The sequence below is a fragment of the Macaca mulatta genome, chromosome 12, assembly GCF_049350105.2.
Source record: "Macaca mulatta isolate MMU2019108-1 chromosome 12, T2T-MMU8v2.0, whole genome shotgun sequence".
In the NCBI taxonomy this organism is placed as follows: Eukaryota; Metazoa; Chordata; class Mammalia; order Primates; family Cercopithecidae; genus Macaca; species Macaca mulatta.
Genome location: NC_133417.1, coordinates 108,869,138 through 108,993,601, shown reverse-complemented (window position 1 = coordinate 108,993,601; position 124,464 = coordinate 108,869,138). Strand labels below are relative to the sequence as shown.

Below are 124,464 nucleotides of genomic sequence, written 5' to 3'. Positions count from 1 at the left end.
ATATTTGATAAATCCTTTAAATCTTCTGCTATGGAATAGTAAATACAGAAAAGTACACAAGTCATACATATACAGCTCAGAAAATTTGCAGAGTGAATAGTAATCAGCACCCAGTTCAAGAAACTGAATATTGTATCTGTCTTAATTTTATTGCTCATACAATCATCTCAACCCATTAACAGAAGACCCGGACGTGTGTGATAATAACTAAATTCAATTGTCATTGATATTTTGCCAACTTTCAGTTTTACTTTACGTGTAGTTTTCTATTTGTCATCAAAAAGACATATTTTTCAAAATAGGGGAATAGAACATATGTAATCACACTTAGCTCTCTTGATTGATGATGTCTAGATATTTAGTGGGTCTCCGTTGATTGGACTTTATCCTAAGCTCCACAAAGATTATGGCTGGTCCTGACCATGACCTCCACTTCAAAATGTCCTCTGCACATGGCTTCTTTAACTCTTCTGCACCTGGCAGATCTAGGTATAAAGAAGCTTTGCCTGCCCATCTATTTCCCTCCCAGGCCCCAGTCTAAATTCGGTGCATGCTGTTATTCTATCACATAAGCCTATATTCTTTTTTGTAGCACCTACCACAGTCCATAATTGCATATGTATTTGTGAGTTTCTGTGTTAATGTCTGTCTCCTCTGCCAGCTTAAAAGCTCCATGAGGTGAGGAAATTTATTTCTTCTCTCATCATTTTATACCCAGCATATAGCTCATAGATGGTATTCAATAAATATTTATTAAATGAATGAGAAAATGAATAAACTATACATTGAGGACTGGCTCATAGATCTATCTCTCTAGCCTCTGCTCACTCCTGAGTGCCACAACTCTATTAGTTGTACAGCTGCATCATAAGGCATCTCCACCTGGATTCTCACAAACATGTCAAATTCAACGTGTCCAAAGTGAAATTCACCATCATGCCCCCTACTAAAATTAATTTCTCCTCCTGCATCTCTAGCTTAGAGAGTGTAAGTACCACCTGCACCAGTCTAAAACCAGGGAGTGGCTGGCTACAGTGGCTCACGCATGTTATCCCAGCACTTTGGGAGGCTGAGGCGGGTGGATCACCTGAGGTCAGGAGTTCAAGACCAGCCCGGCCAACATGGTGAAACCCATCTTTACTAAAAATACAAAAATTAGCTGGACATGGTGGCATCCACCTGTAATCCCAGTTACTTAGGAGGCTGAGGCAGGAGAATTGCTTTAACCCAGGAGGTGGAGGTTGCAGTGAGCTGAGATTGTGCCACTGCACTCCAGCCTGGGTGACAGAGCAAGACTCCATCTCCAAAAAATAAATAAATAAATAAAACCAAGGAGTGACCTTCTCCTTCCCCCTATCTTCTAGTCTGCCAGTGGTCCTCACCTTTCTGTCCTCTAAGTACCTTCCACTAATGCATCCCTTCAACTCATGTTCTTCTTTGATTTACTGCAACAGCTGTTGAACCACTCCTCACATTGCTAGCAAAATAATCTTTCCAAAATGCAAATTTAATCAGGTCCCTCTTGTGCTTAAAACCTTCCAAAAAATTGGAAGGGTAGAAGTTAGTAAAAGTGAGCTGAATTCTTCATCTTCATAGTGGAGAGTCTGTAAATACTGTTCGGTTTGACAAATCAAGAAACAGGGATATAAACATATTGAGAGTTATGGAGGTAAATGGAAACTGTTAAAAGTGGTAACCTCTGAAAAATAGAAATGTGGGACAGGGGACAAGGAGGAGGAAGACATTTAGTTTTCATTTTGTAGCTTTCTGCAATGTAAGATTATTGGTTATATATTACAAATAATAATTTTAAAGCAAATTTTTAAAATTATATATTGTATTAGCTTCCCCTTGCCCTTGGGATAAGCCCCAACTTCCTCGGAATAAAGAGTTTGTCTTAATACAGGTGGTCTCATCTCTTATATTCTCTTGTACTTAACCTACTCTCCAGCCATCCGGAATTCACACATTGAACTCCTCAAAGGCATTGTGCTTGTGCTTTTGCACAAGTTAGTCTCTCTACCTGAAATGTAATTCCCTTCTTCATCACTTGCCTAAGCCTCCCTTGTTCTTTAAGATTCAGCTGCTCTCATCTACAAATACTTTCCTGAGCCTCCCCAACTCCTTGCACAGTTAGATGATGCCCCACCTTTGAGCCACAATAATTCACTATGTAGAGCTCTATCATAGACCTGAAAACCATGTGAAAAGCTTTGTCTCCCATAGCCTGGGAGCTTAGCTTCTTGAGGACAGGATCTATATCTAGCTCCTGTGACAAGTGCAGTGCCTGGCATGGAATGGATACTTAATAAATGCTGATGAATAAACAAAGAAACAATAAGCTTACATCTTACATCTATTCATCTCTAAAATGAAGGAGTTACAAGCAAAGGAATAGTTTCTTTGAAGTGATTCTACATTAAAAAGCTGACAATACAACTGGAAAAAAATAGACAGAGGATATGAGTAGACAGTTCACAGAAAAAAATAAAAATGACTCTTATGAGAAATGAAAATATGATGAATTTGTTTCATAAAAATGAAATGCAAATCAACTCAATGATAAAATATCATTTCAAACTATCAAATTGGCAAAGATCAAACACGTTGATTACACTGTGTTAATGAGAATAAATAGGGTAAAAGGCTGTCTCATACGTGACTGGTGGGAGTGTGTATCATTGTAACCTCTGTGCAAAGCAAATTGGCAGTATTTCTAAAAATTAAAAATGCAAGTACTTGTTCTCAAAGCTATTCTATTTCCCACAAGTTTGAAAAGCTGTGTATTGCTTTTCAGGGCCAGATTGGAATTCCAGTCCACAATAGTCTTTCACCTCTGAACTGGAATTGTTCATCACTTAATTAGATCTTCGTATATACTACCTTTACGATCAGTTATTTCCCCAACCACGTAGTAAATTGCTAAGGTCAAAACTATGTCAAATCTCCTTCTGTCCTTCTCAGTGCCCATCACTAGACTGAACACATGTGTGGCCCGTTTGTGTCCTTTTTATAGGACACACGCAGGAAATCCCCAAGCCATTCTAGAAGCTAATGTGTTATCCCAGGACCCCCAGAGAAGATCAATTGTTGCCTGAGGTGCCACTGCCAAAATCAAGGAGAGACTGAAAGGATGAAGATCCAGGTCCAGTACATCTACTTTGGTCTTATGATAACATTTCATTAGAAGAAAATTTTAAATATAAGTATACTTTGAATTTTTTTTTTCTTTTTTTTTTTTTTGAGACGGAGTCTCGCTCTGTCGCCCAGGCTGGAGTGGCTGAGGTTCTTTAGTCTGGCCCCCTCATGTACTGATAACTAGGAAATAAGAGTAGACTACATTAACTGAAGGGTTCTAGGTACATCCCCAAAACTAACCCCAAGCCCAGTGTCTTAGTCCATTTGCATTGCTATAAAGGAATACCTGAGACTGGGTAATTTATAACAAAAAGAGGTTTATTTGGAACATAGTTCTGCAGGCTGTACAAGAAGTATAGCACTCTATTCTGCTTCTGTCACGGACTTCAGGAAGCTTCCAGTCATGGCAGAAGGGGGAGGGGGAGCTGGTGTGTAAAGATCACATGGCAGGAAGTGAGACAGAGAAAGAGAGAGTGAGAAAGGGAGAGAAATAGTCAGGGGAGAAGGGAGGCACTGAATAAGATGCCAGACTCTTTTTGACAACCAGATCTCCCGGAAACTAACAGCAAGAACTCACTGAATCCCAAAAGAATGGCACCAAGTCATTCATGAGGGATCCGCCCCCATGACCCAAACACCTCCCGCTAGACCCCATCTCCAACACTGGGGATCAAATTTCAAAATGAGATTTGGAGAGGACAAATATCCAAGCTATATCACCTAGTATTCTTCAGGTCACAAAAACATTTTTTGTTTTTCTTCTAAGAGCCTAACTAGGACATGAACTAGGAAGTTTCTTCTCCTCATTACTCCCCAAAGACAAACCCACCCAATGTAAGTCAAGAAAAACCAACCAACTAAATTAAAGCATGCAGAGCTAAGATGAAGGAAAGACTAAAGAAGGGACCGAGGAGATAAATTTTTGTGATATTTAGAACCATTCCATTTTGTGGGGAAAGGGGTAGTTTTATTTTGTTTTAACTATTACTCATCCTAGAAAATTCCTGCTTTGAGAATGGGGATATAGCTTCTACAAAGCTCAGTAACCAAATGGCAGAAAGGCTAGCATTCTATCAGGGCCTCAATAGCCTATACATGAGGGCATTAGAGAAGGCGCCCTCTCTTCATTAAGCAGGTGCAGAGCTTGATAAGGGGAGCTTGACTAGATTTCAGCCCCCTCCATTCCCTTCACTAGGGGCCTTTGTGCAAGGCACACAATGCATAAATGTACGTAGTAGTACTATTTTCTGGAGTAGAAAAATCTTGGGATTTCCCGAAGCTGTTCACCCCAACTCGGAACTGGAACACCACGTGTAAAGTCAGGAGAATTCATTCTGCCAGAAGTTTTTTTCATTACTGACATCCTAGACTGTTGGCACAATAATCTTAATCATCCAACCTTTTAGAGGCAATTTCCTGATCTCGGCTGGACAGACCAGGCTAAATGCTCCCTTTGGCCCTATTTTTAAATTGCCCAGATGGTGTGAATAGGTGTATGACTTAGAGTGCCCCCATATGCTGGGCTGCTTCCAGGAACGATTTGTACCTTGGGTATAACAAGACCAGAGTGAGGAATGGGGGCAAGGGATGGTAAGGGTTAGGTCGGTGCCTTTCTGATCTGAGTAATACTGATTTCATCAGCTGCTTGTGAAATGCTGAGCCTTAATGTAGATTCATGAGGGGTTACTTTTGGCCACCCACAAATGGTGGCCAAGTACAGATTGAGAAAATGAGATAGGTAGAAAGTGGGAGGCCAATTCAGAGAGAGCTGCTTCTGATCTCTTCTCTACCCACCCCGAGTTGGATTTGGGTATACTATGTAGGGAAGAATTAGCAGGGAAGTCAAGCCGGTTCATGACATCCGACACAGACCATTTCCTGCCCCTTCCCTTCTGTGCATAGAAATTTGTTTCCTGGCCGGGCACAGTGGCTCACGCCTGTAATCCCAGCACTTTGGGAGGCCGAGGCAGGTGGATCACGAGGTCAGGAGATTGAGACCATCCTGGCTAACACGGTGAAACCCCGTCTCTATTAAAAATACAGAAAATTCGCCAGGCGTGGTGGTGGGCGCCTGTAGTCCCAGCTACTTGGGAGGCTGAGGCAGGAGAATGGCGTGAACCTGAGAGGCAGAGCTTGCAGTGAGCCGAGATCACACCACTGCACTTCAGCCTGGGCGACAGAGCAAGACTCTTGTCTAAAAAAAAAAAAAAAAAGAAGAAAAGAAAAAGAAAAAGAAAAAAAAATTGTTTCCTTGGAGATTATAAGGATGTGATGCCTAGAAAAGAAGGAAAAGAGTAGAAAGGACTTGAGAAAAGAGTAACAACAGTTCCCAAGGCGTTTAGGCTTTCATCAATAATATAGGCTGGGCACAGTGGCTCACGCCTGTAATCCCAGCACTTTGGGGGGCCGAGGTGGGCGGATCACTTGAGGCCAGGAGTTTGAGACCAACCTGGCCAACATGGTGAAACCTCATCTCTACTAAAAAATAAAAATAAAAATAAAAAATAAAAGAATTAGCCGGGAGTGGTGGCATGTGCCTGTCGTCCCAGCTACTCGGGAGACTGAGGCATGAGAATCGCTTGAACCCGAGAGGCAGAGGATGCAGTGAGCCAAGACGCTGTCAAAATTAATAATAATAATAATAATATAGAGAAGACTCTGTCATCCTGAAACAGCTTCTCATTCCCTTTGCTTATAACTTCCCATTTCTTCTACCTCAAATAGCTTTCCTTAGATGAAAGCTCTTCCTTCTTCTTTATTGATCCATGTCCTTCTTTCAAAAGAGATACTTGACTCTCATCACTCCCAAGAAGCCTTTACACACATTCAAACTGATTCCTTCTGGCCCTAAAAATGTAGAACTCAAAAATAAGCTTATAGCTAAGGTTGTGGCTTAGATCTAAGTCAAGGATCAGCAAACCGTAGCCCGTAAGCTATGTCCAGCCCACCACCTGCCTTTGTACAGCCCATGAGCTAAAAATTGATTTTCCAAGTATAAATGGTTAGGGGAAAAAAACAAAAGAAAAGTAATATTGCATGACATGAAAAGCACACGAACTTCACATATCAATATCCATAAATAAAGGTTTATTGGAATGCAGCCATGCTGATTTGTTTATATATTGTTTATGGCTGCTTTCACACTATAATGGCAAAACTGATTATTTATAGGAGACAGTATAGTCACAAAGCCTAAAATATTTACTATCTGGCCCTTAACAGAAAAAAATTTGCCAATTCCTGGTCTATGACGTTGAAAGAGTTAGAGATGTTAAATAGGAACATGTCAAAGAAATCAATTTCAGGCAAACCAACAAAGGCTATCAAGTAGCCACATTAAGACCTAAGTCCCAAAATCAAGACTAAGTGGTTACCCCTAGAGGCAGGATATATGGGACAGGAAAAGAAGAAAAAAACCTGAAGTAATATACAAAGCAGACATTCTACACTTCGGAAGTGTGGAGGTAGTATCTGTGCTGCTCAATGCCACATCCCTGTACCTAGCCCACATCTTAGTGCTGGGCAGGTGCCCATTAACTAGTTCTAGAATGAATGAAGTAGAAGAGAGGAAGGAGAAACATAAAGCAAATGAAAGAAGCATTGCATAGGGTTGGGGATAAAAGAGGGTCCCCAACAAAAACCTAAAGTTTGTCTGCCCTATGTAATATGTCACAGGTTCTCAAAAGTTAGCAGGAACCCCCACTTGGGAAGCTAAGTATGTGCCCAAGAGACTGAAGAAATGACTAAATAATTATGGTAACTACCCTGATGCCCATTCAAGGTCACCTTTTCCACCCCTTCCTCAGTCACCAGATGCAAATATATTTAGTACAGAGACTAAATTCAGACATGGAGATTAGCAAGGAAGGAAATCAAATATAAAGCTCATGAAATAAACAGCACCACTTGTCACTGTTGATCTTTGATTAACTGGCTCTTCTTTCCGAAACAGGGCCTCCTTTTCTTCTTTTTCTCTCTCTCTCTCTTTGTTTTCAGGTGACACCCACACATATCCTTCAGTGTTGGCAGAGATGCTCACTCAGATAACAACTGGAGTTCATGCTGCACATTTTCATCTTCGTGTGTCATCATCACCATGTAAAACCACAACTATAGGAAAACAAAGCTGTTTGCTGCTCTTCTTCTCAACTGACATTTCCACCCAGCTCATGATTTGTTCTTTGGAGCCAGAGGAGAGTTTCAATCTATCATTGAGATAGCTCTGCCTGATGAAGTGAGAGTAAAATCCAGTCCACTCCCACCCTGAAATCCATTCACCTTTCTTCAACTTTTTGTCCCTTCAAATTCCTAGCATTCAAGGGTCTTTCATAGAGTTTCAACAGGCAAACCAGCTAGGAAAATGAGCTTCGGGAAGCACACATTCTGGCCCTGAGAGTTGCACCAAGAATGAGGTCAGCTTGGAAGAGCTGATATATTCTTTGATCACCTCAAGCAATTGATCATCTCAAGCAATTTTCAAGTGTTGGGCCCAGTGTCAACACCCTGAAATGAACAAAAGTCACTCTGAGAAAGTGTGTGACTTTCTGCTCTGGACAGTGGCCTTGGTTTCTAAGTGCTAGGATCCTGTGAATCTTCAAAGAGAAAGCACATATTTCTTCTGGGATGCCAAATCAGGGAAAGCCGAGAGGCCCCACCATTCACATGTGTTCTTGAAGGGGTGTGATCCCAGTTCACTGCAGCCTCAGCCTCCTAAGTAGCTGGGACTACAGGCCTGCACCATCATGTCTGGCTAATTTTTTTTCTTTTTTTTTTTTAATAGAGACAGGATCTCCCTATGTTGCTCAAGCTGGTCTTGAACTCCTAGACTCAAGTGATCCTCCTGCATTAGCCTCCCAAATTGCTGACATTACAGGCATGAGTGACCATGCCCAGGCCCAAACTTTCTTATGAGCACTACTGTCAAAAAGGCAAGAGTTAAGCTTCAGTTTAGGAAACACAAACAGACATTAGAAGCAAAGTTACCAGACAAGGTTCTGGTCTGCTTTCCAGACCATCCCATTTGCTGCTGCACAGTGTGATGGTTAGGTCCCCATTACAATGGATCCAGAAGTTTCTTTAATTTTTTCTCACCTATCCATTATCTCTGATCCCGACAAGATGGGAGAGAAGAAAGGGTATTGCTTTAAAAAAGGAATCAATCTGTTTTATCATACTGGAGGGAAAAAGTGAATTCAGGGTTGTGGACAATTACAATATTCACCCAGTTGAGTAGCTAGAATGTGGTGGGAGGTGTTAGATGAAGCAAAGTTTGCATTTTATTTTGTTTTGAACTTGAGTTTCAAGGTACTAGAACCTTTTTACAGAAGTGGGTTACACTATTTTTACTAGCACAGTAAAGGAGTGCTTATTGAGCAGATTCATTTAATAGCTGACTTTTTTTTTTTTTTTTTTTTTTACCCACCTTGATCCTTTCCAATTGATTTGATTTGTCTTATTGAACTATCCATGAGTAACCAGCTGAGTTCAGTCTTTCTTGGAGTAGTAAGAGACATATAAGCTCATCTTTTTCAAGTTTAATTACCTTTATTAAGTTTAATAAGCTTCATTTCACCAAAGAAAAGAATCAGTTTAGAGATGAACTCATTGCACACCGATTTAATTGACTCTGAGTCACTTTCAGAGCAAAATTTCAACGAAGGAAACAGAAGGTGCTGCATGAATTATTAGACCAGCTCTTGTGTCTGTTGTTCAACCACCTTTCCCTTCCCCTACCCACAAGATGATAGGGGTGTGTGTGTGTGTGTGTGTGTGTGTGTGTGTGTGTGTGTGCACGCTATTAGAGTGTTCAGCTATGATATGAGTATGACAGGTGAAGAAGTTGAAATTTTCTGTCCCCAGCATTTCCATTTGTGAGCACTTTTTGAATCAGAGTCAGAGAAAGTATTTATAGAATTTGTTGGGGGTAAAATCACCCCAGAAAAAAGAGCAGCAGGTCACTAGTGGGATGGGATTTTAACTACAAAGACAACATTTTCAGAAGTCTTAAGCTAAAGATATGTTTAAGACATAACCAATACTCCATTAAGAGGGAATTTGGGGGCTTCAATGGAAAATCAATTTACTCCTGACAGTGGCTTAGTTGGCATGAATTTTCTAACAGTATTGGTTTTCCTCACTGCACAAAAATTTCTAAAACATAAATGAACTTATACGCATCAGATTTTCTTTCACCAGATTTGGCTGTGTATATATTTTACCTCCTGTTTTTTTTAATAAAATGAATTTTTGGACTTCTTAACAGGAAAGTAGAAAATAGAACTGGCTTTCTCCCTCTCAAAGTATGATTATAACATTTAGACTGACCGTTACATAAGGCCGTGTAAAACTTATTCACTCAGTCAATAAATATTTATTATATACCAGGCACTGCTCTGGGCACTGGAGATACAGCAAGAAACAAAGCAAAGTTATTTGCCTCATGAAGCTTATAAACCATAAATAAATAAGAAAAATGTCTAATGTAAGATATGGTAAAATGCTATGGAGAAAAATAAGCAAGGAAAGCAGACAGCGTATGGGGGAGTTTAACTAGGGGAGAAGATGACACTTGAGCAACGACCTGAAGAGTGACGAGGCAAACCAAGTCATCTACAGAAGGACATTCCAGACAGAGTAAATAGGACATGTAAAGGCCCTGAGGTAGGAACATGCCTGTGCTGGTTGAGTATTCCTGACACATTCGTATATGTCAGAAAGTATGCATCTATCTATAGGAAAGAGAGACTTCCTGAGCCTCAAATGGCCTTGCAGATAACACAAACTCCCTCACCCCGAGTCTGAGAGAATCTATGTCACTGTCTTTGACCTGGATTAGTAATAAGTCTATGCAATCAAGATCCTGGTTCTGGGTCCATTATTGGCACCATCTCTAATCTCCAGGATGTAGTTTACTTTAGCACTTTGGGATCAGTATCCAGGTCGGGTATAGTTCCCATCTGGCAGTGCAAATGGCTGGGATAAGGGATGAGACATCCATTTAACCACCAATATCCTCATTAAAATAGCCCTGAGGACTGGTGGCTCAGTTTGTTAACCTGAGGGACCGATGGGGTCAAGGCTGAAGTTGGATCTCTCTCAAATTTCTGAGCACTCATATGACACAGAACACATAGGTAAGCCTAACCTGACAGCTCAAAGAGGTCAGCCATTGGTCTAATAAGAAATTGTGACTGAAGTCAAGCAAACAAACCAGAAATGTAACCCGCTTGAAGTGAAATTAGTATTTGAAACTCTAGCTTTTTCAAAAAAGGCTAAACTGGAGATTGACACAAGGATTTACCCCACACCTCTTTTAAATAGCAAGTTCTCTCCAGATTCATTGCCAAAGCGAAGCATATCTCTTCTGAAAGCATATTTTTCTTAATACTAAAAGACAATATTAAAGTACAAATTTAAAGCAGACATATAGTAGTTTAGTAATTTTATCACTGAATATATAGAACATAATGTACACTTGGTCTCTTTAAATTGGCATGCTTAACCCAAATAGGTGAGCTCACAATCAAAAATTACAGGAGTACCATTAATTATAAGACTCTTACAATAATAGCAGCAAATGACATTGTTTTCTTCATAACTACCATATCTGAAACTATAAAAGCATTGCTCCAACCACTGTTTTTGAACCATTTCTTGGTTCATACTAATAGTGAAAACGGACTTCCCTATATAACATTTCTTCTTTGTTTCTGTGCAGAGTGAGTAAGAAACATCTCAAGTGTGATTCATCTTTAGTAGGCCTACTTTTCCAGTCAGAAAACAAAATCATTTATTACCATAGATCAAGTCTTTCCATTTAAAAAAAAGTATTTATTTATTTGCCACTGCCATTTCAAAAAACTCTCCAGCTCTGTCATTTTCAAATACAATCTGATAAGTGGGATAACTGTGTGCCCAAGAAGCTGGCAAGTGGCATAGGTGCAGGGCAAATCCAACAGTTCTTCAGCACCCAAATACTGCTGAGTTTGATCTTCTTGGGACTGATTAAATTCATGGAATGGAAGCCCATTTTAAAATCAACCAAAGTACAGTATTTTCTATCTGGAATCTCAAGATTCCTACTCCTCCCCTCCTCACATTAAAAAAAAAATTAAAATACCTCTTTCTATACATAAAAGTGGGAGGTGCCCTATATTCCATTACAAGATAAACTATTTCAAGAAACAGTAAAATGATGGAAGTTAAAAGGTCCTCATATTATAGCACCTCATCCCTGCGTAGTGGGTTTAAATTTGTGTTACAATATTCCCCCCTTCTTAGGCTATTGCCCAGTTTAATTTTTATACATAATTTATCTAAATGGCAATAATACCAATAGCTAAATATGTCAGGCATACTACTAAATGTCAGGGGTAGGCAGAGACAAAGACAGACTTGGGACATGCCCTCATGGAGATTGTACTATAGGAATATAGTGACCATTATCTCCATTTTATAGTTGAAGAACCATCATCTTAGGTGGACAGTGGCTTGCCTGAGGCTATTCAACTACTAACAAGACTTGAACCAAGTCTATGTGCCTCTAAAACCTAAGCTCCTTCAACACCTGAATTAACTGAAGCATGAACAAATGGTGAGGGCTGCTGAAGGGCCATTCTTCAAGGTCCCCAGGCATATTTTAGTTGACTCAAACTGTAGGCAGAAAAATATCCATAGTCACTTCAGAGTCAGGCCTTACCCAGTCCCTTAAGAACTTTGATGTTCTCTTAAAAGACACATTCCAAAATACTTTCCCATGTTACAGGAGCAGCTGAGCCCAGAGTTTTGGAATTCTGAGCCCTAAACCACATAAAGTCCCTGTAAAGGAGCTCTCACCACGGCTCCTTCTGCCTGACACCCTCTGGAAGATTGTCACCTAATGCTGGCCACCTCCTCAGCACATGGCAAGAATTTCATCATTCCTCTTCCTTCCGAAGAAGCTTCTTGGGACTCATCCTCATACTTTAATGAATGCTAACATCCCTTTTTCACAGTATTCTCACTTCTCCTATGGACACTCTTTCCACATCCTACTTTGGATCTCCACAACGACAATAAAGAGACCAACTGTGCAACCCTGAAACATATGAAACAGGAAAGCTCCTACCTGGTCTGATTGGGATGAACTGTTAAACAAATAATCCTTCATAGTACTCAAAAAAAAATTTGGTTTTGTTGTTGTTGTTGTTTGAGACAGAGTCTCACTCTGTCACCCAGGCTGGAGAGCTGTGGCACAATCTTGGCTCACTGCAACCTTCACCTCCCAAGTTCAAGTGATTCTCATGCCTCAGCCTCCTGGGTAGCTGGGATTATAGGTGCCTGCCACCAGGCCCAGCTGAATTTTGTACTTTTAGTACAGATGGGGTTTCACCATCTTGACCACGCTGGTCCTGACCTCAAGTGATCTGCCCACCTCGGCCTCCCAAAATGCTGGGATTACAAACATGAGCCACTGCGCCAGGTCCCATAGCACTCAAATAATTTCGACATAAAGTGACCTTATTTCCTGACATATTCTTTCTTGGTGTAGGAGAACTATTTTATTCTTTTGAAAGTATATTGTGAACATTAACACTGAAGTCTCATGGCAGGGAATGAGGAAAGTAAGTTGGTTTACCTGATACTGCTTTGAGGGAATCTCTCATTTGACCAAATCCCTCATTTGGTCAAAATGACTAAATATGATCAGAATTCATAAAAGACAATGTCTATATATCTCTAAACTAAGAGGAAAACAGCATTAAATAGGAACTAAGTGGCTCATTTCATGAGTGGGAGACAGTGTTTTAATGGTTTTTAAATATGTCTTCCTATCCCTCCCCCTACTCTAACTTACCCCATTTAATTCACTAACCAAAAGATTAAACACCCATTTAACCAAAAGGAATGATTTCCTAGCCTTTCTTCTGCAACTAAAATGTCTGTGGATACCACACTTTGCTTGACTGAGATGTTCTGATGAGTGAGAAAGGAAAGAGGCTCCCAGAATCCACTCCCTTTTTGTTTTCTACCCTAACTTCTCAGTCAAGTCAATAAATACGTGGTAAGTTGGAATGTGGGTCATGGCACTGTAAGACTTGGCCTGCCACAAGAAATGTCTTTTACTTCATTTCAGAGTCTCAAAATGATCTTGATATTTGGTCTAGTCGCTCGAGAAAAATTGGCATTGGTGGCCCAACGGGGGCCTGAGGTGGCCGGCTGGAGATGAGGCGGTCATTTCCTATCCAGAGCAGTGATATTGAGCAGATGGGGGCTGCCAGCCGGCTGGCTTCTGGATAGGCGTCCGTGTCAGGAGCGATAGGCTGCGAAGTCGCGTGGTGGGGCATAGGGCTGGTAATGCTTGCGGGTGGGCCCGGGGCGGCGAGGAGTCATGTTCATGTAGTCGCTGTGCAGGAGCCTGCTCCTCTTACTCCTCATCTGCAGAAAAGAGAAGTGTCAGTATGGAGGGACAATATCATGGAAGGAGTTCTAAGACTTTGGACACAACTGTTGATATTATTAACTGTCAAATGACAGAAACACTAAAACACTAACCTTTTTTGAGCACCCTGGACTTCAGTAATGACTAATCACACCCAACTACTGACTCTTCACATTGAACTCGAAAAAATCTCAAAGAAAGTATTTTAGAGAAATGCGTCCCTGTTACTCTCAATGCTGTCATTTGACCTGAATTCAAAATGCATACTAATCAACATATCCACTATTGATATGTAAATACACTTGAAGGCCCTTTCTCCTTTGACTAGGTTAAGCCTGCCCACATTGGATCTTCTTACATTAGCATTTGCTTAACAAGCTGTTTTTCCATAATTAACCAAAGAGGACCTTCAGCTCCTGCAGAGTCTGGAATAATCACAAATTTGTAAAGATGGAGTCCAAACTAATGGCAATTTACAGTTCTAGACAACTAGCACATTCCTATTTCTTTATGGGTATGTATTTCTATAAAGACAATACTGTCACTCATCTCTCTTTCATAGGCTTGGCTCCCTCAGGATGAATTTCCACCAGAAGTGAGGGAAATAAGGGCAATCACTTTGCCCACCATGAATCTTAGCAAAATTTTTGACTAAGGGTTAGGAGCATCATTTCTGGATCAACGTGATAGTAAAATTTTACATTTCTTACAAATGACCCAGAAAACATCTAAAAACAGAAAGCCATCAGATTTCTGGATTCAGAATTCTCTATTATGACAAAGGTGCCTAGTTGCTGGCATACAGGCCGATACCTAAGTAGATATGCTGTACATAAATGACATGATACCTAAATGAATAAATAAGTGAATGATTTCAGCCCTGGTTTTGTTTCCATACACTCCTGCCTGAGCACTTCACACCTTCCTCGTCAAAGGGGCATGAGTAAGTGCTAAAGAAAGGTTTGAAAAAACACTGACCTCCAGGTTACTAAACATAGCTAACATGTTTTAAGTCCTCACCTTCTTCAACTCTCAGCAGCATTCTATACTATTGATAACTCTCTTCTTTTTGTGATACTATTTCTCTTTGCATCTATGACATCCCAGTTTTTATCCTACCTGTCTTGTCACTCCTTCCCTGCCTCCTTTGCAAGCTCATCCTTCTCTAACCAGCTGTTAGAATTTTTCACTGCTTGGTCCTAGGCCTTCTTCTCTACTGTATCCTCTTTCCCTAGGCAATCTCATCCACATTCACAGCTTCAATTACCACCTACTCACCCAAATTTATATCTCTGGACTAAACCTCAAAGCCACTGTAAACTCAACATGTCTAAAATAAATTCAAGATTTCCCCAAAATGCTGGGTTTTTTTACTAGTGTTTCTCATCTGAGTGAATGACACTACCATATATACAGTTGCCCAAGACAGCCCTCCTAACCTCATCCTTGACACCTCAAGCTCCCTTAATCCCTGTCCCAGGGGACATTTAGTGAAGTCTAAAAACATTTTGGATCATCACAACGGGGAGGGATGCTACTGGCATCTACTAGGTAGAGGTCAGAGATGCTGCTAAACATCCTACAATGCACAGGGTAGCCCTCTGCAACGAAGAATTGTTTTGGTTCTACATCTTTTCTGTAAATGAAAGACTAGAGCTGTCTTGAGCACAGGATCACAACAAGGCAGGGGTAAGACCAAGGAAATGTCTGTCCCCAGATGAATGTAGAAAACAGCTGATAACCTGGGAAGCATTTTTAGTACTTACTCCAACCCTGCGGACTCCCTTTGCCAAACCTCCAAGTGTCAGCCTCTGCCTCTGGACATCCAAACCAAATCACAGCTGGTAGAGAGGCCATAATAATAAAGATGTCTAGATTCTCAGGTTCTTCACATTGCACGTAAAGATAATGAAAGGTCTGTTGCAGTCAACTCCCATGCTTATCCTCAAGCGATTGTCGATGGTGGACTGACTTACTATCACCCTAACTCTAAACACAGCAGTGGGATGAAAATGACAAATGCATGGCTGGGAACAAATACCATGAAGAACCTACGGTACCCATGTGTATCAAGTATGTGTGATATGTGTGCAGGAAGTACCTACCCTATGTGTCTATGTCATCTCTACCCCTTCAACAGTGAATGTCAGCTAATGGTATGTGATTTCTGGACCATTCCTCCTTTGCCCTTCTCCCCATGCCAGCCTTACCCCCTTGTTTCCTGGGAACAGCAGCAACACACAGGGCATACGCAAGGTAATCTACTTAAGTACATGGTCTTTAAGAATCTACTGGATTATTATACAAAGCAGACACTACCTGTACACACACTATCTACATTCCTCACATTGTGATCTGCAGTGGGGAACATAATGTTTTCTTAAAAGATTTCTTTAGACTAGGAAAACGGGCAGCTTTACCAGCACAGCTGTGTGAATGGAGAATTGAAAGACAGTGACAGGTGCTGGCCTGTGACAGCTTGACCGAAGGGAGCTCTTTATTTACTCAAATGTCAACATCAGGTCAAGAACTGAGATAGAATCTGCAGCTGCTCCCAGAAACCCACTCAGCCTAGAAACCCACTCAACCCAGAACTGCCTACAGTAGCATATCATAGGCCCTCAGGAAGTTCCGGAAAACAGCAACTTACATCAAGGCACACTGCAGACCGGCCAAAAATAGGATCTCAGAAAATTACCCAGGAAATAGCTAAACTCCAGGGATCCATAATGGCCTAGATGCCCAGCTCAGCAAGGTACTTGTTGCTTAAACAGCAACAGCAGGAAAAGATAAGCCCAGAGTAAAAATACTATGTTATTCTATGAAATATAGACAAACTTGTATTTATACTCTTTTGGTAAGAGAGTACAAAGACACAGGTTTGAGATGCAGATAAGTGGTAGTTTTTATTGGGTAACCGAATTGACTATAAGAGGCCACAAATGACAGGCCTGCCCAATTCACAGGGAGTCTGTAAGACAAAGTAAAACAAAAATAAATTTTTTTAAAACAAAGCAAGATGAATCTCACTAGGAATTAGTAGTGCTGCCAAGGAAAAACCCAGCGTGTCTGTGATGTGTCTGAGTCGAAAGCGAACAGTTTAAATTCATTGAAAGTGAGAAGCTGTTTTTGTCCCTTTGGGTGACTCAAGTCACTCAGCAAATTGATGTCTCATTATAGTAACTGACATTCTAATGCATATTTATAATAAGTTTTCAATAATGAGCAGTGTCCTCTGCCACTGAAGGTTAAAATAGTTCTCAAAACTACTTTCCGCAGAGCTAGTAAATTACTTTGACCTAGGTCAGCATATCACAGGGGAATGCCTTTCCTGGAGGGGTACCCAAAGGGCCACTGCACCTGGCCTTTAAGTTAGAAAGTTGAGATTCCCAATGAGAGGATTGAAAAGCCATATGGTAGGCATAAAAGCCAATGTCCAGAGATTAAGAAGAAACAAGAACTAAGAATTCTAAAAACTCTAAAATTAGCAGCAAACACCACGGAGGATCAAAGCTAAAAGTTAAGTTGGATGAAGACACTAAGATCTGGAAAGATGAAAGTAGTCAACTAACATCAGAGGCAGAATTCAGGCAATATTTTACAATACCAAAGTCCCACCTTCAGGGTTGGGCAACTTGCAGAAGTCAAGCCAGGCAAATTCTTAAGATGATACCTAGTATAAAGAATTTCCAGGAACAAGCGACCACTTTCTTTCCTACCCTGCAGCAGTACAGAGTAAGCAACAGGCAGCCTGACAAATGTCCATCTGAGCCCTAGGGTCTTCTGAATTGCAAGGAGCATGTGGGAAACAATTGAAAGGTAAGCTTCGGCAATAGGCCAAGAAGAGTCTAAAAGAATCTAAGACTGGATAATAGGAAGGCATGACTATGGATCCAGGTCTGTACCTGCAGTCATCAAGCTGATAGTAAACAGAATGACTTCACATGATAAGGCTTTCAGAAATCACTGACCCATCTACGAATTAGGTAAATATATGGATTATGCCTTAAAGATGAGTATCATACTTCAGGCAGACTCATTTAAATCCTTAATTTGACCTCTCTGGAGGTTATCAATTCATCAATTCAATAAGCGTTCATTAAGCACCAAATGTACTTAATATCAAATGGAGAATATCAAGATAAATAGTCTTTTGGAGACTATCAAGAGAAATAGTCTTTTATCGGCCGGGCGCGGTGGCTCAAGCCTGTAATCCCAGCACTTTGGGAGGCCGAGAAGGGCGGATCACGAGGTCAGGAGATCGAGACCATCCTGGCTAACACGGTGAAACCCCATCTCTACTAAAAAATACAGGAAACTAGCCAGGCGTGGTGGCGGGCGCCTGTAGTCCCAGCTACTCGGGAGGCTGAGACAGGAGAATGGCGTAAACCCGGGAGGCGGAGCTTGCAGTGAGCTGAGATCCAGCCACTGCACTCCAGCCTGGCCGACAGAGCGAGACTCCGTCTCAAAAAAAAAAAAAAAAAAAAAGAAAGAAAAGAAATAGTCTTTTATCCTTGAAGAGAATACATTTCTCATTGAAGAAATGACTCATCCATGCATGTAACTTCTAGAAAAAAATTCAAAGACAACATGGAGTCAATACATTCTGTACCATAACTGTGTACCTAAGAAGTTTCTGAGTATGAATAAGTGTCACTCAGGGGTACGTTCTTAACTGTAAATGCGTTCATCAAAATATGTTCAAACCCAGGCCAAAAATTCAATGTTGAGGAAGGTAAAGAAAAATACACCACATTTATTATGTAAACATTTGCAAAAGTTGGTACTTCAATTCAGTGGTGAGAGCTCAGAAAACTCTAACTCCCATTATAGTTTCATAATGACAGCACCATACTTGGCCTCACACAATTCAACTGCTTCAGAGGAGAAAAAAATATGACTCAGATAAACAGATCTAGTTTCTTTGCTAGGTTTGAATACACAATTTCAGTAGCCAAGTTTCTCATGATTTTTGATCAAGCCAGCATTGTCCATTGGCTTCAGTTGCCTAGCTTCCCAAGTTGCCTAGGTGTTTATACATATATATGCATTAAAACTGTTTTATGTGTCATAATTATATTGCAAAATGGAGAGAAAAAAGGCAACTGCTCCTAATCCCTCTACCCTAATTTGCCCATTTAGCTTCTTATTTTGTCTCACCACCTACTCAATGCCTTCTGGGAAATCTAACTCATATCAGATTTTTATCTCAGATAGAGTTGAACGGGCTAAAAGAGAACCTACTCAAGCATGGGGAAAAGAAAATCATCATCATATATTAAACAGAAAATAAACCACATAGACAAAATTCTTGAATGTGTTCAGATTGCATGTGCAGTGGAAAAGTTACATAAAAGCAGTGCTGCTTCTCTTACCCAGAAAATACAAAAGGCCACTGTTACTAGCAAGCTATAGCAAGCCAGGACTCCACCAACCACCACCAGTGCCCAAAAGGGCTTAGAAGGTCCAGGAAATAGGGGGCTTGGACAAAGGTGTTTCCCTGAAAAACAAAATAGAGTGGGTTAAATGATACAGGAATAGCAATTGAGTACATTTCCTTCTTTGTGAACATCAGAGAAAAATGTGAAAGAAATAAAAATATTAAACATATTACCAGCTTAGAGTGAATAGATTTCCTGTTTGAGACTTACCCAACCCCACCACTGACCATGACCTGGTCAGTTTTCATGACTACAGTTGAAAGCCATTACGTTAGGATGGTACACTGGTAGACTTGTATTCACTTGACTTTGTGGATTCTACTGTGTGATTCAAAATGGTGACTTCCAATGGCCTTAACCTACTTTACCCCTCTCTCCCATCAGAAGGTAGTTAATCTAGACCCTAAACTGCATCCTTGGAATAAGTTAAATAATATACATGTTTTCAAGCCTTAAGAAAATCATCAGCCTAATATGGCAGTCAGAACACTGGACTGCTAATCAGAGAATAAATTTCTAGCTCCAACCCTGCCTAATCGATTATATGATGATGAACAAGTCGCTTTATATCTTTAGGAATCAAAAGGGGATGAGAAGGAACCTATAGAATTCTATTCAAAATTAGAGAAAATTAGAACTAGAAAGCATACCAAAAATCCTCTAGTCCATTGATTTTCAATCCTAGCTGCATATTATCTGAGGAAATTTGAAAATATAATGATGTTCAACACCCCTTCCTCAACCCATATCAATTACATCAGAATCTCAGGGCTGGAACTAGGCATTGGTATTTCTTTTAAAACCTACTCAGATTTATAATATATAGACAGGACTGAAAATTACTAAGTACAGGAGCATTGGTGTCCTCAGTTCTACTATAAATGATATGTGTATACGTGTGTATACATATATATAAAATACTATCCTAAAGTAGTATATCATTCATATAGGAAAAAATATTTCACTCTTAACTACAAGCAAGATAGCATAATTTTTAAACCTTTGACTTGATACAAGTGAAATATTCTGTTTGGACATTATAGATACTAGAAATCTAAATGGGACTCAGCAAACAAAATATTCACACATTAATTGTCTCTATTTTGCCAGAACACAAAATCTAACCTGCCACATTAGGTTAACGGTTCTTTCCTTATTTAGTATCCTATTTTTAATCAGCATGGTTCTGTTCCAGCATAGAAGAAAAACTATTTAATGGCATCATGCTAGGATTCAATACAAAACCGAACATATACATTTCTTATTATCATTCCACAAAAAGGAAAACCTATGATATATCCACAAAGTATACCAAAAAATCAAATTTTACTTGTTGCTACTAATAAACTGTATTCTTCTGAGTTGAGGAATCATGATTTTTTTTCCCCTAACATTTAGGCAGAACATAACACCAACAAAAACTCAGCAGACTTATTTTCACTAATTCACAAATACCGCTTAATAGTTGTACTGAGTTTTTGACTATGAAAAAGTTAGGTGACTTATCCAAGATCGCAGAGTTGATTAATAGCAAATTTTATGTCCCCTAGTTTCTAGTTCAGCATTCTTTGTATATTTTAGAAAACGGAAAGGTTCAGGCTGGGCGCGGTGGCTCACGCCTCTTATCCCAGCACTTTGGGAGGCCGAGGCAGGCGGCTCACGAGGTCAGGAGATGGAGACCATCCTTGCTAACACGGTGAAACCCCATCTCTACCAAAAATACAAAAAATTAGCCGGGCATGGTGGCGGGCTCCCGTAGTCCCAGCTACCTGGGAGGCTGAGGCAGGAGAATGGCTTAAACCCGGGAGGCGGAGCTTACAGTGAACCAAGATCGCGCCACTGCACTCCAGCCTGGGTGACAGAGTGAGAGTCCATCTCAAAAAAAAAAAAAAAAAAAAAAAAAAGGAAAGAAAGAAAGAAAAAGAAAATGGAAAGGTACTTTTACAAAGGAAGATTACGGAGCACAAAAAAAAGAATTAATTAGAAATAGAACTGAGTCTTCCTGAGTCTTAACCCATTAGACCCAGTTGTTACTTGAGGGCACCTGGGCTTACATTTTAATGGTAACCTCTTTTCTGTCATGATCCACTCGAATGGAGAAAAATGATCTATTCCCACATGCGGTAACTTCATCACTTACTCTCTCACTCAATGTCAGCAAAGGAAAATAAAGATATTCAAAATATAACCTTGAATCTCCTCTACAGTAAAAGGAAAAAATTTTCTGAAAACGTTGTTTGTCTTTGTTAGTATCAAATCACTTAGGCCTTACTCAACCCCACCACTGACCATGACTTAGTTTTCAGGACTGCATTTGAAAACCATTATTTTAGGGTGGTACACTGGTAAAGTTGTATGTTACCTTTCACATGGATAATGGTTCCATTGCTCTTCTCATTGTCTAGGTAAGGAGGAGGATACATGACTTCAATTTTGCAGAAGTAAATATCTGTTTGGTTAACATACAAATTCTGGAGATAGAATGTCACTGATTCATTGCCCAATTTCCCATCACAGTTGAATCCCGTCTTTGAGTAAACCTGAAGCTGCTGGGAGTAATTCCCATACACAACACAGACTTCCACAGCACTATCCAGTCCTTTATGAAGGGATGCCCGGAACTCCCTTGAGAAGAGATTGTAGGAATACTTGCAGCTAAGGTTGACTGCATTGTCGTACGCTACAAGCATGGGCGACTGCTTCACCAAAATCTTGTTTCCTGGGGGGAAAAAAAATCATTTGCTTAAAACAAGAATATAAGGATAATTTTTCTTCCTGAAAGAAAAATGTATTAATTAACTAAATGAACATATCTCCAGCAAAGGTTTTCTCTTGGCAGAAGATGTAGGACCTCTTCGAGGGATAATTATACTGAGAGTTCAAAAGTTAACATTTTGATATTATTTGCATCCTCTTTTGAATGGAGCAATGGAGCATGTTTACACCTAGAAGGCAGTACATGGCTTTCTGTTGGCATTGAGCACCACAGCTATACACTCAAAATTTTTAAATCTATATTCCTAAGACATTAATATTAATCATACGTTGGGCCAATTTCCTGATTGAGTGATATATTTGGAGGTGGCTTTACTGCCTGACAGACACACAAATAGATTTGTTTCTTTGTTTGTTTGTTTTTGAGACAGAGGCTCGCTCTGTCGCCCAGGCTGAAGTGCAGTGGTGCAATCTCAGCTCACTGCAACCTTCACCCACTGAGTTCAAACAATTCTCCTGCCTCAGCCTCCTAAGTAGCTGGGATTACAGGCATGCACCACCACGCCCAGCTAATTTTTGGTTTTTTTTTTTTTAGTATAGATGGGGTTTCACCATGTTGGCTAGGCTGGTCTCGAACTCCTGGCCTCAAGTGATCTGCCTGCCTTGGCCTCCCAAAGTGCGAGGATTACAAGCATAAGCCACCAAGCCCAACCTACAAATAGATTTGTTTTTAAGTTGTGATACAGGCTTTTGTAAAGGAATTAAAATATTTTGAAACATTTTTACTTTGTTTATTGACCATTCCAGGAGTGGGATGAAGAAACAAGAAAAAATATACCCAAGAGTTTGCTTTAATTTGTTTTCCACACCAAATTCAGAGAATAGCCTCCTCAAGAAATTCATAGATTTATTCCCTTAAATCATAAAGGGTGAAAGGCTCCAGAGGGGAGTTACCTCTCTGGTCCGTCATCTACCTTTACTGCTATCCCAATAAAAGATCAAAGAATCTGGAGACCATTTAGTTCAATCTTTAAAAGCAAAGAAACTGAAATTAGGTTATCAACTCCATAAGAGAAGATAATACATAGATCTCATTTCCCATGGTATCCTCGGCGTTGGCACATGACAATATTACTTTTTTCTTCTTTTCTAATGACTGTATAAGGCCTAGAAACATTAGCTGGTTTGTCTGAAGTCACCAAACAAATGGTAAACAAAGCCAGAACTAAAACCCAAGTTATCTACAACCACCTGAGAAATAGACCACTGAAGCACTGAGAAACTGAGAATCAACTTTGCAACCAAGAGACCTTCCAAAATTTTTCTTTTTTTTTTTTTCTGGAGAAGGAGTTTTGCTCTTGTTGCCCAGGCTGGAGTGCAATGGCACGATCTCAACTGACTGCAACCTCCACCTCCTGGGTTCAGGTGATTCTCCTGCCTCAGCCTCCCGAATAGCTGGAATTACAGTCATGCACCACCATGCCCAGCTAATTTTCTATTTTTAGTAGAGATGGGGTTTCTCCATTTTGGTCAGGTTGGTCTCGAACTCCCAACCTCAGGTGATCCACCCGCCTCAGCCTCCCAAAGTGCTGGGATTACAGGTGTGAGCCGCTGCGCCCAGCCCTCAAGAATTTTTCTAAAACAACAAACCACTTTGTGTCTTTGATTCAAATTTCAATGCAAACAAAAGCATTTTTTTTGTTCTTGTTTTGGGGTGTGTTAATAATTATTTACCTACTTGCATTTCTTTTAGGTTTATTTGAAGCAACATCCGTATACTCACACTGAAAAACCAAACAAAATCAGATTCATTTTTAAATGAAATTTACAATGTAACTGAATTTGAATTCATACACACAGGTGTTTTGTTTTGGTTTTGGTAACAAGGGAATGGCATAGAACTAAATTAATAGTAACTTTTTGTCTCCTATATAATCAACAATGCTGGCCAGGCATGGTGGCTCTCACTTTTGTGATCCTAGCAATTTGGAAGGCCAAAGCAGGAAGACTGCTTGAACCCAGGAGTTCAGACTAGCCTGGGCAACATAGAAAGAACCCATCTCTACAAAATTCTTTTTAAAAAATCGTTGCTGGCTTTATATCAAGAACTTTAAAATGAAAAAATATCTGTGCCCAGGTCCTCCCGCTTCCAGAAATTCTGATTTAATTGGTCTAGGATGGGGGAAAGGATTGATACTAAGTTTTTTTCTTTATTTTAGATAATAACTTTATTGAGATATAATTCAGGTACTATAACATTTGCTGTTTTAAAGTGTAAAATTCGGAGACTTTTTAGTATATTCACAAAGTTATGAATGAATCACCACTATCTGACTCCAGAATATTTTCATTACTCCATAAAGAAAGACCATACCCATTTACCATCACCCCGCTTCCTCCCTCCCTTAAATCCCTGGAAACCATGAATCTACTTTGGCCCTATGAATTTGTCTGTTCGGGACTGTTTTTATAAGTAGAATCATACAATATGTGGCTTTTTGTGTCTGACTTCTTTCACTTAGCATAATGTTTTCAAGGTTCATCCATGTTGTAATGTGCATCAGAACTTCATCACTCTTTATGACCAAATAATATTCCATTGTATTATTTTGTTTTTGTTTTTGTTTTTTCTATTCATCACCCTTTGGTTATATGAATAATGCTGCTATGAGCATTTGCATCCAGATTTTTATGTGGACATATGTTTTCAACTCTCTTAGGTATTTGCCAGCAGTAAAATTGCTGAATCATATGGTAACTCTGTGTTTAACTTTTTGAGGAATTGTCAAACTGTTTCCAAAGCAACTGCACCATTGTACATTCTCACCAGCAGTGAATGAGGGCTCCAATTTATCCTCATCCTTGCTGACAGGTGGTATTGTCCATCTTTTCTATTGTAGCCATCCTAGTGAGCATGAAGTGATATCTCATTATGGTTTGATTTGCTATTTCTCTAATAAGTAATGATGTTAAGCATGTTTTCATGTGCTTATTAGTCATTGGTCTATTCTTTTTAGAGAACTCTCTATTCAGATCATTTGCCCATTTATTAACTGGTTAGGTTATTTCTCTTTTTATTATTGAATTATTAGAGTTCTTTATACATTTTTTACACTTTTTTTTTTTTCTTCTTGACAGTCTCAATCTGTCACCCAGGCTGGAGTGCAGTGGCACAATCTTGGCTCACTGCAACCTCTGCCGCCTGGGATCAAGCAATTCTCCTGCCTCAGCCTCCCGAGTAGCTGGCATTGGAGGTGACCACCACCACTCCCAGCTAATTTTTATATTTTCAGTAGAGATGGGGTTTTTCCATGTGGGCCAGGCTGGTCTAAAACTCCTGACCTCAGGTGATCTGCCTGCCTCAGCCTTGATACAAGTTTCCTATCAGATATGTGATTTGCAAATGTTTTCTCTCATTCTGTGGACTGTCTTTCATATTGGCTTAAAAGTTCCCCCACCTAATTCTAATATTCAATCGGGTTGAAAGCCACTATGGCCTAGTGGAATTCACCTGACAACATATTTAGAATCACCTGGAGAAATCTAAAAGCCTTTGGTTTTCCAAGGCCAATTAAATCAGAATCTCTAGGTATAGGACCCAGACATCCATTCATATTTTTTAAGTTTCTCTAGTAATTCTAGATGGCAGTCAAGTTTGAGAACCAGTGGCCTAACAGAGGAAACCTAATTTCTTATCCTCAGATAGGCCTCCACAGGCTTTTCCAACCTCATTTCCTTAAATCGAAACCCTCCTAATTAGACAGACCATTTAAGCCAACATCCCAGGAACACACTGTGAGCATTCCTACCTCCGTGCTTTGTCTACTAACTCCTTGGAACGGAGCACCACTCCCTTCTCAGGTATCAAAATGATTACTATCTGTATCACTCACTTGACATTTGGTCGAGTTCTACCTTTTGAACAACTCTTGTTTCACATGCTTCAATTTGCTTAGCTTTGGATTCACGTACAATTCCCCCAGGCCCCTGGTTTCCAAGTCTCTTGACAGAAAGGACCACATATTATGCTTCTTTACATAACACAGTATGACTAATAGACTCTCATTAAATAATTGTTGAGTGAAAGATGGTGATCCTGCTGTACTGTTGTTATCAGCAGCTAGGTTTGACTACCATCTCATTAAATCCTTGTTCAAAACCTGTGTCAACAACTTTAACTTCACTTATTATTTGTTCCACAAATATTTTGCAAAAGCACTGAAAAGTAAACATGCAAAGAATTAAAAGGTTCAACCTGTCTTAATACAAACATCCAATTTTTTTTTTTTTTGATTTATTTTGTTTGTTTCCTTTTTTCACTTTGAAGGAGACATTAGGTCAGTTCTGATTGGAAGAGCAACCAGCTCCAGCAAGCAATGCCTGCATCTCCCCTCCTTTTCAGAGAATGCAGCTTAGGCATTTGTATTCTGCTTGCTCACCCCCCTGGGAATTTTGTTTCTATTGCTAATTATTTGGATTTTGTTTTAATGCACATTCAAATTCTTGCTGATCTGCCTTGTTAGCTGATTTAAAGAAAAAGATGAGAATGACAATAGGACTTCTTCATGGGGATAAAAAAGGGAGTGCGGGTGGGCTGGAAAGAAACCTCAGATGGCTCCCCAGTTTGACTCTCTCCCAGCACCCACAGTGAAGTGGAGAGAGGGAAGGGAGAGGGAGGAAAGAACAAAAGCTATGGCATCTAGAGTCCAGTGGTTTGCTGAATATGTCCTGTCTAACTCAGGGTGTGACGTGTTCCTAAGATGCACATGGGAGAGAAGAATTGATTTCCCAAAAATGAATGGCTTTCAATTCCTGTCCTTGGGCAGCTCATGATCTGATGGGGAAGAAAGATGTAAATAGACCCTACTTTAAACATAGTGACACAGTGATCTGCACAAAACTTCTGAGTTGGCATCTAGAGTCCAGTGGTTTGCTGAATATGTCCTGTCTAACTCAGGGTGTGACGTGTTCCTAAGATGCACATGGGAGAGAAGAATTGATTTCCCAAAAATGAATGGCTTTCAATTCCTGTCCTTGGTCAGCCCATGATCTGATGGGGAAGAAAGATGTAAATAGACCCTACTTTAAACATAGTGACACAGTGATCTGCACAAAACTTCTGAGGGGAACTGGGGAACCAGCTAAGGATCTACGGAGATGACTGCTGACCTGAGTCCTGAAGGATTATGCATACATGGATTTGACCAACTTTTACTAAGTAAAAGTTAACCTGGCTAAGATGTGTCTTTGTGTTGGGGACTGGGGTGAGGTGGGAGAGTGTGTTTGGCCTGGGGGTGAGTTAGGGGACTGTGGGGAGGATAAGACAAAGAGAGAAAAAGAGCAGTCTGGGCAAGGGAGATGAGGAGGGTAAGAAAGAGTGTGGCAGACTTGGGGAATTACAGCTACCTTCTTTTTGCTGGGCCATGAGTTATGAAAGGGAAGATTGTCAAAGTGAGCATAGTTCACTCCATTAGAGAGCCTGGGCTCTCTTCTGAAGGTGATGAAGATCTATTGAAGGCTTTTATGCAGAAAAGTGCTAAGATTTTGCTGGAAAAGAGCTTGAAAACTATTTGTTTTGAATAAGGCCATTTGATGAAAAGCCATCCAATTTATTGTTCATGTTTACTTTCCTCCCTCTTCTTTGTCAACATAGATCATTTTTAAATTAGTTAGCTCTCAAGCACAGATACTATATTTGAAATAGTTTGCTTACTATGTGTTAATATGTGACGAACAACCTCCTAGTTTAGAGTTCAAGCTGAGTTCAAGGTTGGCTGATAAAATCTCTTGTTTCTCAATATTTATATCCTCATAACATTTGGTCCCACTTTGGTTCATGTCAATAATTCAGGGAAGCCTAAATGGGAAACTATCTCATAAGACCTCAGAATCTCTATCTGCTTTGCAAGACACTAAAATGAAAGAAATTTACTTTTGGTGCTAGAAAAAGATAACCAGTGACTCTCAGTGATATTGAATATGTGTGATCATTGTGACTTTGAGTAAACACAGTAATTCTGATTTCTCTTATTTTCTTTTAAAATGGGGCATGTGTAAAAATGCACACCCCTTGCTCTATGACAGTGAAGTAAAAACATGGAGAAATCAAAGTAGCTGATAATCAGAATATCAGGTGACATTTGGCTTTGACATGTATTTTGGTCCTCTGAGTTTCTGAAAATCCACAGTACTTCAAATAATGTAAGAACATACTACAAATGTAAGGACATATCTAGACTCAGAAGTAACCCAAATATTTAGCTCCCTTGTCCTAACTTCTGTTTGATTTCTTTTTGCTTTCCAGTTCATGCTAGGAGTAGAAGACATTCTTCTTAGGCTACTTGGGTATTAGCAGACCCAGCCCTTTCCCTATGAATATTTGATTTTCCTTCTTGTGGGTGTTCAGGTAAGGTCTACCTAGGTCAAACCTACTAGGTTAAAAGGAACATTGTCAACCCATCCATTTTCTTTGCTTACGTTATCAAAAGATTGGCCTGACTGACATTTCTCTAACTGAATTGACAAGTTGTTTTGATGATGAATTTAGTGCTTTGCTTTTCAAAGCCTTTCCTAGCAGCTAAACCAGCTAAAGGTGTGGAGACAGGAAGCACTAACCTCAAACCTCTTTCCCTCACAGCTCCTGCTTAACAACAGGCAACATGAAGAGTGAGACTGGAGGTGAGAAGGTACTTATCTGCTGCTTGTGAGCAAGGTACTGAGAGCTAAAAGATTCCCCACAGATAATCTGTGAATCTTGTGATATAGTCGACTTCAGGAAAATTGAAGTTGCTTGAACTTCCATGAGAATGGCAGTGGGTGGTGGGGAAGCTTGGTTACAAAAAAAAAAAAAAAAAAAAAACTTGCCGTTTACACCTATTATAAACAGGTCAATTACCATATTTAGTAACGAGGTCAACCCTTTGCACAGGTGGGGTGGTAACCACCTCTAAGGTGTGGCTCCCAGCATCAAAGAACTCTGAGCTTAAAAGGACCCTCCCACCAGCTCAGTTAATGTTTAGATTTCCAAAGAAAATGAAGCCTAAAATGCAATATGGGAAACACATTGGCTTAATTTAGTATCTATGGCTTACATTCATAGGGCTATAAAATGCTCTTTCTTATTTTATCTCATCTGAACTCTATATTATCTCATCTGAACTCAGATATATATATCTGAACTGTGAAGTAAATAGGCAGGACAGTCATCTTTATGCCCATCTTACAGACAGGGAAACTGAGGTCAAAGAGGTAGATGAGTTGTCCAAGGTTACAGGAAACATAAGTGATCCTTGAAATTTAAGCTCATACCTCATGACTTCTAATCTACTGTTCATTTCCCTCTGCCATGTTGCATCACAATTTCAACACAATTTCAGTGATTGGTTCTAGATCCTCTCAAAGTTGGACTTGATAGGGAGGATGGTACTAGATGTCTGGAGTGAGGGTTAGGGAGGAGATTACCATTAAGTAGGGAAGTGAATGGAATGGGAAGAGGATCAGAACAAAATAAATTTCATTTTCCCCATCATTTTATTAGAGTCTTATCCTGCAAAAAAAAAAAAAACCACTCAACTGGAAGGAAACTTGGAGATGATCTACGTCAATCCCTTATTTTAAAAAAGAGGCCATTGGGGCAAAAAAAGAAGAAGAAGTAAATGACTTTTCAAACAAGGTCACACAAATAAGGGGAGAGCTAAGATATAATTTATTTATTTAGACATCTAGAAGTAATGTTTTAAATCATGAATGGACAGAAAAACAACTTTGTTCATTCAGCAAGACTGAATTTATTTCATGCTCCTATCTAGAAAAAATTTGTTTCCATATTTTTTGCCTCTAATGCACATATACAAAACATTTTGCTTACAATTTTGAAGCCTTCCTAAAGGTCACAGATGGATCCCAAATAAGGCCTACAGACAGTATGATCACATCAAATGATCTCATAAATTATTTCTGATGCACAAGTAATAATTATACCATTGAGATCTTCCATTCTAGCTTACCCAAGTGTACAAAAGGGATTGAACATAGACATGAGTCAACACATAAAGTCACATTTCAGTCTGAACTTCACTAGGAAAATCCTTAACTTCGGGGCTTTTGTGAATTACATTTGTTTGTCATTTTTTTCTTTTTCTTTCTCATAGCACCATAGAGAAATAAAATGACACATAGACACTGGTGAACCAGACAGTAAAGTCAGCAGCACTCAAGAGTGGAACATGTACTGGGAAGCTAAAGAAGCAGTTAGAGAGCTGGAATACATGATTAATTAGCAATGTGATTTTCCTCCAGAATCTAAGAACTTTATCAGGTTCCATTTATACACATCATAGTCTGACTTTCTTTTGCAGTTGAGAAATCAGGTTGTAAGATTCTAATTATCTGGTTTCCTTTTAAAAATTCGGACTGAACAGAATTTCATGTGTTAGGTAGAAACCAAAAACAATGAAAGCTTCTACTTTCAGCCGTCTTGCCCTGTGATATTTGTGAGCATACTGTGAAGGTGACGCTGATTTCCCTGGCATAGAAGAGCACCTCCCTCCTGACCACAGAGCTGGTTAAGTTACTGTAACTTTCCTCTGAGTACATTTCCTGTTCAGGCCCAGGATGCCCTTCGACACGTGACCATCTGTCCACTGGCTCCTTTTCAGGCTCTGTAAGGGGTAGGTTCCCCCACAAGACAACCTGGTGGTTGCTCAGGAACCTGTGAGACAAACTGTGCTCCCTGAGAAGAAAGGGGGACTCAACAGTCTACGGCTCTGATAACCTTAGCTGGTGGCCTGGCTTCCTTCTGATAAGAGAAAGAGAAGTACAAAACATTCACCAGACTGTAGCACCTTTCCCCATCCTCTCTGAGCTTCAATTAAGATAAAAACAAAGCTATTCATGACCCACCATGCTTTGAATGGACCCACTTTTTCTCCCAGAAATTCATGTTAAAATGAAAAAATGGTAATAATAATGCAGGTTATGGTTTAAAATAATTCTGTGGTCATTTCATCTAGTTTTCTGTTGACTGTTATCTTGGAACTCTTCCCATTTTCACAAGAAATGAACGTTTAAGGAAAATCTCTTCACAAAAAAAAGGTGGGGGGGGGGACTTTGAATAAGCTTGATAACCATGCATATATAGTTGTCCTCTGGATCCATGGGGGATTGGCTCCAGGACTCCTGCAGATACCAAAATCCATGGAAGCTCAAGTTGTGCAATTGTTGGTCTTCTGTATCCATAGCTTCTGCATCCCACAAATACTGTTTTTGATCCATGGTTGATTGAATCCACAGATGCATAACCCATGGATATGGAGGGCCAACTATATGTTGTCTCATTCCAGATCCCAAATGAAAACAGATGGCACACACAAAAGTGGGCAAGAGTAGAAGGATTATTTATGAAAGGACTGTTGGCAAAGGTGTGGCGACAGCAGAACCACAAGGGGTAGTGCCAGAGCCTGTGACTTGCAGCAACAGAATTATGACCACCCTTAGGTCTAAAGAGACCAGGGGACAGCGAAGTTACCAGAACCAGAAGGAAAGAGAGTAGTGAAGAGGAGGCCACCATGACAGAAGCAATGACTTCCATCAAGAAAAGCAGACCAAGCAACCAGCCTTGGCCAAGATTGTGTATGTCACAACTATCAGTTACACCAAGCACATTAACTGTTCTTGACAGAAAGTACGGTTTTAAAACAAAATCTAAAGAGGTTTTAGTTCGAACAAGGACAAATGATTATAGGTAACAATAGAAATAGAAATAGAATCCTGATTAATAAATTTACTAATTTATCACACCTGTAATCCTAGCATTTTGGGAGGCTGATGCAGGTGGATCACTTGAACCCAGGAGATGGAAACCAGCCAAGGCAACATGGTGAGATCCCATTTCTACAAAAATTACAAAAATTAGCTGGGTGTGGTGGTACCTGGCTGTGGTGGCATGTGCCTGTAGTCCCAGCTCCTTGGGAGGCTGAAGTGGGAGGATCACTTGAGCCTAGGAGGTCAAGGCTGCAGTGAGTGGTGATCGCACCACTGCACTCCAGCCTGAGCAACAAAGTGAGACCCATCTCAAATAAATAAATAATTTACTAAAGAAGTTGCTTTTGGTCAGCACTAATCCAAGCCCCACCTTTAACCTTTATTTGTGTTCCTACACAGGCAGACACTATAATATAGAGGACACTTGTTCTTGTCCTCTTAAAAAAGTTATTGTGCTACATATAACTGTCAGAAAGTAACTCAAAGGTCAGATAGTTCAGTAGCAAAAAGTCCCATCTGAGCACCAAGACCTAAGACATTCATTTTTGAGAGGGAAAAGTTATCAAAAACAATCAATGAGTACTTTCTGAGAAGAAATTTTGATGTGTCAGAGAATTGTCCTTTGGTATTCTGACTTCTGCTGTGACAGCGTCATTCATTCATTTATTCATCAAGTACCTAATGTACTTGATTCTTAGGAGATGGAAAGATGTAAAAGACACAGCTGTTTCATCCTAGGAGAAATCCTAAGGCAAGTACACAATCAGCTACTCTCTGAAGCCATCTGTGGTACATGGACCCTATAAAGCGTCATTGATAGTCACGTGAAAGAGGCCTTGTTTCCAGACAGGATGATTCTGGAGGCTTTTGCAGAGGCTTCACATTTAGCTGAGCCATAAGGTCTGGGGCAAATTTAGACAGGCTAAGATCATGGAAATGACCTTAGTGTGAAGGTTTATTGGGAACTGGCAGAGCATTCCATTTATGTAGGATGGAAACAGATGAAGATGGCCGGTACCAGTCATGGGGAGCCTTAAATGCCAAGAAAAGGCACATGGATCTTACCAGAAAGACCACGGGAGATGCTGAAGATGTCTGAGTTGAGAATGTTGTGGTACATGCTGCTTTGGGAAGGTTAGCATAACCTTGAGGAGTGCAGCAAGCAATCTTGGCTGCCCTTGGCTTGGAGCAAGGGAAGAGCTGAGGCAGAGACCAATCAGGAGGCTGATGCAAGAGCACTGATGTGAGTTCATCAGGCCTGAGCTGCAGAGGTGGCAGCTGGTATGAAAGGGTCGAACAAGGCATTGGTGCTCAGTTTTACAAACTGATAGTGAACAGGAATGGAAACTGACCCAGAGTTCATGCACTCGGTAAGGGTGTGAGTGGAGGTACCATTGACAAAATCAGGTAAGTTAAGAGGAAATTTGTTCATCCTGGGGGAAAGATCCAGAAGTTGTTAGAAGCACAGGACTAGAGTTCAAGGAAGCCAGTTGAGGACAGAAATGTACATTAGGAAGTTCATATGTATTAGGATGACAGTTAATATTAAAACCGCTAAAAACCATCACCTGTGCTGTAATCCATCCCTATCACTCAGAGATGCCACCCAGCAATGCAGGATGTGAGTGCTCTGGGACCAAAACTTCCTAAACCCAAAGCAACATAAACTCAGGTGCAGTGTGACCCAGTCCCTACCGTTCATAGGTCAAATCTGCTATTTTCCTCTGATCTCTTAATGTTAGAAAGACAATCTAAGGGGACAACGTAGCAAGAGTACCTTAACTTACATGAAAGTGGAACCCGTACCAAAAGCCACCAAACAACTCCCCAAAATCAAATCTTACTATCCTAAAAGGTTGCCTGTAGTCCAAATAGAAGGTAACCAGGGAATTATAGCTTTCTGTACACATATATTATTATAGTAATTCAGTTAACAGATCAAAAGAAAACCCATAGGTATAAAGAGAACTCCTCTATTAATTTATTATTTTCTAAATATATGTTTTAATCTAGTAACCAAATTTGAGAGCCATATTTTCCTCCTGAGCCACTATTATCCTGATCCCTCATTCAAAACAACTCTGTAATGAAGACAACAGTACATTTTTCCTGTCTGTTCCATTCTGCCTAAATCACATACCTCTGAAGAATCTGCTCAGGGTCATCTTGTCATATACAGAACCCCCAGGTAAATATCATGGCCCAGAAGTTTACATAATTACTGTGTTGGACCTCAACATTGCATAGGAAAATAGGAGACAGCAAAGGCAGCATTGCCCCCTTAAATCCAGCAGTCATTTCTAAGCACATTAGCAGCATCTAGGATCCCAGTTAGCAATCCCTGCAAGAGATTTCAGAGATGGCTGGTTTGTAATTTCTTCTATTTGCTCTATCAGGTCATAAGAGCATCCACAAGGGGTGGGGTAGTTGAGCTGCCTTGTTAGACCTGACAAAAGCTAGCTTTTTAAAAAATTCCACCTCAGAAGCACTTTTAAGCCAGAAAGTAGACCTGAGATATCCTCCAGCCCAAACTCTTCATGTATCAGATGAAGAAACCAAGGCCTAGAAAAGTTCTGTCACAGCATGACAGACTAATACTCCTAATCACATCCCCCACCTTGAGAAATCCTTGGGATTAGCTTTTGAGTTTGAAAAAAGAGAGGGCAAAAGAATAGCGGACTGGCCTCCCTAAGCCAAGGTCAAGCAACCATATCCTTGTTCCAAAACACACAGGGAAATGCTAAGATTAACATCCCTGACTGGAAACTGGAGCCCCGCCCATAATGTTGGGCAGGGTTGGTTTGAACCCTGTGACCCTGTGATCTCAGCCATGAGCTGAGGTCAAGCCTAGCCATAGTGTGCATTGTTGAGGGCTCAAGCAAGAATTTAAAGTATAAATGGGCTAAGTCTTCAGAGAGAAGGCGTGTATTACCCAGTAGCCCTTGTTGATGTAGGTTTAACACTATGACCTACTCTGAGAGATTTGTTTGTTTTTAACCTCAGGTTCACCAGTATAGAATCACTCATCTACCATAGCATCATCTAACTTATCTCTACCCCCGTAAGTCTCTTCTCTTGCTCCCCATCTTCTTAGAGGTTTGTCCTCCTCTCTCTAATACACCCATCTCCTATGCAACCCTCCCCATCTCCTTGAGAAAACTGCCCCCACCCTCTTTTTTTCCTCTCTCTCCTCCTCCTTTCTTTCCTAATAATAGCCTTCTCTACCTTCCAGCCCTGCAATGCTACACATACACACACTCTCTCTGCCCCCCTCCCCTCAGGTCCAGCACTTGGCTCCTTCCACATGTCAAATATACTTAAGTCACTAAGCCATTTGCAAACATTTATTGTTACATGCACAAAATACCATGGTAGATATTTTAGATGATATACGTTCCTAACTGTCTTTACCTTATCTATTTCCTCTCCTTTTCACTGTCTCTGTTTTGTCCCCCTCCACTTTTTCTTAATCCTGTGAAGTCTTATCCTCCTTCTCCATGTCTCTGCCTAAACTCAAAAGTCCCAGCTGGTGTTTCAGCCAAATCCCAAACCATTATTCACACCTTTCCCTCCTATGTTTAACGCCATTAACCACTATCTTTTTGAAACTCTTTCCCTCGTTGGCTTTAGTGGCATTCCACTAGCCTCACTGTCCCCTTGCCTCTCTCACCACTTTCTCTGTCTCCTTCACTAGCTAACCATCCTTTTCAGCTGACTCCCATCAGAGCCAGTTTCCAAATTCAGCTCCACTTTCTGCTTTTCTACAGTTATGCCCTCTCCTTTTGACTAGCCATCCATTCCCATAACTTCAGCTTCATTCCAAAGATGAGGATTCTGAAATATTTTCTTCTTACCCAGGCCATTACTTCAAAATGACTTGAAAATAAAGTTTGAATTTCTGTTATCAGTATTCAATCCTTTGCCTAACTGGATTCTCCCCTGCTTCTCCATGACCTCACACATTCAGATTTGCCATCTGTTCTGAGAACATGAAACAGTACTCCTGGTTTAATTTCTTTATTAATCCACCTTCTCCTTCCTGAGACAACACAGCATGGGTAAGAACATGAACCCCAGAGCAAGCAATCCGGATTTACACACTTAGTAGCTTTGTGACCATAAGCAAGATGCTCTACCCACTCTGTGCTTCAGTTTCCCCATCTATGAAATAGTATAATCATAGCAATCATAGTAACTACCTCATAGGACTTGGGGGAAGGTTAAACGACTTAATACGGGGAAAGCCAGGCAGAATGCTACCTGGCACATTATAAGTAAAAATAAATGTTAACTAGCAATTATTGTTAATAACATTCATTCAAATCTTGTCTACTGTCCAGTCTAATTCCCAACTCTCCATAAAGGCTTACCTTTCTACATAAATCTTACCAGAGTATTTGTTTTATGCTTCCTCATTTTGTTACTAATTCATTCATTTCCTTCCTCAACAAATATTTATGGAGTAACTACATGCTTACAGCATTGTGCCTAATACAGATGTCAGAAGGATGAATAAGACATGATTCTGCCTTCAAGGAGTTCATAGTCTAGTGGAAAAGAAAATAGATGTGTCAATACACAATAATAATTTGGAGACACTTGAGAAGGAAAGAAGTCCCTCTCTTTGCCGTTTGGGGTCTCAGAGAAGGCTTCTTCAGGTGAGAGGTATAGAGGACATGTCAGATTATAAAAATAATGTATGCAGACCAAAGTCCTTAAGTCATCAAATAGCATGGTGAGGTAGTGACTGCCAAGTGGTATTTATCTGTTTCCAGATGTTATATCCTCCTGTTATATATAATCTACTCAACTAAAACATAGAGGCTGTAAAAGCAGAGAGAACTCAGTTAACTACCTAATTACTTGTACTACACAATACTTGTGTACTGATTTTACATATATATATATACACTTTTTTTTTTTTTTTTTTTTTTTTTTTTTGAGACAAGTCTTTCTCTGTCACCCAGGCTGGAGTGCATTGACACAATCTCTGCTCACTGCAACCTCTGCCTCCTAGGTTCAAGCAATTCTCCTACTTCAGCCTCCCCAGTAGCTGGGACTACAGGTGTGCACCACCACGCCTGGCTAATTTTTGTATTTTTAGTAGAGATGGGGTTTCACCATGTTGGCCAGGCTGGTCTCAAACTCCTGACCTCAGGTGATCTGCCTGCCTTGGCCTCCCAAAGTGCTGGGATTACAGGTGTGAGGCACCACACCCAGCCTATATTTCTTTTTATATTCTCTGAGACTCCAATGGAGATTAAAATATGAGAAGTTTAATAAATATTTGTTAAGTTGAGCTACACTTCCATCAGAACTCCTCTTCCAAGACCACAACAAAGGCTGAAGTCCCCAGAAGCTTCTTCAAGGAGGTGGATCTTTCACCAGAAGTCTAACATGAAAGACAAATAGATTACATGGTGGACTGTGAGCCAATAAGGTGATTCAGATGTTGCAGAAAAGGGCTCACAATTAGATCAGAGGCCAAAATGAACTATGAATGAGTAGTTCTGAATGACAGCATCAGGAACCATTAACCTGGTTACACTGTCAGCCAGAGTACCCAAGATAATGAAGATGATGACAAAGAAAAAGATGACGACAATGGTGATGCAGAGATAAGGGAGCAGCTCAAAGTTAAGTAAATTCTCCACCACCTTGCAGGTTCTCTTCCAGCAATGAAAACAGAAGCACGTGTAACCTGCATGGTGACACCAGACTAAATAAACATGCCTTTGAAATTAACATTGAAATAGTGAGAAGTCTAAACTCTTTTTTCCAAGCCTTTACCAAATGACTGAGTAGTTCTTGATCCTATCCAGGGCACTTCTCTTCTAGTGTTTGGAGTCATCAAAATGAGATTAACAAGGAAAAAATTAGATACTTGCATGCAGCCACCTCTCTGTGGGGCCTGAGTTACCTTCCCCCCAGCTTCAGGCACCAATTCTCATGCTATAGTTATCAGGCTCAAAGCTCTGAGTGAATTGTCTTGGTTTTTTGGTTTGGGGTTTTTGGTGCTAACACCCTGTCATTGGCCAAAACCGGCCAAAGAAATCACCGTAAAAGAGACACAGATATCTTAACACAGCTTAACCAGAGACCTGTTCAGTCAGTCACAAAACCACCCAGATGTAATTTTTCCAGATGCTCAGCTCAACTATCTACTGAGGAGAAAAGTTCCAGCCTCTGTGAAGTTCCATAAATAATACATTTCTTGAAGAAAAAGGCAAACAAAAATTTAACCAACATGAAAAAGAGAAGATTCTATCCTTGCCATGACCTGCTGGGAAACAATTGTGCTTTGAAGGAGTGTCTGTCCTCTGATTTTTAGACAACAAAGTCTGAAATGAATTGTGTATCCTTATCAATGCTACACTAGTTAATAAAGGGCTTTTGTGTTAGAGATGATAAATCACAACAAAATTTTCTTCTGGGATGTTGGTGGCATAAAAATTTTCATCTTGTAAATGTCAGCACACTGCATGCAGGAAATACTTGGAGAAAGATATCCACACAAGATAAAAGCCAAATGGTAATCATATGGCATTTCTCCACCCTTGAAAAAAAGAATAAAGACGTTAAAAAGGAGGAGGGTCTATGTCTTAAAGAAGGGAAGGCAGCGAGATCCTCTCCCCTTCCATAGTAAAAGTTTGAATGTGAGAGCTTTGAAGTTACAATCACAGATTCATTTCTATTTCTAATCTATCTGTGGCAATGACTCATTCCATTTCCTGGTATTGATATATTGATATTAATTTTACAGTCCTTGCTGTAAACGTCCTTGCTGGATGGTCGCCTTAAAAAACACAATGTGGGCCGGTGGTGCAAGCCTGTAATCCCAGCACTTTGGGAGGCCGAGACAGGCGGATCACGAGGTCAGGAGATTGAGACCATCCTGGCTAACACGGTGAAACCCCGTCTCTACTAAAAACACAAAAAAAACTAGCCGGGCGAGGTGGCGGGCGCCTGTAGTCCCAGCTACTCGGGAGGCTGAGGCAGGAGAATGGCGTAAACCCGGGAGGCGGAGCTTGCAGTGAGCCGAAATCGCGCCACTGCACTCCAGCCTGGGCGACAGAGCGAGACTCCGTCTCAAAAAAAAAAAAAAAACAAACACAATGTGTTAACTAGGACATGGTAGTAGAATAAAACAAATCCTTAAGCAATGCCTATACTTTTGAAATATCCATCAAATTTACTTGAAATGACAAAATATCCAGTCAATTTCTTTTAACAGAAAAACTGGCCACCACGTTTTGGAAGTCATGTAAATGTGGCAACCTGTTGATTTTTCGACATCCATCTTTTCACCTTACTTTCCAAAGCCCAGTCTCAGAACAACCCTTAACTGTGAGAAACGAATTACTTCTTTCCATATACAACTAGCTCAGGGGGGTGGGAGAAAAAAAAAAGAAAGAAAGAAAAAAAAAAAACAACTAGCTCAGGAGAGTCGTTGGCTGAAGATTAGAGTAAAAATAAAATTTTTAATTACTTTGCTTTGCTGATGACTTTTTATTAAATGTCAGTTATTTTCCTGCCTTCCGTGCCTCTCTCAGAAAAATAAGTGCTGAGGGGAAGGCACTGGAGAAATTAGCTCTGTCCAAACTGGCCATTTTGACAGGTTTTTGCCCAAGTTTTGGAGAAGTGAAAAGGAATGGCCTCATGGAAAAATAAGCGGTATTATGGTGATTTTTCTCTTCATACTGCATGATTAGGCTTCCTAAGAAAAATAGCCAATATGGCCTGAAACATGTGACCAATGTCATGTATTTTGTGCATACCATCCTTCTATCATCAATCCCAGAGCATTTCCCTTTTAAGGCTCTGTAGTTCTGGGCTGGACTCCTATCCCAAAGTCCAGCAAAATCCTCTCTGTGGATCTCAGTTGTGCAATTATCCAAGTCTGGTAGAAAAGATGCAAAGGGTTTATCTAAGTTATGGTTTCCTCACTCTTCCTAAATCACACTTCTTTAACTTAGCCATAAATATCTCTCTACACTGTCATCCAACTCATAGGGAATCAGGTTGGACTTAACCTTTATAGAATAAATATTTTAAGCTATGCTATGAACAAATAAGTTACATTTACATTATTAAATTAATAGAAAAAAGAACTATTCTTCATATACATACATACCCATACATTATTAACGGAAAGAACGACTATTCTTCATACACATACATACACACACATGCGTGCACACAGATACACATCTCAACACAGGCATAACAGTGGTTTCTCAGACCTAGCTAGGACAATTACACTTTGACCAGAGAATTTCCTTATCTGTAATTTCTTAATGGAAGGTGTATACGGAGAAAGGGAAAGCACACAAGAAGCTTTGCACTATTTGATTAGAATGCATCATAATTTTTTTGTGTGTGTGTGAGACTGTTGCCCAGGCTGGAGTGCAGGGGTGCGATCTCAGCTCACAGCAACCTCCGCGTCCCAGGTTTAAGCAATTCTCCTGCCTCAGCCTCACAAGTAGCTGGGATTACAGGCGCCCGCCACCACACCCTGCTAATTTTTTTGTATTTTTAGTAGAGATGGGATTTCACCATGTTAGCCTGGCTGGTCTCCAACCCCTGACCTCAAGTGACCCACCCGCTTCAGCCTCCCAGAGTGCTGGGATTGCAGGTGTGAGCCACCGCACCCGGCCGAATCATACATTTTTTTATGTTGTCATTCTTTTCTTGCTCCTAAGTTTTCTTATAGGAACAGACTGGAAAAGTGTCCCCTTCACTCCCATCCCTTTCCTTCTTCATTAGATAGTCACTCAGTATCAAATGCTAAACATTATTAGAAAAGTGAATTGGCATTTGAAAAGTAAATATATCTCAAAGCAGAAAACAAAGGCCCTACGTGTGTGGGGCCTTTTAATAAGGCCAGCTAGCCCCCTTTTAATAAACGTTCTAAAGAAAACATGCAAAGTTTTGAGTCTTACCAAAAACTCTTCAAAAGAGAGTGAATAAGTTGATGACAGATAGGTGTCCACAAAGCACATCAGAAAAGTATTTAGTGTACAATTAACAATTTTAAATAGTTTTCAGTCAGGGTAGGCTTCCTTTGACTAACAAATTAAGAAATTTTAAATATTCTTTTAAATAAGTTTTAGACCTTTTTAAAATAAAATTTAAGGATTCTTATAGAATATATTTGGTAGCTGTAAATGCTTGGTACCAGATCTCATTGCCAACTCATGTCTTTCATTATATCAACACGTTTTATAAATATACACAATTTGTGCTCACTGGTACATCAGCCCATAATATAAATGGGTATATATGCAACTACTGTACCTCTGAAGATTGGAAAATTATACTCTTTGGGCTACATACACTTAATGTTTAAGAATAACAACAAATAATGCAGTCTCTGTACTGCCAAAATAAGAAAGAAAATTGAAGACACTGGCTTTTCAATGTATCTTTCAGGGGAAATAACTGTCCTTATTTAAGCATGACTGTTGACCCCTATCAGTCCAGTTTTTGAACCAAGCGGGGGCCTTTTTCTAACTCTGAGAACAAGTTGAATGAGCATCTTACTCCAGTCCTCCCGAGCAACAAGTTCTTTCTGTTAGGAATTGTGCTTGTGATTTTCCGAAGTTAATTTAACCCTGGATTTACCTGGGTCCATGAAATTACAAATCACACCATGTTAGATGGAACAGCATAATAATCAACAACACTGGCTCTGAAGTCAGACTAAGGTGGTTCAGACCCTGCCTCCAATAGCTGCCACCTGTACATCCCTGGGCAAATCCCTTAATGTGCCTACCCCTCAGTCTCTTCATCTGAAATGAAGTTAACTCTAATACCTACCTTCTAGTTACGAGAACTGTGCGCTGCTCAAAGTGCTAGATGTATTATCCTCCTCATCATCGTCACTGGGAACTTAAAGAATTTTAAATCTAAGAAAATGCATTTTGGCCGATTATAAAAGGAAACTAATTTATTAATATTGGTATTGCAGCAGTTTCTGTGGTGACTCCAGGATTCATGTTGGAACTCATTCAATTCAGGTAGATAGAGTAATTACAATTCACATTTATCTTGCAAGCCAAGCACGGACTGAGCTAAGCCCTTCACATGGATTATTTCATTTTACCTCACAATGACCTTGAGGTGAGGTTTCTTATTATTCCCACTTTACAGATAAGGAAACTGAGATTTAGAGAGTTTAAATTGTAGCCTAAGCTTAGCTAGTGAGAATTGGCCCTGTGATAGGAACACAGGCGGCCTAAATTCAGAGCTTCCAGAACCAATCTACTTACAGCAGCTTTCTTAAATTTAAAAAAAAAAAAAAAGAAAGAAACTATATATAAGTTAAAAATTCTTGCCGGGCATGGTGGCTCATGCCTGTAATCCTAGCACTTTGGGAGGCAGAGGCAGGTGGATTGCTTGAGCTCAGGAGTTCAAGACCAGCCTGGGCAACATAGTGAAACCCCGTCTCAATTAAAAAATAATAATAATAATAGTAATAATAATAATAATAAATTCTTGAGACACTATCAACTAATAGCTAGAGAAACATCACTTGTTTCCAAGGGACTTTTGTTAAGATACTATATTGTAGTCTGAGAATCATTGATTTTCAAAATAACACATTGCCCTATTATAGCAAAACTACACTTCAAATGTTCAAATTTCACACATTGTTAGAAATTTAAAATAAACTAAGCCAGTCGAAAGACCTCAAAAAATATTTAGAGAAAGTAAGAAATTAAAATTGTTTACCTGTTACTTGAATTGAGGGGAGTAAGTTGAGAGCCAAGAGCAGCCTGAGCATCTTTGTCCTGACGATGGGCTAGGGTTCCAGCCCCTCCTCCCCGAGGAACCCGAAGTGTGAGGGGAACTGAAAGACGCACCTGCCAAGGCCTGAGAGTCTCCGTCATCCACGGCCACCACCACCGCCACCATCCCCTTAAGGCACATGATCAAGGCACTTAAACCACAAGGCATCCTGACTGCAGCATTTCACACAGGATATAACATTGTTTTGATGACTTTAGACTTTTACTTCTATTTTTAAAGACTTTTTTGTCACTGAAAAATAGTCGGTCACTACATGATGGGCTTATGGGAATTATTCTTCACTGATAGATATCAAGAGTTGTGGAAAAGGGGTGCTTGAAATCCAGCAGAGATTAAAGGGGAGACAAAGTGTTCTTAAGAAAGAACAGGCCGGGTGCAGTGGCTCACACCTGTAATCCCAGCAATTTGGGAGGCCAAAGCAGGTGGATCACTTGAGGCCAGGAGGTCAAGACAAGCCTGGCCAACATGGTGAAACCCCGTCTCCACTGAAAATACGAAAAATTAGCCAGGCATGGTGGCGGGCACCTGTAATCCCAGCTACCAGGGAGGCTAAGGCAGGAGAATCGCTCGAACCCAGGAGGTGGAGGCTGCTATGAGCCAAGATCATGCCACTGCACTATAGCCAGGGCAACAGAATAAGAAAAGAAAGACAGAAAGAGAGAAAAAAAAGAAAAGAAAAGAGGTAGGAAGAAAGGAAGGAAGAGAGGGAGGGATGGAGGGAGGGAGGGAGGGAGGAAGGAAGGAAGGAAGATGGAAAGAACGAGAGAGAGAGGGAGGGAGGGAAAGAAGGAAGAAGGAAGGAAGGAAGGAAGGAAGGAAGGAAGGAAGGAAGGAAGGAAGGAAGGAAGGAAGGAAGGAAAGAAGGAAAGGGAGAGAGAGAAAGAGAGAGAGAAAGAATAAAGTCTCTCGCAGAGGAGAGATTTTCATAGGATGGGGACAGGTTGTGTCAAAAAGACAATGGTAAAAATTCTATTGAGGAATTGGGAAACATCCACATAAATGTTTAAAGGAGTTACAAATATTAGAAATACAACATTTGTGTGGAACATAAGGTAGCCCTCTGGAGCATTTAGCACACAGTGCTTGATTTATGTCAAGCCTCCTCCAACTCACTTCTAAGAACTTTGCAAAACCCATTCTACTTGCAAGCAGCCAGCCAGCTGAATATCTGGGGGAGGTTCCCTAAGCAAAGGGAAAGTCAAAACAACATTCTTTGTTCTTAGCGGGATGCTAAGACAACCAAAAGCCCCTGCGTCTCATGCTCTCTATGTCCCTCAAGGTTAAGTAATAGGGCACAAAAGGAGGCTCTGTAGCAGGATTTCTGAGACTCATAACCACCCCTCTGCACCCCTCTTCCCAGGCCCTTTGCAGAGAGGGTTATTCCACCAGCACAGCCAAATGCTCTCTTCTTCCGGCACCTACGTCAGTATCTTGTACTCAATGACTTCTTCAAAACTTTTCCAGTAATTTTTTTCTTCTTTTTGATAATTTAAGCTTTGTCTAATTATTCTAGTTGGGGATTTTGTGTTTGTGGGTTATTTTAAAAGATAACTTGTATCGCTTTTTATTCTAACTATAAAAGCAAGACATATTTCATAGAGAATGTTTAGAAAAATTATAAGCATTAAAACAAGATTCATCCATAATCTTACCACCCTAATATAAACACTGCTAATATTCTGGTCCACTGCCTTGCATCTGTTTGTCTATTAAGATTTTTACATCTTTAATATCATGTTTTACTTACAGTTTTCATCAGATATGTACTATTATTTGTTATATCTTGAACATTTTCCCACGTCATTTAAGTATCTTTATAAACATTATTTGTAACTGATGCATAATATTCCATTCTATAATTATATCATAAATTGTTTAACAAACCCCTAGTGTTGTTACCTTTTTTTTCTTTGCTATTTTAAAATGCTAGAGTCAACCTCTTTGATGACCTAGCTGTAAGAGGAGGCAGGCTTCATGTCCCTCCCTCCTGATCTGATAAATGACAGATCAAAAGTGTTTCCTCTCCTGGTAGACCTTCTTTGTTCACACTTCAATTTTGCCACAAACACAGTCTTTGTGAACCCCCCTTACTAGCACATCTTTTGATCCTTTGGAGAAATTTGTCCTTGGAAATGATTCATTCACACTTCTGAACTGTAGGTAAGTGACAAAGCCATGCCCTGAGTCCTGGAGAAGATTCACTTCTGGAATTTGACTCAGCCTTCCTGGCTCTGATCCTCTATCCAGTTAGGGGAACCCATGCCTTACCCAGGGCCTGAAGTCTATCTGGGGAAAATTTACAGATGGTAAGGTGACCTTTCCTAAAAGGTCATCCCTATTCTAGAGCCACCAAACTACCCAGATCTTAGAACAAGAGGCTCTGAGACTCGTTATACATACCAAGAATATATACAGTAGAAACATAGGTGCCCAGTAGTTTTCCATAATCAACAACAAAAGGCTAAGGAGTGAGTTAATAACTGTCTTCAAGCATGTTAAAGATGACTACATAGCATCTAGTTAATACTACGTAAATAGTAGTAATCAGGTCAAACTTCGCTGAAAAAGAAACAGTTCACTCATCTGGTCTAACTCCTTTATCTTGCAGAGAAGGAAGCTGCAGCCCACAGAGGTCAGCTGACTTATACGAATTCACAAAGCAATAATTAAATATTATTGGCCTTATTATTTGACCAGCCATATTTGATTTTCATTTCATAGAATAAAAAGAAACACAAACTTTGACATTTGCCTTCCTTTGTTTTAACATGTATGACACTAAAGAAGCAAACCATTTCATTAGAATCCTTTCACATTTGCTTTTGAAATCCAATGGCATTCACATATACCAAGAGGTAGAAATTACAGAAATAACATAAGGACCTTAAATCCAGCAATACACAGGACACTGAGACCCTACAACATTTTCGGTAAAAATAATAGCATTTCCATACCAAGAACTTTACATTCCAGATCTCATTTAATACACAACCTGTGAGGAAGATTATTATTATCCCCATTTTACAGATGAGCAAACTGATCTGAGGGGGGTTAAGAATTATCAGAACAAAAGAATGTCATTTTTCACAGAATTTGCAAAAGCAATCCTAAAACTCGTGTGGAATCCAAAAAGAGCTGAATAGCCAAAGCAATCCTAAGCAAAAAGAACAAAGCTTTGAGGTGTCACATTACCTAACTTCAAATTATATGATAAGATTATAGTAACCAAAACAGCGTGGTACTAGTATAAAAACAAATACATAGAACAATGGAACAGAATAGAGAACCCAGAGATAAAGCCACTTTACCTACAACCAACTGATCTTCAACAAAGTTAACAAAAACATATGCTAGGGAGAGGACTCCCTATTCAATAAATGGTGCTGGGAAAATTGGCTAACTATATACAGAAGAATGAAATGGGGCCCATACCTCTCACCATATACAAAAATTGACTCAATATGCATTAAAGCCCTCAATGTAAGACCTGAAACTATAAAAACTCCAGAAGAAAACCAAGAAAAAACTCTTCTTGGCAGATGTAAATCTGCCAAGGCAAAGAATTTATGAACAAGTCCTCAGAAGCAAAGGCAACAAAATAGACACATGAGACTTAAATAAACTAAAAAGCTTCTGCACAGCACAAGAAACAATCAACAGAGTAAGCAGACAACCTGTAGAATGGGAAAAATATTTGCAAACTATATTTTCTGACAAAAGGCTGATAACCAGAATCTACAAGGAACTGAAACAATTCAACAAGAAAAAAACAACCCCATTAAAAAGTAGGAAGAGGACATGAACAGACATTTTCCTTTCTTTTTGTTTTTTTAAATTTACTTCAATTTCTGGGATACATGTGCAGAACATGCAAGTTTGTTACATAGGTATATATGTGCCATGGTGGTTTGCTGCACCTATCAACCCATCATCTAGGTTTTAAGCCCCATACGTATTAAGTATTTGTGCTAATGCTCTCCCTCCCCTTGCCCCCCACCCCCTGACAGGTCCCAGTGTGTGATGTTCCCCTCCCTGTGTCCATGTGTTCTCATTGTTCAACTCCCACTTATGAGTGAGAACATGCGGTGTTTGGTTTTCTGCTCCTGTGTTAGTTTGCTGAGAATGATGGCTTCCAGCTTCATCCATGTCCCTGCAAAGGACATGAACTCATTCTTTTTAATGGCTGCATAGTATTCCATAGTATATATTTGCCATATTTTCTTTATCTAGTCTATCATTGATGGACATTTGGGTTGGTTCCAAGTCTTTGCTATTGTAAATAGTGCTGCAATAAATATACGTGTGCATGTCTTTATAGTAGAATGATTTATAATCCTTTGGGTATATACCCAGTAATGAGTTTGCTGGGTCAAATGGTATTTCTGGTTCTCGATCCTTGAGGAATCAACACACTGTCTTCCACAATGGTTGAACTAATTGACATTCCCACCAACAGTGTAGAAGAGTTCCTATTTCTCCACAGCCTCGCCAGCATCTGTTGTTTCCTGACATTTTAATAATCTCCATTCTAACCGGCATGAGATGGTATCTCATTGTGGTTTTGATTTGCATTTCTCTAATGATCAGTGATGATGAGCTTTTTTTCAGGTTTGTTGGCTGCACAAATGTCTTCTTTTGAGAAGTGTCTGTTCATATCCTTTGCCCACTTTTTATGGGGTTGTTTGTTCTTTTCTTGTAAATTTGTTTAATTTCCTTGTAGATTCTGGATATTAGACCTTTGTCAGATGGATAGATGGCAAAAATTTCTCCCATTTTGTAGTTTGTTTGTTCACTCATGGTAGTTTCTTTTGCTGTGCAGAAGCTCTTCAGTTTAATTAGATTCCATTTGTCAATTTTGACTTTTGTTGCCATTGTTTTTGGTGTTTTAGTCATGAAGTCTTTGCCCATGCTTATGTCCTGAATGGTACTGCCTTGGTTTTCTTCTAGGATTTTTATGGTTTTAGATTTTACATTTAAATCTTTAATCCACCTTAAGCTAATATTTGTATAAGCTGTAAGGAAGGGGACCAGTTTCAGTTTTCTGCATATGGCTAGCCAGTTTTCCCAGCACCATTTATTAAATAGGGAATCCTTTCCCCATTGCTTGTTTTTGTCAGGTTTGTCAAAGATCAGATAGTTGTAGATGTGTGGTGTTGTTTCTGAGGTTTCTGTTTTGTTCCATTGTTCTATATATATGTTTTGGTACCAGTACCATGCTGTTTTGGTTACTATAGCCTTATGGAATAGTTTGAAGTCAGGTAGCAGGATGCCTCCAGCTTTGTTGTTTTTGCTTAGGATCCTCTTGGCTATATAGGCTCTTTTTTGGTTCCATATGAAATTTAAAGTAGTTTTTTCTAATTCTGCAAAGAAAGTCAATGGTAGCTTGATGGTGATAGCATTGAATCTATAAATTACTTTGGACCATATGGCCATTTTCATGGTACTGATTCTTCCTATTCATGAGCATGGAATGTTTTTCCATTTGTTTGTGTCCTCTCTTATTTCCTTGATCAGCAGTTTGTAGTTCTCCTTGAAGAGGCCCTTCACGTCCCTTGTATGCTGTATTCCTAAGTATCTTATTCTCTTTGTAGCAATTGTGAATGGGAGTTCACTCATGATTTGGCTACTTGTCTATTAGTGGTGTATAGAAATGCTTGTGATTTTTGCCTATTGATTTTGTATCCTGAGACTTGGTTGAAGTTGCTTATCAGAAGGAGTTTTTGGGCTGAAACAATGGACATGAACTCATTCTTTTTTATGGCTGCATAGTATTCTATAGTATATATGTGCGATCTCAGCTCACTGCAACTTCCACCTCCTGGGTTCAAGCAATTCTCCTGCCTCAGCCTCCCAGGCAGCTGGGATTACAGGCAAGCACCACCACACCCAGCTAATTTTTGTATTTTTAGTAGAGATGGGCTTTCTCCATGTTGGTCTGGCTTGTCTCGAACTCCCAACCTCAGGTGATCTGCCTGCCTCAGCCTCCCAAAGTGCTGGGATTACAGGCATGAGCCACCACACCCAGCCCATACACGTGCCATAGTTTCTTTATCCAGTCTATCATTGATGAGCATTTGGGTTGGTTCCAAGTCTTTGCTGTTGTAAACAGTGCTGTAATAAACATACATGTGCATGTCTTTATAGTAGAATGATTTATAATCCTTTGGGTATATACCCGGTAATGGGTTTGCTGGATCAAATGGTATTTCTGGTTCTAGATCCTTGAGGAATTGGCACACAGTCTTCTACAATGGTTGAACTAATTTACATTCCCACCAACAGTGTAAAAGACTTCCTATTTCTCCACAGCCTCGCCAGCATTTGTTGTTTCCTGACTTTTTAATAATCACCATTCTAACTGGCATGAGATGGTTTTCTAAATATACAGTCTAAATATACAGTTTTCTAAGTATACAGATAGGTTTTCTAAATATACGGTCATGTCATCTGCAAACAGAGACAATTTGACTTCCTCTCTTGCTATTTGAATACCCTTTGTTTCTTTCTCTTGCCTGATTGCCCTGGCCAGAAGTTCCAGTACTATGTTGAATAGGAGTGGTGAAAGAGGGCATCCTTGTCTTGTTCTGATTTTCAAAGGGAATGCTTCCAGCTTTTGCCCATTCAGTATGATATTGGCTATAGTTTTGTCATAAATAGCTCTTATTATTTTGAGATATGTTCCATCAAGACCTAGTTTATTGAGAGTTTTTAGCATGAAGGGGTGTTGAATTTTATCAAAGGCTTTTTCTGCATCTATTGAGATAATCATGTGGTTTCTGTCATTGGTTCTGTTTATGTGATGGATTACATTTACTGATTTACGTATGTTGAACCAGCCTTGCATCCCAAGGATGAAGTCGACTTGATCATGGTGGATAAGCTTTTTGATGTGCTGCTGGATTCGGTTTGCCAGTATTTTATTGAGGATTTTGGCATCAATGTTCATCAAGGATATTTGCTTGAAATTTTCTTTTTTTGTTGTGTCTCTGCCAGGTTTTGGTATCAGGATGATGCTGGCCTCATAAAATGAGTTAGGGAGGAATCCCTCCTTTTCTATTGTTTGGAATAGTTTCAGAAGAAATGGTACCGGCTCCTCTTTTTACCTCTGGTAGAATTCAGCTGTGACTCTGTCTGGTCCTGGGCTTTTTTTGGTTGGTAGGCTATTAATTACTGCCTCTATTTCAGAACTTGTTATTTGTCTATTCAGGGATTCGACTTCTTCCTGGTTTAGTCTTGGGAGGGTGTATGTGTCCAGGAATTTATCCATTTCTTCTAGACTTTCTAGTTTATTTGCATAGAGGTGTTTGTTGTTGTTGTTGTTTTGTTTTTTTGTGTTTTTTTTTAAGACAGAGTCTCACTTTGTTGCCCAGGCTGGAGTGCAGTGGCACGATCTCGGCTCACTGCAAACTCTGCCTCCTGGGTTCACACCATTCTCCTGCCACCATGCCCGGCTAATTTTTTGTGTTTTTAGTAGAGACAGGGTTTCACCATGTTACCCAGTACCCTATTTTTTTGACTGTTAAGTCCTCCAGAAATCTGGGTACTTTCAGTTTCTCCCAGGAGCAGCCCTATATTAAAATTCTGAAAAATTAAAAATCTTAAGAAATACTTCTTGTTATTAAGCCACTGTTAGAGTTTTGGAGAGGGCCCAATAAACAGAACATCCTGGGGAATGATCCAAATGACTGGCAGATGAAAGCCAAAATACCATGTTTGTGATTGGTCAGGTTAGGTTGGAGGAATGGCTTAGTGTGAGGAAGGACCTGTAAATCTACTAGCTGAGCCCAGAATTCATCAGTCTTTCCTACCCAGCCTCAGATGGCATGAAACCATGTCAGGGAGAGTCTATTCCCGGAGGAAAGTAGAGAGTGTTTACTTTTTTTTTTTTCCTTGAGATGGAGTCTTGCTCTGTTGCCGAGGCTAGAGTGCAGTGGTGCAATCTTGGCTCACTGAAACCTGCAGCTCCCGAGTTCAAGCGATTCTCCTGCCTCAGCCTCCCAAGTAGCTGGGCTTACAGGCATCTGCCACAGCGCCCATCTAATTTTTGTATTTTTAGTAGAGATGGGGTTTTGCCATGTTGGCCAGGCTGGTCTCAAACTCCTGGCCTCAAGTGATCTGCCTGCCTCGGCCTCCCAAAGTGCTGGGATTACAGGCGTGAACCACCGTGCCGGCCTAGAGTGTTTGCTTTTTGTGGGCAATTACTCTCCAGGGCAAAGCTAGAAGGATAGAGTCTGGCAAGGGCCCCATGAAGGCAGCTTATGTTCAAGAGGAAGCCAGGTGGGGCTGGGCCACTCATACCTAGTTATTTCTTCAAAACTTAACAGGCTTTTCTGCTGCTTTGGAGCAGAGTGAATTAAGGGCGTTGGAGGGGAATGCCTTTTCTCCACATTTTCTCATTCTTTAATTCATTCAACTTACAGACTTTCAGGAGTTAGCCACACTATTAAACAGATAATTACTAACTTTTACAGATGGAGCACTGAAGCTTGGAAAAGTTAAGGGACCTGCTTAAAGTTACAGAAATTAGTTAATGGCAGAGCTAGGATTCAAATCCAGGCAATGTGGCTCCAGGGCTAGTATTCTTAACTCTTTCCCATGTCACAGGCCAGTGCTGGAGACAGGCCTGTGAGCAAATAATTACAGTGTAAAGAATGAGGTAAGTGCTAATGGAGGGACATACACTGCGCTAAGGGAATGAAGGAAGGAGTGACTAAGGTTTTGTGTAGGACATTTGTGCAATTTCCCTTGCCCACTGCCAGAAATTAACAAAGCAGAGTCTTTTGGGGGTATGCTTTGTTTTACTATACGTGGATGCAGATATAGAGCTCGATTCATGTTGCCTTGCTGCCCCTCCCAAACATAACAACACTTAAAATAATTTGTTCCTGACATCCTGGACCCCCTCCAAGAGTTTGTCCCAGCTTTTGGACAAGGCAGAAACAGGAAAAGGATGTCCTAATGTTCCCTGACCAGAGACCTAAATTGGAATTTGGAATAGTTTTGTAATTTAAATCATTGTTAAGATTTTATTGTCCTGTACTCTGTAGTGTGTGTGTGTGTGTGTGTGTGTGTGTGTGTGTGTGTGAACATTATATATCAGCCACCACACATGTACTATATACAGTCACTAAAATCAACTGTGAGATTCCTTAAATTTTCTATAGTTTGTAGATCTATGTTTAAAAGATACTTTGTTTTTTCATAAAGGAGAATTAATATTTCTCAACTCAAATACTTTTTTTGCTATGACTTAATCATAATTTGGTAGTAATATGTCACAATTTCTGCTAATAACACAAAAACAAACTCACTTCTATGTTTCATTCTCTCTCACTAGAAATTGTTTCCATTTGGCCCCCTATACTGATTCATTTCTCAGCTTATCTTTGAGATATTGAACATCCATACCTTTGGTATTTTTATATTACTTGATATTAGAGCGTCATTGAGTTCATTTGAATAGACTAGACACCATAAACAGGTGCTGTCTGCCATCACCAAGTGATGGCCTATTCATGCCAGGATATTAAGCATATCCTGCAGTTTGGTAAACAGCAGGTGGGATTCTAATCCATTCAGCATGGAGCCCCTCGTTCTTTCCTCTGTAGTGAAGGAAAATCTCTGGGAAGTCCCTGCTCAGGAATTCTCTATAGCTTTAGCAGCCAGTGAGTCTCATTCCAAAACGACCCAAGAAGAGGACTGGATCAATTACCCCCAAGCTTCCTCTCCACATCACCTATTTCTTGAAGTGACCTCAGAAATCCCACAAAAGTTCCAAGTTGCCATGTAGCCCCTTTCTTTTACTTTACTCCTTTGGGGTTTCAGGGTTGGAGAAATCCTCTCTCCTTTCCAAAGCTGAAACTGCCTGGGAGCTTTGAGTCTCTGACTCACTACTAGATTGCTCTCCTATTAGGGCCATAGAGAAGACAGAGTGAGACAAGGCCATTCTCACACCATGGAATAACCTCTGGGGCTTATGGTCATCAAAGCAGATTCTTTGGTCTACAGGAAAAAGGTAACACTCTTAGACCCAGCAGAGGCATCATCAAGGGAGTTTTGCAGGAGGAGGGACAGCCCTGCTCAGGGGTTAGGGGTTAACCAACTGGTCAGGGGTTACCACACAAGTAGCTCTACCCTCACAGCCTTTCCTTGCTTAGGCATACCAGTGTGTCATAATGGTGCAGCTAGTCTGATAAATGGAGCAGTTTTGGAGGGAGGCACACTGCAATAGCTTTGCAACAAAAGAGGCTATGTCTTGTCCATCATTCAAAGGAGTTATCTGAAAATCAACGACTGTAGCAAACCACCAGCTGTCCTCCAGCATCAATTTTTTTTTTTCCTATAGTAACAGAATTCGCAACATGTAGCTGGGAACAGCCATGGCCATATAGGTCTGAGGTCAGCAGAGTTACATGATAGAAGGCACCTGGGTTCCAGACCCTTGGCCTGCCATACTGGTCCTGGACTGCTTAGTTCCAGATTGTTAGATGAGACAAAGGAAACCATCTAGTGTGCTTAAACTGCTATTATTTTAGGTCTCTGTCAAGGAAGTCAAGGTTTATCCTAATTCAGTGACTTTGGATTTCAGCAGAATACAGTCAATGTTAGTTGAGAACATGGCCTCATTACCCCAAGTTACCTGTTTTCAACAGGTAGCCTTACTTCTCTCAGAGATAGGTTCCTGGGACACTCTGTAGTTTCCATTGAGGATGCAGCCTTTTGGGGACTACTATAGAGATGATTTCTCCTGTCTCATCTAAAAATCTGGACCTAAGCAGCACAGGACTGGTATGGCAGCTCAAGGATCTGGAACCCAGGTGTTTTCTATCATGTAAATCTGCCAACCCATATGGCCTGCCTCTTCCCTTTAAGGGTACAACCCAGAAATGGCATCACTTATGCTTACAAAGAGAAAGAAAGGGCTATGATATTAGGCCTCAGAAAAGGGAGTAGAGATCTAGACTTTTCACTTCAACTCAAAAATCCTGCCCAAGACTGACACTTACTCCTTTAAACATTGCCATATTTCTCTGGCACACCCAATGATTGATGTCTGAAAGAGCAGCAGCACTTTCTCAGACATGACTACAGTGTTTAAATGTGTTGCTAGGGCATCTATGGAATTTTCATATTCTATCTCGGGAAAGAAGTCTGATATTTCTTTGATGCTACATTCTTCTTTAGCCAGAAATACAAGGAAACCACTGTTTGCTGTGGCATTTTGGCAGAACTCTGAAGTGTGGTCTGGATCTGGGAACCCACAATCCAAGAATAAGGCACCATTTACGTACAAAATTGTTGAATTTGGATGGAAACTAGGTTCAGCCATACTTGTGAAGCCACTGTCTTGCAGGGTCAAAAAGAGCTTATTTTTCAAGTAAGTGTGTTTCACTGTTTACTGGTGACTACCAAAATAATTATTTCCTGTGTGGGTCAGTAGGAGTGAAGTAATCTCAAGGAAAATGTTCCATTGTGCTTACTGGGCTGGGCAGTGCAGCAGCTCCAGACATTCTCTTAAAGCAACAGTAATTGCGTTGAATGGTAAAGTCTGGTTCATATGCCCCTGGGAGGGAGATTCATTTTTCTCTGATACTTTGAGGATCTTGTCAGAGACAACAGATGTGAATATATACATACATATACACATGAACATATCTGTGGATGTGCTTAGCAGGTTGGTTCATTTAAATAGTTTTATAGATGTTTTAGAAAGATAGTTCTGGCTGGGCGCGGTGGCTCACGCCTGTAATCCTAGCACTTTGGGAGGCCGAGGCAGGTGGATCACGAGGTCAAGAGATCGAGACCATCCTGGCCAACATGGTGAAACCCTGTCTCTACTAAAAATACAAAAATTAGCTGGGTGTGGTGGCACGTGCCTGTAATCCCAGCTACACGGGAGGCTGAGGCAGGAGACTCGTTGAACCCAGGAGGCAGAGGTTGCAGTAAGCCGAGATCTCACCACTGCACTCCAGCCTGGCAACAGAGCGAGAATCCGTCTCAAAAAAAAAAAAAAAAAGAAAAAAAAAGAAAGGTAGTTCTTTATGAGCTACGATAATGTGCTCTGCTTCTCTCAATGTGAAAGTAGAACCTCACCTTGTGCAAGTTGTCATTGGTTTACTTGTCTGTTACAAACCACTTGAGGGCATGCTTTATTTGTCTTTGTCTTCCCAGGCCATACTAATGGGTCTATCACTGAGTAAAATTCTGATTAATCATTTGTTGGATGAATGAATGGCTTGCAGAGGAAGTGAATTGCAGGAAGGTGACTACCACCCAAAAGTTGACTTGTACCATGACACTGACATGAGAGAGTTTGCCAGAAGAAGTGCTTAGCCAGCCAGGATTGGAACATCCTTGAGGTGCCACACTCCATGGTTCCAGAGATTAAACAGCTCTGTGCTTCATATCACCATCTTTCCTGGAATCAGAATTATCCACCCCAGTTGTTAGATTCTGGCACAACAAGTAGGGTGAATTGTGGCAGCTGGATCAACATGTGACAGACAAACTAGGCCAAATGGGATATCACTTCTGGTCCATGAAATGGAGGGATGCTTTTGAATATTCGATACTTCACCCCACTCACTACCTTCCATGACCACTCTCATATAGGAGCAAAGAGCGTACATTGTATATTATAGAAAATATTCCCCTATTATAAGAGGGAATACTCACTATTGATTAATCCACTTACCAAATTTTTGTTGTGTGCCTGCTATGTGCCAAGCGTTGTACTGCTGCTAGAGTACACAGGTGGACAAACAAGATGTGGTTCTTGCCCTTAAGAAGTTCACCCTTTGGCCGGGTGCGATGGCTCATTCCTGTTATCCCAGCACTTTGGGAGGCCAAGGCAGGTGGACCACATAAGGCCGGGAGCTTGAGACCAGCCTGGTCAACATACTGAAACCACATCTCTACTAAAAAACACAAAAATTAACCGGGCATGGTGGCACACGCCTGTAATCCCAGATACTCAGGAGGCTGAGGCATGAGAATCACTTGAACCAAGGAGGCAGAGGTTGCAATGAGCTGAGATTACACCACTGCACTCCAGCCTGGGCAACAGAGTAAGACTCTGTCTCAAAAAAAAAAAAAAAAGAAAAAAAAAAAGTTCAGCCTTTAGTGGAAGAGTCAGACAAACAAAATACATAAAACAATTATGTTTTATGTGGCCAGTTATGAAAAATAAACTAGATATTGAGGTAGGGATGAAATGGAAGTACATAGAGGGGTGAGAAGTAACTGTCAGGAGGAAGGGAAAGGCCTGAGATGAGTAAAGGGGAAGAACACTTTAGAGGAAAAAAACACATGTTAAAGACCCCAGGCCTAAAGTAAATTGGCGTTTCGGAGGATAAAAAACAATGCCCATGAGTCTATAGCAGAGTGAGTGAGGGGGTGAGTGTGTCCTCACTGGCAGAAGTCTTCTAAGGATTTTTGGATCTATTGTCAAGGACATGATACCAAATGGTGGATGCTGACTGTTTGCAGAGCGCTCAGGAAGCTTTACATCATTACCCACAGCAAGAGGTCTGAGCTTGAGTCTGGTCCTCCCACTGCACGTGTAATCTCACATACTACATATTCCACCCTGCTGAGTAATAGTGTGTAGAACGGAATGTTGGATTTTATCTAAAATGTGGGAGTAAAAAAGTACATGTGAAACTGTAGAGTTTATCATTCTGGTCCAGGTATCATGAGGAAAGGAGAAAACCATGGTTGGGAGCGGCCATCCACACCCAACTAGTATTTGGAACTGAAGGCTATAGAGAATTCTGCTACTGAGGTCTACAGTATTATTTGCACTTTCTGCTCCTTGATCTTTCACTGCATATACCATCTGGGAAGTGTCCTTTATGGTTGTCATTAAAATGCTGCCAGATTCCAGTATTGAGACCATAGGGAATGCAGTGGTGTGCATTTGTGTGTTTGTGAGTGTATATGTGTGTGTGTCATCCACGTGTGGGTAGATGAGATGCTAACTGGAACAGGATATACTGACATATTCAGGGGTTCTTAACTAGGTGTCCAATGTAAACTCAGTTGAGAAAAAAATTACACATTCATTTTCATTATCATCTCTAACTGAAATTTAACATTTCAATGATATATTTAAGTAACAAACTACAGTATTTTTTGCAGTACTTGTCACTTTGTCATCAATAGAATCACAGATATTTTCATGTCACATTATAGTTGTTGCAGGTATCTCAAAATATAACTTATGCTTACCACACTTCAAAACTATGGTAGTTATCGACTGGATGCAGAGGCTCATGCCTGTAATCCCAGCACTTTGGGAGGCCGAGGCGGGTGGATCACGAGGTCAGGAGATTGAGACCATCCTGGCTATGGTGAAACCCCATCTCTACTAAAAATAAAAAAAATTAGCCGGGCGTGGTGGCAGGCGCCTGTAGTCCCAGCTACTCGGGAGGCTGAGGCAGGAGAATGGCATGAACCTGGGAGGTGGAGCTTGCAGTGAGCCAAGATCGTGCTACTGCACTCCAGCCTGGGAGACAGAGCGAGACTCTAAAAAAAAACAAAAACAAAATTATGGTAGTTATCATACCATAGTTAGATTTAATATGTTAATGAAGCATATTTATTACTATATCATGAACATTTGTTTTTAAAAAATTTTTGAAAACTACATTTCAAAACTTTCCGTTTTCTTTGCAATCCTATGTATTTTATTTTATGCATTTCAAAACATAATTGTGAGAAGGGGTCTTCAGGTTTCCAGACCACCAAAGTGGTCCCTGACACAAAAAAATGGTTAAGAGCTGTCAGACTTATTGGGCATAGTCTTGCCAGCTGGATATAAGAGGAATGTTGGGGACAAAATGCCCACACATCCTCTTTCATATGAGACCTTTTTTTTGCATTCTGACTGAGTGGAAAAAGGGAAGAGGCAATAAGTACTTAATCTCATGCTTGCACAGAAACACATACATAACTTTGTCCAGCTTGCAGACTAATTCAGAGACTGAATTTCTGAGAAATAAAAAGAGAGTAATGGATATAGAGAGCTTAGAGAGAGATCTGAGAGAACAAACCCACAATCTTGGGTACATATTGTGCATTTCCATAAACCTTCCCTAAGTAGAGATCTGGGAAAAGAAGGGACATAATTTTCTTGAAACTCTGACCCCTAGGACCTGGAGAAAGTCCATTCAGCCAGCCAGAGCCCTCCCTATTCCCTTGGGTGGTAGCCTCAGAGTCCTCAGGGACAACATCTGCAAGCGGAATGCAAATCACTAGCCTGTCTGCCACCCGTCATTGCTCAGCACCTTATCGATGCTATTTATAGGAAGTCTGAATTTCTCAATAGAGACACAGCATCAACAGCAAGCCCTGAGAAGTTAGCCTGGTTTCCCACATGTCTGAGGGTGGACCCAGAGTAAACACTTCACCTTCACTTCCCTCTGCTGAAATTAAAATGCTTCTATTTCTGCAGCTTGAAGGGAAGAAAGAGAGAGGGAAGAAGAAATGTTTGTTCATTTCTTCAGAGATTTTAGAAATTGAACTTGCAAGGAGGGTCTGTCTCCAGTTAATCAAATAAAAATTCTTCGTAGTAGCACAAGACAATTTAAAACTAGAAAAACTCAGAAACTGCATCTGACAAAGGTCTAATGCCCAAAATCTACAAGGAACTTAAATAATTCAACAAGCAAAAAACAAACAACCCCATTACAAATTGGGCAAAGGACAGACTTCTCCAAAGAAGACATACATACAACAAACAAGCATATAAAAAATCCTCAACATCCTTAATCATTAGAGAAACACAAATCAAACCGCTATGAGATGCCATCTCACATCAGTCAGAATGGCTATTATTAACAAGTCAAAAAATAACAGATAATGGCAAAGTGGCAGAGAAAAGGGAACACATACACTGCTGGAAAATGAGGCCATTCACTCACCCCCATCCTCTGCTTCCCACCCTCCACCACACAAACCGAACGGTGGTTTCTGATAATGCCCCTTTCACTCATTCACACAGTCTAGTGGAAGCTCATTCTGAAGTGATGGTTTAATGGTAAAGAGCAAGAAGCCAGAGTCAAAGAATCCAGCAGCTTTCCCAAGATTACAATCTTAGACAGGAAGGATTGTGTTTGAATCCTTTTCTGCTACTTACTAGATCTTTCCATCTATAAAATGGAATAATCCTGACTCCTATACAGTATTTCTATGAGATAACATGTGTGAATTGAAAAATGCCTGATCAGCGCTAGTTCATCTGTAACTGCTATAACTTGTTTTCCTAGACAAATGTGACAGTCTCAAAGGAAGCTTGCTCCTGTTTAATGAATGCTAAAGTATTAGCTGGCATCCTAGGGCCATTTCTCATTGCCTCGTTTTTTTCTCCTGCAGATTATCCTCTACTGCTTATATCTTCAGTCTTTCTCCCTCTGCCTCCTGCTGCCACCTGCTCCCGCCTTGGGGACCTGCCTCCCTGCAGAAAGCAAGCATCCTGCTCTGGACCATGTGGTAGCTTAGTGGTAAAGACTCTCTCCCTTGGGGTGGTACCTGTGGTTTCTGGGCAGGAACTGTGATGGGTGGGTAGGTCTGCCTAATAATTCTGGGGTGCTTGTTGTGACTGCATAGCTCAGCCACATTCTCGGGTAGTCCTCTATCAGTGACATTTTCCTCTGTGTCTGCCTGATTCCTTTGTCTTTCTTGGTCTGTCTTATAGGATTTAGAACTGAATTAGCAAGTAGGAGGAGTAATTTATTAGCCACCTCAAACTCCAACAATGGAAAAATGCCAAGATTTAAGGGACAGGTGGGGAACAGCAGCCTGCAATCTGATCTGGGTTCATGGCTTTATTCTCACCCTGACCTGGGAGTCTCAGGAGTACTATTTCCTATGCACCTCCTCCCCTTCCTATGCTCCCATTGAACTGATATGAAGTTTCAGAAATCCTGTACAACACAGTGAGTCAGACAGCTGATTTCAATCCGTTGGCGCTGCTGCAAGAGATTCAACTTATTTGAAATCCTGGCTTTCATATGCTGCTACCTCCTAAATCTGTCCCGGCAACCCAGACCTGTGGGCCGACCCATATCATGTCTTGGGCTGTAGCCTCTTTACTTTTGCTCTTTACCTTACTATTGGGTATCTTGCAACATCTCAGATTCAGGTGTTTCTTTCTCCCCGAGTTCCTTTATTTTTCCTCCAATATTTCTAGGTGAAAGCACACAGTCTTCAGTTTTATTGCCTGTGCCTATGAGGGTTCCTCATTGCTCTCAGTACGAAGAGCAAACTGCTTAGCAAGGCATAAAAGGCCCTTTGTCACTGACCTCAACTACCTGTCACCTCCTGGGCCCTTCCTCAGTGTCCTTTCTGTTCTAGCCACACTGAGCTCCTTGTGGTTCCCTTAGTAAGCCATACACTTTAAAACTTTTCCAAGTAGTGTATACTTTGCTTGGACGGGAAGACCCTCTCTTCGCCGTGCTGATCTGGCCAGTTTTGGTCATCCTCCAACTCATAGCACCTCTGGCCAGAGAAACCTTTTCAGGCAAGTTAGGGCCTTCTTCCTCAGTATTTCTTCCAGACTTGAGCTCCCTGGAGGCAAGAGGACTGCCTTAGTCTTTCCTGGCCCCACAGTGTAGGGCAACACCTTCTGTGTTGTAGTCACAGAACACAGGGTTTGGGGTAAGCAAGTGCAGTTTCAAGGTCATTATAAGCCTTCCTACCCTCCTTTTTTCTGCTTAGAGGCCAGTTACATAATTCCGATTTTCTAGAAGTCCTATAACAATTTGGCATAGCAAAGCTGGGTGCATTTCATACAATGAACAACCTAGCATGAGAGGTCAACCTAGATCAGATTCCTGAAAGGGATGAGATTTCCTCGTGTTTCCACTATTGACTCTGGCTCCTCAATGAAGAGAATGATGAGCCAAGTACCAGTCATTCCAAATCTGAGCCATCTGTAACATAATGGAAGCTAAATTCTGTAAGAACAAGTTTAGCCTGGAATTTTCCTCAAGACAATGTATACATGACATCATATGCACTGTGATGTTAATGGGTGTTTCTGGATGGATTCTCAGACAAATACTAGATTTGTTTGGACCTTGTCTTGGGCTGTAGCCTCTTTACTTTTGCTCTTTACCTTACTATTGGGTATCTTGCAACATCTCAGATTCAGGTATTTTTTTCTCCCTGAGTTCCTTTATTTTTCCTCCAGTATTTCTAGGAGAAAGCACACAGTCTTCAGTTTTATTACCTGTACCTATGAGAGGTTAATAAAGGCTTCGTGTGTGTGTATATATTAAGATGTGGAAGTATAGTCACTTAGGGAGAAAGAAAATTACTGCCTTTTCTAAAACTTAAAGGAAAAATTAAGGCTTAAAAACTTTTTGGGATGCTTTTAGCTTTGTGCTATATCTAGCAGCTAGCAAATGCTTGATACATTTTGGCCATAATTGTTATTATAATTATTAATATTATTAATAGCAATGATAGGATTTGGTACATGAAAACAGGTTGTATTTTTATTCCAATGCCAAAAAGCAAGTGTGGGGAGTATACTCTGCTGGCCCTAAGTTCCCCATAGGAAGTAGAGATTGCATATATTAGCTGGAACTCGCCCAAGCTACTTTTGGGACAAACAGGATAATGTGTTCAGAACAGAGGTCAACAGCTGTTACTCCTCTGTGACATTCTGGAGATGTGGACAGATGTATTCAGATTGACCTTCCTTATTCAGTGAGTGTGGGAACTGGTGGGAAGGGGTAGGGGGAAGGGAGATGCAGTGAGGGGGAAGATGAGAAGGTTCCCATGGGGGCCTGGTAACATGAGAGACCACTGAGAGCAACGTTGAAGTTAACAGTTCTATTTCCTGGAGGGGCTGTACTAAACAACATGTTAGGGGAGGAAGGCCCTTAACATTGTTCCAAAAGGAGGAAAACCAAGCATGACAGTTTTCCCAAGGCTAGGACAAGACTGCAGTTCCTGAAGGGGCCAGAGGTTGCTTCCTTACCATTCCACTGATTGCACAGTAGGGAATCAGAGTGGGTCAAATTAGGTTCAATACAAGATGTGGAGTGAAATGCATTCCTTACCTTGCCCTCTCAACTCCAGTCAAATTTAATTAACATTCCTGTTTCCAGAAAATATACAAATGTCCTAGTGGTTTCAAAAAAAATTTAAAAAAATCAGCCAAACACAGAGCTCTTGATACCTTTGTGGAATGTCAGCAACAAGGCAGGTGGCTGGGCCTCAGTGAGCCCAAAAAGAGCACAGCTCAGTGAGACCATTAGATCTTCAGAATAACAGGATTTTTGAGAAGTGTAGATTTCTCTAATAACAATCTCTTTGGGTCCTAAGACTTATAAGTTTATACTGTCATAATAATTTAGATGGAATATGATTGGTGATAGTTTCCCCCGCCTTTAGTGATGGCAATTGACTTTTTTTTTTTTTTTTTTTTTTTGAGACAGAGTCTCACTCTGTCACCCAGGCTGGAGTGCAATGGCGTGATCTCTGCTCACTGCAAGCTCCGCCTCCCAGGCTCACACCATTCTCCTGCCTCAGCCTCCCAAGTAGCTGGGACTACAGGCACCCGTCACCATGCCCAACTAATTGTTTGTATTTTTTAGCAGAGACAGGGTTTCACCATGTTAGCCACAATGGTCTCTATCTCCTGACCTCGTGATCCGCCTGCCTCGGCCTCCCAAAATGCTGGGATTACAGGCGTGAGTCACTGCGCCGGCCTCAATTGACTTTTTTCTGTCACTCCCCCTCTGCTTTTTTTCAGATGATCAAGTGAATGGACCTTTTGTCATGGAGCTGTCCTGAAGCTCAGATCAGCATTGCCTGGGTTCATGATGTATCTCTCTTGCTGACAGTACACAAATTCATGATCTGGTCAGGATTAATTTCTCCAGGATGATGTCACAACTACACAAGTTTTGCATCTTCTATTGTCTGGATCTACATGAATATAAAGTCAGCAGGGAAGTAATAAGAACCGCATCATATCGTAGAGTAAAGGAAGACTTTGCAAGTCACACATAGACTTCTGCTGAATCTTTATAAAGTTGGTGGCTGAAGGTCAGATTTGCCTATACAGAAGGTACATTTCTCTGTAAAAACCTTGCTCTTAACCTCTGCATTATCAATCAATCATATGATTAAGCTGCTAGTTTGTCAGGACTGTGTCTATCTTTCACATGATGCTCAAATCTAGAGTTTCATTTTTTGAGTCAAAGTTGAGTTCAAATCTCTTCTTTTCTACTTGTTGTATCATTGTGGACAAATTACTTAAGTTTTGTAAGATTAGATTTGCTTATCTATAAAATGGAGATAATGGTAGTACCAACTCCCTAAGTTGTTATCAGGATTAAATGAGATAATGCATGCATAATGCTTAGCACAGTACCCAGGGGCAGGATGCCTCTAATAAATGATAGCTGTTGCTTTCATAACTTGAAGTAATAGGCCTGTCTCTCTAAGTGATCAAAAGGTTTTTAGGTAATTGTTTTAAGCGATTTTTAACCACGTTTTTCATGTAACACATTATTTTTCGTGTAATCCTTGATAAAGCCTCATGAATTGTTCCTGCAAATATGTCTTTTTGTAATATTTGTTTATTCAGTGGGATTAGTCAATCAATATGGCCATTATTTCTGATTTTTCTTTCTCTTAGGTTTAGCATAGTGTTTGTTTGTTTGTTTGTTTTCAGGCTTTGGTCCTGCTGGTTTGTGATAATATGCATGATTTTCTTAACTTCATCTTTGTCTATTTTTTTTGACAAAGTTTTTCATAGCAACAGCTAGAATAATACCACACAGCTCAAACACAAAGTCCCAGGCTTCATTATTTCCCCCACAGTCACCATGTGATAATTCGAATCTCTGTAAGGCAGAGCTTTGAGGAAGATTAGAAACTGAAATGAAAGCAAGTTTCTATCTGGAATTTAGATCAAAGAAGATACTATCCTGGTAGGCTTGCTGTGTATGAGAGAGCCATGGGGCTTCTCATTGACCAGCTTGACCACAATAATTCTTAAAGACTCTTCAATGATACTTTGCTGTTTATACTGGTATATATTATTAAAGGATTGTACATCAAGGAGGAATACTACGCTAATTTAAAAATAGGTTTCTGGTGGCATTCATGCTGTAGAGTAAAATCAATCCACATAAATATATCGAACATATATTCAAGGATACATTCTGGTTGCTCCAACAAAGATTTATTCAGCCCCTACAGTAAGTGTGAAATGGAGATTCATCAAACCTTCTTTGTGTCTTAAAGGCAGGGGAGATTTACACTTTGTGTAAGATATGGACAACATATCAAGTGAGGTATTCTCATCCCTATTTGACACATGAGGAATTGCGGCTGTGACTTTCTGAGATTATTATATAACTAGAAAGTGGTCCAACTACATTTGATCCCTAAATCTGTGGGTCTTCAAGTCTGTGTGTTAGCTGCTGGAATTCCCAAGTCAGTTACCTTTCCTGTTCTGCATTCTAAATGGTAAACTGAGTCTGGGTTTGCATTCTGTGCAGGAAGCTCCTCATCTCTCAAGGTCCAGAAGGGAACCACAGGAGGCCCAGGAGAAAGAGGAGGGAGATGCTGAGTGGCTAGGCATGACTCTGGCCTTGGCTGTAAGAGAAATGAGTTGTGAAGATATTAGGTCTTTGAGTCTTCTGCATCATTGAGCACAGCTCAGACAGGAATATAGGGTAGAGAACAGACAGCAATATATATGTCCTAGCTAGTGGCAAGATGCTATTTTCAGCAAGAATATATCTATTATCATATCCCTGGGAAACCAGGGATGGGAAGATTACCATGACCAGAGTACCAGAGAGAAAAAGATTCACAATTGCAAGCATATTGATTGGGGGTCACAAAGCAATGGTGGAGTGTTTCATTCCTTCAGTAAATGCCTTATTGAGCCCTTACTATGAGCTAGACAGAGGGGATACAGCTGGAAATGAGAGAGACATGGATTCATCCTCATCATGTTTATAGTCTACTGGAGGACACAGACATTAAACACTTAATGGCACGAACACAACTGTAGTTACTTTTTCTTCTTGGCATTCCCACTATGCCGTATAGAGTGCAGTGGAGATTATAGCAGGGAGACCTGGTTTAGATGGGTCAGAAGTGGGGAGTGTGTGTGTGTAGTCTATGGTGGCTGGAGACAGTATCTTTGAAGAGGTTCTGTTTACTCTGAACCTGCAAGAATGAGGGCAATTTACTCAGATTAGAGAGAAAAATCCTGACCAGAGAGCAGTAAGTGGTGAAGGCCCTGAGATTCATTCCTCACTCAACTCCCTCACAGGATCTTATTTTCAACCTTAGTTCCTGTTATGTTTCAAACAACCTATAGAATTTGGTCACCTGTATTATATTTTTCTCTAACAAGCAATGTGGTTGGGACTTCAATCTGTTCACTGATGGACTAATGTTGTTTGTTTCATCAGGATGCATATGTCCTTGAATATCAAGGGCTTGTGTGGATTTAACAAATCTGGAATTTCTCCAGAAAAATACAGGTACACTTTTATGAAGCACAGTTAATTATGACTTCCCAGAGCCATTTGGGCCACTCCACCATTTCCTAAGTGACTCCACTCAAGCTCTAAAGAGATATTAGAGCTTATTACCATATTAGATGTCTTGCAACTGAAAGGTAATGAATACCCTTATGTTTTTGTCCTGATAACTCTTAAAATTAAAAAAATATATACTTAGGAGGAACAAATACAGGTTTCTTACATGCATATATTGCATAGTGGTGAAGTCTGGGCTTTCAGTGTACCCACCACCCAAATACTGAGAATTGTACCCCATAGGTAACTTTTCAACCCTCACCCACTTCCCACCCTCCCACCTTTTGGTGTCTCTAATGTCTGTTATTTCACTCTGTATGTCCATGTGTACATTGTTTAGCTTCCTCTTTTAAGTGAGAACATGTGTGTTTGACTTTCTGTTTATTAGTTATTTCACTGAGAATAATAACCTCTAGTTCCATCCGTGTGGCTGCAAATGATTTCATTCTTTTTTATGGCTCTGTATTATTCCATGGTATCTGTGGATGTGTATGTGTATATCTGTGTGTGTGTGTGTGTGTGTGTATATATACGTACACACATACACACTACCTTTTGTACATATGTGTGTGTGTGTATATATATATCTTCCATGTGTAGCTATATCCTATATTCTTTATTCAATCCTCTGTTGATGGACTCTTGTGTTGATTCCATATCTTTGCCACTATGATTAGTGCTGCACTAAACATGGGAGGGCAGGTATCTTTTTGACATAATGATTTCTTTCCCTTTGGGTATATACCCAGTGGTGGGAGTGCTGGATCAAATGCTAGTTCTATTTTTAGTTCTTTGAGAAATCTCCATACTGTTTTCCATAAAGGCTGTACTAATTTACATTCCCACCAATGGTATATAGGCATTCTCTTTTCTCCTCACCATTATTGGCTGTTTTTAGACTGTTTATTAATAGCCATTCTGACTGGTGTAAGATGGTATCTCACTGTGGTTTTAACTTGCATTTCTCTGATGATCAGCGATGTTGAACATTTTTTCATATGTTTATTAGCCATTTGTATGTCTTGTTTTGAAAAATGTCTGTTTAACAAGCAAATGCTGAGGGATTTTGTCACCACCAGGCCTGCCTTACAAGAGCTCCTGAAGGAAGCACTAAATATGGAAAGGAAAAACTGGTACCAACTACTGCAAAACAAAACCAAAATATAAAGTCACCATGAAGAAACTGCATCAACTAATATGCAAAATAACCAGCTAGCATCATGACAACAGGACCAAATTCACACATAAAAATATTAACCTGAAACATAAATGGGCTAATGCCCCAATTAAAAGACACAGACTGGAAAATTGGATAAAGAGTCAAGACCCATCAGTGTACTGTATTCAGGAGACCCATCTCACATGCAAAGACACACATAGGCTCAAAATAAAGGGATGGAAGGGTATTTACCAAGCAAATGGAAAGCAAAAAAAGCAGGAGTTGCAATCGTAGTCTCTGATAAATCAGACTTTAAACCAACAAAGATCAAAAAAGACAAAGAAGGGCATTACATAGTGGTAAACAGATCAATGCAACAAGAAGAGTTAACTATCCTAAATATATACGCTCTGAAAACAGGAGCACCCAGATTCATATAACAAGTTCTTACAGACCTACAAAGAGACTTACATTCCCATACAATAATAGTGGGAGACTTTAACACCCCATTCAATATTAGACAGATCAACGAGACAGAAAATTAACAAGGATATTCAGGACTTAAATTCAGCTCTGAACCAAGTGGACCTAATAGACATCTACAGAACTCTCCACCCGAAATCAACAGAATATACATTCTTTTTAGCACCGCATAGCACTTATTCTAAAATTGACCACATAATTAGAAGTAAAACACTCCTTAGCAAACGCAAATGAACGGAAATCATAGCAAACAGTCCCTCAGACCACAGTGCAATCAAATTAGAACTCAGGATTAAGAAACACTCAAAACTGCGCAACTGCATGGAAACTGAACAACCTGCTCCTGAATGACAAAATTAAGGCAGAAATAAAGAAGTTCTTTGAAATCAATGAGAACAAAGTACCAGAATCTCTGGGACATAGTTAAGCAGTGTTAAGAGGGCAATTTATAGCACCAAATACCCATATCGGAAAGCGGGAAAGATCTGAAATGGACACCCTAACATCAAAAGTAAAGTAACTAGAGAAGCAAGAGCAAACAAATTCAAAAGCTAGCAGAAGACAATAAATAACTAAGATCAGAGCAGAACTGAAGGAGATAGAGACATGAAAAACCCTTCAGAAATTCAATGAATCCAGGAGCTGGTGTTTTGAAAAGATTAACAAAATAGATAGATGACTAGCCAGACTAATAAAGAAGAAAAGAGAGAAGAATCAAATAGACACAATAAAAAATGACGAAGGGGATATCACCACTGATCCCACAGAAATACAAACTACCATCAGAGAATACTATAAACACCTCTATTTGGCCGGGCACGGTGGCTCACGCCTATAATCCCAGCACTTTGGGAGGCCGAAGTGGGTGGATCACGATGCAGGAGATCGAGACCTGTAGTCCCAGCTACTTGGGAGGTTGAGGCAGGGTGCTGGTCATTCTCTTTTTGCCTGTCCAGATCTATTTTTAGCACTTCTCTTCTTTGCTGCCTCTCAGGAGTGGACCACCTTGGACCGCATCATCTAGGCTTTCTTCCCTTCTGGCTTCCAGTTGGGCTCCACCAATTGCAGGAGATTCAAGGGTGAAAAGAGAGAGACCAGAGTATTTGCTCTGCCTACTCTTTCCCTAAGTGGTTGCATTCCTCTACTTATGTCCACAGCTTCTCTTAGATGCCCCTCTCCCAGGGCTACTGTTCTTTCTGGGTCTCTAACACCACTCACTCTTCTTGTCCCTGCAGGCCTAGGAGCAGAAGTAACAGCTTCCCAATGTTGCTAGTCCCCTAGGTGCTTCGTCATCTTTGTTAGTCCCCTTAATCCTACCTGCAGCCCTACAAGGAGTCCCTTTGTTGAAGTGTCTTTCTCTTAAAGGAAACCTTTGACTGTGCCATCTCTTTCCCACCTGGACCATGATTGAAATAACTGATGAAGAAGGACAGGAAGACCCATTTGGGGATGGACACATAGGCCATGCAAAGCCCAATATCAATACACATTTGTCTCATTCAGAAAAATTACCCTTATTTTGATTACACCTCATTTAGCAGCCTTCTGATAGTTTGACCTTCCATGTTGTTTTGGCTAAAGACATAGAAGACTTTGGTCAAAACGTCCCTATATACAGAGTCTTGTGAGAGCTTAATATCTCTTCTCAAATCAATAGATACTACATGGGAAGTCAAAAGGAAGTGGTTGTGACTCAGTTTACTTTTAGTTCTCCAGGAAAAAAAAAAAATCATCTGGGCGCAGTGGCTCATGCCTATAATCCCAGCACTTTGGGAGGCCAAGGCTGACAGATGACCCGTGGGAGTTCAAGACCAGCCTGATCAACATGGAGAAACTCCGTCTCTACTAAAAATACAAAATTAGCCAGGCATGGTGGTGCATGCCTGTAATCCCAGGTACTCAGAAGGCTGATGCAGGAGAATCGCTTGAACCTGGGAAGCAGAGGTTGCAGTGAGCCGAGATCGTGCCATTGCACTCCAGCCTCAGCAACAAGAGCAAAATTCCATCTCAAAAAAAAAAAAAAATCAGAAATTTGAAGGGGTGGCATTCTAAGATTGAAGAGCTCTAAGATCTGGGTTCAAAGATAAAGAATCTGAAGTTTAACAGGCACAAGCTTCTGAGAATACAGCCACTAAGTGAGCTTGGATTCAGACTCAATTTTTGTAGTCTAACTTTCTGATCTATTTCCATCTGCCCCTTTATAGTTTAACATGCATGACTATTGACCTATGTTTACAAATGAAGGCAATTTCTCACAACCTAAAATTTTAATACAAGAATAAATTCTCACTCAAAAGATAATATCAGTAAAGATTAGTTCATTGAGGCTGGGTATGATGGTTCATGCCTGTAATTCCAGCACTTCAGGAGGCTGAGGCAGGAAGATCACTTGAGGCCAGGAGTTCAAGAATAGCTTGGGCAACAAAGCAAGGCCCTGGCTCGACAAAAATAATTTTTCTTTAACTAGCCAAGCATGGTGGTGCACACCTGTAGTCCTAGCTACTTGGGAGGTTGAGGTGAGAAGATCACTTGAGCCCAGGTTACAGTAAGCTATGATGGAGCCACTGCACTCAGCCTGGGTGACAGTGCAAGACCCTGTCTCTCTAAGACACAAACACAAAAGATTACTCCATTGAGAGAATTCTAAAAGGCAGCAGCCAAACAATAATTACTCTTCTATAGAAAAAGCGGGGAAAAAAAAAAAAAACCAACCACCTTGGTCTAGCATTCCAAACCTTTTACAATCCAAAGCCATCACACCTCCTAAACTCACTGACATCAAAAACATACCATGCTCCTTCCTGCCATTTGGCCTTTGCTCACTCTATGACTCATAACCCGAAACACCTTCCCCTGTCCTCTCCATCTATCCCACCTGATTCTTTGGCCTTCAACCCTCAGATGCAATCCCCATTCCTCCACAATGCTTTTCCAACCATGGCAACACATAATGTTTTCTTTCCTCTGAGTATCTCTGGCACTTACCAACATCACTTACTGAATTACATGACACTGTATTCTTTGATCATTTCACTATCTCCCTCCAATTACATTCCTGGGGTAATTCTTAGTGATTTCAGTATCCTTCCAATAACCTGGCCTCTGCTGTCTTTTTATTTACCCCTATTTAGTTGTCCTTTACAGCACTTCACCACCTAATCCCTTCTTGTCATTACCATTACTACCATTAACTGAACCCCCTTCATAATCTTAATTTCAAGCATTTCATCCTCTAATCACAACCTGCAACATTTCAGATGACTCTGACTATAACCCAATGCCCTCCAGTTGACAAAGCCTACCATCTTATCATCACCTCTCAAGACTTTCGTGTTCTTGTTTTTCTCCTTAACTAGCTTAAAGTCCAATATTTATCACAATATTCATTAACCTATTAGGTACACCTTTAATTCCCTATACCTTCTCTACCTCCTTCATGCTCTGCCTATTCTGTACCTGTATTTGAACATGGCTTGGAAGAAGCATAGAATCACTTTGACTGTTCTTAATTTAAATTGTGACTTTCCTTACTGACTCTTTCTTAAAGCATTCAATTTGGGTTTTGTAGAAACAATAATCCTCTTTCCTTTTGCATTCATAGACTTACCTCTTATTTCATTAAATAATAACTAAGTATAGTAACAAATGCAACCAGTATAAACGGGTTTGGGAATAAACCAAGTTTACTCTAAGTAAGCATAAAACTGAAGATAACAGAAGCGTAGGGTATAATAGTGAGTAGCCTACTAACATAGAGTGTGCAGAGTGCCATGGACCTCAGCTGGATGTATTACAGAGGATATGGAGAACCTCTATTAATCTGGCAAGTTAATTAAGTGAGAGTCAGTTGTGAAAATGTCTACTGTACATGTATCCCTGAAATTATAGACTCTGTAAATTAAAATCTGCAGGCCAGGCACAGTGGCTAATGGCCTGTAATCCCAGCACTTTGGGAGGCCGAGGTGGGCAGATCATGAAGTCAGGAGGTCGAGACTAGCCTGGCCAACATGGTGAAACTCCGTCTCTACCAAAAATACAAAAAAAGTAGCTGGGCGTGGTGGTGTGCGCCTGTAACGGGAGGCTGAAGCAGGAGAATTGCTTAAACCTGGGAGGCAGTGGTTGCAGTGAGCCAAAATTGTGCCACTGCACTCCATCCTGGGCAACAGAGCAAGACTCCGTCTCGGGGGAAAAAAATAATCTGCAAATAAGCAAAAACTGATTTACCTCTTATCACTTCTTTATTTCCAGTACAAATAGTCGGTTTGGGGCTATATTTGTTGGGTTTATAGTAAGGCTATTGAGAAGCCTATCCATTTGCCTCAAGCTTCTCCACCATTTGGTAGTCATGGTACCATTTTGGCTTCATTCAATAATGGTCATTTCCTAGTTGGTGTTGCAGTATAAATATCAAGCTCTTTAAGATAAAGTAGCTTCACCCAGAAGTAAATTACCTCCTCTACAAAGCATGAAGATACAATTAAGGCCAGTGTCTCTCAATCATTTGTTTTCATTATTGTTGTCCCCCTAAAAAACATTTTCAGACATTTTTTCTTAATTGCCCCCATGAAATTTTAATATTATATAAACTATGTATCTATGTGTTTATATATATATATATATATATATGGCTTTATACATTAAAAAGTAAGATTACATATACTCATGACCAATTTTCACTTCCTTGGGGGTGACATAGCCCCTGTTGAGGATGCATGACTAATGGCATATGAAGTGCACCCTGTATAAGGTTCTTATTTGGTTGTCCTCCATGGTTGACAAGGTAAACACAAATGGGAGGCTCATTGGGTAGGTGGAGAAAGTCTACTATAATAGTGAAGCAGTGAGTAGTGTCCCATATTTCTATTTTTTTTCTTTTCTTTTTTTCTTTTCTTTTTTTTTGAGATGGAGTCTCACTCTGTCACCCAGGCTGGAGGGCAGTGGTGCCATCTTGGTTCACTGCAACCTCTGCCTCCTTGGTTCAAGCAATTCTCCTGCCTCAGTCTCTCACATAGGTGGGATTAGAGGCATGCACCACCACGCCCAGCTAATTTTTATATTTTTAGTAAACCCAGGGTTTCTCCATGTTGGCCAGGCTGGTCTCGAACTCCTGACCTCAGGTGATCCACCCACCTCAGCCTCCCAGAGTGCTGGGATTACAAGTGTGAGCCACTGCGCCCAGTTCACTTATTTTATTCTATCTTTCTTTCTATCTCTCTTGCTGTCTTTATTCTTACCAACTCAGCTCTCATATTTTTATTAAAATGGTAAGCAATTCAATACCAGACTAGGAATAAAGAAGACAGTATTTTCGTCAAACATTTTATAATATTAAGCAACAGTAACAAATATGCCTTTCCTTTTTAAATGATTAGCAGTTTCTTTTACCTGAGAAGTAAAATATCTGTGAATACTATTATCCAGTGTCATCACACCATTTCATGTGCCCTCTCACCTTCATACTTGCTTATTGTCAGTAGCATATATATCATGTGTGTTAGCAGCACAGTTCAGAGATCCACATGATAGCATTCAGAAAAAAAGAAAAGAAAAAAAATCAAAAATGAGAAAAATGTGGAAAGAAAGGGAAAGAACACTGGGTGGGGGAAGAGGAATCCTGATTTACATCCAAAAATTTCAAAGAGAACTATGAAATATCAACTTAATAGTAGTTTATTGTCCTACTATATTAAGGTCAGTTTGTTCCTTCACTGTTCATCTTCTAATACAGAAGAGTTATTTTCTTAGATCTGGAGCCAAAAAAACATGTGTATCCTGTTCTGTGTATAATTATCTCATAAGCTTCTAAGAGTAGTCTTTCTTAAAAAAAAAAAAAAAAAAGAGTAGTCTTTCTGACATTTGGAGAGCAGTGCAAATTATTATTACTCCTATTTTCTATCTCTATATCCATCTGTCATCTCATTTGCTTTTTTGGTTTGTTTGTTTTCTTCTTCCATTTCCCTTTCCTGGTATATCCTCTCATACTCTTAATGTGCAGGAATAACATCCCTGATTATAGATGATGGTAATTTTTTAGAGCTTTAAAACTTCCGTGCAAAATTGGATTCTGACTTGCTTAATAGTTATCAGGATGACGAGAAAACAACTTTGGGGAAAATCAAAGTACCACTAATGATTAGCTGGTGTTTGCCCAAAAAATGGATTTTTGATTTTACAAACTCAATTATTGCAAGAGGCTAGAAGGGAAAAGAGGAAGCAAATATAAGACACATTTCTTACAGGCATCCAAAAACTTGGCAAAACTTTGAATTTTCCTGCCATTTTCAACTCAAATCTTTTATTTCAATATTTTTACCTACATTGTTTCTTTTGATAGAATTAGGAATTAAGTATTTGAGTGACTATTTATATAAAGTTTGTCTTCCTCCATCAGACTGTACACTCCACAAGAGCCAATGCCTTGTCTATTTTGCTCACCATTACATCCCCATGACAAACACGTGGCCTGTACATGGTAGATGCTCAATGCATTAGTGTTATTGAATAGACTGGATGGGAGATTCGGTTAGTTGTGCAATTAAATAGATTGGATGGGAAGAATAGTTTGACCTGACACTTTTCTCGATGCAGAATGATGCCGTGAGAACAACTGTTATTTTTATTCAATCATCTTAATTTCTTTATTTATTCATCCTAGGGCTATGTGGTGCCTGAACAAAGACTATTAAGACAGTCCCTGGCCTTTAGTGACTCCTAATCTATAGAGAGAGACAGATGTAAACCAATAAATCATAATACAGTGAGAGATGAGAAATAATAAATATCAAGTCAAAGGAGAGAGAAAAATAGCAATCCAATTGTCTCTTGTTGAAATCAGAGTTGTATCTCAGGCAGGCAATAATCTAAAGTAGAAAAAAACAAAGGATTTAGAACTGAGTTTTTGTTTTGTTTTGCTTTGTAATGGGATCATTGAAAATGAAGCCAAACTAAACTGGGGGCTTTGTCCATCTAACCCTATTCAGGTCTTGGTTTAAATATCACTCCTTCAGAGAAATCTCCTCTGATCCCTCGCTGCACACATTCACTGGGTTAGGGCCCCTCCATGTCCTTTCACTTGACTGAGAAGTCCATAAGGCCAAAGAACACGTTCGTCTAGTCCACTAACTATTATATCTCCAGAGACTAGAACTATCTCTGGCACTTAGTAGATGCTCAACAAATGTTTAATGAATAAAGTCTCCCTTGCAATGTATTTACTTTTCTCTTTTCAAACCAATTTATCTCACTTTTCCACTCTACAAACAGAAAAAAAGTCTACTCCTCTTCAAATAATCTTCTTTGCCTTTTCCTTCAAGATGACTGTTTTTCTAATGTTTCAAGACATTATCATTCAATAACTGGAAGTAAATTACATTTTGTATATCTATATCCAGTAGGGAATTGGCCCTGAAGAGATACCTGAGGCTTCTTCCTCCACCCCTGCTGAGCATCCTCAAAGACTAGGCCTGTTTGTAGACTCCCAGTTTTCCCATGGGATTTCTCCACACCTCATGTGCACAGTTTCCACAAGATTTGGGCTGAAGAAGGGAGACTTTCTCTTGGAGAGTAAAGTGTTCTCGAGGGAACAATGAAAAGTCAGCATTTACTATCTGTGCCCGAAATTAATTCTCACCCTCTGCTTTCAGTAAAGCGAGGAGAAGCAGCTCAAAATCTCAGTTTAAGGCTTGATGTGCTTCAGATATTTAGAAACAGAAATTTAAGAAGGACCTTGAAAGAGGCTCCATTCCTAAAGCACCAAGTTCTGAGGTCAGTGGATCCTGTGTTTGGTGCTTCCCCAGGCCATCTGGCAGTCAGACAGAGATATTTTAAGTCATGGCAAGGCATGTGGCAACCTCAAAAACCACACCCTTTGAATGTCAGCCTCCTCCACCAACATGGGTAAGTCTGACATGTGGCAAGAAATAAAGGCCAGGCCATGAGGATACCAGCCCCACTGAAGTGCTGTTGACTTTTTTTAAAAAAATATGATTAGTACAAATTTCTTATTCTTTTATTTACTAAATGTTCTGCTGAAAACTGGAAAAGTCAGTCAAATTTGGATGTTTCCAGATGTCCAGATGTGTCCTAGATACAGCCTAGATGTCAAGAAGAAACTTGAATTGATTTAAATATGGGGTATTTTTTTCACCGTAGAAATATCTCTTCTGAATTATACACAGTCTTTCACATGACCTGGGAGGAAACAATAAAATATAATTACTGAGGAAGGATATGATTGATGCTCACAAATATTGGCTAAAAGTAGACACAGAATTAGAAAAGTTGAAAAGTTTCTTTTAATAGTGTCCTTTTCTCACACACACATTAAAATGATCACTAAAAGAATATATGGGGACTTTTCAGCTGGGATGTCCTGTTTAGAGGGGGGATTGAGACGTGAAGCCAGCAGGACTTCCTTGGTCAAGTGGGGACTTGGAGAACTCTTCTGTCTTACAAGAGGATTGTAAAACACACCAATCAGCAATCTGTAGCTAGGATTGTAAAATGCACCAATCAGTACTCTGTAGCTAGTAAGAGGATTGTAAAATGCACCAATCAGCACTCTGCAAAACACACCAATCAGCGCTCTGTAAAATGCACCAACAGTGGTCTGTAAAATGCACCAATCAGCAGGATCCTAAAAGTAGCCAATCACGGGGAGGATTGAAAAAAGGGCACTCTGATAGGACAAAAACAGAACATGGGAGGGGCCAATAAGGGAATGAAAGCTGGTCACCCCGGCCAGCAGCTGCAACCCGCTTGGGTCCCCTTCCACGCTGTGGAAGCTTTGTTCTTTTGCTCTTTACAATAAACCTTGCTACCCTCCAAAAACAAAAAGAAAGAAAGAAAAGAAAAGAAAATATGGGGACTTTGTAAAAGTATATTAAATATATACTTGCTGTTTTCATTGTAACAGATGTTATATCACTATATAGCAACTGTAACAACTGATATAACTGAAATCTCCTGGAATTTCCTGTTGGTTCTTATTTCATCTAGAAATAAGGATTTCTCTTTGTGTTTTTTTAGTTAAAATAATTCACCTTTAGGGAAGGAGTACCACCTTCTGAGGCCCTGAGTTGATGGCAGCAGACAGAACATCTCTGGATGACCTGGTTCTGGTACCAGTCCTACTACATATTATTCACCAGAAAAACAGACCAAAGTTCTCATCATAAAAAAAAAAAAAAAAGGATAAGTATGTGAGGTAATTTATATGTCAATTATCCTGCTTTTGCCATTCCACAATGTATACATATATCAAAACATCATGTTATACACCATCAATGTATACAATTTTTGTCAGTTAATTGATTGATTAATTAATTGAACTAGATCAAAGAATATCTCTAAGATTCTTCTTCATGCCAGTGTCCCACAATTCTTCAGTGCCCCCACAATTATTTTGAAGACAAATTAGGGAAGGACTGGGTCAAGGGTCTGCCTAAATACAGCATGCAGCTAACTGTTCACTGGAGTTTTAGAGCTTGCTCTCAAAACTTATGAGCCAAATACTACTTAGCCCAGGGCCTGGTAGTTAGGTTGGTTCTCTCATTTCTAGTCGAGGGCCTCTGCTGCAAACTTGCTCTGCTAGATCCTCAGTTATTCCAAGAAGCAGCCAAGCTTGATGCCCCTCTTTGTATTTATTGGAGCTGGAGGTCCTGGAGCAGCAGTGTTATCTCTTGTGTCTGGCATTGTTCAATCCAGATGTTAGTTGGGACAGAAAGAATAACCCAGGGCCCTGGAACAAACTGGGTCCCAAGAATCAATATAAGTTCTACTCAGTGCATGTGGATTACAGCAAACTGAAGAAAGAAGGTCCAGATTTCTAAGTGAAATGTTTCACTATAAAGCTGCTTTAGAATGAAGGTTTTCCAGAAGCCATCCACACAATTTTCCACTTAACCAGGAAGTATTTCTCCTCTAAATATATAAAATCACGTTGATATAATGTGTTGAAGATTACACTTTAATTAATCAATAACTGAAACTTGAAAAAAAACTTATGAGCCTAGAAAAACTTGCTGCTTTGTATTTTTCGTTTCTACTTTTTGTTTTTGCAGAGATGAGGGCTAAACTAATGAGGAAGAGGAAACACAGAGAAGAGAGTTAATGCTTCAAAAATGACAACAAACTTAGGAGTCATCAGCTCATAAAATATACCTGAAGCCATAAATTGGAATGAAATCACCCTGGGAAGATATATAGAGTGAGAAAAGAAATAAGACTGAGATCTGGGCCGGGCGCGGTGGATCACGCCTGTAATCCCAGGACTTTGGGGGGCCGAGGCGGGCAGATCACGAGGTCAGGAGTTCGAGATCAGCCTGACCAATATGGTGAAACCCTGTCTCTACTAAAAATACAAAAAATTAGCCAGGCATGGTGGTGAGCACCTGTAGTCCCAGCTACTCAGGAGGCTGAGGCAGGAGAATTGCTTGAACCCAGGAGGTGGAGGTTGCAGTGAGCCAAGATCACACCACCGCACTCCTCCCTGGGCAACAGAGCGAGACTCTATCCCAAAAAAATAAAATAAAATAAAATAAAATAAAATAAAATAAAATAAAATAAAATTCAACAAAATGTAAATTCAATTATTCAGTCACACATTTCAAGTATTCAATAACCACATGTGGGTTACTGAGTACCAGTAGCTACCATGTTGGACAGCATACATATAGAACACTTCCATCAGCACAGAAAGTTCTACTGGACAGTACTAATCTAGAAAATCTCTGGCCACCATCACAAAGAAGCAGAAGAAGATGTGCTATCTGCCTCAATCTTTGGATAAAGGTGGAAAACTCACCCAGTGAGAAATTGATGCATTAAGCACGTGTCCCTTCCAGGTGTGAGGTACAAATTTGTACCACCCTTATGTGCTAGAATCCCAAGCCAAAAACTGTACACTTAGAGTCCCAGCAGAAGTAAGTGCAGAACTTAATACACATCCACAAAACACTCCAGAGTATATATTCACAACCCCAGACACACAGGATTCCACAGTAAAAAGTAATCTTATCTAAAAATGATCTAATGATAAACAAGTACAAACCACAGAAAGAATTTGGACAGGCACTTCACAAAACTCTCATACACTATTGGTGAAAATGTAAATTGTGTGTCTAATGACTCAGCAATTCCATTCCTAGATATACACAACAGAAATGGGTACATACGAACATGTACCTAAGAGCATGTGCCCAGAAACAGTACAAAAGACAAGATATTCATAATAGACTATTCCTAACAGACAAACTAAAACCAACTTAACTGTCCATCAATAGCAGAATGAATAAATAAATTATATATATATTCATACAATGGAATAATTTAAGGCAATGGGAATAAACAAACTACTGCTACACCTAAAGACACAGATTAATCTCTCGAAAACAATGTTAATGGAAAGAAGCCAGACAAAAGAGTCCATATAAAGTTCAAAACAGGCAAAACTAATCCATGATCACAGACGTTAGGATCAAGATTACTTTTGAGAGGGGTGGTGACTGAGAACCGCTTTGTGGGGCTTCTGGGGTGCTAGTAATATATTCTCTTTCTCCATCTGAGTGGTTGTTACCTGGGTTATATTTCCTTTTTGAAAATGTTTCAAGTGTGTACTTATGATTTGTGTACTTTTCTATATGTATATATAAAATTAAATTTTTGTTCAAATAGTAGTAATTGGAGGAATTAAAAACAAGATGGAACTAAAATTCTGGAAAGCAACAATATGGAATACAGGATAGGGATGTCAGAGCTCAACTATTCCATAGTGTTTATATTGTTCTGAGGGAGAATAGAAATATTTATTAATGTTAGTTAAATAGGCATGTTAAGTAAGTATGTTAATTTTTTTTTTTTTTTTTTTTTTTTTTGAGATGGAGTTTTGCTCTTGTTGTCCAGGCTGGAGTGCAATGGCGTTATCTCAGCTCGCTGCAACCTCCACTTCCTGAGTTCAAGCGATTCTCCTGTCTCAGCCTTCTTAGTAGCTAGGATTACAGGAGCATGCCATCACACCCAGCTAATTTTTGTATTTTTAATAGAGACAGGGTTTCATCATATTGATTAGGCTGGTCTTGATCTGCTGACCTCAGGTGATCTGCCCACCTTGGCCTCCCAAAGTGCTGGGATTACAGGTGTGAGCCACCGCAACCGGCCAGCATGTTAAAACTTTTAAGGTAACAAACAAAGAATAAGAAAAAAACGTAAATTTTTAAAACAAAGAAAAGAAATATTTCTTTTTTAAAAGTGATGCTAAAATAGTAAAAGAAAAGCACAAAGAAAAAACAAAATTTCTTTCAAATGGTGATATAAATATACCCAAATAAATCAGTAATCACGATAAATATAAACAAGTTAAACTCACCAATTTAAGAAGCTGTTATTCTCAGATTGGAATAAAAACAAAGCAAAATGCAGCTATAAATGTCTTACAAGAAACACACCTAAACAAGGAAACACATGTATAAAGTAAAGGGATAAAGCTGTTGTATTAGTCAGGGTTCTCTAGAGGGACAGAACTAATGGAATGGATACGTATCTACAAAGCAGTTTATTAAGTATTAACTCACACAATCAAAAGGTCCCACAATAGGCCATCTGCAGGCTGAGGAGCAAGGAGAGCCAATCTGAGTTCCAAAACTGAAGAACTTGGAGTCTGATGTTAGAGGGCAGAAAGCATCCAGCAGGGGAGAAAGGTGTAGTCCAAGAGGCTAGGCCAGTCTCTCTTTGCACATTTTTTTGCTTGGTTTACATTCTAGCAGAGCTGGTAGCTGATTAGATTGTGCCCACCCAGATTACAGGTGGGTCTGCCTTTCCCAGCCCACTGACTCATATGTTAATCTTTTTTGGCAGCACCCTCACAGACACACCCAGGATCAATACCTTGTATCCTTCAATCCAATCAAGTTGCCACTCGGTATTAGCCATCACAGCTGTCTAGTCAGAAGTTGGGTTGATCTAGGGTTAAGGACTTGGTGGGTGAGTGTAATGGATGGAAAGTAAAATAAAATGGTGAGAGAGTGCTCCAAGGGATAGGTTACAAGTCTAAGCTGGCTTTTAAGGAAATGATGCCAGAAAACTGCTGACGGTGGGGAAACAGAACAGTTGAGGAAGTGGGACAGTCAAGAAAATGACAATCTAGTGGGTCCCAAAGCAGATGTGATAACACAGAGCAAAGGAGCAAGCTTGGGTTCCGTCAAATTTAAATTTAGATTTAAAAGGCAATTCGGTCTTTTCTGTATCTTATCCAACTTTCTTATTGTAAATAATCTATAGGGCTCTGCAAGTCGTAAAGAAGATAATTCACAGCAATGTTCTCTAAAGTTGAAGTAATCAGTCTTTAAACTATAGACAGCCTTGAATTCCATTTTAGAATTGTGTAGGCAAGGCCAACAGAAAAACCAGGCATCTGGTCAACAACCAAAATCTCACTGGGTCTTGAGGCAATCAGGGCAGAGAAATTTAAAACAATATCTAAGCAAACATTGACCTTTCATGTAACAAAACGTAACACACATTTCCTTTGGTAAAGTTCATTTCTATTTTTCTGCATTACATACCACTTACTTCAGGGGAAATAACCCTTACAATGTACGTGAGGTTCACCAAGTGGAAACTTTAGATTTAGGTTCAATATAGTAAGTACATCGCTATAAACTCCTTAACAGGCCTCCATCTACTGAAATCCTTTTTTTTTTTTTTTTTAAGAGACGAGGTCTCACTCTATTGCCCAAGCTGCAGTACAGTGGTGTGATCATAGCTTACTGCAGCCTCGAATTTCAGGGCTCAAGCAATTCTTCCGCCTCAGCCTCCCAGGTAGCTGGGACTACAGGTGCACACCACTATGCTTGGCTAATTTTTTTTCAACTTTTTTAGAGTTGAAGTAGGGGAGGGAGTCTTGTGATGCTGCCCAGGCTGGTCTTGAATTCCTGGCATCAGGCAATCCTCTCACTTCAGCCTCCTGAGTAACTGAGATTACAGGTGTGTACCACCATGCCCAGCTATGAAATCTTTTTCTTTTTTTTAAATGGAGTCTCGCTCTATCGCCTAGGCTGGAGTGCAGTGGCGTGATCTCGGCTCACTGCAAGCTCCGCCTCCCAGGTTCACACCGTTCTCCTGCCTTAGCCTCCCGAGTAGCTGGGACTACAGGCGCCCGCCACCATGCCTGGCTAAATTTTTGTATTTTTAGTAGAGACACAGTTTCACCATGTTAGCCAGAATGGTCTTGATCTCCTGGCCTTGTGATCCGCCCACCTCGGCCTCCCAAAGTGCTGGGATTACAGGCGTGAGCCAGGGCGCCTGGCCTGAAATTTTCTTAAAGTCTCAGCCCACATGCCACAGCCTCCTTAAGCCATCTCCAACTTCCTCAAGCAGAATGTATTATTGTTTCCTCTGCATTCCTTCTTCATATTGGTAGTATGGTTGATATGTCAATTTTTCTGTTCTGCCTTTAGTATAATTATTTACATAAATCCTCATCTCTCTTAAAATGATAAATATCCTGAGGACAAGAAGCACTTTTGAACCTACTCCAGAATATAGTACACCATCCTATAGTGAAGAAGGGGCCATAAACTGGACATAGAGAGTTGATCCACTTCCCAGACAGGAAAGTATGATTTTGTTTCATGGTGTTTTACTTTTCTCCTTTAAACTGAAGAGGCTGCTCAGCCTAAGAGTACCAGGCTGACATAGAACAACTGATCTTCCAGAAAGTGGTGCCAACATCTCTCCACTCCAAAGAGCTAGAATACCAATATACCTAGGGAGATCCAGTGATCTGGATCCTGACCTCGTGATCTGCCCGCCTCGGCCCCCCAAAGTGCTGGGATTACAGGCGTAAGCCACTGCGCCTGGCCCAGTTCAGTATATTTTGATATTGCATCTTCCTAATGTTTGCTTCAATTAGGGACAACTTTGAACCACACACACACTTTTTTGTAATGATTTTCTTTAAGTAAACCCTTGAGGAGTCATATAAACCATGCCTATCTTTCAAGTGTGTCTGTACCAACCTTCCCGTTAAGTCTGTGAAGAGAATCCATTATATTAGTATATTATTTCTTATGGCAAAAGCTACCAATACATGAGCCACGGGTTCACTATGTAAACAATGCCTGATGATTCTTACTAAAATATTTTCCTCTCTTTTCTACCTTCATCGTAAGGGAGAAGGGAGATGTCTAGTCAAGAAATAAAATCTCATTGGCTCAGTCAGGTGCAGTGGCTCATGCCTGTAATCCCAGCACTTTGGGAGGCCAAGGTGGGCGGATTACCTGAGGTCAGGAGTTCAAGACCAGCCTGGCCAACATGGTGAAACCTCGTCTCTACTAAAAATAGAAAAATTAGCCAGGTGTGGTGGCATGTGCCTGTAATCCCAGCTACTTGGGAGGATGAGGCAAGAGAATTGCTTAAATCCAGGAAATGGAGGTTCCAGTGAGCCAAGATTGTGCCACTGCACTCTAGCCTGGACGACAGAGCAAGACTCTGTCTCAAAAAAATAAATAAATAAAATCTTATTGGCTCTCAGGGTAATCTTTATAGGGGTCCCAGGATAGGGTTAAATTGTTACTACAGTTGTGGCAGACCTCAACAATGCAAAGCCCATAGAAACACATTAGTGCCCATCATTGTTAAAAAATAGTATTAAATGTGCTTAGGCACCAGAACTATAATCTAAGAGGCAAAATTCAAGTCTTAAGTCCCAATTCCTATTTTCTGAAGCATAGCAAAGTAATTTACTCTCCGAGTAAAACAATCTTTCTAGATCAGTGGTTCTCAAAGGATGAGGTTTCTAGATCAGCAGCATTAGCATCACATGAGAGCTTGTTAGAAATGCAAATTCTCAACTGTGCAGCCATAAAAAGGAATGAGATCATGTCCTTTGCAGGGACATGGATGAAGCTGAAAGCCATCATCCTCAGTAAACTAACACAGGAACAGAAAACCATGAGGCTGGGTGTGGTGGCTCACGCCTGTAATCCCAGCACTTTGGGAGGCAGAGGCAGGCAGATCACTTGAGATCAGGAGTCAGCCTGGCCAACATGGCAGAAACCCCACTGCAAAATTTACAGCATACTCTCTTCCTCATATAATTCTCTCAATAACCTTGTAGATTAGGTATTGTCATGACCTCCATCTTACGTATGAGACACAAGAAGAGTGGATAATTTGCTGGATGCCACAAAGCCAGCAAACAGAAGAGCCAGGATTTCAACCTAGGTATTTTGACTGTGAAAGGTAGGCTCTTAGCCAGCACCTATAACAAGTTATTCTGATTGTAACTCCAGTAAGGTCTTTTTTTCTCTCTCTTTCACATCACACTGCCTCTCTAACAGCAATTACATTCATCGCAACCAATGAAGCCTTTCCCCTAAAACTAAAAATAATAGATATCTATTTTAGTTGAACAAATATTTATGGAGGTCTTTTTTTAGCAGAGAAGCCTGACCAGGTGGAGCTTATAGTGCTAGGTTAGTAAATGTAGGTGCTCAATAAATATTTGCGGAACCCATGAATCAGTGAATAATTTTATTATAATATGCTAAGTGATTCAGGAGGAGAGATGAGAGCCCTGTATACATTCTGGGGCCTCAGACATTTCCTGTAAATGATGAATGCTGAGCTGAACCTATAAAAAGAGGAAGTATCAGCCAGGCGCGGTGGCTTACACCTGTAATCCCAGCACTTTGGGAGGCCGAGGCAGGCGAATCACAAGGTCAGGAGATCGAGACCATCCTGTCTAACATGGTGAAACCCCGTCTGTACTAAAAATACAAAAAAATTAGCTGGGGGTGGTGGCAGGCACCTATAGTCCCAGTTACTCGGGAGGCTGAGGCAGGAGAATGGCGTGAACCCGGAAGGCGGAGCTTGCAGTGAGCCGAGATTGTGCCACAGGACTCCAGCCTGGGCGACAGAGCGAGACTCCGTCTCAAAAAAAAAAAAAAAAAAAAAAGAGAGGAAGTGTCAGCCAGACAAAGAATAAGGGAAACAGGATTCTTGGCATGCTAAAGTGCTGGGGTTTTATCTGAGGATGACAAACAATCACTAAGTATTTAAGGGAACCATATGGTCAAATAGATACATGGGAACACACATACATAAACAGTTAAACAAAAAAAAAAAAAAATCAAAATACCAAGAATCTACTCCCCAAAGCCATTAGAACTTCCAGTGTGAAATAAACCACTAGGATTTAGATTACTAGCAACCATACTCTGTCAGAATATATGAATGTGTGGTTTGTAATTAAGATCTTACCTCCCTGTACACGGGAATGCAGAGAAAGGGCTTAGTGGTCTGAGTTGCCTGCAGGATTCAGAGGGCCAAAAAAAGATAAAGGAAACAGAGCCCAGGTCTGGGGATATTCAGAAAATAATGGTAAGCCCCCTGCTCCTGACTTAGTTTCAGTATCAATTCTTATAGAAAATAGGAACAAGAGGGATAAATTTGAGTGACACACCATTTTTCTTTTTGAAACATAAATGACACATCATTAAGATGTCTGCTCTTCAGAATTCCTCAGAAGTGAAATTCTCTTCCTCCTTAGCTTCCTGGGTTTTTTGTTTTGTTTTGTTTGTTTGTTGTTTGTTTGTTTTGAGACGAGTCTCACTCTATCACCCAGGCTGGAGTGTAGTGCCACAATCTTGGCTCATTGCAACCTCCGCCTCCTGGATTCAAGCAATTTTCCTGCCTCAGCCTCCCCAGCAGCTGGTATTACAGGCATGCACCACCATGCCTGGCTAATTTTGTTGTCTTTTTAGTACAGACAGGGTTTCACAATGTTGGCCATGCTGGTCTCTAACTCCTGACCTCAGGCGATCCACCCACCTTGGCCTCCCAAAGTGTTGAGATTACAGGCATGAGCCACCACACCCAGCCATGTATGCTATTTTTTTACATAGATTTCCTAGAATTTTTATTAATAATTATAGACGCCCAAGCAATAATTTCCATATCTTACTGTCTGTAAACCATAAAGCAAATATATGTATTTTTTTCCTTTCTCTCCTACTTTTGCTTACATTTTGCTTTATTTCCAAATAACTCAAAATTATTAAATAGATTAAACAACAATATTTAGGGAGGGAGGGTTACTTGTATCCTCTGTTTTAGGCATCAAGGTAGTTCCTCATCAAAAAAATAAATTTTCTTAAGTTTATTAGAGCTCCAGGATTAAAAGTACTTTTCTTGAGGTGTTTTATAAAAAGGCAAATGGTTCAAAAAAAAAAATCTTTGATTCTTAGTTGCCTAAACCAAAGTTCAGACATGTAAGGCTTCCTCTTCAGTAGGGTGTGTTGGAATCTTGATGGATTGGGCTGTTATGCCCAGACTGTTTGTTCCCCAAAGAAGACCACCAGAGTCCAGAGCCAAAGCCAAGCGGCAAGGATCTTTACTACAAGTTCGAACTTGGTCCCTCCTTTACACAGTATACAAGAGGGCCCCGAACAATGCGAGCGTTTGCTTTTTATAGCCCGAAAGTTGTAGGGGAACAAAGAAATTCTTTTGGCTCCTGCGCTTTCAGTAACCTTGAACGGCTGTCTCCTTATCGGAGACTTTCCAGGTGGTGTTTGTACTGAGCTCAGGGAGTTTGAGAGATATATGGTGGTGGGATGGGAGGATGGGATGTGTTTGTGCTAGGCTCAGGGAGTTTTGAGCCCGGGGCTGAGGAATGTGCCCAGCTCCTTTCATTCCCCCCTTTTTTTCAGGTATCTTTAGAGCCAATCTTGGGTCTTATAGATCTGATTCTGTTTCAGCGTTTACAGGTTGGTATTGGGCTCTGAGGACCATGAGTTGTACGGTGTCAAATCTCTCCTTAACAAATTGTAAAATTCTGTTAACAACACAAGGTCCTACGGTAAGCAGAAATAGTAGACTTAGCAGGGGTCCAAGGAAGGGGGCTAACAGAGAAAACATAGAGGAATTCCACCATTGGTCTGCAGCTGAAGCAAACTGCCGTGTTTTTACTTCAGTGCTTAACTTGCGTAACTGTTGGACCCGGTCCTCTACAAGTCCTGATTCATTTATGTAGAAACAACAGTCTTCTTTTAGAAATATACATGTACCACCTTTTTCTGCAGTGAGTAGGTCTAGGGCCCTCCGGTTTTGCAAGGTTACCTGAGCTAGGGACGTGAGCTGCCGCTGAAGGGAGGCAAGGGACTCAGCCGACTCCTCCATAGCAACGGCAAATTGTTGGTATAACTTGTTACTTTCTATGAGGGTGTGACCTAGGGCTCCCCCCGCCAGTCCGGCCGCAATGAAGGATGCGGTGAGGGAGATTCCTGCAATGAGGGGGAGAAATATGGCTCGTGCAGGTCTTGGTCTAGGGTCTGGGTGAATAACAGCACTAGTCCAGTTACCGGTATACCCTAGGAACTCGCCAGCAGTTAGTAGAGTCAACCGGGGAACTAATGTGACAGGGAGACATAGTAGGTTATTAACAGAAGGATTAGGTAGGTTCTTAGATAAGGTTCCATTACACCAGAAGAATATGCCTGATGGAGCCCTTAAGGTGATATTAGGGGGCGTTGCAGTGATGCTGCAGAGGCTGGAATTGGTTCCTGAGAAACAGTAGGGAAACTTCTCCTGACTGGGGTTTAGGTATAGGGGCACGTTCAGGATAGGAGCATACGAGTGGTTTCGGAGGTTGTTAGCTTGGGCAAAGGTAGAGGGTCCCCATGGCAGAGGGACAGCTGTTAGCGGTGGACGCCCTAGAGTGGCGCACAGGAAGCAGCCAGACAGGCTATGAAGTCCTGTAAGGTTAGCAAGTTCTAGTCCTTCTTGTAATAACTTTAACCAGGAGAAAGGACGTAAGTCTTGTGTTAGTCTGTTTTCCTGTTGTTGGATATTCCCGTGGACCAGGGGCAGTACTTGCACTAGGCCTCGCCACAGATAGAGGTGACTGCTAGGCCATGTGGAGGAGGGGGAGTAGTATACAGCCCCATGTTGAGGTGTGGTCCAGCGGGAGTTCCAGGGGTCTCTAACTATCCATGTATATGGAAAGTCTCTATCCCGTCTATGATAGAAGGGCCATTTAGGGTCTAACTGTTTTCTCTCTCTCTAATAACGGGGTCTGTGGATGTTACAATAGTTATAAGGACAGCCAGCATTTTGGTGCCACCAATAGTGTTTACAATTGTATTTAGTCTGATCAAACTCAAAGCATATTATTGGTGTCATAGGTTTGGCTATTTGAAAACCAGTAAAATTTAGTAGAATTGGGCTGTTGCACCCTGAGGAAGGGCAATCAGCACTGGCCAATAATTTTCCGGGCTTATGAGGTTGCCCAGGGTGGGTTCGGTTTTCATAAAGCCAGAATCTCCAGACAAAGGGATTATGAGCTGGTTTTGTGATTTCTCCAGCGGCCACTAGGGCGACTAACATTAGGGTTAGACTATCTAACTGCATGTTTGCAGTGAGCTATGCTGCCGGCGCAGGGTGAGTTTTAAGGGGTTGTTCCTAGCTCTGTCCACAGTCCACGTGTCCGGTGCTTCAGCCGCCGCCGTGATTGGTCCCAGAAGATCAGAGGTTGGGTCCACTGGCTTGACGTGGGTGTAGTGGATCCACGATGCGATGCCTTCTACCTTCAGGGCGGTGGGTGTGGTTAGGAGTACCTGGAGTGGTCCTTTCTACCTGGGTTCTAGGGTCTCTTGTCGGTGTCGCTTGACCAGGACCTAGTCTCCCGGCTGGTACGGATGGGGTGTCGGCGGGGGACCAGTCTCATATAGTTCCTTCAGCTTGGGCCAGATTTCTTGATGAATTTTCTGCAAGGCTTGTAGGGAAAACAAGAGTTCAGAGACATTTTCTGTTTCAGACTTGAGCAGATCATCTTTTAGGCCGGGAACTAAGGGTGGGGGTCTGCCATACATAATTTCATAAGGAGTAAGGCCCAGTCTGTAAGGGGTATTACGGGCCCGGAACAGAGCGTAGGGGAGAAGGACCACCCAATTAGCGCCAGTCTCCATAGTCAATTTAGTTAAGGTCTCTTTTAAGGTCCGATTCATTCTCTCTACCTGTCCTGAACTCTGGGGCCTGTAAGCGCAATGTAGTTTCCAATTTGCCCCAAGGATGGAAGCCAAATCCTGACTTACCTTAGCGACGAAGGCCGGCCTATTATCTGACCTTATCTGGACAGGGAAGCCATACCTGGGGAGGATATCTTCCAGGATTTTCTTTGCTACAACCTGAGCAGTTTCTTTCTTGGTGGGGAATGCTTCAGTCCACCCTGAAAAAGTATCTACAAAGACAAGTAAGTACCGATACCCGTATTTTCCTGGCTTTATCTCAGTAAAATCTACTTCCCAGTAGATACTGGGCCTGGTTCCCCTAAGCCTTGTTCCCGTTGTAGCCTGGGATTGGGGGTAGGCGTTGTTAAGCTGGCAGACTTTGCAACTTGTCACGATGTTGCTGGCCATCTCGGCTGTATGTCTGAATTTGAGCTTAGAGCGTCTGATCAGGTCTATTATCCGCCGAGCGCCCAGGTGGGTGGTTCGGTGGATGTGTTCTAACATTTGTTGTCCTAATTTTTCTAGTAGGATGGTTTGGTCATTAGTATCAGTCCACCACCCATTCTGGATCTGTTTCAGGGGAAGCTTGTCAATCCACTGGAGATCTTGTTCTGAATAATCAGGGAAATATGGCAAGTCCCGGGGGCCCGGGTCAGGGAGCTGGAGTGCAAGGAGTTGGCTGGGAGCCTTCGCCACCTTTCTTGCAGTTTGGTCCGCTAGAAAGTTGCCTTGAGCAGTTGGAGTAGTTAGTTTCTGATGCCCTGGGCAATGCACAATGGCTAACTTTTCTGGCCTCCATAGGGCTGTTAGCAGGGCTAGGATTTCTTGCTTGTTTTTTATTTCTTTTCCTTCAGCCGTTAGTAACCCCCGCTCCCTGTAAATGGCCCCATGTATATGCGCTGTTGCAAAAGCATATCGGCTGTCTGTATATACCGTCAGCTTTTTCTCCGCCCCTAAGGTAAGAGCTTGGGTGAGCACTATTAGTTCGGCCTTCTGGGCCGATGTCCCCGGGGGCAGGGGTTCCGCCCAGATTACCTCAGTCTCTGAAGTTACTGCCGCTCCAGCGTATCTCTGGCCCTGATGCATGAAGCTGCTCTTATCAGTGAACCAGACGAGGTCGGCGTCAGGAAGTGGGCGATCCTGCAGGTCTTCTCGAACTCCGTGCACCTGAGCTAGTACCTCGGTGCAGTCGTGGAGTGGGGCGTCCAGGTCCAAGTTGGGCAGTAGCGAGGCAGTCTCTTACCCAGTGGCCAGCCTCCTTGCAGTAGGCATATTGGTCTTTTTTCAGATTATTATGCCTGGGGGGGCCGCCTAGGTTGGGTGTACTCTGGCTGTAGATGTTCTTTCTGTACTACTGCTGCCAGGACCTTGGTCATTTTTTTTTTTAGTGGCCTTAAATTGCCTTTTTTTCTGGAGTATCTCTGTTATTATAAACCTGCTGGGCTATCTGAAGGAGGTTTTGAATCCGCTTTCCTTCCAAGTCTTCTAATTTCTGGAGTTTTCTTTTAATATCTGGGGCTGCCTGATTTACGAATGACATTACAATAGCTGCCTGACTTCCTGGAGCCTCTGGATCTATGGGGGTGTACTGTCTAAAAGCTTCCATTAATCTTTCTAAGTAGGTGGCTGGGCTCTCTGTCTTTCCCTGCAGAATAGAATATACTTTAGCCAAATTAGTGGGCTTGCGAGCAGCTGCCCGGAGACCTGCCATTAGAGTCTGGCGATAAAGGTGTAGCCGTCCCTTACCTTCTGCCGTGTTGTAGTCCTATGCCGGCCTGGTCAGAGGAAAGGTCGCGTTTATGAGGTCAGGGTTAGCAGTCGGTTGACCGTCGTCCCCCGGGACCAGCTTTCCAGCTTTTACCTGTATTCCCTCTCGCTCCTCCGTGGTAAACAAGATTCGGAGGAGCTGCTGACAATCATCTTGAATGGGCTGGTGGGTGAACATGACACTATCCAGTAAAGCCAGTAAATCTTTGGGGTTGTCTGAAAACCGAGCACTCTGAGCCTTTTAGTTATACAGATCACTGGTGGAGAATGGCCAGTACTGGAGCTTGGGGATTCCTGTGTCATCTGGGGGTTTTATTTCCCGAAGGGGTAAAGCCACCGTGGAGTCAGGCGGCTGGGGGGGGGGGTCTAGTCCGCGAAGTGCGCCCTCGCGTCCGCCCCCCCAGCCTTTTAAAGTTACTTTCCCTTTCAGCGAGCCCGCCTCCCCTCCGCCTGCTCTGTCCCTCTATCTCTCTCTCTAATCTTTCCGTTTCTGTCTAAATCTTTGATTGACATACTTACAGGGTCTTTTCTTTAAGTTTCTATCTTATTCGCGCGCGCTTTCTCTCTCTGTCTCTCTGTCATCCCGTGTCCTTTCTCCTTTATACTCAGTCTCTTTCTCTGACTCTCCACGTCTGCCGTTTTCTCCCCTTTCTCTTTCCGATTTCCCTTCTCACTTTCTCCTTTTCCCATCTCTATGGTCTCTCTCTCACTTATTTTCTTTTCTTTTCAGTCTCACTTTCTGTGTCTCTTTTTGTAAAGGAATGTGGGTTGGAATCCCTGTAAAGGAAATCCGCGCTGGAAGCCGGGAGCCCGGGGACCGGGGCCGCGAGCGCGGGCCGGAAGCCGGGAGCCCGGGGACCGGGGCCGCGAGCGCGCGCCGGAAGCCGGGAGCCCGGGGACCGGGGCCGCGAGCGCGCGCCGGAAGCCGGGAGCCCGGGGACCGGGGCCGCGAGCGCGCGCCGGAAGCCGGGAGCCCGGGGACCGGGGCCGCGAGCGCGCGCCGGAAGCCGGGAGCCCGGGGACCGGGGCCGCGAGCGCGCGCCGGAAGCCGGGAGCCCGGGGACCGGGGCAATTCAGACGGCGAGCGCGCACCCGGGGACCGGGGCAATTCAGACGGCGAGCGCGCACCCGGGGACCGGGGCAATTCAGACGGCGAGCGCGCACCCGGGGACCGGGGCAATTCAGACGGCGAGCGCGCACCCGGGGACCGGGGCAATTCAGACGGCGAGCGCGCACCCGGGGACCGGGGCAATTCAGACGGCGAGCGCGCACCCGGGGACCGGGGCAATTCAGACGGCGAGCGCGCACCCGGGGACCGGGGCAATTCAGACGGCGAGCGCGCACCCGGGGACCGGGGTCAGATTCAGACTGCGAGCGCGCACCCGAGGACCGGGGTCAGATTCGGCTGTTGCCCGGATTGCGAACCCGCTCCGGCAACTCAGATCGCAATTTAAATCAGAAGAGAGCCAGGGGACGTCTCCCACCGGTCTCCACTGGCTGTCCTATAGCGCGTCCGCCAGGACTGTGCCAGCCTCAGTTTCAGACCTCGCGAGTCAGAGATTCAGATTCAGAACAGACACACAGACACAGACAGACAAACGGAGACGAGCCAGCTCACCTATCAGTAGATCGATCCTAGCAGATCCGTTGACCAGGGGTCTGGTGGGCTTGGGGAATCCCGGACGGGCCCCCAGATGTTATGCCCAGACTGTTTGTTCCCCAAAGAAGACCACCAGAGTCCAGAGCCAAAGCCAAGCGGCAAGGATCTTTACTACAAGTTCGAACTTGGTCCCTCCTTTACACAGTATACAAGAGGGCCCCGAACAATGCGAGCGTTTGCTTTTTATAGCCCGAAAGTTGTAGGGGAACAAAGAAATTCTTTTGGCTCCTGCGCTTTCAGTAACCTTGAACGGCTGTCTCCTTATCGGAGACTTTCCAGGTGGTGTTTGTACTGAGCTCAGGGAGTTTGAGAGATATATGGTGGTGGGATGGGAGGATGGGATGTGTTTGTGCTAGGCTCAGGGAGTTTTGAGCCCGGGGCTGAGGAATGTGCCCAGCTCCTTTCAGGGCCATGCAGCCAAGGCCCCCACAGTTGGGAGTGCAGGGACAGCGTTTCTTCCTTGTCCAAACACCAATATGAACTGGGGATCCTCAAAGAAAGACATGACCCAAGAGATCAGGGTCACTTGTCCGTCTAGCAGAGATCAAAGCAGCCTTCCTTCTGAGAAGCACCCTCAACTCCCCAGCCTGTCCTTAGAGAACATCATCAACAGTCTGCACAGGGGCAGAAGGAAAAGAGGCAAAGGGTGTGTGGGGAATAGCGGTTCACTTCCCACCAAGACATGAAAACAACTCAAGAATACGCAACCACCTGCCACAGCCTTGTTTGCCCTTAGACTTTTTTCATCCACATCTTGGCATTCTCAGTCAAAAATATAATAGGTCACCCAAATATTTTAATAAAACATTTTCTAGGGCAGACTCAAGAGTATTAAAACTACCTTAAACCAAGCAAGCGTAGCAATGAAAAACCTCATTTCAACAGCTCCTTATATAGAGACTTGGTTCAAAGATCAATTCTTGAGATTCTTTTTTTGTCATAAAAGCATGAACTGCATTTAGCAGAATTTTGATGAATAAATTTTTTAATTATTTATAAGTTTCTAACAATTTAATACAAATATTTTCATGGGCATGTATTTGCTGCAGGCTTAATTATATGAGCAAGTAGATATTTATATACACAGTTATGGGCCTATTTTTGAAACTGCTTGTGAAATGTTCTTCTATTTTACAAAGTACTTATTCCAAATAAAAAGTACATATAGAAGCCAGGCCTGGTGGCTCACACCTGTGATCCCAGCACTTTGGGAGGCCAAGGTGGTAGAATCACAGGAAGACAGGAGTTCAAGACCAGCCTGTGCAACATCTCTACAAAAAATTTAAAAATTAACTGGGCATAGTGGCATGCACCTGTAGTCCCAGCTACTCTGGAGGCTGAGGCAGGAGGATTGCTTGAGCCCAGGAAGTAAAGGCTGCAGTGAGCTATGATTACACCACTGAACTCCAGTCTGGGTGACAGAGTGAAACCCCCATCTAAAATAAAATAAAAGGCATATAGAGGTTGTGCCTACATTGCACTGAAATTACTATTCATTTTCACTACCCCCAATGTTTGGAGACATTTAAAAAACTGGTTATTAATAGATAAGCAAGCATTCGATAAATATCATCTGCTTGATTTCCCACTCTTTAGAAAACCATGAACAAACATTTGATCTTTACCACTTAGCAGTTTAACATGTCTTGGTCATACAGACAAGTAGGTTATTGAAGAGACTAACATACTCACATTTCCTCTTTTAAATATGACTTCTAAAATAGGCAGTTTGAAAATTATAATTGCCATACCATGTCAAGTGGCTCATCATCTAGTCTGATGTTTTGTCTCTGAGTACAGCCCAAACATGGCCTGTGTGACGCTATAGTTGTTCCCCATAATGGCAAAAGATAAATATCCCTCCTCTATTTCCCATCCCAGAGAAAAGAAGTGCAGTTCCCCCTACTAAAGGCAAACCCCCTCCTTACATACTCTCAACCCTACCTTCTCCCATATCCTCTGAGAGCTTTGCAGTCTTGGCTTATCCCAACCCCATTCCCACCCCACCCCCACCCCCACCCATTTATCTACACAAATCCCAAATCATATAAATGTCTTATCTCAACTCTTGGCTACTATTTTATCTCTCTCTTTCTTCTCTTTAGGAAATCTCTTGGACTCTATACTCTCTGCCTCTACTTCCTCTTTATCCCAGCTCAATCCTTGAAAGTTGGCTTCAAAACCATAACTATAGACCGAAACATTTTCTCAATGGCCTCTCAATGATCGAATCCACTGGCCCATTCCCCACTCCTCATTCCCATCAGCTTCTGTTCCTGGCTGAAACTGATTCCTCACCCCATTCTTAGGACCTTCTTTGCACTGTCTGCCACTTCCCCTTTTCTAACTCTGGTTTCTTCGTCTATCTCTGTCTCCCTTGCAGACTCTACTTTTTCTTCTTGTCCTGGTTGTAAAGCATTATATATGGATCTACTCTTGGGCTTCTCATCTCTCTGGGCCTCATTCTTTGAAGATCCTTCATAGGTAAAAGATCCCCAAGTGTGCCAGTTCTGATCTGAACTCCAGGTTCATATTGCTCACTGCCTGCTAGAGATCTCCACCTACATATATCTCAAACTCAGTATGTCCAAACTGCACTTAACCTTCCCTTCAATGTCTGTTCGTTCCTCTTTTCCAGACACTAGGAAAAAAATCTGGGCATCATCTTCAATTATCTTCTCTTTCTCATTTCCCACATTTAGTTACAATGCCCTATATGTTCTTCTGGGTTTTTTTTTGTTTGTTTGTTTGTTTGTTTTAAGACAGAGTTTCGCTCCATCACCCAGGCTGGAGTGCAATGGTGCGATATTGGTTCACTGCAACCTCCACCTCCAGGGTTCAGGCAATTCTTCTGCATCAGCCTCCCAAGTAGCTGGGATTACAAGCACTCACCACCATGCCCAGCTAATTTTTGTATTTTTTTAAGTAGAGACGGTGTTTCACCATGTTGGCCAGACTGGTCTCAAACTCCTGACCTCAGGTAATCTGCCCACCTCAGCCTCCCAAAGTTTTTTTGTTTTGTTTTGTTTCGTTTTTATGAAGTCTCACTCTGTCGCCCACGCTGGAGTCAATGGCACGACCTCGGTTCACTGCAACCTCCGCCTCCTGGGTTCAAGCAATTCTCCTCCCTCAGCCTCTTGAGTAGCTAGGACTACAGGCGTGCACCACCATTCCCAGCTAACTTTTGTATTTTTAGTAGAGACAGGGTTTCACCATACTGGCCAGGCTGGTCTTGAACCCCTGACCTCATAATCCGCCCACCTCAGCCTCCCAGAGTGCTGGGATTACAGGCGTGAGCCACCACACCCAGCTTCTATGTTCTTTTTACATGTTCCACTTTCACTATTGCCTTCTGTGTGGATTGTTCCAAGAGTCAAGAGATGGTTCTACATATCCAGTCGTCTTCTTTCCTGACCCCCAATATACCCTATACACTGCTTCCAAAGTAACCCTTGAAAATGTGGTTCTTTATAGTGTCACTGCCCTGCAAAATGAAGCCCCAATACCTTAAGATGCTAGTCAAGCCCCTACAAAACGGCCTGCCTCTGATTGCACCTGCTCATGAATCCTTCACTGCAATAACACTAGATGCTTCAGCTATCAGAGTACCACGCTGCCACTCTCTATGGGTGTTACTTCTACCCAAAATGTTCTTCTCCACCTCTGAAACCCTCTCCATCCATTAAAACTAAGGAACATTTCAAATTCTGCCGCTTCTGTGAAAACTTCCCTCTTCTCTTAGAAACTTCTCCTTTATCTATGAGACATAGAACTCAGTGACATTAAACTAAAGAAATGTCTTTACAAACTTGCAAATGTGTGTGGAGATTCTGTTGTGCCAAATCTTGTATTCAGGATGTACAGAATACACAGTCCCTGTTTTTCGGAAACTTCTGCTTCTTGGGGATAGGGAACGCTTAGCATACTAAATTATAACTATGGTCGGGTGCGGTGGCTCATGCCCGTAATCCCAGCACTTTGGAAGGCCGAGGCGGGTGGATCACCTGAGATCAGGAGTTCGAGAGCAGCCTGGCCAACATGGTGAAACCCTGTCTCCACCAAAAATACAAAAATTAGCCAGGCACGGTGGCAGCTACATGTAATCCCAGCTACTTGGGAAGCTCCAACAGAAGAATCGCTTGAACCTAGGAGGTGGAGGTTGTAGTAAACCGATACATGCCATATGCAAGCCAGCCTGGGTGACAAGAGCAAGACTCCGTCTCAAAAAAGAAAAAAAAAATTGTAACCATGTGTGCATTCTGTGCTACAGATGCTCACAGAGGCACAGGGAAGGGGCACTGAACCCAGCCTGGGGTGTCAGGATGACTTTCCAGAGGAGCAACACCGGAGTTTAAGAAAGTACAGTTGTCCAGACAGATAGGCGTGAAGAACATTTCAGAAGTAAAACCTCACATACGGAAAAGCATGAGAAATCATGTTCCAAGAATTCAAGTAACTCAGTGGCCTTGAGTATAAAGTACATGGGGGCCACGCAGTGCGGCTCACACCTATAATCCCTACACTGGGAGGCCAAGACCAGCGGATCACCTGCGGCCTAGAGTTCCAGTCCAGCTGAACATGGTAAAACCCATCACTACTAAAAATACAAAAAATTGCCAGCCATGACAGGTGTCTATAATCCCAGCTACTCAGGAGGCTGAGGCAGGAGAATCGCTTGAACCCTGGAGGCAGAGCTTAGTGAGCCAAAATCGTGCCACTGCACTCCAGCCTGGGCAACAGAGCAAAACCCTGTCTCGCTAAAATAAAACAAACGGAAGGGGGAACAAGAAGCTGGAAAGACAGGCACAAGGTGTAAACAAGCTTGAGTGCCTGTATCAGTTATTTACTGCAATTACACTGCATAAAAATTATTCTAGAACTGTGACTTCGAACAATAGCCATGCCTGGTGCAATGGTGTGTCCAGAATTGGCGGGTTCTTGGTTTCCCTAACTTCAACAACAAAGCCGCAGGCCCTCACAGTGCTGTAATTCTTAACGAAGATGTGTCTGGAGTTTGTTCCTTCATACGTCAGAATTGTCTGGAGTTTTTCCTTCATGTGGGTTCGCAGCCTCCTGATTTCAGGAGTAAAGCTGCAAACCCTCACAGCGAGTATTACACCTCTTAAGGTGGCGCGCGTGGAATTGTTCATTTCTCCTGGTGGGTTCCAGGTCTTACCACCCTCAGGAATGAAGCTGCAAACCTTTGTGGTAAGTGTTACAGCTCATATAGGTAGCATGAACCCAAAAGTTTGAACAACAGCAAGATTTACTGCAAAGCATAAAAAAACAATCCTCCCACAGTTTAAACAAAAAACAACCCTTGCCACTAGCTCGGGCAGCCTGCTTTTACTCCCTTATCTGACCCCACTCACATCCTGCTGATTGGTCCATTTTACAGAGAACTGATTGGTCTATTTTACAGAGAGCTGATTGGTCCATTTTACAGAGAACTGATTGGTCTACTTTACAGAGAGCTGATTGGTCCATTTTACAGATAGCTGATTGGTCTGTTTTGACAGAGTGCTGACTGGTGCGTTTACAATCCCTGAGCTAGACACAGAGTGCTGACTGGTGCATGTACGATCCCTTAGCTAGACATAAAAGTTCTCCAAGTCCGTACTAGACTCAAGAGCCTAGTCAGCTTCACCTAGTGAATGCCGCACCAGGGCTGTAGGCGGAGCTGCCTGCCAGTCTCCAGCCGCACCTGCACTCCTCAGCCCTGCGCAACGGAGCAGGGGACGGCGCCTGTCAGGCAAGCTCGCGCCGTGCGCGGGAGCCCACCACGGAGGAGGGCTCAGGTATGGCGGGCTACAGGTCCTGAGCCCTGCCCCGAGGGGAGGCAGCTGAGGCCCGGTGAGAATTCCAGCGCAACCGTGGCCGCCGGGCAGTGTTGGGGGACCCGGCACACCCTCTGCAGCTGCTGGCCTGGGTGCTAAGCCCCTCAGTGCCCGGGGCCGGCGGTGCCGGCTGGCCGCACGGAGTGTGGCGCCGCCCTGACCCGTGCCCGCCGGAACTCGCGCTGGCCTGTGAGCGCCGCGCACAGCCCCGGTTCCCGCCTGCGCGCCTCCCTCTACACCTCCCAGCAAGCAGAGGGAGCAGGCCCCGGCTCAACCAGCCCGGAGAGGGGCTCCCACAGTACAGTTTCGGGCTGAATGGCTCCTCAGGTGCCAGAGTGGATGCGGAGGCCGAGGAGGCGCTGTGAGGGCTCCTAGCACATTGTCACCTCTCAGTGGCACGCACCTGTAATCCCAGGTACTCCAGAGGCTGAGACGGAAGGATCACTTGAGACCAGGACGTCAAGGCTATGGTGAGTCCTGATTGCACCACTGCACTCCATCCTGGGTGAGGGAGCAAGACGCTGTCTCAAAAGGCCATTTATTCTTGCTTATAAATCTGTGGGTCATCGGATTGGTTTCATTGGTTTGAACTGGGGTCATGTAGGAATATGCGGTCAGAGTGTGCCCTGAGAAACACTTCTGCTGATCTTGGCAGAGCTGTCTCACACGTTTGGGAGTCAGCAGGCTATGAGGGGTTTCGGATGGCCTTGAATCTTCCCCGCATGTGCCTCACATTGGCAGTAATGTTAGCCTAGGCATGTCATGTCCTCATGACAAGGAAGAAGTGAAAAAGAGAACACACCCAATCATGCAAGAGGAAACGCATGTGCTTTTCAAGCCTCTGCTTGCATTATGTTTGCTAACATTTAAGGGCCAAAGCAAGTCACATCCATGAGCCCAGAGTCAGAATGGGAGGGAACACAAAGTTCAGGGCAAAGGCTGTGGAAACTGGGAGGGGCCGTTAATGCAATCAGTCTACCACAGTGCCCTATAAAGGAGTCTGAATTTTTGTACTTACAGGCATGTTGTCATTCCTATTGATTAGAAACTCTCGAACACCAGGACTGTGTTTTATTCATTACATTGCCGTAGCAGTTAGCGTAATAATGTACCCAAAGTACCCATTCAATAAATTTTGGTAGCATATAACTGAATCCCTGGTTTATACAATAATTTATTATATATACTAGCTGCAAGTTTTCTAAACACCAAGTACATTTATACATTCAGTCTATATCATCCTTGGAGTACAGAGTTCTATCTGTTTATTAACCTGCTGTGTAAAACAGTAATGCCTGTTCACTGCCAAAACACCACCTCCTTTAAGCTTAGCTGGGCTAATTCTAATGTTGAAAGGGAAAGTGAACAAATACGTGGGTTTTTTCCCCAGTCCTTTATAATTTTGCAAATTTCAAACTGGCCTTCTCTCTTCTATAAAAAAGACTTCAAGCTTCTTGGCCCATCTTCCAATTGTTTAAACAAAGATTCTTTTTCTCTCTACTGGAGCAATTAAAATGGCCCCCAGGATGGCAGAGGAAATGCTTTGGTTTGGTTTGAGGTTTCCCAAACATCATTACAGACTCAGGACAGCAAATATGTAGCTGACAGCAAAACAGTTTATAATTATGCACCAAGAAACAACCCACCGAAATCCCCGTTCTGTGCATAGCCTGTCTCCCTGTGCCCTCATTCCTATCTCCACAATCCCACCCACGTTTCTCATCTAGAAAGACGCAGGGAAATGGCCTTTCTCTGGGCACCAAGTGGTATATACATTGGAGTCATCTTTGACTCCACTCTTTTTTTTTTTTTTGAGTCAGAATCTTGCTCTGTCACCCAGGCTGGAGTGCAGTGGTGCGATCTTGGCTCACTACAATTTCCACCTCCCCGATTCAAGCAATTCTCATGCCTCAGCTTCCAGAGAAGCTGGGACTGCAGGCATGCACCACCACACCTGGCTAATTTTTTTTTTAGTAGAGACGGGGTTTCACCATGTTACCCAGGCTGGTCTCGAGCTCCTGACCTCAAGTGATCCCCCTGCCTTGGTCTCCCAAAGTGCTGGGATTACAGGCATGAGCCACTGCCTCAGCCTGACTCCTCTCTCTCTTTCACACTCTACATTCAGTCCAGCAGCAAAGCATGTCAACTCTGTCTTCAAAATACATCCAGAGTCTGACCACTTCTCATCACTGTCACTGCTATTATCCTGGTCCAGACCACCATGAGCTCTCACTTGAATGATCAAAATAGCCTCCTACCCACTTTCCCACCCACCGTGTCTTCCACACGGTAGCCAAAAACATAAGCCTGATCATGTCATTTCTCTGCTCAAAATCTTCCAGTAGATTCCTTTACTCAGAATAAGAGCCAAATTCTCACCTCAGTCTGTAAGGACCCACATGATTCCCCTGCACCGTCATCTTACCACCTTCCAGTGCTTTCTTGGCTCACTTTGATCCAGCCAAGAAGACAATGGTCTTTCTGCTGCTCTTGAATGTGCCCACTGTGCTGCCTCCTCAGGGTCTTTGCCTGTGATGTTCTTCAGCCTGGAGTACAGTTGCCACAGACAGCCACATGGCTCACCAGTTCCCTGTTCAAATGTCGCCTTATCAGAAATTTTTCCCTACCTAGCGGTTATGAATTAGCACTCGTGGCTCCCTCCCCACTTCATCACTCTAGATTCCTTCCTTATTTGTTTGACATGTTATATATACATTTGTATATTGTTTATCACTTGTCCTTCCCACTAAAATTTAAGATCAGCGACAACAGAAACTGACCTGTCTTGTTCACTGTTTTATCCCCAGAAACTAGAATATAGATTAGGTAGATGGTAGACCTTCAACAAATAATGTGAATAAGGTAGCTATACCTTACCCACACTGCACATAAGCATTAGGCACAGGCTTATTCTGAATGAAATTTGTTGAGTTTTGTTCATTCCTTCTCTTTTTTATTCATTTCTCCAAACTACCCAGCGTTTACATTTGCCTATGATGCTAAGAAACTTGAGGAAAATGAATGCTGTAGTATTTAAAAAGGATCAACTTTAGATGTTTGCTTTAAGAAAAACGGAAATAAAGTTTCCAGCCAAATTTTCCTAAATTAATGTGCATGATAATAAAATAAACTTGCCTAATCTTCCTGGAATCACTTGGGTAATTCCGAACACGGAGTGATAATACCACAAGCTTCTCTAAATGCAAGGCAGACCCTTGCAAACCTGAGCTTTTAAATACCAAACAAGTGCTAACTTTTTTTTTTTTTTTTTTGAGATGGAGTCTCGCTCTGTCGCCTGGGCTGGAGTATAGTGGCGCGATCTCGGCTGACTGCACACTCCACCTCCCGGGTTCACACCATTCTCCTGCCTCAGCCTCCTGAGCCGCTGGGACCACAGGCGCCCGCCACCACGCCCAGCTAATTGTTTGCATTTTTAGTAGAGACGGGGTTTCACCGTGCTAGCAAGGATGGTCTCCATCTCCTGACCTCGTGATCCGCCCACCTTGGCCTCCCAAAGTGCTGGGATTATAGGTGTGAGCCATGGTGCCCAGCCCTACAAGTGCTAACTTTTAAGTATATATGTGTAATGTTATTCTCCACATATCCACACCTCTACATCATCAAACTGTAAGAACCCACTGACATTCTAGAACGTTATCCAGGCTTCACCAAGAAACCTCATGTCCATATGTCTCCCAGAGCAATCAACTCTTAAGTGGCACTAACTGGAAAAGCAGCCTCGCATTGTCATCCCACAAGGAGAAGGGCAAAGGTCTGCTTTCAGATGCTAGTGTGGGGCCACTGGGCAAGGACCCTCAGATGCTGTTCCGATTTTTTCATTCAGTTCTTCTTTTTTTTTTTTTTTTTTTTTAAGGCAGTGTGTTGCCCAGGATGGAATGCAGTAGTGGTATGATTTCAGCTCACTGTAGCCTCTGCCTCCCAGGTTCAAGTGATTCTCCTGCCTCAGCCTCCTGAGTAGCTGGGACTACAGACCTATGCCCAGTTAATTTTTGTATTTTTAGTAGAGACGGGGTTTCACCGTGTTAATCAGGCTAGTCTCGAACTCCTGACTTCAAGTGATCCGCCCACCTCAGTCTCCCAAAGCGCTGGGATTACAGGCATGAGGCTTCATGAGGCATGAGGCCGTACCCAGCCTCATTCTGCTCTTCTTTTATTGTGATTTGCTCTTCAGGTATATAAGGCAATGGTTTTCCAACAGTATGCTATGGCACCTCATTTGTTTGCCAAAATTTTGTAAAATCTGTTTTTGTTGCAACTGAGTATACATATGGTTACACTGAGGTCCGTCAAAATTCATTCTGCAAAAAGTAAAGGTTGTGGCATAATGACAGATTGCAACCAAGAACAATTACATGTTTTCCAAAACATGGAAACACTGTTCCCCAAACATATAAGAAGATATCTTGGGAAGCCGAGGCAGGTGGATCACAAGGTCAGGAGATTGAGACCATCCTGGCTAACATGGTGAAGCCCCATCTCTACTAAAAATACAAAAAATTAGCCAGGCATGGTGGCGGGCACCTGTAGTCCCAGCTACTTGGGTGGCTGAGGCAGGAGAATGGCATGAACCCAAGAGGCAGAGCTTGCAGTGAGCCGAGATCGCGCCACTTCACTCTAGCCTGGGCAACAGAGCAAGACTCCGTCTCAAAAAAAAAGACATCAAGGTGTAAGGGCAGTAAACTGAGCAGTCTTCAAACCTAGATGTGGCATGGAAAGGGAAGCATAGGAGCTATGCCTTTGCTGTATGCACTTGTATGGATACCATAAGATACTGTTTTATTATAATATCATACTGAACATGGTGGTATAGTTTCGATTCCTTTAAGCCCTTATTTGTGTTGCCAGTACTTAACAGCATTTGAAAGTGTGCTACAAACACAAGAGACGGAGAGCCTCTATATAGCAGAAAGCTTTATACTTGCATGGATGACCAGGGGAATAGATACAGATTTGTTCTGATCTAGGTTACATAAGGATACTTTCTCATACAGAATATGGAATTAGGAGAAGGCTTAATTTTTTTTTTTTGAAATGGAGTCTTGCTCTATCACCCTAGGCTGGAGTGCAGTGTGCGATCTTGGCTCACTGAAACCTCTGCCTCCCAGGTTCAAGCCACCATACCCGGCTAATTTTTTTGTATTTTTAGTGGAGACAGAATTTCACCATGTTGACCAGGCCGGTTTCAAACTCCTGACCTTAAGTGATACACCTGCCTTGGCCTCCCAAAGTGCTAGGATTACAGGCATGAGCCACCACGCCCAGCCAGGGGAAAGCTTAATTTAAGGATGGACTCTGTGTCCCACAGGCAATTTTCAGAAATGAGTAGTCAAAGAAAATTAGACCAACTGAAATCTGATGTCTCTATCAGAGGATATTCAATAACCTTGGGAATTATCTTCAGTTTGTGCTTTAAGTTGTAACTGTCCCTCAGGATTCCAAAAATAAAAGACAATCGCTATCACAGAGCTTGAAACTCCTAAAAGTGTTCCTCTTCCATCTGCCTCTCTGTCTTTCAACTATGTTTCACTGGCAGCATTTGTTTTCCTATGAAGGTTTGTTTCTGAACCAGAGGAAAATGCGGGGACCTCTTTTGGAGAAGTTTTGGCTTCAGTAAATTTTATAAGAGAAATAAATGTGAGACCTTCCCATCTCTGTCATCATATTCATTCAAAATAATAGCCCTCGCCAGGACCGGGGGTTGTGGGGAGGGAAGAGGAAGGGGAGAAGGTAATGTCATGAATTGTTCCCCTGCAGCTGGTATTTCTCAGTGACAACTGTACGTACAAAACAAAATGTCTCTTCAGAAAGCCAGGGACAGACAGGCCAACAAGAAGAGATCATTATGATCATATTTTAGAGATCAAACAGCTTTGAATTATGTTTGCTTGAGCCCAGTTAGGTTTCCTGGTTGTTTCAAATAGAACATAGCAATTTAGCGTACCCTAACATAAGAATATAATACAATGGCAAACATACATGATATTATCTCCAGGCACCTACCATATAGCAGGTTTGTTATCTTCTTCTTCTTACCCTCCACAGTGCTGGGGATAAAAAATAAAAGATATTCTAACACAGGGAGGCAGTATAGCACAGTGGTTAAGAGCATAAGCTTGGCATCACATCAGGATAGAGTCCCAGCTTTGCCTCTTACTACTATGTTACCTTGGGCAAGTTTCTTAACCTCCCCAAAGGCTCAATTTCCTCAACTGCTAAACAGAAGTTGGGATTTATCTACTTGGTGGTTATGGTAAGAATTGAGAGAGAGAACACATGTAAAACATTGAGCACAGTACCTGGCTTGCAGAGAGGACTTAGTAAATGTTTGCATTTAGAGTCAATAAATGTCTAAATAAACCCTAGATGTCTCATTTTCTATTCTCATTCTACCCCCAATGTAAGCTAAAAGGAGGGAAGTATGTGGAAGTCATTGCAGCATGTTTGTCATGTCATATTGCTAAAAAGGAATGTGATAACTAACTTGCTAGGCTTAGTTTTGCTGTTGGATCAGAAGCCTGCTACACAGCTGTGCTCCTGCAAAGGACTCTTCCCCTCTCTCCTAGTGTGTCCCCTGTACAGCTGCAGGACTCCAGTACACAGCAGCCACCATGACTGTTCACAGGGGGAGGTGAGTATCACGTGTAAGCAATCAGTTGGCTCCCATCCAGGAAGTAAGGCTTACAAAACGTTTATCTAGACAGTAGTCTTCTGGGACAAAAGTCCACAGTGCTATCCCCAGGCAGGTATTGGGAGTCGGACCAGGAGGCTTCCAGGAAAACATTCTTATCTTTTTTTATTAAATAGACAAAAATATGAAATGTGCCTAGCTTTAGAGCTTGGCCAGTTCTCTGTTTCCTTAACTGTCTATAACTTATTCAAAACAACATCAATAATGACCACACACTGGGGCTGGGCGCTGTGGCTCACGCCTGTAATCCCAGCACTTTGGGAGGCCAGGGGGGGCAGATCACAAGATCAGGAGATGGAGACCGTCCTGGCCAACATGGTGAAACTCCGTCTCTACTAAAAATAGAAAAATTAGCTGGGTTTGGTGGCACGCACCTGTAATCCCAACTAGTCGGGAGCCTGAGGCAGGAGAATAGCTTGAAGCCGGGAGGCAGAGATTGCAGTGAGCCAAGATCGTGCCACTGCACTCCACCCTGGCAACAGAGCGAGACTCGGTCTCAAAAAAAAAAAACAAAAAAACAAAAGAATGACCGCACACCACATAACCGGGAAAAAAAACAAAAAGGAAACTCTGTTTCAGTCCACATGAACGATGAAATCAAGGAGGAATTTTACAATTACAGGTTTCCTTTGACAAAGGGGTTTTACGACTGTTTTGGCCTCAGAAGTGGGTGGTGCTTTTACTTCAATGCCTTAAAAACTTAAATGTTCACACCAGAGATAAGAAATCTGGTCACATGCAAAATCCAACTGCTGCTTCTAATGAGATGCTGTTAAAACCACATTTTAAAAATGCTTCCTAAAAGCATACAGAATGCATAAACACGAAGGTATTTGCCTGTGTCCAAAATTACAGAAGTGCTAAACAACACTGAGTTTAACTGGCCCAGAGCCAAGTGAAGCACTTCACCCTGACAGAAATTATAGTGCCGTCATTGTGTTGTAATAAGCCTCTATAAAATGGAGCATTGTGTTTCTGCTGAGTCTTGAACAGAAAATGAATTAGGATCTGGCATCCTTAGAGGAATGGGGAGAAGTGTATTTTTGCTTACAGAGAAGAGGATATTCAGTGGGTTCCACGAAGTAAATGTTTTGCTCATCTTTTTAAAAATTCTGCGTTTCAAAAGGAGCTATCTTTGACCCACACTTGAAAATGCTTATTATGTTCAGAAGATGTTGCCATCTTTTGCTCTATAAACTTTTAGAGAAGCACTTGCTGTTTGGTTTTAGAGTTGTGCTTTTTTGTTGTTGTTTTTGTTGTTTTTGAGATGCAGCCTCACCCTCACCCAGGCTGGAGTGCAATGGCACAATTTCAGCTCACTGCAACCTCTGCCTCCCAGGTTCAAGCAATTCTCCTTCCTCAGCCTCCCGAGTAACTGGGACTATAGGCACACGCCACCACACCCAGCTAATTTTTTGTATTTTTGGCAAAGATGAAGTATCTCCATATTGCCCAGGCTGGTCTGGAATTCCTGGGCTCAAGCAATTCTCCCACCTCGGTGTGTCAAAGTGTTGGGATTACAGGTGTGAGCCACTGCTCCTGGCTCGTCCCACATTTTTAAGACTCAACTGTTACATGGAAAATAAGCTCAGGTACATATGCTCAAGGGCAGAAAGGTAAGCCTGGTAAAAACTAATAATAGCCCTAGTGCAAAAAGACTCAAGTAGACTGTCATCATGAAAAGTTGGTTGCTAGTTCTAAAAGAACAAAGGTCACTGTGGTTCAACTTTTACATTTTTATTTATTTTTTTTTATTCCCTGGAATTGTATAATGTGGTGCTTTAGGCTAGATAGGGCCTACAGTTACTATTTTTTTTACTCTAATAAAATACTCTTATGGCTACTACTAGTTAGCCCAACCCTATTCTTCCCCTATTTCAATACTCCAAGCATGTGTTTCAAAAACTCCATAAAAATCTAATTTTTATTAACTGACATATGTTCTAAATTGATTTTATTGATAGCCTAAGCCCCTAATCTCTATTAAACTTTTAGGTTCTTTTTGCCTTCAACCCAGAAGTTGATGTGTCCACTAGAATGGAAAGCAAGAAATAGCCAATGACATATACATATATATATACATATTAGGATAGCTATACCTTTGAGGAAATAGCAATAGTTATAGCTATCCTTCATCAAGTATTATAGTAGGCATCTTGCTAAAGGCTTTAAAACATGATCTCCTTTAATCCATACAACACTTTTTGAAGTAGAATCTGTATCTTCATTTTACAGAAGAGAAAATTAGGACTTAAGCAACTTGCCCAGGATCATAGATCTAACAAATCAGAGAGCTAAGAGTGAAATCAGGCTAAATTAACATCCATTACACAATGCTGTCTCCCAGGCTCCAAGTCTGTTTACCCTGGGCAAATATTACACTTATATTTCAAAAGCAAAGGGAAAAGAGGGAAGTGGATGCTTCTAAATGGGAGAGAAGCAAATGGAAAATTTTGTGGCTATTTTTTCATCCACAAAGTTTATTAAGGGACAAACACACCGTATGAGATGATTGCAGGATTGCAGTGCAGTTCCTGTCTTCAGAGAGCTAACATTAACTGGAAAGACACCTAAGAATATAAGTCAAAATTTTAAAAGTGCTCCAATAGAGGTATACCCAAAGTATTATGTGTAGGGGCAAAAAGAAAAAAGAGATTTTTTTCTGACTACTTGACAAACAGTTGGATAGACTCGTTTTGCCTTCTGATCATCACTATCACGTTCATTTAATCTACCCGTTGAGAACATTTGACACCTGTTTGCCAAAATTAATGCATAGTAATTCTGAATATTTGAAGACTTTCAAGTCAGTGAACTGAAAAATCTGCTGCTACACTCTCAGATGTTGGTAGCAATGAAAGCTGGTAAAATAAATGTATTACATATATACATTTATATAAATATTTATATATAAAATAAGGTTTTAGAAAGCAAGCCAGTTTTGGAAAAGCAAATCAGTGACATGAATTGGACTTCTAGGAATTTATCTACTTTACCAATAAGTTCTTGGAGTTAAGTGCTAATTCAGCCCTTGCTTATTATAATAATAAGTTGGAAGCAACCTAATGTCCATCAGTTGGGGATTAGTTAAATTCTGGCACATCCATACAATGGGTTGCTATGCAGTTGCCAAACAGAATTTAACACTCATTAAAAGAAAGAAAATCTCCATGGCAGATTGTTGAATAAAAGACAAAGTACAAAATAATATGATATCATTTATATTAAAAATATATATGTATACATATATACACACATACACACATATGCACACATGGATAAAATAAATGCATAGAAGGCTATCAGGAAGGATGTTTTTGAACATGTCAACGTTGGGAATTAGGATAACTTTATTTCTTAATATGTTTCTGTTTCTTGAATTTTCTGCATCAATGTATTTTGGTAATCAGGAAAGAAAAACAGGAAAACAATTATTTTGGGAAGAAAAGGAAATGTAGCTCCTTTTAGAGTTAAATATTTTTAAATTATATGTTTCAGAAATAATATTTCAAAATATATTTCTATTGAAGTAGTAGTAACTCACTTTGAACAAAACCTTTTATTCATCAGATAATAGATTTGAACTTACTTTGTGGATTTGTCATCATCAGAAAATCATAACCATGTTGATAGCAGCAGGAGGCAGACAAATACCTAGGCAGATGGGGCGGGTCCCTGGTGAAACCTCACCTTCAAGCCAAAAACAGTCTGAAGCCTGAAAGACCAGGCTGCTGGTTCCAGATGAAACTCATGACCCAGAGTGAGAATTTCTATTCCTGTTTGCCCACATTTTCCCAATTCGTTATTTCCGAATAATGCCTTTTAATCAATTGAATGTATTTTCTAATACTACCTATGGCCTGCCCCTCCCCCATCCTGTGCCAATAAAAACCCCAGACTGAGCCACACTGAGAGAGACAACTGACTTCGGGTGGCGGAACCACCCTTGCATCTTCCCTCCATGAGAGCGATTTCATCACTTAATAAAACTCCTCTCCACCCTTCTCACCCTTTGTCAGTCTGATCTCATTCTTCTTGGACACGGGACAAGAACTTGGGACCCCAGTGAACACCAGTACGAAGAAGGCAGTAACAGTGTAGCTCCCCACACCCCCACCAGCACCCCGCAGCCGCCCCACATGACAGGAAGCGGCAGGGCCAGCCAGGCCCAGAACCGTGGACCTGCTTCATCGGGCTGCGGACTGCAGGGCTACAAGAGCTGTTAACACTTCATACAACCCTCTCTGAGGCTTCGGGATTGCAGCACCACCATGTTCCCCTCATCTGGACACTGGACTCCACCACAGGAGTTTGCTTGCAAAACACCTGGTCCAGCCGCAAGCCCTGCACAGAGCCCACTCCTGTGCCAGCACTTGGAGCTTCTGGCTGGGCCTGTATTTGCTTGCTCACACACCCTCCTGCCACCAGGGGCTGAGCACACAGTTGCAGTGACCACAGGATCCATGCTGGAGTGCAAGCCAGGTGCAGCCTGGTTGGCCGAGTGGGCAGGGTACCTCCTGTTGCCAGGCCAGGCCTAGTAAGGCCCAGGCAGGGGCGTGGCTGGCTGGAGGTCTCCAGGTGGCAAAGTGGCTGAGAAAAATCTTGTGTCAATGTCAAATCTTATGAACATGAGGTTGGACTTGACTACCTTGCTTAATGTAGAGAAACAGTCAAAAAGAGCCAAAAGTTCCATTTAGCATACGAAGTATATTCTAGCAGAGAAAATCATAGATCTATCCTTTTTGAGTCTACTCTAGAGGCAACAAGGAATATCACTAACTTTAGGAGCCTTTCTAAGATGATTCTGCTAATATGTAACCTGGTTTTATGCCAAAGAGCCCAAGTAGCTGGAAGGAAATAATGCTATACTTTCGTTCTCATTTTTTTCTTTCTCTACCAGTGATTCTATGTTTACAAATAAGAGAATCCAGAAAGCATTCCTAACTTTGCATGCATTATAATACACACCTCCAAAACCACTTCCACTAAGGAAGTAGGCATTATGGACTCATTTAATCAATAATATAAAGAAACATCGTTTAGGTTATATGGGTCAGATTGCTGACTGATGAAAAAAAACAATTTGCACAAAGATCCCTGGGCTTATTTTTCCTCGTGTGCAAAATTAGGCCTTTTACGTGGCTAACATTCTAAGATTCTATTATTTACAGTTTTGGAAAATGTGCTGTTGAGGACATAGTTCTCAATAGATGATACTTCAGAATAGAATTTACTCCAATTATGGGGATACACTGATTATATTAGGAATATGTGTTTTTGTTGCATCCTGTCATTACTAAAAAAGAACAATTATCAATTTCTAAAAAATAAGTGCATTCGATGTAAACAGTCTCATGCCAAGTGCTGAGATTTAATGAAAACATATGTAACTCAGTAGTGAAAAGTAGAAAAAAAAATTTGTGGAGGAGAAGAATGAAGGAAAAAATGTTTTTAAATTTGAAAAGTGGAAAGAGGAACTTAACTTTTTTTTTTTTTTTTTTTTTGAGGCAAGTCTCGACTTTCGCCCAGGCTAGAGTGCAGTGGTGCAATCTCGGATCACTGCAGCCTCTGCCTCCCAGGCTCAAGCGATTCTCATGCCTCAGCCTCCCGAATAGCTGAGATTACAAGCACCTGCCACCACGCCTGGCTAATTTTTTGTATTTTTAGTAGAGACAGGGTTTCACTATGTTGGTCTCGAACTCCTGACCTCGTGATCTGCCATTCTCAGCCTCCCGAAGGGCTAGAAGGCACTACAGGTCTGAGCCACAACACCCGGCCGTTGTTATTATTTATGAATTAAACGGAGAAGTAGCCAGAAAAGGGAAAGCCAGTCTTTAATAACCAAAATGATATAGAGGTTTGTGCATTTCATACTTTGGTATTAATTTTCTAAATTGCCCCCAGATACTCCTTGGTCAGTTTGAAAAATTCTTACCACCTTTCCAATAAGTGATATATCATCCACAACTTCCAAAATAAGGAAAGTCCCTAGCACTCATACACACATGTGAGGCCAAAAACCAAATCATTTTCCATGAGAGCATATAATTTTTATGTTGCCCTAGGACCAAAATGATAAGAATGTTCTCAGGCTCTCAAATAGTTTAAGGTCGCCCTTTTATGAATGTTAAATGTTTGATTTTTTTTTTTTTTTTTTTTTTTTGAGACGGAGTCTCACTTTTGTTACCCAAGCTGGAGTGCAATGGCACGATCTTGGCTCACCGCAACTTCTGCCTTACAGGTTCAAGCGATTCTTCTGCCTCATCCTCCCAAGTAGCTGGGATTACAGGCATGTGCCACCATGCCTGGTTAATTTTTTGTATTTTTAGTAGAGAGAGGGTTTCTTCATGTTGGTCATACTGGTCTCAAACTCCTGACCTCAGGTGATTCGCCCGTCTGGGCCTCCCAAAGTGCTGGGATTACAGGCGTGAGCCACCGCGCCTGGCCCAAATGTTTGCTTATTTGACAGTAAGAAATTTCTAGAAGTTTCTCTGTAAGTCCTCACTTTAAAGCATTTTCATCCAGGATCTAAAAAAGAATAACATCATTGAACATGCTGAAAATTAAATGGAGAGGAAGTCAGTTGTTGCACAGAAGTGCAGTGGGGAGCTGGGCATGGTGGCATGCCCCTGTAGTCCCAGCTATTCAGGAGGTTCACTTGGAAGGATCACTTGAGCCCAGGAGTTCAAGACCAGCCTGAGCAACATGGTGGGACTCCATCTTTTTCAAAAACTGTAGTGGGCTAGGAGACCAGTGGATTGGCATGATCTTAGGCAATTCACTCAGCCTCTGAGCTCTGCTTTCTTAAACTTTAACAGCCTCTTTTCAGAATTACATTCAGAACTTTAGAGTTAGAATGATCTTAGTTCAACGCCTGACCCTGTAATTTACCAAGCCTGTGTGAATTTGAGCAAACAACCTTTTCAAGTCTACTCGTCTGCCAAAATGGAGTACGAATATCCACTCCTTCAATCTGTGAAACTACTACGTGAAAACATTAGAAAAATCTCCAAGACATTGGTCTGGGCAGAAATTCCTTCAGCAAAACCCCACAAAAGCACAGGCCACCAAAACAAAAAATGGACAAATGGGATCACATCAAGTTAAAAAGCTGCTGCACAGCAAAGGAAACAATCAACAAAGTGAAGAGATAACCCACAGAATGGGAGAAAATATTTGCAAACTACCCATCTGACAAGGGATTAATAACCCGTATATATAAGGAGCTCAAACTACTCTATAGGAAAAAATCTAATAATCCAATCAAAAATAGGCAAAATATTTGAACAGACACTTTTCAAAAGAAGACATAAATGGCAAACAGGAACAGGAAAAGGTGCAACAATACTGATCATCAGAGAAATGCAAATAAAAACTACAATGAGATATCATCTCACCCCAGTTAAAACGGCTTATATACAAAAGACAGGCGATAACAAATGCTGGTGAGGACATGGAGAAAACAGAGCCTTCATACACTGTGTACAACCACTATGGAGAACAGTTTGGAGGTTCCTCAAAAAACTAAAAATTGAGCTACCATATGATCCAGCAATCCCACTGCTGAATATATACCCAAAAGAAAAGAAATCAGTATATCAAAGAGGTATCTGCACTCCTATGTTTGTTGCAGCACTGTTCACTATAGCCAAGATTTAGAAACAATCTAAGTGTCCATTAACAGATGAACGAATAAAGAAAATGTGGTACTCATACACAATGGAATACTACTATTCAGCCATAAAAAAAGAAAATGAGAGCCATTAATTTGCAACAACAAGGATGGAACCAGAGGTCATTATGTTAAGTGAAATAAGCCAGGCACAGAAAGACAAACACTGCATGTTCTCACTTATTTGTAGGATCGAAATACCAAAACAGTTGAACTCATGAACATAGATAGTAGAAAGATGGTTACCAGAGGCTAGCGGTGGGGTTAGTGGGGAGCTGAGGGGAGGTGGAGATGATTAACGGGTACCAAAAAATAGTTAGAAAGAATGAATGTGTCCTACTATTTGATAGCACAACATGGCGACTATAGTCAATAATAACTTAATTGTACATTCTAAAGTAACTTAAAGAGTATAATTGGATTGCTTGTAACTCAAAGGATCAATGCTTGAGGGGATGGATACCCAATTTACCCTGATGTGCTTATTTCACATTTCATGCCTATATCAAAACATTTCAGGTACTCCACAAATACACCTACTATGTACCCACAAAAATTAAAAATTAAAAGAAAATGATTGGGCACAGTGGCTCACACTTATAATTCCAGTGCTTTGGGAGGCCGAGGTGGGCAGATAACTTTAGCTCAGGTGTTCAAGACCAGCCTGGGCAACATGGTGAAGCCCTATCTCTACAAGAAATATAAAACCTGGGTGTGGTCAAGCACTCCTGTAGTTCCAGCTACTAGGGAGACTAGGGTGGGAGGATAGCTGGAGCCCAGGAAGTTGAGGCTGCAGTGAGCCATGATCCCACCACTGCACTCCCTCCAGCCTAGGCGAAAGAGTGAGATCGTGTCACAAAAAAAAAAGAATACCCACTCCACAGAGTTGTTGATAATTATATAAGAAATTCTGTAATACACAGATAGAAGGTGCTTAATAAATGTTAGCTCACTTCCTCCCCACCTCTCCTTTTCTGCATCCCTGTCCTATTACTTTAGAAATAAAATTTAACACTTTAGAATATCTTTAAAATATGATTTTAGTTCACTTTAAAGATTTTTGTATTGAGGTATACAATAAAGTATGTAAAGTATACAAATGACAATTTTGTATATGTGTATACACCCATGTAATCACTCAGAGCCAAATATAGAATAAATATAGAACATTTATTTATAGCATCCTCCCAGAGATTCCTGCATGCCACATCCCACCAATACCTCTCCAAAGGTAACCAGTATTCTGCCTTCATTATTATTACTGAAATATTTTTAAATTGTCAAAAATAGGCCGGGCGCGGTGGCTCAAGCCTGTAATCCCAGCACTTTGGGAGGCCGAGACGGGCGGATCACGATCAGGAGATCGAGACCATCCTGGCTGACACGGTGAAACCCCATCTCTACTAAAAAATACAAAAAACTAGCCGGGCGAGGTGGCGGGCACCGGTAGTCCCAGCTACTCAGGAGGCTGAGGCAGGAGAATGGCGTGAACCCGGGAGGCAGAGCTTGCAGTGAGCCGAGATCTGGCCACTGCACTCCAGCCTGGGCGGCAGAGCGAGACTCCGTCTCAAAAAAAAAAAAAAAAAAAAAAAAAAAAAAAAAAAAATGACAGTATATCTATACCAAGGAATTAAAAAAAGTAGTAGTTAAAGGAAGAGCTATACATGCAAACATGGAAATATCCCAAGATATATTGTTCTGTATTACTAAGGTAATTGAAAATTAATAACAAATGTTAATGGAAAGGATGGTAGATGGAAAGGAGAACAGAAATACGATGGGTAAAGCCCTTTTAGTCCTTTTGAAATCTTCATTGAGGCTGGGCGCGGTGGCTCACACCTGTAATCCCAGCAGTTTGGGAGGCCAAGGATGGTGGATCACTTGAGGTCAGAAGCTCAAGACCAGTCTGGCCAACGGGGTAAAATCTTGTATCTACTGAAAAAAAAGAAAATACAAAAAAAAATTAGCTGGGTGTGGTGGTGCATGCCTGTAGTCCCAGCTACTTGGGAGGCTGGGGCGGAAGAATTGTTTGAACCCAGGAGGCAGAGGTTAAGTGAGCCAAGATCACACCACTGCACTCCAGCCTGGGGGACAGAGTAAGACTCTGTCTCAGCCAGGCGGGATGGCTCACACCTGTATTCTCAGCACTTTGGAAGGCTGAGGCGGGTGGATCACAAGGTCAGGAGTTCGAGACCAGCCTGACCAACATAGTGAAACCCCATCTCTACTAAAAATACAAAAATTAGCCAGATGTGGTGGCACATGCCTGTAGTCCCAGCTACTCGGGAGTCTGAGGCAGGAGAATCGCTTGAACCTGGGAGATGGAGGCTGCAGTGAGCCGAGACCAGGCCGTTGCACTCCAGCCTGGGTGACAGAGTGAGACTTCGTCTCAAAAAAAAAAAAAATCTTTACTAAGCATGCCCTCATTTTGTGGCAGAAGTATCCAAACTGAATTCAGTCACCTAAATTGGAAGCATAGCAGGAAGCATTGAGAGACCACATATTTACAGAAACAAATGTACTCCTCTCCCTCTAACTTGGACACCACCACATCCTGAGCTGAAACTCTTCGTAAGCCTTGCAGGGCCCCACCTTTTCTATCGCCAGCCAAAGGGCCAAAATGAAAGACAGAGAGGCCTGCGGGTTCAGATCATTGCAGCCTTGCTGTGCAATAATATGGATGCCAGTGCTGGGGTTTATCCGACTCTTCCCAAAAGTCACAACCAAATATAGTTTCTCCTCAGATGTAGTGAATAAGCCTGGCCTAAAATATTGTGGGGGTCAAAACCAACCTAATAGGGCAAGGCCTTACCTGGAAAGTTCTGAACCGATCTAATTTGCATCTAGACCTTCAAACTAACTTTTTGTTAATATCTCAATTTCAGTAGTAAACAACTAAATGAGTTCAAATGACAAGGAAACAACAGGTTTATTTTCAAACTTATGCGAACATTGGTATCTGAAACCACCTTCACACACACCCTTTGCAAGTCAATGTGAATGAATGGGTGGGCACACAGTAGTTGCATTTTAATCCATTTTCTTTTTAAATTGCCAGCACGAGGCTTGAGAGCCGCCTTGTTAACAATTCTCACAGCCCAAACCCTTCTCCAGTGCACTGTAAGCTTCTTTCGTCTTGTCCTGTTGTTTGTGGAGATGAGAAACAACCCATGTCTTTCTGTTTAATGACCCTTCAAATCAGTTGGACCTTTCTTCGCTAAGCTAAATAACCCTACAGCTTTCTGGCCTCTCCTCATAGCCTTTATTTTCCAAGCCTTAATTACATTTTTGCTCTTCTCTGGAGCTCTGCCAGTTCCCCACATCCTCCTTAAAGGGGAGACACAAAGTAGCCACAGTTGAGGTCAGACCAGTGCTGGGAAAAGCTGACAAGCCACTTCCTGCCCTTTGACTTTTATGCGTCCCACTATCTTACTGACTTTATAAATAAACAGCGCTCATTGAACTGATTCTAGCAGGGCTGTCATTCAAGCTGAAGTCCTACTTTCCCATCTTGCATCTCAGCATTTTTATTTTGTCCCATAAATTTTTTGTGCTTACCCCTTTTGAGCTTTTCTAATTCGAAAGGTCTCACCCGATGAATTGTCTGAGCCACTTTACATGTGATTCCTCCTTTCTCTACTTTCTCACAAAAACTTTTGTAAATTTAGGAAGTGCCTTTCCAGAAGCCAAGCCAGTGATCAAAATCTACTGAGATTTCCTCTGTCTCCCCGGCACCATCCCCAATGCAAGTACTGCTGACACTGTTGTAATAAAAACTACCGTTTATTATGCCAGGAAGTGTGGCATACATTATTTCATTAATTCCTCACAACAACCAATCTCATTATCCCTATTTTATTGAACAATTTGAGGTTAGCTAGATTAAGTAATTTGCTATAGCCACAGAGCAAGCAACTGCTGGATTCAAATATGAGCCTCTCTGCCCCTGAACTCACTGTGCTACAATGTCGCAAAATCAGTGCTCACTGGCATTTGGATGTAATCCACTAGGCAAATGTGACTCCACTTGTAAATTCTGTGCTCTCTCTTTTGGAGCTGGGACATCTTTCTCCTGCCCTTGAGTGTCAAAACTCCAGGTTCTCTGGGCTTTTGAACTCTAGGACTTGCACCAGCCACCTCCTAGGCACTTGGGCCTTCAACCTCAGACTGAGAGTTATATAGTCCAAGGCCTTCAGACTTGGACTAAGTCATGCTGTTGGCTTCCCTGGTTCTCCAGCTTGCAAATGGTCTATCATTGGACTTGTAAGGAAGCCACGTTCCCCTAATAAATCCCTTATTCTACCTCTTTCTCTCTTTCTCTTTCTCTCTCTGTCTATATATATACAAATTATATATACAATATATAACTGATTATATATAAAATATATAAAAATCTACATATTTATAACAAACTATATAAATTATATTTTAATATATAATTATAGAATTTAATTTTTATATTTATATACAATCGGTTATATATAAAATATATAACATATAAATATAGGCCAGATGTGGTGGCTCACAGCTGTAATCCCAGAACTTTATGAGGCCAAGGCAGGTGGATCACGAGGTCAGGAATTCGAGACCAGCCTGGCCAACATGGTGAAACCCCGTCTCTACTAAAAATACAAAAATTAGCCGAGCATGGTGGCACGCGTCTGTGGTCCCAGCTACTCGGAAGGCTGAGGCAGGAGAAGTGCTGAACCTAGGAGATGGAGGTTGCAGTGAGCCGAGATCAGGTCACTGCACTCCAGCCTGTGCAACAGAGCAAGACTCCATCTCAAATAAATAAGTATATTTATAATATGCTTATAATACTTATAAACACTCATAAATATACTTATAGGTGTATATTTATAATGTAGCATTTTGTGTCTGCTCCCTGTGGCACTCAGTGGTAACCATTTAGTTGGGAACATGAGTGATTTTTTTGCCTTGTTTCTCCTGCTGCTTTTCTCCTCCTTTTTACTTTGTTGGTAGAGCGCAGTTACGGGGCAAGACGAAACAGCTGAAGCCGTGGTGCTAAGGGAGGAGATCACTCCTCATATCGTCCTGTGCCCAATTTCTGCCTCCAACGAAAGAAGTAGTAAAAATTAAAAGGCAAAAATGAAATCCACAGGCAGACAGCCCGGCGCCACACCCTGGGCCTGGTAGTTAAAGATCGACCCCTGACCTAATAGGTTATGTTATCTGTAGATTACAGATATTGTATAGTAATGCACTGTGAAAATCCCTATCTTGTTTTGTTCCGATCTAATTACGGGTGCATGCAGCCCCCAGTCCCGTACCGCCTGCTTGCTCAATCAATCACGACCCTCTCACACACACCCCCTTAGAGTTGTGAGCCCTTAAAAGGGACAGGAATTGCTCACTTTGCGGGGGGTGGTCTGCTGGGCTCTTGAGACAGAAGTCTTGCCGACGCCCCCGGCCGAATAAACCCCTTCCTTCTTTAACTCGGTGTCTGAGGAGTTTTGTCTGCGGCTCGTCCTGCTACAGTGCTAGTATTGTAATAGAGACTTTGATGATGAGAAGACCCTTATACAGCACCAAAAAGCAAAGCATTTTAAATGTCATATGTGTCACAAGAAATTGTATCCAGGACCTGGCTTAGCTATTAATTGCATGCAGGTGCATAAAGAAATAATAGATGCTGTACCAAATGCAATACCTGGGATAACAGACATAGAATTGGAAATATATGGTATGGAAAGTATTCCAGAAAAAGACATGGATGAAAGACGATGACTTCTTGAAGAGAAAACATAAGAAAGCCAAAAAAAGAAGGAACAAGATGATTCTGATGAATATGATGATGATGACTCTGCAGCCTCAACTTCATTTCAACCACAACCTGTTCAACGAGGTTATATTCCTGCAGTGGCACAGCCAGGACTGTCACCAGTAATGGGAGCACCAGGAATGCCTCCAGGCATAACTTCATTAATGCCAGGTGTTCCTCCTCTGATTCCAGAAATGCCACCAGTTATGCCAGGCATGCCACCTGGATTGCATCATCAAAGAAAATGCACCCAGTCATTTTTCGGTGAAAACATAATGATGCCAATGGGTGGAATATACCACCTGGACCAGGAATACCACCTCTGATGCCTGGAATGTCACCAGGTGTCCCCTCCATACCCCCAACCCCATTCCACGTCCTAGAATTCCTCCAGTGACCCAAGCACAGGCTGGGTCTTAACAGACCACCTGCACCAACAGCAACTGTACCTGCACCACAGCTTCCATTTACTAAGCTTCTTTTCCCCAGTGCTGGACAAGCTCAGGCAGCTGTCCAAGGACTTGTTGGTACAGATTTCAAACCCTTAAATAGTACCCCTGAAACAACTATAGCACCCCCAAAGCCTACATTCCCTGCTTATACACAATCTACAGATTCAACCACTGGTACAACAAATAGTACTGCAGTTAAACCAGCAGCTTCAGTAGCAAGTAAGCCTGCTACACTTACAGCAACCAATGCAACCAGTAAGTTGATCCATCCAGAAGAGGTTATATATCTGAAAGAGAGAAGGGCACAGTTACCTAGATAGCAACGTAATTTTCCTCTGCAAGGAGAGGCCCCCATCAGTAATCCACCAGTTGGACCAATTGGAGATATGATGCGACCATAGCCAGGCATCCCACAGCAACAAGGAGTGAGACCCCCAATGCCACCTCATGGTCAGTACGGTGGTCATCATCCAGGCATGCCAGGATACCTTCCTGGTGCTATCCCTCCATATGGGCAGGGACCGCCAATGGTGCCCCCTTTCCAGGGTGGGCCTCCTCGACCTCCAAAGGGAATGAGACCTCCTGTAATCCTGCAAGGTGGCTGTTACTGATCTTACCTCATCCTGTCTAATAGGTTTGGAGATTAAACCTTTTCCCAACTTGTGCTGTTTATATAGCCAATTTTCCATCAATAAGGCTTCGTTGTGACTTTAACAAATATTATCTTCCCACATACCAGGAACTATTGGACATTGATTTTACATGGGAAAAAATATTTGGAAAAATAACACAGGATCTTTTCCTGAAGTTGCAATTTATACTGTATGGCTTCTTTTTCATGTTTCATCTAGGTTTGTAGAAGTGAAGTATAGTAAATTTGGTTCATTAAATTGTGAAGGTGCTGGAATTACATGAACATATCACTTCAATAAAGGCAAGTTCTGTAATCTTACATTGCTGTTTTGCAAAGTTATGCCTTCACAGCAATTCAGATGCTGTTGGACTTCATGTCCCCAGTCTAGCTTGGTGAGGGGCATAACTGTTTCCAAGTACTTGTACATTGGAAGTCTAAATGTATAACAATATTTACTGTATTTAGAGTTCCTCATGTTGCAGGGTTTAAGAAATCTGATCCACCAATGTCATGTGACTTTTCTGTACCGGTAAACTTCATTGCAATAAAATGAGAGAAAAATTTATGCCTTTTTATGCATAACCCAGCTGTGGGCCACGGCCTAAAAGGTTTGTACAGATGCATGCCACAGTAGATATCCACATAATAAAATTCATAGTTACCAATGCAAAATATATACATATAAATACAAATATGTTATATATAATAATTATAGAGGCATTACATATAATTAAAGACATTTTATAATCATATATAGATATACACATATAATTGATTCTGTCTCTATGGAGAACCCTCACTAAAACAGATTCTGGGTTTACCCCTAAAATCAACAACAATCATACGTTCCTAACAAACACAGGAAAAAGAAGTAAAGGAGAGAGAAGAGAGGGCAAGACAGACAGGAAAGGAATGGTTGAAAGTCATCAAAATCTGTTTCAGGTGACCCTCTCTGTAAGGCTTTCAAGAGCCTTGTTGTTCTTGATCATAGAAGTAATAATATGGGACAGAAATAAATTGTTTATGGTCTTGACGGAGTGTAGACAGAATGCATCTCTAGATTCTCCTGGACACAAAGAATTACCCGACAATGGACGAGAGTAATACGGCCAGATAAAAGATTCCCTAATGAGACATATTTGTTTAATCAGTTGCTGCAACAGTTTTTTGCTTCTGTTTTTGTTTTTTTGAGACTGAGTCTTGCTCGGTCGCCCAGGCTGGAGTGCAGTGGCACGATCTCAGCTCACTGCAACTTCCGCCTCCCCGGTTCAAACAATTCTGCTACCTCAGCCTCCTGAGTAGCTGGGATTACAAGCACCCGCCACCAAGCCCAGCTAATTACTGTATTTTTTTTTTTAATAGAGATGAGGTTTCACCCTGTTGACCAGGCTAGTCTCGAACTCCTGACCTCAGGTGATCCACCCGCCTTGGCCTCCCAAAGTTCTGAGATTACAGGCATGAGCCACCACACCCGGCTGCTTCAGCTGTTGATTTACCTCCAAACTATTGGTTTGGAGGAGACAACCATTATTTATCATATAAAGTCTGTTACAGGTTTATCAAAAAATGAATGTTATGAAAATGAAATAGAAATCTGGGGGAGGAGGGGAATGGAAAGTAATTTGTCCACGTTAATGGAGCTGCATGTGTGTAAACCCCTCTTGGTGAGAGCTGAGCACAGTACTGCAGCTAGAGGTATCATGGGGATGGGAAGGGTAGTGAGGGGCTCTTTCATACATTATCTTTGAGTCTTTTATTACAAGATGTTTGTATACAACATGGGTCTAAAATATTTAAGAAACAGATTGTTTTTAAGATTTTATCAGTCCAAAAGCCATTTTAATGAATTTTATTGTTTAAATAGAAAAAAAAAAAAACTTCAGTTCTGTGGGTAAAATATTAAGGAAAATACAGTAAAATAACAAAGTAAAATTTAATAAGAAATGTGGATTTGGGGAAGGTTGACTTGTAAAAATTGATTCTCTTAAATCAATTTTTAAAGCTCCTAAGAATAAATAGGATTCTTAGTTCTCGATCAATATCAGTTCTACAAACTCAATATTATTAGGAAGAATGACCTAAATGCTAAACTTTTCCTCAAGGATTTGAGGAACTTTATTGTTTAAAAAAAAAAAAAGTCCTACTTTTTCATACCGAGTCTGACTAAAATGAGACTCATACTAAATCAAATAGGGATTACTTACAATTTTTTACACTAGTTTCATGAGTTTAATATCCTTGACATTGGCCAGGCACGGTGACTCACACCTGTAATCCCAGCACTTTGGGAGGCTGAGGCGGGTGGATCACAAGGTCAGGAGTTCAAGACCAGACTGGCCAATATGGTGAAACCCCATCTCTACTAAAAATACAAAAATCAGCCAGGCATGGTGGCACATGCCTGTAATCCCAGCTACTCAGGAGGCTGAGGCAGGAGAATCACTTGAACCTGGGAGGTGGAGGTTGCAGTGAGCCGAGATCACACCATTGCACTCCAGCCTGGGCGTTGCAACGAGACTCTGTTTAAAAAAAAAAAAAAAATCATCCTTCACATTACAGATCTCAGTAACATACTTTTATAGAAAATTGACAAGTCTACCAATCCATATTTAAATGTTGACAACTAGAGAACTGCATGTGCACCCACTCTGATTTAGATGTTTATCTTATGAAATAAAGATATTTGTTTAACTTTCCAAACAAAATGATTTCAAGATTTCTCAATAGGCCTTCTAAGGCTGCTTGCCTCTGTAATCTGCTTACTTGCAAAAATAAATCCATTTCAATCACTGCTTGGTCAAAGTTTAAACTTAAAAGACTCAACAACTAATCAATAGGTTGATCTGCTGATGCAGTAGAATGTGGCTAGGTCTGACCTCTGACTAGTGCAGAGGTCATCCTGCTAAAACAGTAAACAAATTGTTGATGTAACTCAGCACAGCAAATGCAACCTAGCAATAAAAACTCACCACATGGATTTAGTTATGTGCACAACTTCAGTAAATGTTTTGCTGAAATTGGTGTCAAATCAAATATGTGTGTGTTAAGCTCCTCCATTGTAGGAGATGACGACAATGATTTTTAAATAGTTTAGGTCTACAATTAAAGTATTCTCTGTTTTTCTACAACAGAATTCCTCTAACACTGCAGCATGTATTATTAGGAAGTGTAAAAAGAGTAAACATAATTTAGAGTCCTAGCCAAAATTAATGTTTTCTAAGTTCATAGCTATCTTTATACGGGAAAATTTCATAATTATAAAAACAAATAAATTATTATATGCAACCTGTATGGAATTACCTTAATTTAAACATAATCTAATTAGGTCACCTTCTGGTTGACCCTACTTCAGGCTTTTAATTTGTAAGAACAAATGTTTTTTTAAAAATTTCAATGTCAGCCCGGGTATGGTGGCTCACACTTGTAATCCCAAAACTTTGGGAGGTTGAGGCAGGCAGATCACTTGAGGTTAGGGGTTTGAGACCAGCCTGACCAACGTGGTGAAACCTCTTACTCAAAATTACAAAAATTAGCTGGGTGTGGTGGCACATGCCTGTAAGTCACAGCTACTTGGGAGGCTGAGTCACGAGAATCGCTTGAAGCCGGGAGGCAGAGGTTACAGTGAGCCAACATCACACCACTGCGCTCCAGCCTGGGTGACAGAGCAAGACTCTGTCTCAAAATAAATAAAATAAAATAAATCAATGGTAAACATCTATTCTTGGTTTTAAGACCGTATTTGCCTGGATGATCTACAAGCTCACAATGTTTGGGATCTTTCACAGTAGCTTTGAAAAAAACATGTAGTCAGTTTGAGTTCACAATAAATCTTCTCCATCCGATGGTGACAAAAGGATGCCAGTAAAACACTGAACAATTTAAAATTACATGAGTTTCAACTCTCCCATTTGGGAAGTAAATGCATCCTACAACCACTAAACCAAGGTTAATGAGGCCAGGCGGGTAACATCATTAATGTCCAATGGCAAGCAACAGGGCAGAAAGACCAAATTTCCTTCCTCCTCCTACTAGAATGTGGTGAGCAGTCATGAGGGGTATTTGCACAGTATTTACGTCTCATCTTTTCCCCTTCTTTGCTCACAAGTTTCCTTTGAAATAGATGCAAGCCTTGGCAAGTGTTTTGAGTTTCTTGAAGTTAACACCTGGGCAAGAATGCTGTCTGAGGAAGACGTCTGTCAACAATCAAAATAGACAATGAGGCAGGATGATAGCAGTCCCAGGCTGGGTCCCAGCCTTACCACAATGACAGAGGAGGGCCAGGGTCTGGGACCCTTGGCTACAAGTAGCTAAAAGGCATTGTAGAGCTTGACTGAAGGTAAAAGCCCTAAAAGCAGACTACCTGGGTTTGAATTCCAGCTCTGATACTTCTTAGCCAGTTAGCAGTGAGCAAGTGTTTTCACAGCTATAAGCCTCAGTTTCCTTATATGAAAAAGAGTGATTTTACTACCATCCAACTCTACATGTTGAAAATATTAACTAGTGCATATAAAGCACTCACAACACATATGGACAGCATGCAGTTAATGTTAGCTATTCCTCACTGTAACTCAGTATCCTATTGTCACTGTAAGTCTTTAGATGATTTTATGCTTGAATTTATTATTATTATTGATTTCCAAGCCTCGAGTCTATCCCCCTTCTGAATCATCTTGCAGATGTCTGCCTGGTTAAGCTTTCCAAAAGCCTCTTCCATCATTTCACTTCCCTGCTCAAAAATTTTCAGTGGCTCTCTACCTCCAGGAAAATGTCTGAACTCCTCAGTCTAGCTTGCAAAACTCCCTATAGTCTATCTCCAACCCACTTTTCTAACCCTTTACTCCAGCTAGTCTGATAGCCTTCTTCTTTGTATCATCCAGCTGATACATACTTCTATTTCACTTTTTACATACACAGTACTAGATATACCATAAGTGGTTGGTAACTGTTTGCTGGTGTCATTTTTGCTGTGGTAGCCTGGAGCATGGATATTTATGTCTAACTGTAGCAGAAGATCCTGAAGGTTGTGGTCTAGCCAGAGGAAAGGTTTGCACAGATGTGCTTAGGAATATATACTATGTATTAAAGCTGTGTTTTAGTAATATCCTTGTTGAGGAGTTTAGAGAGAAATTCTCAGAAATTCTCAGATAAAGGGTCTAAAAATAAGGCTCTAGAGCCTTAGAGGATTTTAAAAGCCATAGTTCTATCTTTGTCTAAATATTACTATCCCTACTGTAAATCATACCCATTCAAACTTTTCCCCATTGCAGCACCCACCTTAAGAGAAATTTATTTTTATTTATTTACACAAAGTAATACAGTAATCTCTCTCATCAACAAAAACTTCCGGCCTTATTACAAAACTGACTTAAAACTCACTGTAACGATGGTTTGCTTCCTTTACGGTGCCACTGGGATTTCAGAAGTACATAGCAGAGCCCAGTACGCCTGGGATTAAGAAGCAGTCCAGAGTGGTTTGCTGATAACCTCTGAGATTGGAGTGGGGTGATGGAGGGGAACCCTGAGTATTTACTGCTAGCTATTCATTGAGAAAGTGAAGGGCAACCCTCACCTAGCAATTTCCAAAATGAACATCTTCCTTCCAAGGACACTTCATTTAATGTTACTAGAAAAGGGATAGGAAAAATGTTTTTACCTAATTTTAGAACATGCAGAAGGTTTGGACAATCGCTTCCTCTCCTATAAAGGAGTTTTGCAAGCCACTTTTAACAAATTAAGTGGAGCCCAAAAATTCAGACCTTCAATTTTGAGCTGTCACTAGATAGCAGGCACAAATTGGTAGCCCTTAAGCAAAATACAGCTCACAGATACGTTTTGTCTGGTCAGCACAGTGTTTTTACTTTTCAAAAACTTCTTTAATTAAAATGACTTTACACTGGAGTGATCCTCCCACCTCAGCCTCCCAAGTAGGTGGGACTACAGGTGCACACCACCACACATAGCTCATCTGCCTCATTTTTGTATTTTTTGTAGAGGTGGGGTTTCACCATACTGGATATGTGTTCTGCAATTTGGCATAGTCCCCACCATTCCCTATGGTCTTACACCCTCTCATAGTTATATTAGCTAATAGTCCCTGCCTGGAGGCATTTGGGTTTACGATTCCTACTAGAGCTTGCCTCTTTGTCTGATCCACCTCTTATGCATGAACTTTGGTGATACATCTAGCATGTGCCCTCACTTCCCTTCTATCTCGGCACGTCATTCTCTTCAATGCTCCATCATGAGTTTATACCTGGTTCCTTTTCTGAGCAATCCACTGCACAGGTCCCTGGAGGTTCTGTTGTTGTTGTTGTTGTTGTTGTTGTTGTTGTTGTTGTTTTCAAATCACATGATGAGAATGGCCCACCCCCACTTCATACTCATCCACTATGCTTAGCTCAACCCTCATTTTACCCACAGGGCTCAGCCAGGATTC

At 41.4% G+C, this 124,464-nt stretch overlaps 1 protein-coding gene and 2 pseudogenes across 3 annotated transcripts; 2 read left to right on the top strand and 1 right to left on the bottom strand.

The window, feature by feature from the left end:
* Positions 1-10,566: 10,566 nt before the first annotated feature.
* CD28 (CD28 molecule) lies at positions 10,567-79,501 on the bottom strand. 3 transcript variants are annotated; one of them, XM_077956438.1, is made up of 4 exons: positions 79,393-79,501; positions 21,362-21,718; positions 18,934-19,058; positions 10,567-13,554 (listed from the first exon to the last, which is right to left on the bottom strand). In XM_077956438.1, the coding sequence occupies exons 2-4, from the start codon at positions 21,687-21,689 to the stop codon at positions 13,426-13,428; spliced, it is 582 nt and encodes a 193-aa protein (XP_077812564.1). In that variant the 5' UTR covers positions 21,690-21,718; positions 79,393-79,501; the 3' UTR covers positions 10,567-13,425.
* Positions 74,096-76,872, top strand: LOC114671483 (cytochrome c oxidase subunit NDUFA4 pseudogene; annotated as a pseudogene).
* Positions 79,502-116,255: 36,754 nt separating the features above from the next.
* Positions 116,256-118,197, top strand: LOC106992705 (BUB3-interacting and GLEBS motif-containing protein ZNF207 pseudogene; annotated as a pseudogene).
* Positions 118,198-124,464: the final 6,267 nt, after the last annotated feature.

Bases quoted from the DNA above. Each gene is read 5' to 3' on its own strand.
- CD28 (XM_015110721.3), bottom strand. From the start codon at position 42,435: ATGCCTTGTGGTTTAAGTGCCTTGATCATGTGCCTTAAGGGGATGGTG. The intron at 21,719-42,341 runs GTGCGTCTTTCA...TTTTCCCCCCAG, and splicing joins AGACTCTCAGGCCTTGGCAG to GAAACAAGATTTTGGTGAAG. The intron at 13,555-18,933 runs GTAAGAGAAGCA...TCTTTTCTGCAG, and splicing joins TGGCCTTTTGTATTTTCTGG to ATGAGGAGTAAGAGGAGCAG.